Here is a 144179-nt window from a genome sequence, read left to right as displayed (position 1 = left end):
TCTCCATAACCGGATAGAGTTGTGATGGCATTGCGCAATGCCCGTAGGCGTTGCTCTACTGCAACTTGAAAATCCCCATTAAAACAGTCTACACTACGAGCACATTTTGGTTGTTTCATTTCAACTCCACTGAAGTGGTGTACAGAGGAAAAAAAAAAATATATATATATATATATATATATATATATATATTTAAAAAACATTGTCACAGGGTTGCACTATGTCTTAGTGATTAGCACTGCTGCTTCACAGCAAGAAGGTTGTGGGATCGCTCCCCCCCGGGACTTTCTGTGTGGAGTTTGGATGTTCTCCCCATGTTTGCTTGGGTTCTCTCCTGGTGCTCCGGCTTCCTCCCACATCCAAAGACATGCAGGTTAGATGGACTAGAAACATTAAATTGTCCGTAGGCATGAGTGCGGGTTGTAAATATGTTTGTTTGTCTATATGTGGCCTTTTAAACAGACTGACGTCCTGTCTGGGGTGTACTCTGCCTCTCGCCCTATAACTTCTGGGAAAGCCTTCCATGACCCTTGATTGGAGGTAAATGGGTATAGAAATAAATGAAATATTGTCTCTGTTCAAATATACTCAACAAAAATATAAACGCAACACTTTTGGTTTTGCTCCCATTTTTGTATGAGATTAACTCAACGATCTAAAACCCTTTTCCACATACACAATATCACCATTTCCCTCAAATATTGTTCACAAACCAGTCTAAATCTGTGATAGTGAGCACTTCTCCTTTGCTGAGATAATCCATCCCACCTCACAGGTGTGCCATACCAAGATGCTGATTAGACACCATGATTAGTGCACAGGTGGCCTTAGACTGTCCACAATAAAAGGCCACTCTGAAAGGTGCAGTTTTGTTTTATTGGGGGGGATACCAGTCAGTATCTGGTGTGACCACCATTTGCCTCATGCAGTGCAACACATCTCCTTCACATCATCCGTGAAGAGAACACCTCTCCAATGTGCCAACGGCAGCGAATGTGAGCATTTGCCCACTCAAATCGTTACGACGACGAACTGGAGTCAGGTGGAGACCCCAATGAGGAAGACGAGCATGCAGATGAGCTTCCCTGAGACAGTTTCTGACAGTTTGTGCAGAAATTCTTTGGTTATGCAAACCGATTGTTCCAGCAGCTGTCCAAGTGGCTGGTCTCAGATGATCTTGGAGGTGAACATGCTGGATGTGGAGGTCCTGGGCTGGGTGTGGTTACACGTGGTCTGCGGTTGTGAGGCTGGTTGGATGTACTGCCAAATTCTCTGAAACACCTTTGGAGACGGCTTATGGTAGAGAAATGAACATTCAATACACGAGCAACAGTTCTGGTTGACATTCCTGCTGTCAGCATGCCAATTGCACGCTCCTTCAAATCTTGCGATATCTGTGGCATTGTGCTGTGTGATAAAACTGCACCTTTCAGAGTGGCCTTTTATTGTGGGCAGTCTAAGGCCACCTGTGCACTAATCATGGTGTCTAATCAGCATATTGGTATGGCACACCTGTGAGGTGGGATGGATTATCTCTACAAAGGAGAAGTGCTCACTATCACAGATTTAGACTGGTTTGTGAACAATATTTGAGAGAAATGGTAATATTGTATATGTGGAAAAAGTTTTAGATCTTTGAGATCATCTCATACAAAATGGGAGCAAAACCAAAAGTACTTATGGACTTATCTGTATTATTACACCCACACAGGATGGTGTTTTTGACACTGTTTGTGCATGTATCTATGTATGAACAAACTATTGAAGAGTTTTTTATGATTTGTCCAAATTTTTAATAGAATGATTGACGCCAAGGACAAATTGATTGATTTGGAGGAAAACAATAGTTAAAAATCAAGTTCACAGGCCCTCAAAATTTTGGATAAGTGCTTATATATCAGGGGCATTTAGAATGACTGTTCTGGGGGAGTTATTGAAGATGCTTATGGTTACTGTGAATATTTATATAGGTCATATCAATATACATAAAGGGCTACGTCTGTCTGTCTGTTGTCTGGGATAAACTCCCAAACTATAATATGTAGCCCCTAAAAACTATATATATGCAGAATCATGACATGGGGAACAAACTGGTACTATTTTTTAAAAAGTTGAACTGAAAATTACCCCCAAATAGCCATTTATGTAAGACCATACAGTGTTGTACTATGTGCTTTTCATGCTGTCACTTCTGTTTTTCTGTCTGTCTAGGATAAACTCACAAACTATAATATGTAGCCCTAAAAACTATATATATTCTGAATCCTCATGACATGGGGAACAAACTGGTACCTTTTTTTAAAGTTGAACTGAAAATACCCCCAAAATAGCCGGCTGTGTGTATGACCAGGCAGATTCAACTTCCAGCCCTGTATACGAGGTCTATTAGAAAAGTATCTGACCTTATTATTTTTTTCAAAAACCATATGTGTTTGAATCACTTGTGATTGCATCAGCCAAGCTTGAACCTTCGTGCACTGCGTGAGTTTTTTCACGCCTGTCGGTTGCGTCATTCGCCTGTGAGCAGGCTTTGAGTGAGGAGTGGTCCACCCCTCTCGTCATTTTTTTCATTGTTTAGGAATGGATCAGAGACTGCCGATTGCTTGATCAAATTTTTTCAGAAACTGTGAGGGACATCAAAGTGGACACCATTCGAGAAATTCAGATGGTTTTGGTGAAAATTTTTATGGGCTTCAAAGAGATTATGGAGTGTACTGTCGCTTTAAGGACGGCCCAGAGCGACTGGTGGTGCGCCACGCTCCGAAGCCGCCATTGACAGGCTGAGCGACCATTTCATTTCTAAATGGATGGCTGTCTGGATCCCGTGACCATCGTGTGCAATTTCTCTGGTTATCACAAGAGCTGGACATCAACCATTTTCCGGCAGATTTCACTTTTAACAAGAGATTTGTCATGGAAAGCCGAGCAGAGGCTTCGCGCATCACGATGGATTCGCTATTGGAACGAGACAAAACCACCTCCATTTTGGTCTCACAGGACGGCTTTGAGATGGCGTTCAGACAGCTGTCGGTGGCTTTTCCATCAAGTGATTATCCGAGAAATTGTGGATGAGCCTGGACATGCCAGAACATGTCCTGTGAGGCTTCATCACGGCGTTGCTTTGCCGCCATGCGGCACCGCCGCGACGCACCAGAATTCCTCCGCTCGTCTGTCTCAAGTGCCACGAAAAATGCTGATGTCCACGTCTTTTCACAATTCCTGTGCTAGTCAGACGATGTCCCGGATAAAACACAGCGTCCAGTTTGGAAATGAACAGCACATTCCACTGTTACAGGAGTTTTTGTCATGGAAAGAGGAGCGGAGGCTTCGCGCGGTGCCGCATGGTGCGCAGCAAACACCGTGATGAAGCCTCACAGGACATGTTCTGGCATGTCCAGGCACATCCACAATTCTCGGATAATCACTCGATGGAAAAACCACCGACAGGTGTCTGAACGCCATCTCAAAGCCATCCTGTGAGACCAAAACGGAGGTGGTTTTGTCTCGCTCCAGTAGCGAATCCATCGTGACGCGCAAAGCCTGCCTCGCTCGGCTTTCCATGACAAAATCTCTTGTTAAAAGTGAAATCTGTTGGAAAATGGTTGATGTCCAGCTCTTGTGATAACCCAGAGAAATGGCACACGATGGTCACAGATCCAGACAGCCATCCGTTTTTAGAAATGAAATGGTCGTCAGCCTGTCGATGGCTGGCTTTGGAGGCTGGCACACCCACAGCTGCTGGGGGCCGTCCTTAAAGCGACAGTAACACTCCTTATTCTCTACCCAAGCCCGTAACATTTCACCGAAAGCAAGATAAATTTTTCTAATGGTTTCCAGCTGCCAGTCTCTAACAGTTTCTGAAAAAATTCTGATGGAAAAAAAGCCGAAATCATTCTGCCATTTCCTGACAATGAAAATCCGCCGAGGGGGTGGACCACTCCTCACTCAAAGCCTGCTCATAGGCGAATGACGCAACCAACAGGCGTGAAAAAACTCACGCATGTGCACGAAGGTTCAAGATTGGCTGACGCAATCACACGTGATTCAAATCCATATGGTTTTTGAAAAAAATAATAACGTTGGATACTTTCTAATAGACCCCGTATGTCTTGGCTATCTATGTTTACTTAATCCCTTTCTACAGCACACTCAGCACAGCACAGTACAGCACACTCAGCAAACAACAATATGCCTTAAGGGGCTTTCACAGTGGCGTATTTGTAGAGCTGCTCATTGCAGCATTGTGTTTCATTTAAATATGCCCGAAATATGCGCGTACTCAGCCTTTAACAGTGTTCGTTCATACTTGTAGCTGCGTATGTTCGCGTTTTTAATATGTGCACACAGTCCCGTGTGCCATGCTGCACCAGTTTCAGTGCTATTTTCTGCCTCTGTGGAAGTGCGCTCTGTTCTCTACTGCATGGTGTGGTGCGGCTCAAAAAACAGTCATTTAACATTATTATTATTATTTTTATTTTTTTTATGCAGCGAGTGCGAGTTTATTTTAGAGTCACAGCTCTTTTCAGCTTTGATCAGACTGATTGATCAGGGCATTTGATGAGCGCACTGACATGCAGCGATGTGCGCGTTTATTTTAAAGAGTCCCAGAACTTTTCAGCTTTGATCAGACTGATCGAACAGGGCATTGATGAGCACACCGACATGCAGTGATGTGCACGTTTATTTTAAGAGTCACAGCTCTGATTAGACACACACAGAGAGAGAGAGAGAGAGAGATGAGGAGGGAAGGAAATCGCTGTGCGCGCGTGAGGAGAGCACTTTTATTTTATTTTTAAGGAGTCTGATAGAGGAGAGAGAGCGGTTTTTATTTTAAGGAGACTCAGACTCCTCAAATAAAACAGCTCTCTCCTCAATCTCATTTCTCATCAGACGCTCTCTGTGATAGAAAGAGGAGAGAGCGCACGCATGAGAGAGTGCTTTTATGAAATGATGTGACACAGTGAAACAGTCCTCATATAATGAGTCCTATATGATAAAGTGAGCAACGATCTTGCAGTATTATAGCTCCAGAAGAGCAACAGGGAGATGTGAAGTGGCACACAGTACCGTGTTGTAGCGTGAGCGGGCTCACAATAGCGGACAGTAGCACGGCGCTGCTGTACGCTGAAGAAATTAAACAGGTTTAATTTCTTCCATCCTACGCACGTAGCCCTCAACATACTGCTACGTATTGAGAAAAAAAACTCCTCGTGAAGTGGGTGGAGAGCTGCTCATTACAGTGTAGATGATAAGCTGTAATGAACAGCTCTACAAATACGCCACTGTGAAAGCCCATTTAGGCTTAGGCTGTGGGTATGACTAGGCAGATTCAAATTTCCAGCCCTGTATATGTGTTGGCCATCTCTGTTTATTTAATCCCTTTCTTCAGCTACTAAGCATCTGACTGTCCTGTACAACCCAGCTTGCCTTCCTGTCTGAATACATTCATTTTATGTTCAGAAAATTGCAATGTAAAATCAGTGAAATACACCACTACCTCAATTTTGATTCATTGATACTTACATTTACTGTTACCTACCTTCTGTGTGTAATTTTGTTGGAAATTTGAAAAGTCTGCATGAAGGACTTCAAATGTGTTTGTCTTTTAACCAAGTATTTCCACTTAGTTTGGGGGGTCCACCTCTTATAGTTCTGCTGGACAAACTTTAGCCCATTAACTATTATATTTATCTATTATAAGACACCAGCATTACAAAAACAAATGTTGGGCAATTGTTTTGATTAAAATGATTGGCATTTGGCTTATGTCTAAAACAGGTTAACCCAGGCAGTGCTGGGTACCCCAGCTAGTGTACAATATATTGCATATTATTATAGTTATGTTCTCAAGTGATTTCGTTTTAGACAGGCGACATCTGCAGGCATGTGCCAGTGACGCACATCGCTGCATCCACCATACCACAGAGCCACCACATGGCCAAAACGTTGTAGCTGACCTTCCACCAATCAGTCTCCCTAAGTAACCACTGTTTGGCACAAAGTCATCCAAGGATTCTCTCAAGAGTACGAGTAATTTTGGATAGAAGTGAACAAATGTCAAGACTACACATAATATTATGAATCAGAAAGAATGAATTAGCATGAGTTGTTAAACTTGTCAGGCATGAATGTGTTGCAAGTGGATTTTTCTTTTACTTTTAACAGGTATTTCAGGTGCAGATATCTCATAACACCACTGTCCTCTTGACTGATTGACAGCAGTCGCAGCTGTGAGGTGAATGTGAGTAAGATCACTTCACATTGTGGTGTCAGCATGAATGATGTGTTCCTGTCTGCTGTCTCATTGCTGGCTGAGTTGTTCATTTTTGTCGTTATTCAGTGCAACCCGTGACAACCTGGAAGCACATCAACCTCTTTCTTTCTCCTGTTAGACATTACAATAAGGTACCAAAGCACAGCTCAGAAATTGCAGCAAAAATGAATTTATTCGCACATCAAGTCAATCTTTTCAACTCAATTTATTTATTTGCATCAAATCACAACACAAGTTTCCCCAAGGTGCTTCACAAGGGTAAAGTCTAAAAGCACATTGACATTTGCATGAATTTGATCCGGCACTGCAGCGCAATTCGTCGTGCCTGTGCATCCTGCTTTCTCCCGCTGGACGCCACGCTATCTATATACATAAAGGGCTATGTCTGTCTGTCTGTCTGTCCGGGATAAAACTGCCACACTATAATATGTAGCCCTAAAAACTATATACGAGGGCTGTCAATAAAGTATAGGTCCTTTTTATTTTTTTCAAAAACTATATGGATTTCATTCATATGTTTTTACGTCAGACATGCTTGAACCCTCATGCGCATGTGTGAGTTTTTTCCACGCCTGTCGGTGACGTCATTCGCCTGTGAGCACTCCTTGTGGGAGGAGTCGTCCAGCCCCTCGTCGGAATTCCTTTGTCTGAGAAGTTGCTGAGAGACTGGCGCTTTGTTTGATCAAATGTTTTCTAAACCTGTGAGGCACATCGAAGTGGACACGGTTCGAAAAATTAAGCTGGTTTTAGGTGAAAATTTTAACGGCTGATGAGAGATTTTGAGGTGATACTGTCGCTTTAAGGACTTCCCACGGAGCGGGACGTCGCGCAGCGCTCCCAGGCGCTGTCGTCAGCCTGTTTCAAGCTGAAAACCTCCACATTTCAGGCTCTATTGATCCAGGACATCGTGAGAGAACAGAGAAGTTTCAAAAGAAGTCAGTTTCAGCATTTTATAAGGATATTCCACTGTTAAAGGAGATTTTTTTAATGAAAGACGTGCGGACGGGTCTGCGTGTCGGGACGCAGCCGGCGCGGTGCGGCGGCACAGGAAAAAACACCTCCGTGTTGATAACCATTTGTAAAATCCAGGCGGCTTTTGATGGCTTTCAGTGGAGTGAGTATATGAGAAATTGTTTAACAGCTGGGCATGTTCCAACTTGTCCTTAAGGCTTCCAAAAGAGGTGTTTTTCCTGTGGCGGAACGTCGCGGCGGCTGCGAGCCGACGCTGCAATCCGTCCGCACGTCTTTCATTAAAAAATCTCCTTTAACAGTGGAATATCCGGATAAAATGCTTGAAACCGACTTCTTCTGAAACTTCTCTGTTCTCTCACGACGTCCTGGATCAATAGAGCCTGAAATGTGGAGGTTTTCAGCTTGAAACAGGCTGACGACGGCGCCTGGGAGCGCTGCGCGACGTCCCGCTCCGTGGGAAGTCCTTAAAGCGACAGTATCACCTCGGCTGATGAGAGATTTTGAGGTGATTACTGTCGCTTTGAGGTGATACTGTCGCTTTAAGGACTTTAAAGCGACAGTATCACCTCAAATCTCTCATCAGCCGTTAAAATTTTCACCGAAAACCAGCTTAATTTTTCGAACCGTGTCCACTTCGATGTGTCTCACAGGTTTAGAAAAATTTTGATCAAACAAAGCGCCAGTCTCTCAGCAACTTCTCAGACAAAGAAATTCCGACGAGGGGCTGGACGACTCCTCCCACAAGGAGTGCTCACAGGCAAATGACGTCACCGACAGGCGTGGAAAAACTCACGCATGTGCACGAGGGTTCAAGCATGTCTGACTTAAAAACATATGAATGAAAATCCATATAGTTTTTGAAAAAATACAAGGACCTATAGTTTATTGACAGACCTCGTATATTCTGAATCCTCATGACATGGGGAACAAACTGGTACCATTTTTTTTTTAAGTTGAACTGAAAATTACCCCCAAAACAGCCATTTATGTAAGACCATACAGTGTTGTACCATGTGCAATAAACTCCCAAACTATAATATGTAGCCCTAAAACCTATATATATTCTGAATCCTCATGACATGGGGAACAAACTGGTATTATTGTTTTTTAAAGTTGAACTGAACATTACCCCCAAAATAGCTGGCTGTGGGTATGACCAGGCAGATTCAAATTTTCCAGCCCTGTATATGTGTTGGCCATCTCTGTTTATTTAATCCCTTCCTTCAGCTAAATTATGTTCTCAGCTGTTACAACTCATTTTGCCTTCCTGTCTGAATACATTCATTTTATGTTTGTAAAATTGCAATGTAAAAACAGTGAAATACACCACTACCTCAGTTTTGATTCATTGATCTTTACATTTACTGTTACCTACCTTTTGTGTGTAATTTTGTTATAAATTTGATTGCAAACAAAGTCTGCATGAAGGACTTCTTTTAACCGAGTATTTCTGCTTAGTTTGGGGAGTCCACCTCTTATAGTTCTGCTGGACAAACTTTAGCCCATTAACTATTATATTTAGACATCAGCATTACAAAAACAAATTTTGGGCAATTGTTTTGATTAAAATGATTGGTATTTGGCCTGTGTCTAAAACAGGTTAACCCAGGCAGCGTTGGGTACCCCAGCTAGATAAATAAAGCATGTGACATATCATTTTGTAAGCAACTACACATTTGCTTCAGAATGAAACACTTCTCTCATCGCTCCCAGAATCACAGAGAAATTATCTACAGCTACAGGTTGTCTCGCGCCTGTCGTATGGTGGAGACCCATTTGAAATCTTGACTCAAAGGTAACTATTTATAATATATATTGTAATGGATTGGTTAAACAGTTGAATTTTCATTCTTTCTCATGAGTTAGATAATGTATCTGTAAAGCCCCTTTCAGACCGGGTTTGCATACAGTTGCGTTTTGATGCGTAGTCCCTGTGTAGGCTGGTGTGTGTGATAGCGTATGGTTGCATTTCCATTCTTGCTTACAGTTGCATATGGTTTCTTACTGTATGCTTACTGCCACATATGTAGTGCCACAAAATAGTGGACCCATTTTATCCATGCCAGGTGTTACGGGCAGAGTGGCAGGAGCGCAAGAAGAGCATGCAGTTTTCAGACACATAGTTGCACAGGCATCTCTAGAGTCACAGTGGATGTAGATTTTTTTCTACCCTGTCCAAGAATCGATCAAGAAACAGTCTTCCTTGCCACCGGGGATTTCCGCAACAATCATATGATCAATGTAAACAAGTTTTGTTTCAATATTGTGACACTTCTGTTGGGTTAGTTAAGGTTTTTACAGCTTTTCACAGGTAATTAGTAAGAAAACTAGAATACATACGGTAACCCTGCTGACTTACGTGCACATGCTGTGTGTGTACGTGATGGATGTGTATTTAAACTACCATTGACAATTTTAGAATTGATTTGTGATTTGTGTGTAGCCAGTTGTAATTGTAAATTTGTTCAGTAACACTCGGATTGTGTCCTTTAAATTGAAGAGATTGAAGTGGTTGAAAATGGGAGTGGGAATAGTTGTTTTTTTTCTTTGCACTCCTTTCTGATGACTAGATGATGTTACTTTTGGTTAAAGTGGTAGGCGTTAAAAAGCTTTGCTTCTGCCTAAACCCTTTCAGGCACACGGATGCATTGTCAATCCATTTTCTTTTTCATTGTCAATGCATTTTCTTTTCATTGTCAATCCATCTTCTTTTTGTTGTAAGTTCTGTTTGTTGTTGTTTTGGACTATGTGTGTGTGTGCTGAATAAATTCATTAATAATTCATTCATTCATTCATGTCTGTTGAGGTATCGTATCTGGAGGCTTGAAAAATTCTCACGCTCTGGTGTTATGATGCATTTGCACCTGCAGGTGTACAAGACCTATATGTTTGTAAAACATACAACAAAGAAGATCCCTGCCCTTTATTATGGGTTTAAAGCTGAAAGCAGCCTGTATTCGCCCGAAAATGTGGGTAGTGGTGGTATGACAGTCAAAGAAATACATCCTGTGGTGTTTTTGTGTGAGAGTAAAAGGTGGCAGTTGATTAAAAGAAGGCTATAGATGGAAGGAAGAGTCAATACCTTTCTACTGCATCTACTTCTGTCACTCCCCCACCCTGCCCTCCGCTTCAGTAAAGGTCTGATAGGGAGCAGATTTCATAAAGCCTAATAACACCCTCCAAGCTATCTCAACATACAACTATTCTATCTTTGCACAAGCTGCCTTCATCTTTACCCGAACAATCCAGTCGCTGTCAACAGTCGTCGACCCTTACAGCCCCTGAGCCGACTGATATTGACAATAAAACAGGAGGCAGGATCAGCAGCTTGTCAAGAATGTGCGCACACATGCGTGTACTCTTTGCACGTCGGTGAAAAGGTCCAGGAGTGGATTTTTCAGGCTAGTGCCATTACCAGAACAGAGCCGGGTGTGCACCGAGAAGATCTCCGCTCCGACACGGCGGGATAAAGAAAGACTTTGGAGGAGCATGGAGAGAAATACAGAGGAGCAACCGCACAGAAAGAAAAAAGTATAATGATCCCTGCTGTCACAGCCGTGACTCTTGGACCAGCCCGGTTCCTCACAGCATGGTGCATAGAAGAATTGTGAGGCTCGTCATGCATCATAAATGTAATACCATACAGGTATGTAGTAGCGCTCACATAGGGCCAGAATAGGAAATTTGTGCAGGCCATAAAGAATGCATGGCTTTTATTATTTTCTTTTCATTTCTTTTCCCTTGCCATATTGTGCGGTGGGACCTCGTAACCATATGCATGTTCTCTTATGAGTTTTCGCTGAGATTTGAGGGCAGGCTTTGCAGAATGAGGGAGGAGGATTAAGAGGCAGATAAGGACAGAACTATTTGCACCGAAATGGCTGCAGCACTCGTGAAAGACAAGACGCCGAAGTGAGAACGGATGAGAATGAGCAGACGCGCTCTGGGATCTGAACGTGAATAGAAAGCACGCCGAAGGCACAGGCAGAAATAATCACATACGGGATATTTGCGCTGACAGATACCAGATCGGCGCGCGCGTACCATCTCGCTCACCTCTAACCCCAGAAGACTCCTAGCTAGCAATCTCATCGCTGCCCCCCCCCCCCCCCCTTAATATTTGCTGCAGGGAGATTTTTTATATATATATATATATATATATATATATATATATATATATATATATATATATATATATATATACACACACACACACACACATATATAAAGTGGTTTTGGAGAGTGTGGAGGAGTTTTCACCTCCCTAGTCTCTGGTGGGATTGTTAAAGCAGACAATGTCAATAGATTTTTTTTATTTTTGGTCGTGGAGGTCAAAATATTCAGAAGCCTCCATTTTTGGCACCATCATCCTGTTGGCTAACAATAAGAGAACAATCGGTGTGTGTGAATCAGCTGGTGCCAAGAATGCGAACCCCTGCACCTCGAGGTGACGACCCTTTCATCATCTGTGCTTGCAGCAGAGCCCTGCCGAGGGAGCAGCCAAGCTTAAGACATCATGTCCAGATTTGGAAGTGCTTACCTTCAGTGTCTTGGCTCTTCCTCAAGTCCTCTCCCTGTGACACAGCTGCATCTGCAGCAAGGCTGATCAATAGATCACACCAACAAGAGGTCTTGAGGCCAATTAGGCTGGGCAGGCTGGACCACGGCCAGTCAGACTGTGTCAATGCTGAAGCCTGTCTGCCTTTAGCAAAAGGAAATAAAGCAAATGTTAGAGTGTGTGTGTGTATGTGTGTGTGTTTGTGAGACTAATTTACATAGAATAATCTTTATCCCATCTCTCGTGTCTCGTCTTTAGGCCGCACCCTGTTTCCAGGAAATGCTTTGTCTGCCGTCTGCTCTCTCTGACACACCAAAGGGAGCAGGCCAGTGTGATGCAAACGCCACTATACGCTGCTACCATTCGTGATACTCTAGCGCCCTCTGTTGTTGCATCAGATCTCAACATCAATTTGAAACCTGCTTCACATTCAACCACAAAACAGTGGACATTCCATGCAACTGACAGATTACAGTGCAGTTTAATTTTCACTTGCCTTTTGGCAAAACACGCTCCCAGCGTGGTTGGAATTTAACATGCATTTCATGTTCGAAAGACACCAGACTTGGATTAATCATCGCGGTGACTTCATTCATCTTAATCACAAGCTTTATTTCGTGAAAGGGCAAAGTGTGCTGAGGAGTTCATAGACGGAGCCACGCGATACAATTCATCCTGTATTGATTTGCAAAAAGACTTCTGGCCAAGCAATAACCCCCCCCACACACACACACACACACACACACACACACACTCTGTCTTTCACTGACAATCAAGTTAATTAAAGTCGGGGAACAATCAGGTACTCAGAGTTAGCACAGAATTAGTCACCCCTAGGCCAGGCACTTTAAATCTTAATCAGACATACACCAATTACTTCACTTCAGCAACAAGCCTCAAAACATTACATTATGTTGCTTCACAACCTGTGTGTGTGCACATTAAAGGGGTCATATTGTACAACTTTTCAGCACATGAAGAATAATCCATCAGATATCTTACAGATATGACTGTTTGGAGCACATCCTTACACAACAGCAACAACACTGAGGTGCTGCATGCCTAAAACAAACATATTTTTGCACATTTTCCTTTAAAAGAGTTGTGCAGAATCAATTTTTGTCAAAACTATCACAGTTAAATGTGGTTATATTTCATGTTAAACATCATCTAAGGCCCAAAATTCTACATCTGTGCATGAAACCATAGATTGTATATATACTGGACAAACCCTCCATGACGTCACCCGTTCGTTTCTGAAAAGATGGTTTGAAGCTCAAATGGGGCGGTTCCAAATGTTGGCATCATGGCAGTGGCTTAGAGTGCCAGACTCCACCTAACTCCCGTATAAACTGCAAAGGGGTAAACAGATGGAGCCTGGACAAGACCAGCGTGACAATGAATTACTCCCCCATCACCCAAATCTTGGACTTACCAACCAAGCTAAGGCTAAAAGGCTACATAAATGTAGCGTTGTATTTTGGCTGAGGGTTAACATTGCTGCATAGTAATTTCACAGAGTGTCCAGAGGTGCCCACAACAGTGTATTTTTACATTATACCTCAACCAGATGTGGATCCACGGGTTTACTACCGGATCCAGTACCCCCGGATACTTTATAGTGGATCCACACTGTGCCAAACTACTTTCCTTTGGCCATTTTTTGTTGGCACAAGGACAATAGTTCCACACAACATGGATCCCCAATCTTGTTTAACATATCATTTTCATAAAAATATAGTAACGGCTGAGGTATAAAAACAAAACACCCCTCATTCTGGGGAGCAATATGAGGGGAGGATCCAGTTTGTTAGGCTCAGATGCTCCTCCACCATCAACTCACTGCATCCGCTCACATTGCTCTCCAGATGCGGGGTGTTTTGTCATTTTATACCACAACAATCCCAGCAAACAATTCCACATTGTCACAACATCACATTTTGGTAATAATGATGACAGAAAGCGATGATACCATTACATTATGGGGCAATTCTATGGTAACGGAATTACAGCAGCAGCAGAATCTGGACATATGGCATCTAACCATGACGATTAGCTCAGATTGTAATTCCGTTACCGTAGAATTGCCCTATAGCAACGTAGTGACAAAGTAAATTTGTCAGTCGGGAGGTATTTGATGAATGAAAATTTTTGCAAACTATGCGGTGGTTTTCATAACGGGTGGTTTGTGTGTGGGCATAAAAAATTATGACCTGCGTATTGGCTCAGTAACCATAAAATAACTGTGGCGATAACATCACCAAGTTCTCAATACCCACTAATTAATGGCAGCAGTGCTAATATACAAATTAACTAATACTAAAATTTCACTTAACACAAATACTGGAGCACAGACATCTTTGATGGTCTATTGGGCAGCACATTTTTATTTGAGGGCGGGCGCCAAAGGGGTAAAATATGACACATACAAGGTCTATTAGAAAAGTATCCGACCTTATTATTTTTTTTCAAAAACCATATGGATTTGAATCACGTGTGATTACATCAGACATGCTTGAACCCTCGTGGGCATGCAAGAGTTTTTTTCACGCCTGTCGGTTACGTCATTCGCCTGTGGGCAGTCTTTGAGTGAGGAGTCGCCCACCCTCTCGTCGTTTTTTTCATTGTTTAGGAATGCTCAGAGACTGCTGCTTTGTTTGATCAAAATTTTTTCAAAACTGTAAGGCACAACTGAGTGGACACCATTCGATAAATTCAGCTGGTTTTCGGTAAAATTTTAACGGCTGATGAGAGATTTTGGTCTCGTAGTGTAGCCGTAAGGATGGCCTACGGCGCCTGACGGCGATCTGCGCTTCGAGGCAGCAGCGTCTCGTCGTTTCAAGTTGAAAACTTCCACATTTCAGGCTCTGTTGACCCAGTAAGTTGTCAGAGAACAGAGAACTTTCAGAAGAAGTCGGCATGAGGAGTTTATTCGGACATTCCATTGTTAACGGACATTTTGTAATGAAAGAACATGCGGGCAGAGTCGCATGTCGGGCTGGACCCGACCGCGGGGGGTCGCGACAGTTACTCACTTGTTGAAAGCCATCAAAAGCCACCTGAATTTTACAAATGGTTTTCAACACGGAGGTGTTTTTCCTGTCGCGGCGCACACAGATTTGCCGAGTCGTCACGGAAACGACTCTGCGAATTTGCGCGCACGTCTTTCATTAAAAAATGTCCTTAAACAGTGGAATGTCCGCATAAAATCCTCATGCCGGCCTCTTCTGAATCTTCTCTGTTCTCTCACGACGTCCTGGGTGAATTAAGCCTTAAATTAGGATGTTTTCAGGTCGAAACAGGCCGACGACAGCGCCTGGAAGCACTGCACAACATCCTGCTCCGTGGGAAGTCCTTACAGCGACAGAAACACCCCATAATCTCTCATCAGCCGTTAAACTTTTCACCGAAAACCAGCTTAATTTCTTGAATAGTGTCCACTCGGATATTCCTCACAGGTCCAGAAAAAATTTTGATAAAGCAACGCGCGCCGTCTCGAGCAGCGTGTGAAACAAAGGAATTCAGCCGAGAGGGCGGGACCACATCTCACTCAAGGCCTGCCCACAGGGAAATGATGTCACGACACGTGTGAAAAAACTCACGCATGCGCACGAGGGTTCAAGCATGATTGGTGTAATCGCATGTCATTCAAATCCATATAGTTAAAAAAAAAACAAAGGGTCAGTTTATTATCTAAGAGACCTCTATTTTTCTCTATTCCGAGGACAGAAACACAGCATTTTCTCTGAGATGTTGGGCAAATTACACACAAACAAAGTGAAAATACAAAGAAAAAGTGACGATGCGGTGGAAAGTGGACATGTGTTGCGGTTTGTTATGAACGTGCTGAAGGCGGTTGCGCAGGCGAGAGAGCGTAGCTACTCTGGTTAGCTGTGTAGGCTAGCACTTACCGACATGACGTCTCCCATTTGCCTCATCTTCCCTTCTCCACTGGGAATAAAAAAAAAAACTGCACTTCTCGTGACTGCTTCAGTGATTGCAGCCAAAAACAAAACAGTACACCATTTTCCCATGTGAAGTTATGCTGTATATATATTGCACAACAAGAGCGGCTGTCCCCATAAGTGGTCAAATCCGCAATATCATGCGGGGTTCAGACAAGGACTGCACTGCTCTATTAATACAGTTAATTACACAGGAAGTCATATTATCTCAGATATTTGTAATAAAATGTTCAGAAAGGACCAACACAGTTGAACTCACAACAGCTAGCAGTCACTGCTAACGGGGCACTCTGCTCTCTGGTATGCTCGCTGTAACTCAAACCCATCACACCTCTAATTATTCATAAGTATATTATTGTGAACGCAGAAACTAGCTATAAAGCCAAAGCCATTTTTTTGTACCAAGCTGTAATATTTCTGCTGGGCATTTTAACATGGGGTTACATGGGGAGTGACTCACTTTTGAAACCTGCCTCATGTGGTCATTTGTGTAACTGTAAGATTTGCCACTTCCATATTAGCTTCATGTTTCAGCAGTGGAGGCTGGGACGTGGTACAAACTGCACTGCTAAAAAATACATTTAGGCCTAAAACAGTTTGTTTTAGGGATCCGCAGCGTATGTCACGGACATCCATATCTGAACTTGTGTTTGCTTCCACGCTCTGTGAGCCAGTCTGCACTGTGTGACACATCCACAGAAGCTGTGGGAGGAAGACAGAAAGTTGCCTCTTAACCAGATGGAGAAAAGACGTGGCAGGGGCGTAATTTATAACTACACACTGCTTTGTTTTAGCCAAAGACGGTCACATTCTGCATTAACGCTCTAGCCTACTTAACTACCGTGGCATTTTTGTTCACATAACTGTCTGTTGCATCAACAGCAGTGGTGCAGAGTAACACTTTAATGGAAGAAAAAGGATTTAGCTCAGCAGAGATGAAAAATTACATAAGCTAGGAGGCCTATGGTATGTAATTATTTTTGCTGTTTTGTTTTTTGAGCATGCATTTGAGCACAATGTTGTTGCAACATCACTTTTTGGTAATGATGATGTCAGAAAGCGATACCATTACATTGTAGCAACGTAGCGACAAAGTCAATTTGTCAGCCGGGAGGTGTTTGATGAATTAAAAAAAAAATGTGCAGTGACTTTCATAACAGCATGGTGGCTTAGTGGTTAGTACTGATGCCTCGCAGCAAGAAGGTCATGGGATCACTTCCTGCTAGAGTGACCAAAAGTCATGTCCTGGCTTTTTTTTAGAAAGTGATGAAGATGTCCTGATTTTTATTGTTTTCATCTTTGAAGAAACTTCGAGTATCATTTGAGTATGGGAGCTACTAATCGACAGAACTATAGGCAGAATGGAACAACTGGGAATTTGGCGACAATCAGAATGGATGAAAATTAGCGAAATGGGTTGGTTTTGCTTATATTCCACCCAAAACAAGTATTGATGAGATGATCAGGTCTCACCATTAAAAAAATCGAGCTATTTAGCCACTATATAAAGTTATAGGTCAGCATTAGAAGCCCCAAACTCTTGACAGTGTTGTATGGCTGGGGGGCCTGGCTGCCTTTTTGTTTCTGTCTTTTGTTTTTCCTTCCAGGTGGCTTGCATTTGGGACTGAGTGGCTGTGTAGCTGAGTTTATCAGGACCTCACCCTGATCACCTGCGGCTCGTCAGGACTCACAGCTGTGGTGCATCTACATGGATTGGAACATGGTGGCATTTAAGACTGGAGTACACAGTGTGTATTTGCCAGAGACTCGACCTTGTGACCAGACGGGTGAGATCGTCGTCTCGGGAGCCATCTCATCATCAGTGGATGCAGAGAACGTCCAGGTTTGATGCATGGTCTGTGAAAGAGGAGAGGGTGAGGTCTCACGCTCGTCAGCACACTTCCTGAGGTACGTTAGATTTGTGACTAACATTTATACAGTCAGTAAATGTGGTGTCCCTCACACCTTATTATATTGAGCTGTATGTTGGTCGTTTAAATCAGCTTCCACTGCAGTGGAGTTTTGTGAACGGGATGTTCCATGCCGGCAGGGGGGAAGCTGATTAGTAATTAAGCCAGGAAGTGTTTGCTGTTTGTGCACCTTTGAGCGTTCTCTCTGTGTGTTGAGTGTGGACTCACATAATGATTCCTTCTTTCACAGACTCGGTTTGTCGCGGCCACCTGGGGGGTGTCGGCAGGGTCCTTGGGTCCAAACCAGTTCTGGCTCCGGACCGTTAGCGCTGCTGGGAGCGCACCGCAATCCACCACGCCAGACCGCGCACTTTTATATTTTTCACAGCACTGTTATGTTCATTAAACTCTGTTATCCTTTGTACCGTGCTCTGCTTATTTTATACTGGGTCCTTCAAACGCTGGTCGGTTCTCCGGGCTGCGTCCGACACATAACAGACAGAACAGCAACGGAATGACAGAATGGGAGCTGTGTGGTGCCATCTAGTGTTAGTGAGGGTAAATTTTCCCATATGGCGATCTGCTATTCCAGCAGTTTGAAAACAGATAAGTTTGTGCTTTGAACATGACGGGGACTTTGTGCTTTGTATGATAACATTTTATTTCATTATCTTGAGATTGGTTATCAATATCTTGAGATTGGTTATCAATACATGGAGCTTGGGAGGTAAGGGGCATAGTAAGGTGCTGTTCTGTCAATCATTCCATCAATTGTATTATCATTTTGGTTCTGCCAATTAGTACCCACTTTGAGTATCTCATTGCCAGGCCGAGTGTCCTGGTTTTCGGTAATCAAAATATGGTCACCCTACTTCCCGCCCTTTCTGTGTGGAGTTTGTATGTTGTCCCTGTGTCTGTGTGGATTTCCTCTGGGTACTACAGGTTTCCTCTCAAAGTCAAAACATGGTTATTTAGGGTCTGCTCCTTTCTCTGCCCCTGATCAAGGTAGCGTCTCTACATCTGGAGTTGGTTCCCAGCCGCCAGACTGTGGCTGCCCACTGCTCCTAGTGGTTGGATTATGTCTAACTATAATTAGGAAGGGTCAATGCAGAGGACAAATTTAGTTGTATACCCACTAATTAATGCTAACAGTGCTAATATACAAATTAACTAATACAAAAATTTCACTCAGCAGAAATACTGGAGCACAGACATCTTTGATTGGTCCATTAATACAGTTAACAGTTACAGAAAGGGCAAACATTTGAATACATCTCTGTGATGAAAGCAGACATGTTAAGGAATGGTATACTTCATTCTCTACAAATTAAATTAATTACATGAAAGAACAACATTTGTAATAGAAACATACCTTCGATGAAATGTTGACTACTAACACGCTGCTTCTTCGTCACTGTTACTTGGGTGTCTCCTGTTGATCGCTCCGTTATTTTCTCCTCGATTCATTCTTTGGAATTCTGTGAAACATCAGGGCCATTTGTTTGTCTGTGTCCTATTTCTACACCCAGAAATGATGCACTCCTTCCCCACTGTCTGTTTCAATATTGATCACAAAAACATGTGCACTGATGTGTAAACACCAGTGATTAGGACAGGCGCAGGTTAGCTGCACGGACGGCCAGGCCACTCCAATAACAATGCATTGTTTCTCTAATCACACCCACAAAAGCCTATAATTTCTTCAGACTAGTCATGGGTGTCTTGTTGCTTCCCTCACTAGTCTCCTTCTTGTGTAGTCACTCAATTTTTGAAATTGCCTACTCCAGACAGATTTTTAGCATGCAGTACTGCACTGTTTGCATTTCTTAACGGTTGGCGTAAAAGTCCAACACCTATTCAGTGACTTGGAAATGTACATGTATCCATCTCCCCAATTTATCTAAAGAGAACTGACTGCTAAATGACGATTGTATAAACAATAATCCTCGTATTTTTGTTTGCTCAATTACATAAAGCCTCTGAAATGGATCGATTGGTTGTGAAAAGATGACCATTCCTAAATGGTAATACAACAGTTTTGTTTACACCCTTGAATTAAACCTGACAGTCCACATGATGAGCACATCCCAGTTGCTTCATGTCAACTCCATTATAGCGGTGCACAGAGGCAACAACACAAAAACAGGATCACTATCCAAATAGTTATGACCCTCAAAGGACACACCCACAAAAGCCTATAATTCCTTCAGACTAGTCATGGGTGTCTTGGTGGCTTCCCTCACTAGACTCCTTCTTGTGTGGTCACTCAGTTTTTGAAAACTGCCCACTCCAGACAGATTTAGCATACAGTACTGCACTGTTTGTATTTCTTAATGGTTGGCGTAAATGAAGTCCAACACCTATTTAGTGACTTGGAAATGTACATGTATCCATCCTCCCAATTTATCTAAAGAAAACTGGCTGTAACAATGATGACTTTTACAAACAATAATCCTCATATTTTGTTTGCTCAATTACTTATAGCCTCTGAGAATGGATTGATTGTGTGTAAAAAGATGTAACTGCTAAATGGGTAATACAAACAGTTTTGTTTACACCCTTGAATTAAACCTGACAGTCCACATGATGAGCACATCTCGACTGCTTCATTTCAACTCCATTATAGCGGTGCACAGAGGCAAAAGCACAAAAACAGAACCACTGTCCAAATAGTTATGACCCTCAGAGCACATTCTTAACGCCAGATACAAAATTGCAGATAACTAATGCATGAATTATTTTAATGACACAGTTTATGTGTTTGTGTAGCAGATACTGTATATTGTGGCACCAACTGGCATAATTGGGCTTGTTCAATGTTTTTTTGTTTGGTTGGGTTTTTTTTAGTACTCTGCCAAATTTAATTAGCCTTCTAGCTTGTGTTTCAAAGCTTGACTAACTGGTTATGTCATAACAAATCCTGCTGTGGGCAGAAACAGGTTTGGCGCCGCTGCTGCTGCTTTGGCATCAGAGCGGCTACGCTTGTCAGCACAGGCCAGCCGGAGCGATCGGGCCGCTTTCAACCTGAGGGACGACAAGGAACTTAGTTCATGAATCATGCAGACCCTAGGCTCAAGTGTGAAATCACTCATTTGTTCCATTTTTCCACAGACTGGAAAAGTTGGGCAGTTAATGCCAGAAGCGGTAGCAAGAAAGGGGATGTTTTTTAACCTTGCGCTGCTTCCAGGAATGATCACCTTCAGTGTGAGTCTGTGAATACGGTGCAGATTGAGACCCTGAGTGTGAGGTGAAGTATTGCAAGAGTTAACTGGAGGAACTGCAGCTCAGGCTGTCAGAAATAATTCAATCTCAGGTGTGACCTCACTTGGTGGGAAGCCCGCGGCCTGCAGACATATGCCCTGTGGTTATCAGCTGCTCTTATCTTTTATTAGTGTTGTAAAATTTCACAACGTTGAAGTCTTAGAGTGGGACAAAGTTCATCGTGCATTAAACGCAACATTGCAAGATTTCTGTCAGTTAATATTCAGCTTTAAGGGTAGTTTTTGTTGTTGTTGGTTTTGTGTTCAATAAGACGTTTTCAAGGAGTTACACGAGTTTAAATGTTGCTTTTCTCAGTCAATCTCATGAGTGTGACCACGAGGGTTTAAACACAAGGAGAAAATATGCACCCCGGCAGGAATGAGGGAGGGTAACGCATTTATCGTTGACACAGCAAAGCTGTTGACATTTCTGCGCGTATGAGAAAGGAGACCTTGAACTCTGGGGCAGCGTGTGCAATTGTCAGGAAATTTTAAACCAGAGAAAGAAAAGAAAGAAAGAAAAGCAATTACTTTAGCTTTTTTTTTTTGTTTTGTTTTGTGGTTGTTGTTTTTTTTTTTTATTTCTGATTCTGCAACATACAGGAAGTTCTCTTGAGGACATTCGCCATTGGTTGAGGACAAGTCTGTGCTGTTTCCTTACAGGTCAAAGGGGATTTCTTTTTCTTGGAAGTCTGTCGTGAAGAGTCATGCATACAAAAGGTAATATATTTCCAGTAAAGTACCGGTTCACACACTTTACACCTGCAGAAGCTTTCACTTTGATTTTGCTGTGTACACAAGACTGAACTGGTTGTGTAGTCTCTTGTCTGGTTACTTTTAGTTCACCTCAAAGGCAACAATGATGTCACAACATCTGCAAGAAAACAAAGCTGTGTTTTTTCCAACTGGATAAACCAGGATGCGAGTGCGGCAAGAGGTTATGCTGATGGTTTCGACCTACTTTGCTCTAGATTTGAAAGTCACAGAGGATGGCACAAAATTAATAGTCACAAATATATAGTTACAAAGAATTAGGGTTATATATTTACGTTCTCCACCAGGAGTGGTGGCCAAGTGGATAGTGCACTTGATTTCATTGTGGAAGGTTCTGGAAAAAGAGATTCACGGCAGCTTGTGGACTACCTTACCGAGAATGATCTTTTTGAGCCACTGCAGTCTGCTTTTAGAAAATATCATTCGGCTCTCACAAAAGTGTAATGTGGAGTCGTGTCAGGAAGGGCATCCGGTGTAAACTTGTGCCAAATCAACAAGCAGACCACCTTGGATCTGCTGTGGTGACCCCAAGTGGAAACAAGGGAGCAGCCGAAGGGTCTTACTATTTACATTCTCCACTGTGTCAAAGTATTTTTAAGTACTGATAGAGGCCTACAGAAATAATATTATTATTATTAATTGCACTAAACACATATTACATGCTGGCAATATGTGAGTGTATCCAACATATAAAATAATGCCTCAACATGAGAACAAATTCCAACTGATTTTTACTTGATGTTAAATAAAAATGGTAAATGGACTGCTTTTATATAGCGCTTTTCCATCTGCATCAGAAGCTCAAAGTACTTTACAATTATGCCTCACATTCACCCATTCACACTCCCATACCCATGTCAGGGTGCTGCCATGCAAGGTGCTCACTACACACCGGTACCAACTGCGGATTAAGGACCTTGCCCAAGGCCCTTAGTGATTTTCCGGTCTGGCTGGGTTTTGAGCTGAGGATTCTCTGGTCTGAAGCCCAATGCTTAACACTAGACCATCACCTCTGCTATAATATGTATATGTAGCGGACATGAACAAGTGAAGCTCTTCAGCATCTCACCATGTCATTTAGGTCTTTCAGACTTTTTTTAGTAAATGCTTCAGGGAAGCATTAGCATGGCTAAAACATTTCAGCTTCTGGGGGATGCTCTGCTTCCCCCTCCCACCCCAGACTCACTGCCTTTTTAAGCATTTTTCTTTTTTTGCCTTTCAGCTTCTGGGGGGGTACTGTCCCCGAGACCCCCCTAATTACAGCCCTCTTAGTCCCCTGCCACTTTAAGCATTTTTAAAAGTAGATATAAATTATTATCATATACCTATAAATGATACGCCAATATGATTGGATAAAACACTAAAGAATAAATAGCAATACACCCTTTTCGCAGACACCCATGCCAGGAAGTGTTCAACATTTGACATTTCCTGTTTCACTGTAGACTTAAAATTTGGCACTTCCTGTTTCAGTGTGAACTTGCCACTGAGTTCCCGTGAGATTCCATGGGATCTCGTCTGTCAATCCAGCAAGTATCGATCCAGGAAGTGTTTGACATTTCCTGTTTCACTGTGGACTCAAAATCTGGCACTTCCTGTTTGGGACTCCCTGTACCATAGAACAGGGAGTCCCAAACGAAATACGAAGCTTGTATAAATGTGAATTCCCTATCGATGATCATCTCGGAATAAAATTAGAATTCATGGTAGACAGAGGTGGGTAATGCCTGTTTCAGTGAGTACGTAAAAGTCTTATTACAGATTTGTTCCATCCACTTACTAAACTGGCTGATTCTAATTAGTTCAATTCTTCAGGCAGCTAAATGATCAAATCAGTGAAATCGCCTGTTTTAGGTGAACAGGTAGAAGCAATAGATGTTACGACTTTCACTCCCTGAGCCAGGGTTACTCTCGTCTGACAGTAGAGTCTTCCTAAGTGATACCTGTGGCCATCATGTTGGGAGACAAAAATACTGTGCAGCAAAGCATCAACAAAATAAGTTCAGCCAGACAAATCATATTTAAGTTCATTTGTTGCTGCAGCCGAACATCGTGTCATGTCTAAGACCCGACTCCAACACTCTCCACAGATGACTACTTGTGATAGATTTGAAAAACACATTTCCTCCAATAGGAGCCCCTGCTGGGGTGGAGGCGGGGCTGAGCAGCAGTGGCAGCATATGACCGCAAGAGGGGCAACTGGGAAATTTGCATTTTAAATAAACCACCCAATTTGGAGGGCGTGTTTAGTGGATCACGTGGAGGCTGTCTTTTAGTAGGTAGGATGTAGCAGTGAGGCATTATCAGTGTACATGGTGCAAAGCTGCTTGAGTTGCCTGCCTGAACTAGTTCACAGGCTAACCTCATTTATTGTAGTTTCGCACAACACATTTTCATCTAAGGGTGACATCAAATGCCACATTTCTGTTCTATGGTCTGTCCTGATCCAGATCACAATGGCACTAAAGATTATTACCAGGTACTAACTGATAAGATAGCATTATCTATCAGTTAATATCAGGTGCCACAGTTGATTAAAGACTTGGCCCACCAATATGTAGGCCTAGGTTCAATTAGCAGTTACACTACCTGTCTGTGTCCTTGGACAAGATGCATCATCTGTATTGTTCCAGTCCATTCAGCTGTAAATGGGTACTGACCTTGGCTGGGGACGTAAAGCCTGGGTCCCACCAAATAATGAAGGATGAATAATGAGCCACACAGCATGTTTTCTTTGGTATGAGAGGTTTTCTTCAACTATCGTGGGAGTTTTGTGGCTCTGAGTAGCTCTTAGAGGCATTATCTTCAGTTAATGAGGCTCCTCTCTGAGCGTGAGGCTAATTTCAAGAAGTTCAAAATTTAGCAACAACAGTGGCACAGTGGATGCAGAAAACACCTCTAATCACTTCTGGAATCACAGAGGAATCACACACTGTTTCATCTGGACGCTTTTTTCCCTCTCCTTCCTGCTCCATGTGGAACAGCTTAAGGTAACTATTTTTAATGTTTTTAATAACTTGATAAAAAAAGTTCCTAGCTGTAAAAGTATGTCTGTTGTATGTTGATGTCTGTTGTATGTAAAAGTATGTTGATTTAATATCTTGTTAATGGATCACATGAGCTCCGCTGTGTGTGCACTGACGCAATGAGGCAGTGACTCATCATCAGGCTTCAAACAAGACATTTAGGCAGAACGCCAGCGCACAAAAGAGTGAATTTTCAGTAAATATTGGACGAACACAAAGTCAAAATTTGGGTGACTGTGTGAAAGTGGATGTGTGTTTAAAGCCGTGGAAGATAACTCCAGTGGAGGCTAAAAGCAAGTGCAGAAGCTGTGCAGCAACACAGGAGAGTGCACAAAAGACCGATTATGAAGACATAGCACAAAGTTAAAAGTTGTATCACAGTGACAAAATGATTCAATTCAATTTTATTTATATAGCACCAAATCACAACAAACAGTTGTCCCAAGGCGCTTTATATTGTAAGGCAAGGCCATACAATAATTACGTAAAAACCCCAAAGGTCATTATATACACCTGTGTATTATATACACAGGTGTATATAATAAAGTGGCCACCTCATTCTGTATGCAGAACAGCACCGCGCGCCAAAGAGCGTTTTTGCAGAAATAAACGGACGAACACAAAGTTAAAAGTGGGATCATGGTGTAAACATGACTGTGTTTAAAGCCAGGGAAAAAATAAAGTCATCAAGCCATGGATGGATTTTAAGTCAGTGAGACTGAAACACAGAGGCAGCTGTGCAGAAATGGAACAGCGGCGCTTGCGCAAAAGAGCGATTTTGCAGAAATAAACGGACGAACACAAAGTTAAAAGTGATCACGGCTTTAAAAATGACTGTGTTTAAAGCCAGGGAAAAATAAAGCCAGCAAGCCATGGATGGATTTTAAGCCAGTGAGAAGGAGCACAGAGGCAGCTGTCCAGGAATGGAACAGCGGCGTGCGTGCAAAGAGCGATTTTGCAGAAATAAACTGAGGAACACAAAGTTTATAGTGTGATTATGGTGTGTGTGTTTAAGCCGCAGAAGAAATAAAGCCAGCGAGCCGCGGAGCCAGCGAGGACCACAGAGGCGGCTCTCCAGGAACCATTGGTTCGGTTCTAGCTGGTCTGGTGCATTACAGGTGGACAGCAGCCTGGCGCACAGCGCACAATCGCGGGACTGTTCTAGAGCGTCTATTTTTGGATTGCATTTAAAAAAATGTGACATCTTTAAATGCTGCTGTGAATCTGTGAATTGAAAACCCATATTTTAAAGGGAGCAGGTGTGGGAGGGCTGGAGGTTTGGACCAAACCCATGTCTAAACGTGCACCAACATGGCGTTATCACGGCACTACGTGGCTTAGTGTGGCAGATGCGAGCCATTCGAGGCTCTAATAACAGGTCAGTCATGGCTCACTAGAGGCTGCTACGTGGCACATGCGGGGTACAGAGAGGCACATAAAGGCACCTTCATAGCGGATACGTGATAGATCAAAACGTGGGTCATTCTTCAAATAATCGCTGACACGCCCATGCGTGGCTCCTTCTTCAGCCTTCATTATTCGGTGGGACCGAGGCTTAATCTGCATCGGACTGGCGTCCCATTTCAAGGGAAGTCACAGACACATCTGCTTCACACTATGGGATCCCGTGACAAGCACTGACCCCACAGGCCTCAGGGCCTACACCACACCTCCTTCTGCGATTATCAGGCCATTCATTCTTCTGCTGTGCCTGTCAAATATCGGTCAGTGTGAATACTGGATTGTATAAGGTTGCTAAGGTTGTTTTGTTCCATTTTGTTACTATGGCCTTAACAGATGGTCACCCCCACCAACACCAAGTTTGGTCTCCACAAGACTTCTTTCAAAAAAATAAATCAATCAAGGGTGTTTCTCCCTGACCGCTACGCTTGCTCATGGGCTTAATCAGGTTTACACCTTGCTTATGTGTTGCACCTTGAGTAGGCTTATGTTGTGCTTTGGTAAAGTAAGATCTTTTGGCTTGTCAAAGCAGATCCAAGATGGATCTGCACATTGATTTGGCAGAAGTTTTACCCCAGATGTCCTGCCTGACACAACATGAAGAATGGGCACGAAGGATCTTACAGTGGGAACGCTCTGCTCGGGAAGTAAGCGCACTACCCGTTTGACACCACGCTGCACTCAGACTTATGTTGTGCTTTGGTGCTATGTAAATACAGTGAATTTTATTCAAATTGGGGACAAAGATATGTCGCATTATGCTGCTTTCACATGTCGATGGCAGAAAAACAGCCGCACAGGTTGTTCTGCTGCAGCAGAAATCAGATGATGATGGGAGAAGCTGTAAGGTTGCATTCCCACGTTGGCTGGATGTGGAAGATGGTAAACAAGATGTTTTCAGTGACAGAACAGTGGGAATTTCTGCTGCCGCTGGTTGTGAATGTGCCATCCATGCACTGTGGATGGCACATCCTAGGGTCCCTTTATTGAGACAGTGGTGTCAACTCAGAATATGGTGCCATTTTGGGGCCAAATGTGCTGAACTACTGAATGAACCTTTTATATTTTCAACATTTTTTAAAATAATTTAACCACATACAGCAACACATCCAGATACAGGTACTATCAAAATAAATATAAAATAGTTAAGCCATCAAATTTACATAAATTTACAATTCATGATGATTTATTTAATTAATTTAAAGTCTGATTTATGTTTCTGTAACTCTGCAACTCTGTAACTCTGCATTAAATTCTCCGTCTCTGGATTATGCTTTATTCTGTACTAATTTGACCCTCAACAAGCTTTTCTTTCAACAGTCATCACCTCCAAATCAAAGGTAAGCTGTGCAATTTCCTCTTTTTCCGACTCTGTGTTGTAAAGTTGAGGACTTCTCTGTCAAACATACATGATCCCGAAATCTAATCAGCGTGCGCACTGTAAAAACTATTAAATATGATGGGGGTGAAGGAGTGAAAGCAGAAAAGTGTCCAATCACAGCCTTTTGCTGTGTTTCATTTAAGAGGTACACGTCAGTCTGCGGGTCAGAGTCTGAGCACATTGTGAAAAAATAAACAGTCTGGCTTTTAATCACAGAAATGACTCCGGTCCTACAGTACATGCGAGGGGTTTTAATGGAAATACAGTGGTCCCTAGCTATAACGCGGATCACCTTTCACAGCCTCGCAGTTTCGCGGATTTTTTTGTGCAATTTTGCATGCTTCTTTTTTTTTTTTTTTTTTTTACAGCGCATTGTGTTCTGCGTCCTTAACAGGTGGGCCGGTCGCGGCACCGGTCGGCATCACCACGATTGCTCTCACTGCCTCCGATGCACTTACTGAGTCTGTGGGCTCAGTAAACGCCACAGCGGGCCACTCACACTGCCACCCTATCTGCTCTGCAGAGCTGCGCCAACTCTGGCAACAGATCCAGAGACTACACTCACTGTTTTGATGCGGAGTGCTCCAGGCAGCCCACAAGGATAGATTTCCCGCGGAAAAATCCACAGCACCGCAGGGTCTCAGTACACCGCAGCCGCAGAGCTCAGTGGCCATGACTTAGATTCTTTGCGGGTCCCGCATCCGTACCCCCGGCAGCAGTAAGCGAACGGGAGAGCACGCGCATTGTGTTCTGCGTGTCTGTTTATAATCTTCTTGCCCAGAAGAAAAAAGAGTGTTTACACAAGAGAGAAAAGTGAGAAAATGTTAATGCCTGTTTATGAAAAGTGTATAAAGTGTGTAGTGAGGAGTTTTACAGCCTTAAAACATCTAGAATAATTGTAAAAACTAACGCTGACTACTTTGTGGATTTCGCCTATTGCGGGTTATTTTTAGAACATAACTCCCACGATAAACGAGGGACCACTGTACACTGCAATTGGACAGGACATTTTATCCAGTGTGAGCGAAAAATCCGTTATACAAAATCTGTTATATACGGTGTTTATGACATGGAAAACAATACAAAAACTTTGGGACTTTTTTGTCAAGTGACTGTGAATATCAGGTTTATATGATGACAGTTTAGGTGATTTTTACTGTACATGGGACTAAATGGAACAATAAATTTACCTCTCAAAACTTTAACAATGAAGTCGGCTTCCATACCACACAGCTGACTTTATTTTCCCAAATTTTTGTTTTGTTTGGATCTGAGGAATCTGTACATCTTGAAGCCTTTGTTGTGTCTATTTGTGCATTTAAATATGCACTAAATGCACAACAACCTGGCATTTTCAGCAAATAAATAAACAAAATAGCTGGATTTACATGCAGAAAGATTAACAGTGAATGGCTATTTTGGCCCCAAGATAGAACCACGAGTCACGTGACTTTTTTTTTCCACTTGTCATATCGCTACTTTCTGTATCAAGGGACTCTAGGGGTTCCCACAACACGTACAACCCCAATTCCAGTGAAGTTGGGATGTTGTGTAAAATGTAAGTAAAAACAGAATACAATGATTTGCAAATCCTCTTCAACCTATATTCAATTGAATACACCACAAAGACAAGATATTTAGTGTTCAAACTGATAGACATTTTTGTACAAATATTTGCTCATTTTGAAATTGATACCTATTCACCACTGTGTTACATCACCTTCTAACAATAAGTGTTTTGGAACTAAGGACACTCATGACTGGGTATAAAAGGAGCATCTCAAAAAGTCTCAACTGTTCACAAGCAAAGATGGGGCAAGGATCACCACTTTGTGAACAACTGCATGAAAAAATAGTCCAACAGTTTAAGAACAATGTTTCTCAATGTTCATTTGCAAGGAATTTACGGATTCCACCATCTACAGTCCATACTATAATCAGAAGATTCAGAGAATCTGGAGAACTTTCTACATGTAAGCAGCAAGGACGAAAATCAACACTGAATGTCCGTGACCTTCGATCCCTCAGGCGGCACTGCATTAAAAACTGACATCATTGTGTAAAGGATCTTACCACATGGGCTCAGGAACACTTCAGAAAACCATTGTCAGCGGTGGTGGGCACAGTTCCGATAATGATAATTATCAAAGATAAAGTTTTCATTATTGGATTATCTTTTCAGATAACTTTGAAAACTATTATCAGACTAATTATCTTCTGATAAATTTTTGTCTGGTAATTTTTAGACTGTTAACATGGTAAACAAAGGTGAACAGATGTGTAGTTTTACCTTCTGCAAACAGAGGAGAACTGCTTCTAAATTAAACTGCTCTATCCTCTGCAGACAAAGGAGAACTGGTGACAAAAAAATAAGCTCATTTTTTTTAACCCCATACTGATACACGGCCAATATCACCCAAAGTCATCCAGAGGCATACATTTTTAACTTATGGTTCAAATTTTAACCAAACTTATTTCGGACAAGTTATTTAAGTTAGAGTCACCTTTGAAGTTTTATAAAGTGAAAATATCAGATATATGTTTTAGTTTTAAAGTAATGCGCTAATTTTTAAGGTTTTAGTGTGGACATGCTGTGTCCAGGTGCATTATGGGTGATAGGCAGTGGTGTCAAAAGTACACACATTTGTTACTTAAGTAGAAGTATAGATACTGCAGTTTAAAAACACTCTGGTAAAAGTTGAAGTATCAACTTGACCTCTTTACTCAAGTAAAAGTGAAAAAGTATGTGCTCCAAAACCTACTTAAAGTATAAAAGTATAAAGTAACCTTAAAAAAAAATAAATAAATAAAAAAAAAAGGTAGATGCCACTATATGAATTGAAAGCTTCATTTAAAAACTGATTCGTTCTACATGTGGCCCAAGACCCAAAACCCAAAATTACCCCCCAACACCACCTGCACGAAAATGTTTCGATTCTAGAAGCTCTGAAATGCAATCTGGGACTATTCCAGACAATAAACTGCAGTGAGTGCAGCATCCATTTAGTGAGAAAAAAAAAAACTTTCCTTATTCAGATTCATTCCAGTAGTATTCTCCTCTTACTAGGATGCAGCAGTTTTCTAGTTTGGCAGAAAGTTCTGGAGTAAATCACTGAAGAAATTAACACATTGACAATACGGTTTGACCGAAACAAACTGTCATTAAACTTAAATAAAACAGGGATGAAATGGAGGTGTAAGAGTCACTAGGTGTTCACAGGAAACACTTATTTATTTCTGTATTTATTTATGTATGTTCATTGTTAGTTGCTTTTATATTTTATTTTCTGTTGTGTTTCTATTCAGGTTCTTTTTGTCTCTTTCTCTGAAATTGTATATAATAATTATCATTAGATTATTAATATATAAACAAAAATAAATTTAAGAAATATTACAATTTGAAAACAAATGCACCCGAACATGAAGACAGCTGGAACTGCTTCATGCTAACTTTTAACATTGAAAATGCCATAGACATGCTATCATCTCAGTACGTTCAGGACAGGAGAAATGCATGTGAGACACTCTGATCAGGCTCCACGGACAATAGCATTAAACTCTAGTGCCTAAAACTCTCGTGAATATATTCTCTGGGTTTGTAAATGTTGTTATTGTGTTTGCGTTTATTAAACTCCACGCATCTTAAACGTAGCAAGTAGCAACACAGATTATCTGGAATTTTGTTTTGGCAAGTTTTCAAGGTCTCTACTGCCATCTAGTGGCCACTAGTGTTCATGGCAGTATTCAAACTGAAGCTGGGCAGACAATGATATTTTCAATCACTGTACTCGGTTCCAGCTCAAACTGTACCACAGAACCGCACGGTGTAAAAGTTCAGAGCGCACGATTTATGTTCTCACAAACGTACGTTCAAAAACCACGTTGGACTCAGAACAGAAGCTTTTTTTTCAAACTTAATTTACAAAAACTCTCGATGGGAGACATCAAAGTTTTAAAAAAACAAAAAACATTACAAGACAGGTCTGTGGTGTTTGCACAGGCACAGTGCAAGAGGTTGGCACTTGTAGCGCTTCAGCAGTGGGATACCCTCACGACGGCCGACCAGAATATCAAACAGGTTTGATTTTCATCTGACCATACGATCGCTGATCAGGAGGTGGTCGTGAGATGTTAAACACAGCTCGTTACTCCATGTATACTAAACGATGCAGGACTTGCGATTAACCTGAAACTCTGTGCGATCCAAAAAATTCTCGCACGAAAAATCAGCTGAAAAGGGGCCAAAACTCGCACTGGCACCAGTAGATCATGGCAGTGTTCTATTTATTTTGACACCGGTTATATCAGATATATATATTTATTTTGACACCGGTTATATAAAAAATTTTTTTTTTTTTTGAAAATGCCTTTTTTTTTTTACAAATAAAAAATGGCCTATTTTACAAAAGCACATTTATCTGTAAACACCAACACACATCACACCTCACATTAACGTGTTGGTTTACATAGAATGAATCAACCAATCAGTGTTAGCGGAGGCACATTTCACCCAGAATGCCGTCTGTCTGTGCTTGTTACAAAACTTCAGAATTAGTGCATTATTCAACATTAAAAGATATATTTTATATCTTAACTTTGCACAAATGACAGAATTGACATTAATGGAGTTATTCTATCAGTATTCATTTTATTTATACACCAAACCATAACTCAGCACTGCTTTATTTTCCAAGGCTTCAGCCTGACGGCAGCATTGAGCAGAGAATGGAGCTTTGTGGCTCCTCTTGGTTGCTTCTGTTCTGGAAGCCATGTAGTAAAGCTTCCAGCAGGGGGCAGGATGCTCAAAGACAGAAGTGCTGACTCATTGTTTGTTTCTGTTGTCGCTTGTGATGCTTCCAAAAGCGATCGTGGTGTTAAAACTCAAAATCAGCTTGTTAGTAGTTGCAAGTGTACCGGAGACAGTACTGGAATTTATTGGTTATCTGTAACTTCCGAACTCAGCCACATGGGGTGTGCAGCCAGTACATTCTGAGTGCCGGTCCCAAGCCCAGATAAATGAGGATGGTTGTGTCAGGAAGGGCATCCGGCGTAAAACAAGCCAACCCAATTATGCAGACTAAGATTTGAATTTCCATACCGGATCGGTCAAGGCCCGGGTTAACAACGTCTGCCCCCGGTGCTATTGCCCAACAGGGTGCCGGTGGAAATTGGGCTACTGCTGGGCAAAGACGACGAAGAAGAGGAGGAGAACATTTCCACAAACAGCGGGGGGAGAAGAAAACTCGAAGGGTGGAAATGAGAGTGGGGACTTTGAATGTTGGTAGTATGACTGGTAAAGGGAGAGAGCTGGCTGATATGATGGAGAGGAGAAAGGTAGACATATTATGTGTGCAAGAGACCAAGTGGAAGGAAGTAAGAGCAGGAGCATCGGCGGTGGGTACAAGTTGTTGTACCATGGTGAGGACAAGAAGAGAAATGGTGTTGGGGTCATTTTAAAGGAAGAGTATGTTAAAAGTGTGTTGGAGGCTAAGCAAGTGTGTGACAGGGTGATGAGTGTGAAGTTGGAAATTGAAGGGGTGATGATGAATATCATCAGTGCATATGCCCCACAGGTAGGTTGTGAGATGAAGGAGAAAGAAGATTTCTGGAGTGTGTTAGATGAGGTGGTGGGGAGTGTGCACAAGCATGAAAGAGTGGTGATAGGAGTGGACTTCAATGGGCATGTTGGTGAAGTGAACAGAGGTGATGAGGAAGTAATGGGTAGATATGGTATCAAGGATAGGAATGGGGACAACTGGAAAAGTACTGCAGATGTGGTGAGGGAGACAGCTAAGACAGTACTGGGTATGACATCTGGACAGTGGAAGGAAGACAAGGAGACTTGGTGGTGGAATGAAGAGGTCCAGGAAAGCATAAGGAGAAAGAGGTTGGTGAAAAAGTTTTGGGATAGTCGGAGAGATGAAGAAAGTAGACAGGAGTACAAGGAGATGCAGCATAAGGCGAAAAGAGAAGTGACAAAAGTGAAGAAAAGGCATATTGTGAGCTGTACAAGAAGTTAAATAGTAAGGAAGGAGAACAGGACTTGTACCGATTGGCCAGACAAAGGGACAGAGCTGGAAAGGATGTGCAGCAGGTTAGGGTGGTAAAAGATGCACATGGTAATGTGCTGACAAATGAGGAGTGTGTGCTGAGAAGGTGGAGGGAATATTTTGAAGAGCTGATGAATGAAGAAAATGAGCGAGAGAAAAGGCTGGATGATGTGGTGAGAGTAAATCAGGAAGTACAAGAGATTAGTAAGGAAGAAGTGAGGGCTGCTATGAAGAGGATGACGAGTGAAAAGGCAGTTTGTCCAGATGACATTCCAGTGGAGGCATGGAAATGTCTAGGAGAGATGGCAGTAGTGTTTCTAACCAGATTGTTTAATAAAATCTTGGAAAGTGAGAGGATGCCTGAGGAGTGGAGACGAAGTGTGCTGGTTCCTATTTTCAAGAACAAGGGTGATGTGCAGAGCTGCAGTAACTACAGAGGCATAAAGTTGATCAGCCACAGCATGAAGTTTTGGGAAAGAGTAGTAGAAGCTCGGCTTAGAAAACAAGTGAAGATCTGTGAGCAGCAATATGGTTTCATGCCGAGAAAGAGCACTACAGATGCAATGTTTGCTCTGAGAATACTGTTGGAAAAGTACAGAGAAGGACAGAAAGAGTTACATTGTGTGTGTGGACTTAGAAAAAGCTTATGATAGTGTGCCAAGAGAAGAGCTGTGGTATTTTATGAGGAAGTCTGGAGTGGCAGAGAAGTATGTTAGGGTAGTGCAGGACATGTACAAGAATAGAGTGACAGCGGTGAGATGCGCAGTCGGAATGACTGACTCATTCAAGGTGGAGGTGTGATTACACCAAGGATCAGCTCTGAGTCCTTTCTTGTTTGCAGTGGTGATGGACAGGTTGACGGATGAGATCAGACAGGAGTCCCCATGGACTATGATGTTTGCAGATGACACTGTAATCTGTAGTGAGAGTAGAGAGCAAGTTGAGTCTAGTCTGGAGAAGTGGAGATATGCTTTGGAGAGAAGGGGAATGAAAGTCAATAGAAGCAAGACTGAGTACATGTGTGTGAATGGGAGGAAGCCCAGTGGAATAGTGCAGTTACAAGGAGTAGAAGTGGTGAAATTTGATGAGTTTAAATATTTGGGGTCAACTGTTCAAAGTAATGGAGAGTGTGGTAGAGAGGTGAAGAAGAGAGTGCAGGCAGGGTGGAGAAAGGTGGCAGGAGTGATTTGTGACCGAAGAATATCAGCAAGAGTGAAGGGGAAAGTTTACAAGACAGTAGTGAGACCAGCAATGTTGTACAGTTTAGAGACATTGGCACTAATAAAAGGCAGGTGGCAGAGCTGAAGATGTTGATATTCTCTTTGGGAGTGACGAGAATGGACAAGATTAGGAATGAACAAATCAGAGGGACAGCTCAGGTGGGACGGTCAGTCAGAGCGGTGAGATTGAGATGGTTTGGACATGTGCAGAGGAGGGACCCAGGGTATATAGGGAGAAGGATGCTGAGGATGGAGCCACCATACAGGAGGAGAAAAGGGAGGCCAAATAGGAGGCTTATGGATGTGATGAGGGAGGACATGCAGGTGGTTGGTGTGACAGAGGAAGATACAGAGGACAGGGTGAGATGGAAATGATTGATCTGCTGTGGCGACCCCTAACGGGAACAGCCGAAAGACTAAGAAGAGGTTATCTGTAACTTCGATACATTTTTGGGTGGTTTATCATTTTCGCTTTATCGAAGATAACTTTTCAGTTATTTGACTATCTGTTATCAAAGTTAATTTTTTGGTTATCTGTGCCCACCACTGATTGTCAGTTAACACAGTTCATCACTACATCTACAAGTACAATTTAAAACTATCATGCAAAGCAAAAGCCATACATCAACATCCAGAAACGCTGCCACCTTCTCTGGGCCCAAGCTCATTTGAAATGGACAGATGCAAAGTGGAAAAGTGTGCTGTGGTCTGATGAGTCCACATTTCACATTGTTTTTGGAAATCATGGACATCGTGTCCTCCGGACAAAAGAGCAGAAAGACCATCCAGATTGTTACCAGCGCAAACTTCAAAACCCAGCATCTGATGGTATGGGGGTGTGTTAGTGCCCATGGCATGGGCAACTTACACATCTGTGATGGCACCAACAATGCTGAAAGGTACATCCAGGTTTTGAAGCAACACATGCTGCCATCCAAGCAACGCCTTTTTCAGGGACGTCCCTGCTTATTTCAGCAAGACAATGCCAAGCTACATTCTACACCTGTTACAACGGCGTGGCTTCATAGTAAAAGAGTGCGGGTATTAGACTGGCCTGCCTGCAGTCCAGACGTGTCACCTATTGAAAATGTGTGGCGCATTATGAAGAGCAAAATACGACAATGGAGACCCCGGACTTTTGAACAACTGAAGTCATACATCAAGCAAGAATGGGAAAGAATTCCACCTACAAAGCTTCAACAATTAGTGTCCTCAGTTCCCAAACGCTTATTGAGTGTTATTAGAAGGAAAGGTGATGTAACACAGGGGTAAATATACAGTTGCCCACAATTACAGTTAACCACAATCTGAATAAAATGTAACAAAAAAACTATATAAATCAGAGCTGACATTCTGTGCCATGAATTAAGCGCAACTGCAAACAAACGTGTTGCAGGCATCCATTTCAAAATGAACAAATATTTACACAAAAACAAAAGTTTATCAGTTTGAACATTAAATATCTTGTCTTTGTGGTGTATTCAACTGAATATAGGTTGAAGAGGATTTGCAAATCATTGTATTCTGTTTTTATTTACATTGCACACAACGTCCCAACTTCATTGGAATTGGGGTTGTAAATGCATCACAATTTCATACTGTTAATTCGTTGGGCAATAAATTGTCTTCCCAAAAAGATGCAACAGTATTTTAGTGTTTTACATAACACTGAAAGAACAGGAAGCAGCAGTTCTATTTTTTAGCTTAACTCTACATCATGTCATTTCTGTTCATGTGAGCGAACAAATCGAACCTCCAGTTCACCGTCTGCCATACACTCATGTGCGAGGCTCCTGTTGTGGTCAAAGGTGAGTACAGCTGATCGGAAGACGTGGTGAGGCGGCCACTGATACCATTAGGAGCACCCTGCTGACAAGCGTAATACAAGTAACAAAGCATATTCAGTATTACGATGAAACCTTATCCCATGGCTTCAGACCGGTTCCAGAAAGCCTGAAGAGGGTACAGGTTTCCCATGCAACTGCAGATGGCACCAGACTGATTAACACCGCTTTGAGTTCATCAGTAAAATCCCCTGTTGGAGTCTGTCGTTGCAATGAAAACCTGCACCGTCTCAGCGCTTTCTGGTCCTGAGGCCACTGCTCTGTTATGGTGGTTGCAATAATGAATTTATTTATTTTTACTTCAACACATTTGTTGCAAAGAATCCTTCATCCAGTATCTATCTCCAGCACAGACATGGATTACAGTGCATAGTTTAAACTCACAAAATGTATAAACCTGCCAAAACAGATTCTCCTTTAAACCCTATTCTCACTTGCACCAACATGCATCCAGGAAAGTCCAGGTCTAGAACCTTGACAAACAGGCGTATGTGGATCGTGGTTGCTGATGAGTGAAATGTTGTGCGCAGTGCAGTTTGATGATGTAACATACCGGACTTGAACCATGTGTCATTTGCAAAGGCAACCTCACACCTGCAACATGACTAACACAATGTTGGTGATCACAGAAAAGATCTGAATGGGAAATAGAAGGGATTATCAAATTATACCAAAATTCACAATGAAAACTAGAGCACTGCATTCATAGAACAAAAACCTTCGCCAGTGCTAGTTTCCAATTCTACAAATGTTTTCCATAGAAAAAATTTTCAAGGTCAGAGTCCTGTTAGAAGCAGTGTTGTATAGTAACGAAGTAAAAATACTTCACTACTGTACTTAAGTACGTTTTGGGAGACTTTGTACTTTACTTGAGTTTTTTTTAATTCAGCTTACTTTCACTTTTACTTCACTACATTTCCGGCCTTAATTGCACACTTCTACTCCGATACATTTTCTATGCGCCATGCCGTTACTCGTAACAAAAAAAAACCACACACACACACCACACACGAAAAAAGTCATGTTTTCACCTAGAGACACCACTAATTACTAGTGACTGCAACGAAATCAGGCCAATTTGTCATGAGGCATATCCGGGATGCTTTTTTTGCAGTTTTGCACTTGTGGGGTGTTTGTCAGGAAAATGATAATTTCTCTACATTGATTACAGACCTGCAGTGGGTCTGTAATCAACTTTTCTGCAGCGCGGCTTTGCTTTGAACCTTGAACCAATCGAAGCAGTGATTCGCAGGTCGAAGCAGTGCTTCGATCTACGATTCGTGGATTTTATTTCGCTTTATCCTAATTTTTTCCTGCTAAAACCCTGAAGAGCATATGTCTGTGAGTAATATTTAATATTTTTATGTTAAACTGACCTGTTATGGTCTTCTGAAACAGTTGATAGATGTATTTTATAACTTAAAACGGGACCGATGCTAACGCGTTAACATGTCTATGGCATTTTCAGTGTTAAAGTTAGCATTAAGTTGTTTGCGTCAGCACATTTGTGTTGATTTGTTTTCCATATAATTAATGGCTCAGCGTTCATTGTCGTAAAAGAGTCAAATTGTAATTTTTTAAATTTATTTTTATTCATATTTTATAGCAACAACAATAATAGTCTACATAATACACAATAATAGTCAATAATAACAGACTAATAATGTTACAATACAATTTTAGAGAAAGAGGCAAAAAGAACCTAATGAAACAAAACACAACAGAAAAGATAAAACCATGTAACAATGAAAATAAATAAATACATATAGAATTAAATAACTGTTTCCTGTGAACACCTAGTGAGTAGCCTACTCTTGTTTAGGATTTGAAACCTTGTTTCTGAAGTGTTTTTGTGTGATGTGCACAATTTTCAGTATTTGACTAATAATACCACCAGTCATTTACAAGCCTAGATAAGCTTTTATAAAAAAAAAAAAAAATCAGTCCGTTTTTGATTATTAACATTTACTTGTACTTTTACTTTCACTACTTGAGTACATTTAGTTGTACATTACTTGTCATACTTAAGTACAATAAATACTAGATACTTTAAGACTTTTACTTGAGTAGCATTTCAATCAGTGACTTGAACTTCTACCAAAGTCATTTTTTAAATGGGTATCTGTACTTCTACTTAAGTGTGATTTTCCAGTACTTTATACAACACTGGTTAGAAGCAGCTTTTCATAAGATAAATTAGATGTGATCAAATGTCAGGAGTATGTATTTGGGTCATGCACTTGAATTGAAGTTTTTTTCTGGTGTTGCCAGGTGTTTTTTAATTCAACTTTTTCAATTTCTGAATACTTTCTCAGATCATTTTGAGTGTCTGATGCAGATGGAAAAGTGCTATATAAATGCAGTCCATTTATTTTCACAAAACATTGGTTATCTTTACAGTTTGTTCATGTAAATGGGGAATCTTCTTCACAGACTAAGGTTAATTATGGAGTTCCATAAGGTCTGTGCTAGGACCAATTTTATTCACTTTATACATGCTTCCCTTAGGCAGTATTATTAGACAGCATTGCTTAAATTTTCATTGTTACGCAGATGATACCCAGCTTTATCTATCCATGAAGCCAGAGGCACACCAATTAGCTAAACTGCAGGATTGTCTTACAGACATAAAGACATGGATGACCTCTAATTTCCTGCTTTTAAACTCAGGTAAAACTGAAGTTATTGTACTTGGCCCCACAAATCTTAGAAACATGGTGTCTAACCAGATCCTTACTCTGGATGGCATTACCCTGACCTCTAGTAATACTGTGAGAAATCTTGGAGTCATTTTTGATCATGATATGTCATTCAATGCGCATATTAAACAAATATGTAGGACTGCTTTTTTGCATTTGCACAATATCTCTAAAATTAGAAAGGTCTTGTCTCAGAGTGATGCTGAAAAACTAATTCATGCATTTATTTCCTCTAGGCTGGACTATTGTAATTCATTTTATCAGGTTGTCCTAAAAGTTCCCTGAAAAGCCTTCAGTTAATTCAAAATGCTGCAGCTAGAGTACTGACGGGGACTAGAAGGAGAGAGTAAGGGTGGAATAAGGATCCCCGAGAGAAAAATACAGACACTTCTACATTTTTAACAGTTTATAATAGTAATTACTTTTTCTTCACTTTCTATAAAGTAATAACAAATTTGATTAATTTTTCTTCATGTTTTGATTTGATAGAATGTGCAGTGTTCCCAATGCATTTGCATGTATGGAAATAAAAGCTACTTTAAGAATTTTGAGCTTTACCCACTTTTTTAAACACACTGCTATTATTTGAACACAACTGTACTCCGTGACTTGGAAATGCTCATGTATTCTTCCCCTCATTTTTCTAAACAAAACTGGCTGTAAAAATGATGATTTGTATTTCAAGAAATAATCATTATTTTACTTTGTCCAAAAATGGTCGGTTCCTGTCCAGGCCTATATCATAGTTTGTCCCCTATCTGTGTCCTTTTTGCCACTCTTTATTTTCCTGCTTGGTCCTGATCTTTGATTATACGTTTGTTATACGATACGATACGGTATGGTACAATACGATACGGTACGATACGATACGATACAATGCGATACGATACGATACACTTTATTGTCCCCTTCAGTTAATTTGTCTTGGACTCCAAGAGCTGCACAGATAAAACTGCCATGGCATAGTTACATAACTCAAGCATATTGCACATAACTTAATACACACACCAATATTGCACATACGCCTTTTGCACAACAGTCTCACACAGATGGTTCATGCATATTGCACATATCCCTAATACACGTACCCATATTGCACAGCCGTCTCCCATGTACAGTTAAAAGGAAAATGCTGACAATATAATGAATGACAATGAAGAAATAACACTGAATAGCAATGCCGCCATGACATTAATGCACAATCCTACTACCTATCCCAGGAACCATTATATTTAAAACTCTAATTGACGTGGGCACGAATGAGCTCTTAAAGCTATTCAGTCTACACTGAGGGACTCTATATCGCCTACCAGATGGTAGGAGTTCATACTCGGGGTAGAGGATGTGGGAAGGATATACTTCAGGTTGTACTTCAGTCATGAGTTGAGTTCTGTCTTATTTTTTTTTTTTTTTCCTGAGCAGCTCTTTTTAGTTTTACCTTTGTTTTCCTAGTTTGATTCTTTGTTCTTTTTGTGTTGGGTTTTCTTTATTTTATTGTTATTTATTAGGCTTTTGTTTTTTCTGATCTTTGTATTAGGTATTTTATTTTGATCACCTTTGGCTTTAGATTTATCTTTTACTCCGATTCTGTCTGCTTTGTGTTTATCTGACTGATCTTTTCTGGTGTTTGGGGTTTGGTCTGGGACACTTGTTTGCCACGCCTCCTTCCTGATTGTTCTCACACACGTGTCTCATTTCCCTAATCACCACCTGTGTTATTTAAGGCCTTTGTGTTTCTCATGTTTTTGTTGTTGTGCTTTCCCCCTTGTGCTACATCCCTGGTTCCAGCCTTTCAGTCATTGTCATAGTTCAGTCATTGTTATATGCCTTGCCATATACAACCCTGCCTCATTTTTGGACATTGCTCTAGTCTCAGCCTTGAACGTTGTCTCACCGTGTATTGAACCTTGCTCGTATTTTGGACCATGCCTCTGCCTCACATCTGTCTATGTTGAACTGTGTACCGTATCTCTGCTTGATTACAAGATAAAGCACATTTCTACACCTTTGTCGAGAGTCTGCATTTTTGTCCAACTGTTTTGTGAGCCACACCTCCACGCTACCTGACAGCCACAATGTATAAAAATAGCTGTAATTCCTCAATGGTTGACCAGAGTTGAAGTCAATTTAATTGTAATCCAAAATTTGGATTAGATTATGATTAGATTATTTAAACTAATCTAATCTAATCTGTTTTTGTATGCTTTAATCTAATCTAATCTAATGCAAAATTTTTCCATTTAATCCAAATTTTTGGATTAAAATTGGATTCAATTTTGATTAAAATTAACAATCTTACAAAAGTGCCTTCTACTGTATATACAAGTTGGTACGTTGTCAGCTCAATTCAAGCAAACACGTCACATCTCAGTCCCTTCACACAACAAAGCCAACCCTTGCAGGTTTCTCAAAACAGGGTGATAGCACAATTACCATGTAAACACATCTCAGTTGAGGACAATACCATCTTTCCACCTATCTTCTTGCAACAAAGAAAGCACCTCTCTCCCTCCCATCTACCCAGCAAAACAATCTACTCAGCTTATCCATTCCTATCTCCAGACAATATCACAATGTCAGGGTGATGACACAAGTGGCATACAAACACCAGTTATTAAAGAACAAAAGAGGCCACTTTACTCACCCTTCAAACACGCATGACAAACTCAACAAAAGAGGTCCAGCCCACCTCCCCTGATGTCTCCCCAGCCCACCAAGAAGTCATCGACTACTTGCATGAACCCCTGTTGTGCATGGACAAGGATCCACTGTCCTACTAGAAGGTCAACAAGGGCAGGTATCCACACCTGGCCAAGGTAGCCCAGCGATACCTGTGCATCCCTGCCACATCAGCTCCAGTGGAGAGGGTTTTCTCAGTGGCGGGGAAGATCTTCAGGCCTGAGAGGTGTCACCTCAGTGACTCTGTCTTCCAAGCACTTATGTTTGTCAAGTGCAACTGGAAGGAGGTTAGGTGTGTGAAGAAGTGATGCTGAGGTTGTGAACTGGTTGAGTGAGACACTGCATTAGTGGTGACTGAAGACTGTATGGTGTATGGTGATTATGATCAAAGACTCCCTTGCTTACTAGATGTCAGTTGTCAACTGGTTGAGTAAGACACTCTGATTGTGTGATTGATGACTGAAGACTGTATGCGATATGTATTATGTAGTAAACTCCCTAATGTTATACATCTGATGTTTCATGTTGTTGAAGACTGATCGTGATGGTGATAATGATTGAAGACTACACGTTTAGTAGTTGTTTAAGTGTCCAATGTTATGTATCTGATGATTTGAAAACTATAAACGCAACACTTTTGGTTTTGCTCCCATTTTGTATGAGATGAACTCAAAGATCTAAAACTTTTTCCACATACACAATATCACCATTTCCCTCAAATATTGTTCACAAACCAGTCTAAATCTGTGATAGTGAGCACTTCTCCTTTGCTGAGATAATCCATCCCACCTCACAGGTGTGCCATATCAAGATGCTGATTAGACACCATGATTAGTGCACAGGTGTGCCTTAGACTGCCCACAATAAAAGGCCACTCTGAAAGGTGCAGTTTTATCACACAGCACAATGCCACAGATGTTGCAAGATTTGAGGGAGCGTGCAATTGGCATGCTGACAGCAGGAATGTCAACCAGAGCTGTTGCTCATGTATTGAATGTTCATTTCTCTACCATAAGCCGTCTCCAAAGGCGTTTCAGAGAATTTGGCAGTACATCCAACCAGCCTCACAACCGCAGACCACGTGTAACCACACCAGCCCAGGACCTCCACATCCAGCATGTTCACCTCCAAGATCGTCTGAGACCAGCCACTCGGACAGCTGCTGAAACAATCGGTTTGCATAACCAAAGAATGTCTGCACAAACTGTCAGAAACCGTCTCAGGGAAGCTCATCTGCATGCTCGTCATCCTCATCGGGGTCTCGACCTGACTCCAGTTCCTCGTCGTAACCGACTTGAGTGGGCAAATGCTCACATTCGCTGCCGTTTGGCACGTTGGAGAGGTGTTCTCTTCACAGATGATGCGAAGGAGATGTGTTGCACTGCATGAGGCAAATGGTGGTCACACCAGATACTGACTGGTATCCCCCCCCCCAAAAAAAAAAACTTCACCTTTCAGAGTGGCCTTTTATTGTGGGCAGTCTAAGGCACACCTGTGCACTAATCATGGTGTCTAATCAGCATCTTGATATGGCACACCTGTGAGGTGGGATGGATTATCTCACCAAAGGAGAAGTGCTCACTATCACAGATTTAGACTGGTTTGTGAACAATATTTGAGGGACATGGTGATATTGTGTATGTGGAAAACGTTTTAGATCGTTGAGTTAATCTCGTACAAAATGGGAGCAAAACCAAAAATGTTGCGTTTATATTTTGTTGAGTTAAATATGCCTGACTTCTTGTACAGTGTACATATAGTTACCTTATAAATAAATAATGTTTCAAAATGAAAAATCTGTGTTAGCTTCTTCACATATTTCATCATTCACATATGCATATACATATCGCGAATAAAGTTTAATCAAAGTTTAATCAAATTTAATCAAGTTTAATAATTTAATCTAATCTAATCTAAACAAAAATCAATTTAATCTAATCTAATCCAAAATGAAATGCCCTTTAATCTAATCTAATCTAATCTAATTCAGTTTCATTTAATCACTTCAACTCTATGAGGCAATATTTTTTGTTAAACTACTTGAATGGACAATTTTCAAGTTGCGCTGCCGAGACTTCTGGTTAGTGAGCCTGTCGCTCATGTGTTTGGCATCATTAGAAACAACAGCTTGTTGTGAGACCTCGCGGCTAACCGATTGGTTGTTATGGGCCAGTTACCATGTTTGTGAAGCGTTGTGTGTTCTCCAAAAAAGCAAAGCACTCAGTCTGCGAGTCTGAGCAAAAAACAGAAGAGTGACAGATGTCTGCTGAGGAGCTTCTTTCTGTTCGTCAGTGTGGTCCCGGTGTGAGGGGAGTGCTGAGTGTTTGCTATTCGCAGCCGGGTGAATAGCAAACTTCGACTGTGGGTGCCCAGCTGCCGGGTCAATAGTCACTCCCAGTTGTTATGACGCCTCAAGGAGCGGCTGACCTATCCGTTGTTATGACGCCTCACTGTCTGACTGATCGAAGCTGGACGCTGGTTAAACAATGTCTCTGAAAGTCGAAGTAAGTCCAGATTTCTTGTTTTGTTTTTGGCTTCGGTGTCCTTTGTTAGTGCCATGTGACCGGGGCTTTACATGCATTGCTAGGAAAGTTCATTGACCAAAATACCAACATTCTGGGCACAATGAACATGTTTTCACTATTATTTGATTTCTTTGTGTGACTGACATCATTATTCAAGCATTTAAAAGACTATTCCTACCTCCACACAACTCCAAATAGTGACCAGAAAGTTTCTTGTCCGTTCTTGTTGTTGAACAAACCACATCTCCATAACCGGATAGAGTTGTGATGGCATTGCGCAATGCCCGTAGGCGTTGCTCTACTGCAACTTGAAAATCCCCCATTAAAACAGTCTACACTACGAGCACATTTTGGTTGTTTCATTTCAACTCCACTGAAGTGGTGTACAGAGGAAAAAAAAAAATATATATATATATATATATATATATATTTAAAAAACATTGTCACAGGGTTGCACTATGTCTTAGTGATTAGCACTGGCTTCACAGCAAGAAGGTTGTGGGATCGCTCCCCCCCGGGACTTTCTGTGTGGAGTTTGGATGTTCTCCCATGTTTGCTTGGGTTCTCTCCTGGTGCTCCGGCTTCCTCCCACATCCAAAGACATGCAGGTTAGATGGACTAGAAACATTAAATTGTCCGTAGGCATGAGTGCGGGTGTAAATATGTTTGTTTGTCTATATGTGGCCTTTAAACAGACTGACGTCCTGTCTGGGGTGTACTCTGCCTCTCGCCCTATAACTTCTGGGAAAGCCTTCCATGACCCTTGATTGGAGTAAATGGGTATAGAAAATAAATGAAATATTGTCTCTGTTCAAATATACTCAACAAAAATATAAACGCAACACTTTTGGTTTTGCTCCCATTTTGTATGAGATTAACTCAACGATCTAAAACCTTTTCCACATACACAATATCACCATTTCCCTCAAATACTGTTCACAAACCAGTCTAAATCTGTGATAGTGAGCACTTCTCCTTTGCTGAGATAATCCATCCCACCTCACAGGTGTGCCATACCAAGATGCTGATTAGACACCATGATTAGTGCACAGGTGTGCCTTAGACTGTCCACAATAAAAGGCCACTCTGAAAGGTGCAGTTTTGTTTTATTGGGGGGATACCAGTCAGTATCTGGTGTGACCACCATTTGCCTCATGCAGTGCAACACATCTCCTTCACATCATCCGTGAAGAGAACACCTCTCCAATGTGCCAAACGGCAGCGAATGTGAGCATTTGCCCACTCAAATCGGTTACGACGACGAACTGGAGTCAGGTGGAGACCCCAATGAGGAAGACGAGCATGCAGATGAGCTTCCCTGAGACAGTTTCTGACAGTTTGTGCAGAAATTCTTTGGTTATGCAAACCGATTGTTCCAGCAGCTGTCCAAGTGGCTGGTCTCAGATGATCTTGGAGGTGAACATGCTGGATGTGGAGGTCCTGGGCTGGTGTGGTTACACGTGGTCTGCGGTTGTGAGGCTGGTTGGATGTACTGCCAAATTCTCTGAAACACCTTTGGAGACGGCTTATGGTAGAGAAATGAACATTCAATACACGAGCAACAGTTCTGGTTGACATTCCTGCTGTCAGCATGCCAATTGCACGCTCCTTCAAATCTTGCGATATCTGTGGCATTGTGCTGTGTGATAAAACTGCACCTTTCAGAGTGGCCTTTTATTGTGGGCAGTCTAAGGCACACCTGTGCACTAATCATGGTGTCTAATCAGCATATTGGTATGGCACACCTGTGAGGTGGGATGGATTATCTCTACAAAGGAGAAGTGCTCACTATCACAGATTTAGACTGGTTTGTGAACAATATTTGAGAGAAATGGTAATATTGTATATGTGGAAAAAGTTTTAGATCTTTGAGATCATCTCATACAAAATGGGAGCAAAACCAAAAGTACTTATGGACTTATCTGTATTATTACACCCACACAGGATGGTGTTTTGACACTGTTTGTGCATGTATCTATGTATGAACAAACTATTGAAGAGTTTTTTATGATTTGTCCAAATTTTTAATAGAATGATTGACGCCAAGGACAAATTGATTTGATTTGGAGAAAACAATAGTTAAAAATCAAGTTCACAGGCCCTCAAAATTTTGGATAAGTGCTTATATATCAGGGGCATTTAGAATGACTGTTCTGGGGGAGTTATTGAAGATGCTTATGGTTACTGTGAAATATTTATATGAGGTCATATCAATATACATAAAGGGCTACGTCTGTCTGTCTGTTTGTCTGGGATAAACTCCCAAACTATAATATGTAGCCCTAAAAACTATATATATGCAGAATCATGACATGGGGAACAAACTGGTACTATTTTTTAAAAAGTTGAACTGAAAATTACCCCCAAAATAGCCATTTATGTAAGACCATACAGTGTTGTACTATGTGCTTTTCATGCTGTCACTTCTGTTTTTCTGTCTGTCTAGGATAAACTCACAAACTATAATATGTAGCCCTAAAAACTATATATATTCTGAATCCTCATGACATGGGGAACAAACTGGTACCTTTTTTTAAAGTTGAACTGAAAATTACCCCCAAAATAGCCGGCTGTGTGTATGACCAGGCAGATTCAAACTTCCAGCCCTGTATACGAGGTCTATTAGAAAAGTATCTGACCTTATTATTTTTTTCAAAAACCATATGTGTTTGAATCACTTGTGATTGCATCAGCCAAGCTTGAACCTTCGTGCACATGCGTGAGTTTTTTCACGCCTGTCGGTTGCGTCATTCGCCTGTGAGCAGGCTTTGAGTGAGGAGTGGTCCACCCCTCTCGTCATTTTTTTCATTGTTTAGGAATGGATCAGAGACTGCCGATTTGCTTGATCAAAATTTTTTCAGAAACTGTGAGGGACATCAAAGTGGACACCATTCGAGAAATTCAGATGGTTTTTGGTGAAAATTTTATGGGCTTCAAAGAGATTATGGAGTGTTACTGTCGCTTTAAGGACGGCCCAGAGCGACTGGTGGTGCGCCACGCTCCGAAGCCACCATTGACAGGCTGAGCGACCATTTCATTTCTAAATGGATGGCTGTCTGGATCCGTGACCATCGTGTGCAATTTCTCTGGTTATCACAAGAGCTGGACATCAACCATTTTCCGGCAGATTTCACTTTTAACAAGAGATTTTGTCATGGAAAGCCGAGCAGAGGCTTCGCGCATCACGATGGATTCGCTATTGGAACGAGACAAAACCACCTCCATTTTGGTCTCACAGGACGGCTTTGAGATGGCGTTCAGACAGCTGTCGGTGGCTTTTCCATCAAGTGATTATCCGAGAAATTGTGGATGAGCCTGGACATGCCAGAACATGTCCTGTGAGGCTTCATCACGGCGTTGCTTTGCGCCATGCGGCACCGCCGCGACGCACAGAATTCCTCCGCTCGTCTGTCTCAATGTGCCGAAAAACTGCTGATGTCCACGTCTTTTCACAATTCCTGTGCTAGTCAGACGATGTCCCGGATAAAACACAGCGTCCAGTTTGGAAATGAACAGCACATTCCACTGTTACAGGAGTTTTTGTCATGGAAAGAGGAGCGGAGGCTTCGCGCGGTGCCGCATGGTGCGCAGCAACACCGTGATGAAGCCTCACAGGACATGTTCTGGCATGTCCAGGCACATCCACAATTTCTCGGATAATCACTCGATGGAAAAACCACCGACAGGTGTCTGAACGCCATCTCAAAGCCATCCTGTGAGACCAAAACGGAGGTGGTTTTGTCTCGCTCCAGTAGCGAATCCATCGTGACGCGCAAAGCCTCCGCTCGGCTTTCCATGACAAAATCTCTTGTTAAAAGTGAAATCTGTTGGAAAATGGTTGATGTCCAGCTCTTGTGATAACCAGAGAAATGGCACACGATGGTCACAGATCCAGACAGCCATCCGTTTAGAAATGAAATGGTCGTTCAGCCTGTCGATGGCGGCTTTGGAGCGTGGCACACCCCACAGCTGCTGGGGGCCGTCCTTAAAGCGACAGTAACACTCCTTATTCTCTACCAAGCCCGTAACATTTCACCGAAAGCAAGATAAATTTTTCTAATGGTTTCCAGCTGCCAGTCTCTAACAGTTTCTGAAAAAATTCTGATGGAAAAAAAGCCGAAATCATTCTGCCATTTCCTGACAATGAAAATCCGCCGAGGGGGTGGACCACTCCTCACTCAAAGCCTGCTCACAGGCGAATGACGCAACCAACAGGCGTGAAAAAACTCACGCATGTGCACGAAGGTTCAAGATTGGCTGACGCAATCACACGTGATTCAAATCCATATGGTTTTTGAAAAAAATAATAACGTTGGATACTTTTCTAATAGACCCCGTATGTCTTGGCTATCTATGTTTACTTAATCCCTTTCTACAGCACACTCAGCACAGCACAGCTACAGCACACTCAGCAAAACAACAATATGCTTAAGGGGCTTTCACAGTGGCGTATTTGTAGAGCTGCTCATTGCAGCATTGTGTTTCATTTAAATATGCCCGAAATATGCGCGTACTCAGCCTTTAACAGTGTTCGTTCATACTTGTAGCTGCGTATGTTCGCGTTTTAATATGTGCACACAGTCCCGTGTGCCATGCTGCACCAGTTTCAGTGCTATTTTCTGCCTCTGTGGAAGTGCGCTCTGTTCTCTACTGCATGGTGTGGTGCGGCTCAAAAACAGTCATTTAACATTATTATTATTATTTTTATTTTTTTATGCAGCGAGTGCGAGTTTATTTTAGAGTCACAGCTCTTTTCAGCTTTGATCAGACTGATTGATCAGGGCATTTGATGAGCGCACTGACATGCAGCGAGTGCGCGTTTATTTTAAAGAGTCACAGCACTTTTCAGCTTTGATCAGACTGATCGAACAGGGCATTTGATGAGCACACCGACATGCAGTGAGTGCACGTTTATTTTAAAGAGTCACAGCTCTGATTAGACACACACAGAGAGAGAGAGAGAGAGAGAGAGAGGGAAGGAAAGCGCGCGCGCGTGAGAGAGCACTTTTATTTTATTTTAAGGAGTCTGATAGAGGAGAGAGAGCGGTTTTATTTTAAGGAGACTCAGACTCCTCAAAATAAAACAGCTCTCTCCTCAATCTCATTTCTCATCAGACGCCTCTCTGTGATAGAAAGAGAGAGAGAGCGCACGCATGAGAGAGTGCTTTTATGAAATGATGTGACACAGTGAAACAGTCCTCATATAATGAGTCCTATATGATAAAGTGAAGCAACGATCTTGCAGTATTTATAGCTCCAGAAGAGCAACAGGGAGATGTGAAGTGGCACACAGTACCGTGTTGTAGCGTGAGCGGGCTCACAATAGCGGACAGTAGCACGGCGCTGCTGTACGCTGAAGAAAATTAAACAGGTTTAATTTCTTCCATCCTACGCACGTAGCCCTCAACATACTGCTACGTATTGAGAAAAAAAACTCCTCGTGAAGTGGGTGGAGAGCTGCTCATTACAGTGTAGATGATAAGCTGTAATGAACAGCTCTACAAATACGCCACTGTGAAAGCCCATTTAGGCTTAGGCTGTGGGTATGACTAGGCAGATTCAAATTTCCAGCCCTGTATATGTGTTGGCCATCTCTGTTTATTTAATCCCTTTCTTCAGCTACTAAGCACCTGACTGTCCTGTACAACCCAGCTTGCCTTCCTGTCTGAATACATTCATTTTATGTTCAGAAAATTGCAATGTAAAATCAGTGAAATACACCACTACCTCAATTTTGATTCATTGATACTTACATTTACTGTTACCTACCTTCTGTGTGTAATTTTGTTGGAAATTTGAAAAGTCTGCATGAAGGACTTCAAATGTGTTTGTCTTTTAACCAAGTATTTCCACTTAGTTTGGGGGGTCCACCTCTTATAGTTCTGCTGGACAAACTTTAGCCCATTAACTATTATATTTATCTATTATAAGACACCAGCATTACAAAAACAAATGTTGGGCAATTGTTTTGATTAAAATGATTGGCATTTGGCTTATGTCTAAAACAGGTTAACCCAGGCAGTGCTGGGTACCCCAGCTAGTGTACAATATATTGCATATTATTATAGTTATGTTCTCAAGTGATTCCGTTTTAGACAGGCGACATCTGCAGGCATGTGCCAGTGACGCACATCGCTGCATCCACCATACCACAGAGCCACCACATGGCCAAAACGTTGTAGCTGACCTTCCACCAATCAGTCTCCCTAAGTAACCACTTGTTTGGCACAAAGTCATCCAAGGATTCTCTCAAGAGTACGAGTAATTTTGGATAGAAGTGAACAAATGTCAAGACTACACATAATATTATGAATCAGAAAGAATGAATTAGCATGAGTTGTTAAACTTGTCAGGCATGAATGTGTTGCAAGTGGATTTTTCTTTTACTTTTTAACAGGTATTTCAGGTGCAGATATCTCATAACACCACTGTCCTCTTGACTGATTGACAGCAGTCGCAGCTGTGAGGTGAATGTGAGTAAGATCACTTCACATTGTGGTGTCAGCATGAATGATGTGTTCCTGTCTGCTGTCTCATTGCTGGCTGAGTTGTTCATTTTGTCGTTATTCAGTGCAACCCGTGACAACCTGGAAGCACATCAACCTCTTTCTTTCTCCTGTTAGACATTACAATAAGGTACCAAAGCACAGCTCAGAAATTGCAGCAAAAATGAATTTATTCGCACATCAAGTCAATCTTTCAACTCAATTTATTTATTTTGCATCAAATCACAACACAAGTTTCCCCAAGGTGCTTCACAAGGGTAAAGTCTAAAAGCACATTGACATTTGCATGAATTTGATCCCGGCACTGCAGCGCAATTCGTCGTGCCTGTGCATCCTGCTTTCTCCCGCTGGACGCCACGCTATCTATATACATAAAGGGCTATGTCTGTCTGTCTGTCTGTCCGGGATAAACTGCCACACTATAATATGTAGCCCTAAAAACTATATACGAGGGCTGTCAATAAAGTATAGGTCCTTTTTATTTTTTTCAAAAACTATATGGATTTCATTCATATGTTTTTACGTCAGACATGCTTGAACCCTCATGCGCATGTGTGAGTTTTTCCACGCCTGTCGGTGACGTCATTCGCCTGTGAGCACTCCTTGTGGGAGGAGTCGTCCAGCCCCTCGTCGGAATTCCTTTGTCTGAGAAGTTGCTGAAAGACTGGCGCTTTGTTTGATCAAAATGTTTTCTAAACCTGTGAGGCACATCGAAGTGGACACGGTTCGAAAAATTAAGCTGGTTTTAGGTGAAAATTTTAACGGCTGATGAGAGATTTTGAGGTGATACTGTCGCTTTAAGGACTTCCCACGGAGCGGGACGTCGCGCAGCGCTCCCAGGCGCTGTCGTCAGCCTGTTTCAAGCTGAAAACCTCCACATTTCAGGCTCTATTGATCCAGGACATCGTGAGAGAACAGAGAAGTTTCAAAAGAAGTCAGTTTCAGCATTTTATAAGGATATTCCACTGTTAAAGGAGATTTTTTTAATGAAAGACGTGCGGACGGGTCTGCGTGTCGGGACGCAGCCGGCGCGGTGCGGCGGCACAGGAAAAACACCTCCGTGTTGATAACCATTTGTAAAATCCAGGCGGCTTTTGATGGCTTTCAGTGGAGTGAGTATATGAGAAATTGTTTAACAGCTGGGCATGTTCCAACTTGTCCTTAAGGCTTCCAAAAGAGGTGTTTTTCCTGTGGCGGAACGTCGCGGCGGCTGCGAGCCGACGCTGCAATCCGTCCGCACGTCTTTCATTAAAAAAATCTCCTTTAACAGTGGAATATCCGGATAAAATGCTGAAACCGACTTCTTCTGAAACTTCTCTGTTCTCTCACGACGTCCTGGATCAATAGAGCCTGAATGTGGAGGTTTTCAGCTTGAAACAGGCTGACGACGGCGCCTGGGAGCGCTGCGCGACGTCCCGCTCCGTGGGAAGTCCTTAAAGCGACAGTATCACCTCGGCTGATGAGAGATTTTGAGGTGATACTGTCGCTTTGAGGTGATACTGTCGCTTTAAGGACTTAAAGCGACAGTATCACCTCAAAATCTCTCATCAGCCGTTAAAATTTTCACCGAAAACCAGCTTAATTTTTCGAACCGTGTCCACTTCGATGTGCCTCACAGGTTTAGAAAAAATTTTGATCAAACAAAGCGCCAGTCTCTCAGCAACTTCTCAGACAAAGAAATTCCGACGAGGGGCTGGACGACTCCTCCCACAAGGAGTGCTCACAGGCAAATGACGTCACCGACAGGCGTGGAAAAACTCACGCATGTGCACGAGGGTTCAAGCATGTCTGACTTAAAAACATATGAATGAAATCCATATAGTTTTTGAAAAAAATACAAGGACCTATAGTTTATTGACAGACCTCGTATATTCTGAATCCTCATGACATGGGGAACAAACTGGTACCATTTTTTTTTAAGTTGAACTGAAAATTACCCCCAAAACAGCCATTTATGTAAGACCATACAGTGTTGTACCATGTGCAATAAACTCCCAAACTATAATATGTAGCCCTAAAACCTATATATATTCTGAATCCTCATGACATGGGGAACAAACTGGTATTATTGTTTTTTAAAGTTGAACTGAACATTACCCCCAAAATAGCTGGCTGTGGGTATGACCAGGCAGATTCAAATTTCCAGCCCTGTATATGTGTTGGCCATCTCTGTTTATTTAATCCCTTCCTTCAGCTAAATTATGTTCTCAGCTGTTACAACTCATTTTGCCTTCCTGTCTGAATACATTCATTTTATGTTTGTAAAATTGCAATGTAAAAACAGTGAAATACACCACTACCTCAGTTTTGATTCATTGATCTTTACATTTACTGTTACCTACCTTTTGTGTGTAATTTTGTTATAAATTTGATTGCAAAACAAAGTCTGCATGAAGGACTTCTTTTAACCGAGTATTTCTGCTTAGTTTGGGGAGTCCACCTCTTATAGTTCTGCTGGACAAACTTTAGCCCATTAACTATTATATTTAGACATCAGCATTACAAAAACAAATTTTGGGCAATTGTTTTGATTAAAATGATTGGTATTTGGCCTGTGTCTAAAACAGGTTAACCCAGGCAGCGTTGGGTACCCCAGCTAGTATAAAATAAAGCATGTGACATATCATTTTGTAAGCAACTACACATTTGCTTTCAGAATGAAACACTTCTCTCATCGCTCCCAGAATCACAGAGAAATTATCTACAGCTACAGGTTGTCTCGCGCCTGTCGTATGGTGGAGACCCCATTTGAAATCTTGACTCAAAGGTAACTATTTATAATATATATTGTAATGGATTGGTTAAACAGTTGAATTTTCATTCTTTCTCATGAGTTAGATAATGTATCTGTAAAGCCCCTTTCAGACCGGGTTTGCATACAGTTGCGTTGTGATGCGTAGTCCCTGTGTAGGCTGGTGTGTGATAGCGTATGGTTGCATTTCCATTCTTGCTTACAGTTGCATATGGTTTCTTACTGTATGCTTACTGCCACATATGTAGTGCCACAAAATAGTGGACCCATTTTATCCATGCCAGGTGTTACGGGCAGAGTGGCAGGAGCGCAAGAAGAGCATGCAGTTTTCAGACACATAGTTGCACAGGCATCTCTAGAGTCACAGTGGATGTAGATTTTTCTACCCTGTCCAAGAATCGATCAAGAAACAGTCTTCCTTGCCACCGGGGGATTTCCGCAACAATCATATGATCAATGTAAAACAAGTTTTGTTTCAATATTGTGACACTTCTGTTGGGTTAGTTAAGGTTTTTACAGCTTTTCACAGGTAATTAGTAAGAAAACTAGAATACATACGGTAACCCTGCTGACTTACGTGCACATGCTGTGTGTGTACGTGATGGATTGTGTATTTAAACTACCATTGACAATTTTAGAATTGATTTGTGATTTGTGTGTAGCCAGTTGTAATTGTAAATTTGTTCAGTAACACTCGGATTGTGTCCTTTAAATTGAAGAGATTGAAGTGGTTGAAAATGGGAGTGGGAATAGTTGTTTTTTTTCTTTGCACTCCTTTCTGATGACTAGATGATGTTACTTTTGGTTAAAGTGGTAGGCGTTAAAAAGCTTTGCTTCTGCCTAAACCCTTTCAGGCACACGGATGCATTGTCAATCCATTTTCTTTTTCATTGTCAATGCATTTTCTTTTTCATTGTCAATCCATCTTCTTTTCGTTGTAAGTTCTGTTTGTTGTTGTTTTGGACTATGTGTGTGTGTGCTGAATAAATTCATTAATTAATTCATTCATTCATTCATGTCTGTTGAGGTATCGTATCTGGAGGCTTGAAAAATTCTCACGCTCTGGTGTTATGATGCATTTGCACCTGCAGGTGTACAAGACCTATATGTTTGTAAAACATACAACAAAGAAGATCCCTGCCCTTTATTATGGGTTAAAGCTGAAAGCAGCCTGTATTCGCCCGAAAATGTGGGTAGTGGTGGTATGACAGTCAAAAGAAATACATCCTGTGGTGTTTTTGTGTGAGAGTAAAAGGTGGCAGTTGATAAAAGAAGGCTATAGATGGAAGGAAGAGTCAATACCTTTCTACTGCATCTACTTCTGTCACTCCCCCACCCTGCCCTCCGCTTCAGTAAAGGTCTGATAGGGAGCAGATTTCATAAAAGCCTAATAACACCCTCCAAGCTATCTCAACATACAACTATTCTATCTTTGCACAAGCTGCCTTCATCTTTACCCGAACAATCCAGTCGCTGTCAACAGTCGTCGACCCTTACAGCCCCTGAGCCGACTGATATTGACAATAAAACAGGAGGCAGGATCAGCAGCTTGTCAAGAATGTGCGCACACATGCGTGTACTCTTTGCACGTCGGTGAAAAGGTCCAGGAGTGGATTTTTCAGGCTAGTGCCATTACCAGAACAGAGCCGGGTGTGCACCGAGAAGATCTCCGCTCCGACACGGCGGGATAAAGAAAGACTTTGGAGGAGCATGGAGAGAAATACAGAGGAGCAACCGCACAGAAAGAAAAAAGTATAATGATCCCTGCTGTCACAGCCGTGACTCTTGGACAGCCCCGGTTCCTCACAGCATGGTGCATAGAAGAATTGTGAGGCTCGTCATGCATCATAAATGTAATACCATACAGGTATGTAGTAGCGCTCACATAGGGCAGAATAGGAAATTTGTGCAGGCCATAAAGAATGCATGGCTTTTATTATTTTCTTTTCATTTCTTTTCCCTTGCCATATTGTGCGGTGGGACCTCGTAACCATATGCATGTTTCTCTTATGAGTTTTCGCTGAGATTTTGAGGGCAGGCTTTGCAGAATGAGGGAGGAGGATTAAGAGGCAGATAAGGACAGAAACTATTTGCACCGAAATGGCTGCAGCACTCGTGAAAGACAAGACGCCGAAGTGAGAACGGATGAGAATGAGCAGACGCGCTCTGGGATCTGAACGTGAATAGAAAGCACGCCGAAGGCACAGGCAGAAATAATCACATACGGGATATTTGCGCTGACAGATACCAGATCGGCGCGCGCGTACCATCTCGCTCACCTCTAACCCCAGAAGACTCCTAGCTAGCAATCTCATCGCTGCCCCCCCCCCCCCCCTTAATATTTGCTGCAGGGAGATTTTTATATATATATATAATATATATATAATATATATATATATATATATATATATATATATATATATACACACACACACACACATATATATAAAGTGGTTTTGGAGAGTGTGGAGGAGTTTTCACCTCCCTAGTCTCTGGTGGGATTGTTAAAGCAGACAATGTCAATAGATTTTTTTATTTTTTGGTCGTGGAGGTCAAAATATTCAGAAGCCTCCATTTTTGGCACCATCATCCTGTTGGTAACAATAAGAGAACAATCGGTGTGTGTGAATCAGCTGGTGCCAAGAATGCGAACCCCTGCACCTCGAGGTGACGACCCTTTCATCATCTGTGCTTGCAGCAGAGCCCTGCCGAGGGAGCAGCCAAGCTTAAGACATCATGTCCAGATTTGGAAGTGCTTACCTTCAGTGTCTTGGCTCTTCCTCAAGTCCTCTCCCTGTGACACAGCTGCATCTGCAGCAAGGCTGATCAATAGATCACACCAACAAGAGGTCTTGAGGCCAATTAGGCTGGGCAGGCTGGACCACGGCCAGTCAGACTGTGTCAATGCTGAAGCCTGTCTGCCTTTAGCAAAAGGAAATAAAGCAAATGTTAGAGTGTGTGTGTGTATGTGGTGTGTTTGTGAGACTAATTTACATAGAATAATCTTTATCCCATCTCTCGTGTCTCGTCTTTAGGCCGCACCCTGTTTCCAGGAAATGCTTTGTCTGCCGTCTGCTCTCTCTGACACACCAAAGGGAGCAGGCCAGTGTGATGCAAACGCCACTATACGCTGCTACCATTCGTGATACTCTAGCGCCCTCTGTTGTTGCATCAGATCTCAACATCAATTTGAAACCTGCTTCACATTCAACCACAAAACAGTGGACATTCCATGCAACTGACAGATTACAGTGCAGTTTAATTTTCACTTGCCTTTTGGCAAAACACGCTCCCAGCGTGGTTGGAATTTAACATGCATTTCATGTTCGAAAGACACCAGACTTGGATTAATCATCGCGGTGACTTCATTCATCTTAATCACAAGCTTTATTTCGTGAAAGGGCAAAGTGTGCTGAGGAGTTCATAGACGGAGCCACGCGATACAATTCATCCTGTATTGATTTGCAAAAAGACTTCTGGCCAAGCAATAACCCCCCCCACACACACACACACACACACACACACACACACACACTCTGTCTTTCACTGACAATCAAGTTAATTAAAGTCGGGGAACAATCAGGTACTCAGAGTTAGCACAGAATTAGTCACCCCTAGGCCAGGCACTTTAAATCTTAATCAGACATACACCAATTACTTCACTTCAGCAACAAGCCTCAAAACATTACATTATGTTGCTTCACAACCTGTGTGTGTGCACATTAAAGGGGTCATATTGTACAACTTTTCAGCACATGAAGAATAATCCATCAGATATCTTACAGATATGACTGTTTGGAGCACATCCTTACACAACAGCAACAACACTGAGGTGCTGCATGCCTAAAACAAACATATTTTTGCACATTTTCCTTTAAAAGAGTTGTGCAGAATCAATTTTTGTCAAAACTATCACAGTTAAATGTGGTTATATTTCATGTTAAACATCATCTAAGGCCCAAAATTCTACATCTGTGCATGAAACCATAGATTGTATATATACTGGACAAACCCTCCATGACGTCACCCGTTCGTTTTCTGAAAAGATGGTTTGAAGCTCAAATGGGGCGGTTCCAAATGTTGGCATCATGGCAGTGGCTTAGAGTGCCAGACTCCACCTAACTCCCGTATAAACTGCAAAGGGGTAAACAGATGGAGCCTGGACAAGACCAGCGTGACAATGAATTACTCCCCCATCACCCAAATCTTGGACTTACCAACCAAGCTAAGGCTAAAAGGCTACATAAATGTAGCGTTGTATTTTGGCTGAGGGTTAACATTGCTGCATAGTAATTTCACAGAGTGTCCAGAGGTGCCCACAACAGTGTATTTTTACATTATACCTCAACCAGATGTGGATCCACGGGTTTACTACCGGATCCAGTACCCCCGGATACTTTATAGTGGATCCACACTGTGCCAAACTACTTTCCTTTGGCCATTTTTTGTTGGCACAAGGACAATAGTTCCACACAACATGGATCCCCAATCTTGTTTAACATATCATTTTCATAAAAATATAGTAACGGCTGAGGTATAAAACAAAAACCCCTCATTCTGGGGAGCAATATGAGGGGAGGATCCAGTTTGTTAGGCTCAGATGCTCCTCCACCATCAACTCACTGCATCCGCTCACATTGCTCTCCAGATGCGGGGTGTTTTGTCATTTTATACCACAACAATCCCAGCAAACAATTCCACATTGTCACAACATCACATTTTGGTAATAATGATGACAGAAAGCGATGATACCATTACATTATGGGGCAATTCTATGGTAACGGAATTACAGCAGCAGCAGAATCTGGACATATGGCATCTAACCATGACAGATTAGCTCAGATTGTAATTCCGTTACCGTAGAATTGCCCTATAGCAACGTAGTGACAAAGTAAATTTGTCAGTCGGGAGGTATTTGATGAATGAAAATTTTTGCAAACTATGCGGTGGTTTTCATAACGGGTGGTTTGTGTGTGGGCATAAAAAATTATGACCTGCGTATTGGCTCAGTAACCATAAAATAACTGTGGCGATAACATCACCAAGTTCTCAATACCCACTAATTAATGGCAGCAGTGCTAATATACAAATTAACTAATACTAAAATTTCACTTAACACAAATACTGGAGCACAGACATCTTTGATGGTCTATTGGGCAGCACATTTTTATTTGAGGGCGGGCGCCAAAGGGGTAAAATATGACACATACAAGGTCTATTAGAAAAGTATCCGACCTTATTATTTTTTTCAAAAACCATATGGATTTGAATCACGTGTGATTACATCAGACATGCTTGAACCCTCGTGGGCATGCAAGAGTTTTTTCACGCCTGTCGGTTACGTCATTCGCCTGTGGGCAGTCTTTGAGTGAGGAGTCGCCCACCCTCTCGTCGTTTTTTCATTGTTTAGGAATGGCTCAGAGACTGCTGCTTTGTTTGATCAAAATTTTTTCAAAACTGTAAGGCACAACTGAGTGGACACCATTCGATAAATTCAGCTGGTTTTCGGTAAAAATTTTAACGGCTGATGAGAGATTTTGGTCTCGTAGTGTAGCCGTAAGGATGGCCTACGGCGCCTGACGGCGATCTGCGCTTCGAGGCAGCAGCGTCTCGTCGTTTCAAGTTGAAAACTTCCACATTTCAGGCTCTGTTGACCCAGTAAGTTGTCAGAGAACAGAGAACTTTCAGAAGAAGTCGGCATGAGGAGTTTATTCGGACATTCCATTGTTAACGGACATTTTGTAATGAAAGAACATGCGGGCAGAGTCGCATGTCGGGCTGGACCCGACCGCGGGGGGTCGCGACAGTTACTCACTTGTTGAAAGCCATCAAAAGCCACCTGAATTTTACAAATGGTTTTCAACACGGAGGTGTTTTTCCTGTCGCGGCGCACACAGATTTGCCGAGTCGTCACGGAAACGACTCTGCGAATTTGCGCGCACGTCTTTCATTAAAAAATGTCCTTAAACAGTGGAATGTCCGCATAAAATCCTCATGCCGGCCTCTTCTGAATCTTCTCTGTTCTCTCACGACGTCCTGGGTGAATTAAGCCTTAAATTAGGATGTTTTCAGGTCGAAACAGGCCGACGACAGCGCCTGGAAGCACTGCACAACATCCTGCTCCGTGGGAAGTCCTTACAGCGACAGAAACACCCCATAATCTCTCATCAGCCGTTAAACTTTTCACCGAAAACCAGCTTAATTTCTTGAATAGTGTCCACTCGGATATTCCTCACAGGTCCAGAAAAAATTTTGATAAAGCAACGCGCGCCGTCTCGAGCAGCGTGTGAAACAAAGGAATTCAGCCGAGAGGGCGGGACCACATCTCACTCAAGGCCTGCCCACAGGGAAATGATGTCACGACACGTGTGAAAAAACTCACGCATGCGCACGAGGGTTCAAGCATGATTGGTGTAATCGCATGTCATTCAAATCCATATAGTTAAAAAAAAAAAAAAGGGTCAGTTTATTATCTAAGAGACCTCTATTTTTCTCTATTTCCGAGGACAGAAACACAGCATTTTCTCTGAGATGTTGGGCAAATTACACACAAACAAAGTGAAAATACAAAGAAAAAGTGACGATGCGGTGGAAAGTGGACATGTGTTGCGGTTTGTTTATGAACGTGCTGAAGGCGGTTGCGCAGGCGAGAGAGCGTAGCTACTCTGGTTAGCTGTGTAGGCTAGCACTTACCGACATGACGTCTCCCATTTGCCTCATCTTCCCTTCTCCACTGGGAATAAAAAAAAAAACTGCACTTCTCGTGACTGCTTCAGTGATTGCAGCCAAAAACAAAACAGTACACCATTTTCCCATGTGAAGTTATGCTGTATATATATTGCACAACAAGAGCGGCTGTCCCCATAAGTGGTCAAATCCCGCAATATCATGCGGGGTTCAGACAAGACTGCACTGCTCTATTAATACAGTTAATTACACAGGAAGTCATATTATCTCAGATATTTGTAATAAAATGTTCAGAAAGGACCAACACAGTTGAACTCACAACAGCTAGCAGTCACTGCTAACGGGGCACTCTGCTCTCTGGTATGCTCGCTGTAACTCAAACCCATCACACCTCTAATTATTCATAAGTATATTATTGTGAACGCAGAAACTAGCTATAAAAGCCAAAGCCATTTTTTTGTACCAAGCTGTAATATTTCTGCTGGGCATTTTAACATGGGGTTACATGGGGAGTGACTCACTTTTGAAACCTGCCTCATGTGGTCATTTGTGTAACTGTAAGATTTGCCACTTCCATATTAGCTTCATGTTTCAGCAGTGGAGGCTGGGACGTGGTACAAACTGCACTGCTAAAAAATACATTTAGGCCTAAAACAGTTTGTTTTAGGGATCCGCAGCGTATGTCACGGACATCCATATCTGAACTTGTGTTTGCTTCCACGCTCTGTGAGCCAGTCTGCACTGTGTGACACATCCACAGAAGCTGTGGGAGGAAGACAGAAAGTTGCCTCTTAACCAGATGGAGAAAAGACGTGGCAGGGGCGTAATTTATAACTACACACTGCTTTGTTTTAGCCAAAGACGGTCACATTCTGCATTAACGCTCTAGCCTACTTAACTACCGTGGCATTTTGTTCACATAACTGTCTGTTGCATCAACAGCAGTGGTGCAGAGTAACACTTTAATGGAAGAAAAAGGATTTAGCTCAGCAGAGATGAAAAATTACATAAGCTAGGAGGCCTATGGTATGTAATTATTTTTGCTGTTTTGTTTTTTGAGCATGCATTTGAGCACAATGTTGTTGCAACATCACTTTTTGGTAATGATGATGTCAGAAAGCGATACCATTACATTGTAGCAACGTAGCGACAAAGTCAATTTGTCAGCCGGGAGGTGTTTGATGAATTAAAAAAAAAATGTGCAGTGACTTTCATAACAGCATGGTGGCTTAGTGGTTAGTACTGATGCCTCGCAGCAAGAAGGTCATGGGATCACTTCCTGCTAGAGTGACCAAAAGTCATGTCCTGGCTTTTTTTTTAGAAAGTGATGAAGATGTCCTGATTTTTATTGTTTTCATCTTTGAAGAAACTTCGAGTATCATTTGAGTATGGGAGCTACTAATCGACAGAACTATAGGCAGAATGGAACAACTGGGAATTTGGCGACAATCAGAATGGATGAAAATTAGCGAAATGGGTTGGTTTTGCTTATATTCCACCCAAAACAAGTATTGATGAGATGATCAGGTCTCACCATTAAAAAAATCGAGCTATTTAGCCACTATATAAAGTTATAGGTCAGCATTAGAAGCCCCAAACTCTTGACAGTGTTGTATGGCTGGGGGGCCTGGCTGCCTTTTTGTTTCTGTCTTTTGTTTTTCCTTCCAGGTGGCTTGCATTTGGGACTGAGTGGCTGTGTAGCTGAGTTTATCAGGACCTCACCCTGATCACCTGCGGCTCGTCAGGACTCACAGCTGTGGTGCATCTACATGGATTGGAACATGGTGGCATTTAAGACTGGAGTACACAGTGTGTATTTGCCAGAGACTCGACCTTGTGACCAGACGGGTGAGATCGTCGTCTCGGGAGCCATCTCATCATCAGTGGATGCAGAGAACGTCCAGGTTTGATGCATGGTCTGTGAAAGAGGAGAGGGTGAGGTCTCACGCTCGTCAGCACACTTCCTGAGGTACGTTAGATTTTGTGACTAACATTTATACAGTCAGTAAATGTGGTGTCCCTCACACCTTATTATATTGAGCTGTATGTTGGTCGTTTAAATCAGCTTCCACTGCAGTGGAGTTTTGTGAACTGGATGTTCCATGCCTGCAGGGGGGGAAGCTGATTAGTAATTAAGCCAGGAAGTGTTTGCTGTTTGTGCACCTTTGAGCGTTCTCTCTGTGTGTTGAGTGTGGACTCACATAATGATTCCTTCTTTCACAGACTCGGTTTGTCGCGGCCACCTGGGGGGTGTCGGCAGGGTCCTTGGGTCCAAACCAGTTCTGGCTCCGGACCGTTAGCGCTGCTGGGAGCGCACCGCAATCCACCACGCCAGACCGCGCACTTTTATATTTTTCACAGCACTGTTATGTTCATTAAACTCTGTTATCCTTTGTACCGTGCTCTGCTTATTTTATACTGGGTCCTTCAAACGCTGGTCGGTTCTCCGGGCTGCGTCCGACACATAACAGACAGAACAGCAACGGAATGACAGAATGGGAGCTTGTGTGGTGCCATCTAGTGTTAGTGAGGGTAAATTTTCCCATATGGCGATCTGCTATTCCAGCAGTTTGAAAACAGATAAGTTTGTGCTTTGAACATGACGGGGACTTTGTGCTTTGTATGATAACATTTTATTTCATTATCTTGAGATTGGTTATCAATATCTTGAGATTGGTTATCAATACATGGAGCTTGGGAGGTAAGGGGCATAGTAAGGTGCTGTTCTGTCAATCATTCCATCAATTGTATTATCATTTTGGTTCTGCCAATTAGTACCCACTTTTGAGTATCTCATTGCCAGGCCGAGTGTCCTGGTTTTCGGTAATCAAAATATGGTCACCCTACTTCCCGCCCTTTCTGTGTGGAGTTTGTATGTTGTCCCTGTGTCTGTGTGGATTTCCTCTGGGTACTACAGGTTTCCTCTCAAAGTCAAAACATGGTTATTTAGGGTCTGCTCCTTTCTCTGCCCCTGATCAAGGTAGCGTCTCTACATCTGGAGTTGGTTCCCAGCCGCCAGACTGTGGCTGCCCACTGCTCCTAGTGGTTGGATTATGTCTAACTATAATTAGGAAGGGTTCAATGCAGAGGACAAATTTAGTTGTATACCCACTAATTAATGCTAACAGTGCTAATATACAAATTAACTAATACAAAAATTTCACTCAGCAGAAATACTGGAGCACAGACATCTTTGATGGTCCATTAATACAGTTAACAGTTACAGAAAGGGCAAACATTTGAATACATCTCTGTGATGAAAGCAGACATGTTAAGGAATGGTATACTTCATTCTCTACAAATTAAATTAATTACATGAAAGAACAACATTTGTAATAGAAAACATACCTTCGATGAAATGTTGACTACTAACACGCTGCTTCTTCGTCACTGTTACTTGGGTGTCTCCTGTTGATCGCTCCGTTATTTTCTCCTCGATTCATTCTTTGGAATTCTGTGAAACATCAGGGCCATTTGTTTGTCTGTGTCCTATTTCTACACCCAGAAATGATGCACTCCTTCCCCACTGTCTGTTTCAATATTGATCACAAAAACATGTGCACTGATGTGTAAACACCAGTGATTAGGACAGGCGCAGGTTAGCTGCACGGACGGCCAGGCCACTCCAATAACAATGCATTGTTTCTCTAATCACACCCACAAAAGCCTATAATTTCTTCAGACTAGTCATGGGTGTCTTGTTGGCTTCCCTCACTAGTCTCCTTCTTGTGTAGTCACTCAATTTTTGAAAATTGCCTACTCCAGACAGATTTTTAGCATGCAGTACTGCACTGTTTGCATTTCTTAACGGTTGGCGTAAAAGTCCAACACCTATTCAGTGACTTGGAAATGTACATGTATCCATCTCCCCAATTTATCTAAAGAGAACTGACTGCTAAAATGACGATTTGTATAAACAATAATCCTCGTATTTTGTTTGCTCAATTACATAAAGCCTCTGAAAATGGATCGATTGGTTGTGAAAAGATGACATTCCTAAATGGTAATACAACAGTTTTGTTTACACCCTTGAATTAAACCTGACAGTCCACATGATGAGCACATCCCAGTTGCTTCATGTCAACTCCATTATAGCGGTGCACAGAGGCAACAACACAAAAACAGGATCACTATCCAAATAGTTATGACCCTCAAAGGACACACCCACAAAAGCCTATAATTCCTTCAGACTAGTCATGGGTGTCTTGGTGGCTTCCCTCACTAGACTCCTTCTTGTGTGGTCACTCAGTTTTTGAAAACTGCCCACTCCAGACAGATTTAGCATACAGTACTGCACTGTTTGTATTTCTTAATGGTTGGCGTAAATGAAGTCCAACACCTATTTAGTGACTTGGAAATGTACATGTATCCATCCTCCCAATTTATCTAAAGAAAACTGGCTGTAACAATGATGACTTTTACAAACAATAATCCTCATATTTTGTTTGCTCAATTACTTATAGCCTCTGAGAATGGATTGATTGTGTGTAAAAAGATGTAACTGCTAAATGGGTAATACAACAGTTTTGTTTACACCCTTGAATTAAACCTGACAGTCCACATGATGAGCACATCTCGACTGCTTCATTTCAACTCCATTATAGCGGTGCACAGAGGCAAAAGCACAAAAACAGAACCACTGTCCAAATAGTTATGACCCTCAGAGCACATTCTTAACGCCAGATACAAAATTGCAGATAACTAATGCATGAATTATTTTAATGACACAGTTTATGTGTTTGTGTAGCAGATACTGTATATTGTGGCACCAACTGGCATAATTGGGCTTGTTCAATGTTTTTTTGTTTGGTTGGGTTTTTTTTAGTACTCTGCCAAATTTAATTAGCCTTCTAGCTTGTGTTTCAAAGCTTGACTAACTGGTTATGTCATAACAAATCCTGCTGTGGGCAGAAACAGGTTTGGCGCCGCTGCTGCTGCTTTGGCATCAGAGCGGCTACGCTTGTCAGCACAGGCCAGCCGGAGCGATCGGGCCGCTTTCAACCTGAGGGACGACAAGGAACTTAGTTCATGAATCATGCAGACCCTAGGCTCAAGTGTGAAATCACTCATTTGTTCCATTTTTCCACAGACTGGAAAAGTTGGGCAGTTAATGCCAGAAGCGGTAGCAAGAAAGGGGATGTTTTTAACCTTGCGCTGCTTCCAGGAATGATCACCTTCAGTGTGAGTCTGTGAATACGGTGCAGATTGAGACCCTGAGTGTGAGGTGAAGTATTGCAAGAGTTAACTGGAGGAACTGCAGCTCAGGCTGTCAGAAATAATTCAATCTCAGGTGTGACCTCACTTGGTGGGAAGCCCGCGGCCTGCAGACATATGCCCTGTGGTTATCAGCTGCTCTTATCTTTTATTAGTGTTGTAAAATTTCACAACGTTGAAGTCTTAGAGTGGGACAAAGTTCATCGTGCATTAAACGCAACATTGCAAGATTTCTGTCAGTTAATATTCAGCTTTAAGGGTATGTTTTTGTTGTTGTTGGTTTTGTGTTCAATAAGACGTTTTCAAGGAGTTACACGAGTTTAAATGTTGCTTTTCTCAGTCAATCTCATGAGTGTGACCACGAGGGTTTAAACACAAGGAGAAAATATGCACCCCGGCAGGAATGAGGGAGGTAACGCATTTATCGTTGACACAGCAAAGCTGTTGACATTTCTGCGCGTATGAGAAAGGAGACCTTGAACTCTGGGGCAGCGTGTGCAATTGTCAGGAAATTTTAAACCAGAGAAAGAAAAGAAAGAAAGAAAAGCAATTACTTTAGCTTTTTTTTTTGTTTTGTTTTGTGGTTGTTGTTTTTTTTTTTTATTTCTGATTCTGCAACATACAGGAAGTTCTCTTGAGGACATTCGCCATTGGTTGAGGACAAGTCTGTGCTGTTTCCTTACAGGTCAAAGGGGATTTCTTTTTCTTGGAAGTCTGTCGTGAAGAGTCATGCATACAAAAGGTAATATATTTCCAGTAAAGTACCGGTTCACACACTTTACACCTGCAGAAGCTTTCACTTTGATTTTGCTGTGTACACAAGACTGAACATGGTTGTGTAGTCTCTTGTCTGGTTACTTTTAGTTCACCTCAAAGGCAACAATGATGTCACAACATCTGCAAGAAAACAAAGCTGTGTTTTTTCCAACTGGATAAACCAGGATGCGAGTGCGGCAAGAGGTTATGCTGATGGTTTCGACCTACTTTGCTCTAGATTTGAAAGTCACAGAGGATGGCACAAAATTAATAGTCACAAATATATAGTTACAAAGAATTAGGGTTATATATTTACGTTCTCCACCAGGAGTGGTGGCCAAGTGGATAGTGCACTTGATTTCATTGTGGAAGGTTCTGGAAAAAGAGATTTCACGGCAGCTTGTGGACTACCTTACCGAGAATGATCTTTTTGAGCCACTGCAGTCTGCTTTTAGAAAATATCATTCGGCTCTCACAAAAGTGTAATGTGGAGTCGTGTCAGGAAGGGCATCCGGTGTAAAACTTGTGCCAAATCAACAAGCAGACCCACCTTGGATCTGCTGTGGTGACCCCAAGTGGAAACAAGGGAGCAGCCGAAGGGTCTTACTATTTACATTCTCCACTGTGTCAAAGTATTTTTAAGTACTGATAGAGGCCTACAGAAATAATATTATTATTATTAATTGCACTAAACACATATTACATGCTGGCAATATGTGAGTGTATCCAACATATAAAATAATGCCTCAACATGAGAACAAATTCCAACTGATTTTTACTTGATGTTAAATAAAAATGGTAAATGGACTGCTTTTATATAGCGCTTTTCCATCTGCATCAGAAGCTCAAAGTACTTTACAATTATGCCTCACATTCACCCATTCACACTCCCATACCCATGTCAGGGTGCTGCCATGCAAGGTGCTCACTACACACCGGTACCAACTGCGGATTAAGGACCTTGCCCAAGGCCCTTTAGTGATTTTCCGGTCTGGCTGGGTTTTGAGCTGAGGATTCTCTGGTCTGAAGCCCAATGCTTAACCACTAGACCATCACCTCTGCTATAATATGTATATGTAGCGGACATGAACAAGTGAAGCTCTTCAGCATCTCACCATGTCATTTAGGTCTTTCAGACTTTTTTTAGTAAATGCTTCAGGGAAGCATTAGCATGGCTAAAACATTTCAGCTTCTGGGGGATGCTCTGCTTCCCCCTCCCACCCCAGACTCACTGCCTTTTTAAGCATTTTTCTTTTTTTGCCTTTCAGCTTCTGGGGGGGTACTGTCCCCGAGACCCCCCTAATTACAGCCCTCTTAGTCCCCTGCCACTTTAAGCATTTTTAAAAGTAGATATAAATTATTATCATATACCTATAAATGATACGCCAATATGATTGGATAAAACACTAAAGAATAAATAGCAATACACCCTTTTCGCAGACACCCATGCCAGGAAGTGTTCAACATTTGACATTTCCTGTTTCACTGTAGACTTAAAATTTGGCACTTCCTGTTTCAGTGTGAACTTGCCACTGAGTTCCCGTGAGATTCCATGGGATCTCGTCTGTCAATCCAGCAAGTATCGATCCGGAAGTGTTTGACATTTCCTGTGTTCACGTGGACTCAAAATCTGGCACTTCCTGTTTGGGACTCCCTGTACCATAGAACAGGGAGTCCCAAACGAAATACGAAGCTTGTATAAATGTGAATTCCCTATCGATGATCATCTCGGAATAAAATTAGAATTCATGGTAGACAGAGGTGGGTAATGCCTGTTTCAGTGAGTACGTAAAAGTCTTTACAGATTTGTTCCATCCACTTACTAAACTGGCTGATTCTAATTAGTTCAATTCTTCAGGCAGCTAAATGATCAAATCAGTGAAATCGCCTGTTTTAGGTGAACAGGTAGAAGCAATAGATGTTACGACTTTCACTCCCTGAGCCAGGGTTACTCTCGTCTGACAGTAGAGTCTTCCTAAGTGATACCTGTGGCCATCATGTTGGGAGACAAAAATACTGTGCAGCAAAGCATCAACAAAATAAGTTCAGCCAGACAAATCATATTTAAGTTCATTTGTTGCTGCAGCCGAACATCGTGTCATGTCTAAGACCCGACTCCAACACTCTCCACAGATGACTACTTGTGATAGATTTGAAAAACACATTTCCTCCAATAGGAGCCCTGCTGGGGTGGAGGCGGGGCTGAGCAGCAGTGGCAGCATATGACCGCAAGAGGGGCAACTGGGAAATTTGCATTTTAAATAAACCACCCAATTTGGAGGGCGTGTTAGTGGATCACGTGGAGGCTGTCTTTTAGTAGGTAGGATTAGCAGTGAGGCATTATCAGTGTACATGGTGCAAAGCTGCTTGAGTTGCCTGCCTGAACTAGTTCACAGGCTAACCTCATTTATTGTAGTTTCGCACAACACATTTTCATCTAAGGGTGACATCAAATGCCACATTTCTGTTCTATGGTCTGTCCTGATCCAGATCACAATGGCACTAAAGATTATTACCAGGTACTAACTGATAAGATAGCATTATCTATCAGTTAATATCAGGTGCCACAGTTGATTAAAGACTTGGCCCACCAATATGTAGGCCTAGGTTCAATTAGCAGTTACACTACCTGTCTGTGTCCTTGGACAAGATGCATCATCTGTATTGTTCCAGTCCATTCAGCTGTAAATGGGTACTGACCTTGGCTGGGGACGTAAAGCCTGGGTCCCACCAAATAATGAAGGATGAATAATGAGCCACACAGCATGTTTTCTTTGGTATGAGAGGTTTTCTTCAACTATCGTGGGAGTTTTGTGGCTCTGAGTAGCTCTTAGAGGCATTATCTTCAGTTAATGAGGCTCCTCTCTGAGCGTGAGGCTAATTTCAAGAAGTTCAAAATTTAGCAACAACAGTGGCACAGTGGATGCAGAAAACACCTCTAATCACTTCTGGAATCACAGAGGAATCACACACTGTTTCATCTGGACGCTTTTTTCCCTCTCCTTCCTGCTCCATGTGGAACAGCTTAAGGTAACTATTTTTAATGTTTTTAATAACTTGATAAAAAAAAGTTCCTAGCTGTAAAAGTATGTCTGTTGTATGTTGATGTCTGTTGTATGTAAAAGTATGTTGATTTAATATCTTGTTAATGGATCACATGAGCTCCGCTGTGTGTGTGCACTGACGCAATGAGGCAGTGACTCATCATCAGGCTTCAAACAAGACATTTAGGCAGAACGCCAGCGCACAAAAGAGTGAATTTTCAGTAAATATTGGACGAACACAAAGTCAAAATTTGGGTGACTGTGTGAAAGTGGATGTGTGTTTAAAGCCGTGGAAGATAACTCCAGTGGAGGCTAAAAGCAAGTGCAGAAGCTGTGCAGCAACACAGGAGAGTGCACAAAAGACCGATTATGAAGACATAGCACAAAGTTAAAAGTTGTATCACAGTGACAAAATGATTCAATTCAATTTTATTTATATAGCACCAAATCACAACAAACAGTTGTCCCAAGGCGCTTTATATTGTAAGGCAAGGCCATACAATAATTACGTAAAAACCCCAAAGGTCATTATATACACCTGTGTATTATATACACAGGTGTATATAATAAAGTGGCCACCTCATTCTGTATGCAGAACAGCACCGCGCGCCAAAGAGCGTTTTTGCAGAAATAAACGGACGAACACAAAGTTAAAAGTGGGATCATGGTGTAAACATGACTGTGTTTAAAGCCAGGGAAAAAATAAAGTCATCAAGCCATGGATGGATTTTAAGTCAGTGAGACTGAAACACAGAGGCAGCTGTGCAGAAATGGAACAGCGGCGCTTGCGCAAAAGAGCGATTTTGCAGAAATAAACGGACGAACACAAAGTTAAAAGTGATCACGGCTTTAAAAATGACTGTGTTTAAAGCCAGGGAAAAATAAAGCCAGCAAGCCATGGATGGATTTTAAGCCAGTGAGAAGGAGCACAGAGGCAGCTGTCCAGGAATGGAACAGCGGCGTGCGTGCAAAAGAGCGATTTTGCAGAAATAAACTGAGGAACACAAAGTTTATAGTGTGATTATGGTGTGTGTGTTTAAGCCGCAGAAGAAATAAAGCCAGCGAGCCGCGGAGCCAGCGAGGACCACAGAGGCGGCTCTCCAGGAACCATTGGTTCGGTTCTAGTCTGGTCTGGTGCATTACAGGGGACAGCAGCCTGGCGCACAGCGCACAATCGCGGGACTGTTCTAGAGCGTCTATTTTTGGATTGCATTTAAAAAAATGTGACATCTTTAAATGCTGCTGTGAATCTGTGAATTGAAAACCCATATTTTAAAGGGAGCAGGTGTGGGAGGCTGGAGGTTTGGACCAAACCCATGTCTAAACGTGCACCAACATGGCGTTATCACGGCACTACGTGGCTTAGTGTGGCAGATGCGAGCCATTCGAGGCTCTAATAACAGGTCAGTCATGGCTCACTAGAGGCTGCTACGTGGCACATGCGGGGTACAGAGAGGCACATAAAGGCACCTTCATAGCGGATACGTGATAGATCAAAACGTGGGTCATTCTTCAAATAATCGCTGACACGCCCATGCGTGGCTCCTTCTTCAGCCTTCATTATTCGGTGGGACCGAGGCTTAATCTGCATCGGACTGGCGTCCCATTTCAAGGGAAGTCACAGACACATCTGCTTCACACTATGGGATCCCGTGACAAGCACTGACCCCACAGGCCTCAGGGCCTACACCACACCTCCTTCTGCGTTATCAGGCCATTCATTCTTCTGCTGTGCCTGTCAAATATCGGTCAGTGTGAATACTGGATTGTATAAGGTTGCTAAGGTTGTTTGTTCCATTTTGTTACTATGGCCTTAACAGATGGTCACCCCCCCACCAACACCAAGTTTGGTCTCCACAAGACTTCTTTCAAAAAAATAAATCAATCAAGGGTGTTTCTCCCTGACCGCTACGCTTGCTCATGGGCTTAATCAGGTTTACACCTTGCTTATGTGTTGCACCTTGAGTAGGCTTATGTTGTGCTTTGGTAAAGTAAGATCTTTTGGCTTGTCAAAGCAGATCCAAGATGGATCTGCACATTGATTTGGCAGAAGTTTTACCCCAGATGTCCTGCCTGACACAACATGAAGAATGGGCACGAAGGATCTTACAGTGGGAACGCTCTGCTCGGGAAGTAGCGCACTACCCGTTTGACACCACGCTGCACTCAGACTTATGTTGTGCTTTGGTGCTATGTAAATACAGTGAATTTTATTCAAATTGGGGACAAAGATATGTCGCATTATGCTGCTTTCACATGTCGATGGCAGAAAAACAGCCGCACAGGTTGTTCTGCTGCAGCAGAAATCAGATGATGATGGGAGAAGCTGTAAGGTTGCATTCCCACGTTGGCTGGATGTGGAAGATGGTAAACAAGATGTTTTCAGTGACAGAACAGTGGGAATTTCTGCTGCCGCTGGTTGTGAATGTGCCATCCATGCACTGTGGATGGCACATCCTAGGGTCCCTTTATTGAGACAGTGGTGTCAACTCAGAATATGGTGCCATTTTGGGGCCAAATGTGCTGAACTACTGAATGAACCTTTTATATTTTCAACATTTTTTAAAATAATTTAACCACATACAGCAACACATCCAGATACAGGTACTATCAAAATAAATATAAAAATAGTTAAGCCATCAAATTTACATAAATTTACAATTCATGATGATTTATTTAATTAATTTAAAGTCTGATTTATGTTTCTGTAACTCTGCAACTCTGTAACTCTGCATTAAATTCTCCGTCTCTGGATTATGCTTTATTCTGTACTAATTTGACCCTCAACAAGCTTTTCTTTCAACAGTCATCACCTCCAAATCAAAGGTAAGCTGTGCAATTTCCTCTTTTTCCGACTCTGTGTTGTAAAGTTGAGGACTTCTCTGTCAAACATACATGATCCCGAAATCTAATCAGCGTGCGCACTGTAAAAACTATTAAAATATGATGGGGGTGAAGGAGTGAAAGCAGAAAAGTGTCCAATCACAGCCTTTTGCTGTGTTTCATTTAAGAGGTACACGTCAGTCTGCGGGTCAGAGTCTGAGCACATTGTGAAAAAAATAAACAGTCTGGCTTTTAATCACAGAAATGACTCCGGTCCTACAGTACATGCGAGGGGTTTTAATGGAAATACAGTGGTCCCTAGCTATAACGCGGATCACCTTTCACAGCCTCGCAGTTTCGCGGATTTTTTTGTGCAATTTTGCATGCTTCTTTTTTTTTTTTTTTTTTTTACAGCGCATTGTGTTCTGCGTCCTTAACAGGTGGGCCGGTCGCGGCACCGGTCGGCATCACCACGATTGCTCTCACTGCCTCCGATGCACTTACTGAGTCTGTGGGCTCAGTAAACGCCACAGCGGGCCACTCACACTGCCACCCTATCTGCTCTGCAGAGCTGCGCCAACTCTGGCAACAGATCCAGAGACTACACTCACTGTTTTGATGCGGAGTGCTCCAGGCAGCCCACAAGGATAGATTTCCCGCGGAAAAATCCACAGCACCGCAGGGTCTCAGTACACCGCAGCCGCAGAGCTCAGTGGCCATGACTTAGATTCTTTGCGGGTCCCGCATCCGTACCCCCGGCAGCAGTAAGCGAAGGGAGAGCACGCGCATTGTGTTCTGCGTGTCTGTTTATAATCTTCTTGCCCAGAAGAAAAAAGAGTGTTTACACAAGAGAGAAAAGTGAGAAAATGTTAATGCCTGTTTATGAAAAGTGTATAAAGTGTGTAGTGAGGAGTTTTACAGCCTTAAAACATCTAGAATAATTGTAAAAACTAACGCTGACTACTTTGTGGATTTCGCCTATTGCGGGTTATTTTTAGAACATAACTCCCACGATAAACGAGGGACCACTGTACACTGCAATTGGACAGGACATTTTATCCAGTGTGAGCGAAAAATCCGTTATACAAAATCTGTTATATACGGTGTTTATGACATGGAAAACAATACAAAAACTTTGGGACTTTTTTGTCAAGTGACTGTGAATATCAGGTTTATATGATGACAGTTTAGGTGATTTTTACTGTACATGGGACTAAATGGAACAATAAATTTACCTCTCAAAACTTTAACAATGAAGTCGGCTTCCATACCACACAGCTGACTTTATTTTCCCAAATTTTTGTTTTGTTTGGATCTGAGGAATCTGTACATCTTGAAGCCTTTGTTGTGTCTATTTGTGCATTTAAATATGCACTAAATGCACAACAACTGGCATTTTCAGCAAATAAATAAACAAAATAGCTGGATTTACATGCAGAAAGATTAACAGTGAATGGCTATTTTGGCCCAAGATAGAACCACGGAGTCACGTGACTTTTTTTTTCCACTTGTCATATCGCTACTTTCTGTATCAAGGGACTCTAGGGGTTCCCACAACACGTACAACCCCAATTCCAGTGAAGTTGGGATGTTGTGTAAAATGGTAAGTAAAAACAGAATACAATGATTGCAAATCCTCTTCAACCTATATTCAATTGAATACACCACAAAGACAAGATATTTAGTGTTTCAAACTGATAGACATTTTTGTACAAATATTTGCTCATTTTGAAATGATACCTATTCACCACTGTGTTACATCACCTTCTAACAATAAGTGTTTTGGAACTAAGGACACTCATGACTGGGTATAAAAGGAGCATCTCAAAAAGTCTCAACTGTTCACAAGCAAAGATGGGGCAAGGATCACCACTTTGTGAACAAACTGCATGAAAAAAATAGTCCAACAGTTTAAGAACAATGTTTCTCAATGTTCATTTGCAGGAATTTACGGATTCCACCATCTACAGTCCATACTATAATCAGAAGATTCAGAGAATCTGGAGAACTTTCTACATGTAAGCAGCAAGGGGACGAAATCAACACTGAATGTCCGTGACCTTCGATCCCTCAGGCGGCACTGGCATTAAAAAACTGACATCATTGTGTAAAGGATCTTACCACATGGGCTCAGGAACACTTCAGAAAACCATTGTCAGCGGTGGTGGGCACAGTTCCGATAATGATAATTATCAAAGATAAAGTTTTCATTATGGATTATCTTTTCAGATAAACTTTGAAAACTATTATCAGACTAATTATCTTCTGATAAATTTTTGTCTGGTAATTTTTAGACTGTTAACATGGTAAACAAAGGTGAACAGAGTGTAGTTTTACCTTCTGCAAACAGAGGAGAACTGCTTCTAAATTAAACTGGCTCTATCCTCTGCAGACAAGGAGAACTGGTGACAAAAAAATAAGCTCATTTTTTTTAACCCATACTGATACACGGCCAATATCACCCAAAGTCATCCAGAGGCATACATTTTAACTTATGTTCAAATTTTAACCAAACTTATTTCGGACAAGTTATTTAAGTTAGAGTCACCTTTGAAGTTTTATAAAGTGAAAATATCAGATATATGTTTTAGTTTTAAAGTAATGCGCTAATTTTTTAAGTTTTAGTGTGGACATGCTGTGTCCAGGTGCATTATGGGTGATAGGCAGTGGTGTCAAAAGTACACACATTTGTTACTTAAGTAGAAGTATAGATACTGCCGTTTAAAAACACTCTGGTAAAAGTTGAAGTATCAACTTGACCTCTTTACTCAAGTAAAGTGAAAAAGTATGTGCTCCAAACCTACTTAAAGTATAAAAGTATAAAGTAACCTTAAAAAAAAAATAAATAAATAAAAAAAAAAGGTAGATGCCACTATATGAATTGAAAGCTTCATTTAAAAACTGATATCGTTCTACATGGGCCCAAGACCCAAAACCCAAAATTACCCCCCAACACCACCTGCACGAAAATGTTTCGATTCTAGAAGCTCTGAAATGCAATCTGGGACTATTCCAGACAATAAACTGCAGTGAGTGCAGGCATCCATTTAGTGAGAAAAAAAAAAACTTTCCTTATTCAGATTCATTCCAGTAGTATTCTCCTCTTACTAGGATGCAGCAGTTTTCCTAGTTTGGCAGAAAGTTCTGGAGTAAATCACTGAAGAAATTAACCCATTGACAATACGGTTTGACCGACAACAAACTGTCATTAAACTTAAATAAACAGGGATGAAATGGAGGTGTAAGAGTCACTAGGTGTTCACAGGAAACACTTATTTATTTCTGTATTTATTATGTAATGTTCATTGGTTAGTTGCTTTTATATTTTATTTTCTGTTGTGTTCTATTCAGGTTCTTTTTGTCTCTTTCTCTGAAATTGTATATAATAATTATCATTAGATTATTAATATAATAAACAAAAATAAATTTAAGAAATATTACAATTTGAAAACAAATGCACCCGAACATGAAGACAGCTGGAACTGCTTCATGCTAACTTTTAACATTGAAAATGCCATAGACATGCTATCATCTCAGTACGTTCAGGACAGGAGAAATGCATTGTGAGACACTCTGATCAGGCTCCACGGACAATAGCATTAAACTCTAGTGCCTAAAACTCTCGTGAATATATTCTCTGGGTTTGTAAATGTTGTTATTGTGTTTGCGTTATTAACTCCACGCATCTTAAACTAGCAAGTAGCAACACAGATTATCTGGAATTTTGTTTTGGCAAGTTTTCAAGGTCTCTACTGCCATCTAGTGGCCACTAGTGTTCATGGCAGTATTCAAACTGAAGCTGGGCAGACAATGATATTTTCAATCACTGTACTCGGTTCCAGCTCAAACTGTACCACAGAACCGCAACGGTGTAAAGTTCAGAGCGCACGATTTATGTTCTCACAAACGTACGTTCAAAAACCACGTTGGACTCAGAACAGAAGCTTTTTTTTCAAACTTAATTTACAAAAACTCCGATGGGAGACATCAAAGTTTTAAAAAAACAAAAAACATTACAAGACAGGTCTGTGGTGTTTGCACAGGCACAGTGCAAGAGGTGGCACTTGTAGCGCTCAGCAGTGGGATACCCTCACGCGGCCGACCAGAATATCAAACAGGTTTGATTTTCCTCTGACCATACGATCGCTGATCAGGAGGTGGTCGTGAGATGTTAAACACAGCTCGTTACTCCATGTATACTAAACGATGCAGGACTTGCGATTAACCTGAAACTCTGTGCGATCCAAAAAATTCTCGCACGAAAAATCAGCTGACAAGGGGCCAAAACTCGCACTGGCACCAGTAGATCATGGCAGTGTTCTATTTATTTGACACCGTTATATCAGATATATATATTTATTTGACACGCGTTATATAAAAAATTTTTTTTTTTTTTTGAAAATGCCTTTTTTTTTACAAATAAAAATGGCCTATTTTACAAAAGCACATTTATCTGTAAACACCAACACACATCACACCTCACATTAACGTGTTGGTTTACATAGAATGAATCAACCAATCAGTGTTAGCGGAGGCACATTCACCCAGAATGCCGTCTGTCTGTGCTTGTTACAAAACTTCAGAATTAGTGCATTATTCAACATTAAAAGATATATTTTATATCTTAACTTTGCACAAATGACAGAATTGACATTAATGGAGTTATTCTATCAGTATTCATTTTATTTATACACCAAACCATAACTCAGCACTGCTTTATTTTCCAAGGCTTCAGCCTGACGGCAGCATTGAGCAGAGAATGGAGCTTTGTGGCTCCTCTTGGTTGCTTCTGTTCTGGAAGCCATGTAGTAAAGCTTCCAGCAGGGGGCAGGATGCTCAAGACAGAAGTGCTGACTCATTGTTGTTCTGTTGTCGCTTGTGATGCTTCCAAAGCGATCGTGGTGTTAAAACTCAAAATCAGCTTGTTAGTAGTTGCAAGTGTACCGGAGACAGTACTGGAATTTATTGGTTATCTGTAACTTCCGAACTCAGCCACATGGGGTGTGCAGCCAGTACATTCTGAGTGCCGGTCCCAAGCCCAGATAAATGAGGATGGTTGTGTCAGGAAGGGCATCCGGCGTAAACAAGCCAACCCAATTATGCAGACTAAGATTTGAATTTCCATACCGGATCGGTCAAGGCCCGGGTTAACAACGTCTGCCCCCGGTGCTATTGCCCAACAGGGTGCCGGTGGAAATTGGGCTACTGCTGGGCAAAGACGACGAAGAAGAGGAGGAGAACATTTCCACAAACAGCGGGGGAGAAGAAAAACTCGAAGGGTGGAAATGAGAGTGGGGGACTTTGAATGTTGGTATATGACTGGTAAAGGGAGGAGCTGGCTGATATGATGGAGAGGAGAAGGTAGACATATTATGTGTGCAAGAGACCAAGTGGAAGGAAGTAAGAGCAGGAGCATCGGCGGTGGGTACAAGTTGTGTACCATGGTGAGGACAAGAAGAGAAATGGTGTTGGGGTCATTTTAAAGGAAGAGTATGTTAAAAGTGTGTTGGAGGCTAAGCAAGGTTGTGACAGGGTGATTGAGTGTGAAGTTGGAAATTGAAGGGGTGATGATGAATATCATCAGTGCATATGCCCCACAGGTAGGTTGTGAGATGAAGAGAAAGAAGATTTCTGGAGTGTGTTAGTTAGATGAGGTGGGGGGAGTGTGCACAAGCATGAAAGAGTGGTGATAGGAGTGGACTTCAATGGGCATGTTGGTGAAGTGAACAGAGGTGATGAGGAAGTAATGGGTAGATATGGTATCAAGGATAGGAATGGGGACAACTGGAAAAGTACTGCAGATGTGGTGAGGGAGACAGCTAAGACAGTACTGGGTATGACATCTGGACAGTGGAAGGAAGACAAGGAGACTTGGTTGGTGGAATGAAGAGGTCCAGGAAAGCATAAGGAGAAAGAGGTTGGTGAAAAAGTTTTGGGATAGTCGGAGAGATGAAGAAAGTAGACAGGAGTACAAGAGATGCAGCATAAGGCGAAAAGAGAAGTGACAAAAGTGAAGAAAAGGCATATTGTGAGCTGTACAAGAAGTTAAATAGTAAGGAAGGAGAACAGGACTTGTACCGATTGGCCAGACAAAGGGACAGAGCTGGAAAGGATGTGCAGCAGGTTAGGGTGGTAAAAGATGCACATGGTAATGTGCTGACAAGTGAGGAGTGTGTGCTGCGAAGGTGGAGGGAATATTTTGAAGAGCTGATGAATGAAGAAATGAGCGAGAGAAAAGGCTGGACGATGTGGTGAGAGTAGGTCAAGAAGTACAAGAGATTAGTAAGGAAGAAGTGAGGGCTGCTATGAAGAGGATGACGAGTGAAAGGCAGTTTGTCCAGATGACATTCCAGTGGAGGCATGGAAATGTCTAGGAGAGATGGCAGTAGTGTTTCTAACCAGATTGTTTAATAAAATCTTGGAAAGTGAGAGGATGCCTGAGGAGTGGAGACGAAGTGTGCTGGTTCCTATTTTCAAGAACAAGGGTGATGTGCAGAGCTGCAGTAACTACAGAGGCATAAAGTTGATCAGCCACAGCATGAAGTTTTGGGAAAGAGTAGTAGAAGCTCGGCTTAGAAAACAAGTGAAGATCTGTGAGCAGCAATATGGTTTCATGCCGAGAAAGAGCACTACAGATGCAATGTTTGCTCTGAGAATACTGTTGGAAAAGTACAGAGAAGGACAGAAAGAGTTACATTGTGTGTTTGTGGACTTAGAAAAAGCTTATGATAGTGTGCCAAGAGAAGAGCTGTGGTATTTTATGAGGAAGTCTGGAGTGGCAGAGAAGTATGTTAGGGTAGTGCAGGACATGTACAAGAATAGAGTGACAGCGGTGAGATGCGCAGTCGGAATGACTGACTCATTCAAGGTGGAGGTGTGATTACACCAAGGATCAGCTCTGAGTCCTTTCTTGTTTGCAGTGGTGATGGACAGGTTGACGGATGAGATCAGACAGGAGTCCCCATGGACTATGATGTTTGCAGATGACACTGTAATCTGTAGTGAGAGTAGAGAGCAAGTTGAGTCTAGTCTGGAGAAGTGGAGATATGCTTTGGAGAGAAGGGGAATGAAAGTCAATAGAAGCAAGACTGAGTACATGTGTGTGAATGGGAGGAAGCCCAGTGGAATAGTGCAGTTACAAGGAGTAGAATGGTGAATTTGATGAGTTTAAATATTTGGGGTCAACTGTTCAAAGTAATGGAGAGTGTGGTAGAGAGGTGAAGAAGAGAGTGCAGGCAGGGTGGAGAAAGGTGGCAGGAGTGATTTGTGACCGAAGAATATCAGCAAGAGTGAAGGGGAAAGTTTACAAGACAGTAGTGAGACCAGCAATGTTGTACAGTTTAGAGACATTGGCACTAATAAAAAGGCAGGTGGCAGAGCTGAAGATGTTGATATTCTCTTTGGGAGTGACGAGAATGGACAAGATTAGGAATGAACAAATCAGAGGGACAGCTCAGGTGGGACGGTCAGTCAGAGCGGTGAGATTGAGATGGTTTGGACATGTGCAGAGGAGGGACCCAGGGTATATAGGGAGAAGGATGCTGAGGATGGAGCCACCATACAGGAGGAGAAAAGGGAGGCCAAATAGGAGGCTTATGGATGTGATGAGGGAGGACATGCAGGTGGTTGGTGTGACAGAGGAAGATACAGAGGACAGGGTGAGATGGAAATGATTGATCTGCTGTGGCGACCCCTAACGGGAACAGCCGAAAGACTAAGAAGAGGTTATCTGTAACTTCGATACATTTTTGGGTGGTTATCATTTTCGCTTTATCGAAGATAACTTTTCAGTTATTTGACTATCTGTTATCAAAGTTAATTTTTTGGTTATCTGTGCCCACCACTGATTGTCAGTTAACACAGTTCATCACTACATCTACAAGTACAATTTAAACTATCATGCAAAGCAAAAGCCATACATCAACATCCAGAAACGCTGCCACCTTCTCTGGGCCCAAGCTCATTTGAAATGGACAGATGCAAAGTGGAAAAGTGTGCTGTGGTCTGATGAGTCCACATTTCACATTGTTTTTGGAAATCATGGACATCGTGTCCTCCGGACAAAAGAGCAGAAAGACCATCCAGATTGTTACCAGCGCAAACTTCAAAACCCAGCATCTGATGGTATGGGGTGTGTTAGTGCCCATGGCATGGGCAACTTACACATCTGTGATGGCACCAACAATGCTGAAAGGTACATCCAGGTTTTGAAGCAACACATGCTGCCATCCAAGCAACGCCTTTTTCAGGGACGTCCCTGCTTATTTCAGCAAGACAATGCCAAGCTACATTCTACACCTGTTACAACGGCGTGGCTTCATAGTAAAAGAGTGCGGGTATTAGACTGGCCTGCCTGCAGTCCAGACGTGTCACCTATTGAAAATGTGTGGCGCATTATGAAGAGCAAAATACGACAATGGAGACCCCGGACTTTTGAACAACTGAAGTCATACATCAAGCAAGAATGGGAAAGAATTCCACCTACAAAGCTTCAACAATTAGTGTCCTCAGTTCCCAAACGCTTATTGAGTGTTATTAGAAGGAAAGGTGATGTAACACAGGGGTAAATATACAGTTGCCCACAATTACAGTTAACCACAATCTGAATAAAATGTAACAAAAAAACTATATAAAATCAGAGCTGACATTCTGTGCCATGAATTAAGCGCAACTGCAAACAAACGTGTTGCAGGCATCCATTTCAAAATGAACAAATATTTACACAAAAACAATAAAGTTTATCAGTTTGAACATTAAATATCTTGTCTTTGTGGTGTATTCAACTGAATATAGGTTGAAGAGGATTTGCAAATCATTGTATTCTGTTTTTATTTACATTGCACACAACGTCCCAACTTCATTGGAATTGGGGTTGTAAATGCATCACAATTTCATACTGTTAATTCGTTGGGCAATAAATTGTCTTCCCAAAAAGATGCAACAGTATTTTAGTGTTTTACATAACACTGAAAGAACAGGAAGCAGCAGTTCTATTTTTTTAGCTTAACTCTACATCATGTCATTTCTGTTCATGTGAGCGAACAAATCGAACCTCCAGTTCACCGTCTGCCATACACTCATGTGCGAGGCTCCTGTTGTGGTCAAAGGTGAGTACAGCTGATCGGAAGACGTGGTGAGGCGGCCACTGATACCATTAGGAGCACCCTGCTGACAAGCGTAATACAAGTAACAAAGCATATTCAGTATTACGATGAAACCTTATCCCATGGCTTCAGACCGGTTCCAGAAAGCCTGAAGAGGGTACAGGTTTCCCATGCAACTGCAGATGGCACCAGACTGATTAACACCGCTTTGAGTTCATCAGTAAAATCCCCTGTTGGAGTCTGTCGTTGCAATGAAAACCTGCACCGTCTCAGCGCTTTCTGGTCCTGAGGCCACTGCTCTGTTATGGTGGTTGCAATAATGAATTTATTTATTTTTACTTCAACACATTTGTTGCAAAGAATCCTTCATCCAGTATCTATCTCCAGCACAGACATGGATTACAGTGCATAGTTTAAACTCACAAAATGTATAAACCTGCCAAAACAGATTCTCCTTTAAACCCTATTCTCACTTGCACCAACATGCATCCAGGAAAGTCCAGGTCTAGAACCTTGACAAACAGGCGTATGTGGATCGTGGTTGCTGATGAGTGAAATGTTGTGCGCAGTGCAGTTTGATGATGTAACATACCGGACTTGAACCATGTGTCATTTGCAAAGGCAACCTCACACCTGCAACATGACTAACACAATGTTGGTGATCACAGAAAAGATCTGAATGGGAAATAGAAGGGATTATCAAATTATACCAAAATTCACAATGAAAACTAGAGCACTGCATTCATAGAACAAAAACCTTCGCCAGTGCTAGTTTCCAATTCTACAAATGTTTTCCATAGAAAAAATTTTCAAGGTCAGAGTCCTGTTAGAAGCAGTGTTGTATAGTAACGAAGTAAAAATACTTCACTACTGTACTTAAGTACGTTTTGGGAGACTTTGTACTTTACTTGAGTTTTTTTTAATTCAGCTTACTTTCACTTTTACTTCACTACATTTCCGGCCTTAATTGCACACTTCTACTCCGATACATTTTCTATGCGCCATGCCGTTACTCGTAACAAAAAAAAACCACACACAAACACACACACACACGAAAAAAGTCATGTTTTCACCTAGAGACACCACTAATTACTAGTGACTGCAACGAAATCAGGCCAATTTGTCATGAGGCATATCCGGGATGCTTTTTTTGCAGTTTTGCACTTGTGGGGTGTTTGTCAGGAAAATGATAATTTCTCTACATTGATTACAGACCTGCAGTGGGTCTGTAATCAACTTTTCTGCAGCGCGGCTTTGCTTTGAACCTTGAACCAATCGAAGCAGTGATTCGCAGGTCGAAGCAGTGCTTCGATCTACGATTCGTGGATTTTATTTCGCTTTATCCTAATTTTTTCCTGCTAAAACCCTGAAGAGCATATGTCTGTGAGTAATATTTAATATTTTTATGTTAAACTGACCTGTTATGGTCTTCTGAAACAGTTGATAGATGTATTTTATAACTTAAAAACGGGACCGATGCTAACGCGTTAACATGTCTATGGCATTTTCAGTGTTAAAGTTAGCATTAAGTTGTTTGCGTCAGCACATTTGTGTTGATTTGTTTTCCATATAATTAATGGCTCAGCGTTCATTGTCGTAAAAGAGTCAAATTGTAATTTTTTAAATTTATTTTTATTCATATTTTATAGCAACAACAATAATAGTCTACATAATACACAATAATAGTCAATAATAACAGACTAATAATGTTACAATACAATTTTAGAGAAAGAGGCAAAAAGAACCTAATGAAACAAAACACAACAGAAAAGATAAAACCATGTAACAATGAAAATAAATAAATACATATAGAATTAAATAACTGTTTCCTGTGAACACCTAGTGAGTAGCCTACTCTTGTTTAGGATTTGAAACCTTGTTTCTGAAGTGTTTTTGTGTGATGTGCACAATTTTCAGTATTTGACTAATAATACCACCAGTCATTTACAAGCCTAGATAAGCTTTTATAAAAAAAAAAAAAATCAGTCCGTTTTTGATTATTAACATTTACTTGTACTTTTACTTTCACTACTTGAGTACATTTAGTTGTACATTACTTGTCATACTTAAGTACAATAAATACTAGATACTTTAAGACTTTTACTTGAGTAGCATTTCAATCAGTGACTTGAACTTCTACCAAAGTCATTTTTTAAATGGGTATCTGTACTTCTACTTAAGTGTGATTTTCCAGTACTTTATACAACACTGGTTAGAAGCAGCTTTTCATAAGATAAATTAGATGTGATCAAATGTCAGGAGTATGTATTTGGGTCATGCACTTGAATTGAAGTTTTTTTCTGGTGTTGCCAGGTGTTTTTTAATTCAACTTTTTCAATTTCTGAATACTTTCTCAGATCATTTTGAGTGTCTGATGCAGATGGAAAAGTGCTATATAAATGCAGTCCATTTATTTTCACAAAACATTGGTTATCTTTACAGTTTGTTCATGTAAATGGGGAATCTTCTTCACAGACTAAGGTTAATTATGGAGTTCCACAAGGTTCTGTGCTAGGACCAATTTTATTCACTTTATACATGCTTCCCTTAGGCAGTATTATTAGACAGCATTGCTTAAATTTTCATTGTTACGCAGATGATACCCAGCTTTATCTATCCATGAAGCCAGAGGACACACACCAATTAGCTAAACTGCAGGATTGTCTTACAGACATAAAGACATGGATGACCTCTAATTTCCTGCTTTTAAACTCAGGTAAAACTGAAGTTATTGTACTTGGCCCCACAAATCTTAGAAACATGGTGTCTAACCAGATCCTTACTCTGGATGGCATTACCCTGACCTCTAGTAATACTGTGAGAAATCTTGGAGTCATTTTTGATCATGATATGTCATTCAATGCGCATATTAAACAAATATGTAGGACTGCTTTTTTGCATTTGCACAATATCTCTAAAATTAGAAAGGTCTTGTCTCAGAGTGATGCTGAAAAACTAATTCATGCATTTATTTCCTCTAGGCTGGACTATTGTAATTCATTATTATCAGGTTGTCCTAAAAGTTCCCTGAAAAGCCTTCAGTTAATTCAAAATGCTGCAGCTAGAGTACTGACGGGGACTAGAAGGAGAGAGCATATCTCACCCATATTGGCCTCTCTTCATTGGCTTCCTGTTATTTCTAGAATAGAATTTAAAATTCTTCTTCTTACTTATAAGGTTTGAATAATCAGGTCCCATCTTATCTTAGGGACCTCATTGTACCATATCACCCCAATAGAGCGCTTCGCTCTCAGACTGCAGGCTTACTTGTAGTTCCTAGGGTTTTTAAGAGTAGAATGGGAGGCAGAGCCTTCAGCTTTCAGGCTCCTCTCCTGTGGAACCAGCTCCCAATTCGGATCAGGGAGACAGACACCCTCTCTACTTTTAAGACTGGATCAGGTGACCCTGAACCATCCCTTAGTTATGCTGCTATAGACTTAGACTGCTGGGGGGTTCCCATGATGCACTGAGTGTTTCTTTCTCTTTTTGCTCTGTATGCACCACTCTGCATTTAATCATTAGTGATTGATCTCTGTTCCCCTCCACAGCGTGTCTTTTTCCTGGTTCTCTCCCTCAGCCCCAACCAGTCCCAGCAGAAGACTGCCCCTCCCTGAGCCTGGTTCTGCTGGAGGTTTCTTCCTGTTAAAAGAGAGTTTTTCCTTCCCACTGTCGCCAAGTGCTTGCTCACAGGGGGTCATTTTGACCGTTGGGGTTTTTCCGTAATTATTGTATGGCTTTGCCTTACAATATAAAGCGCCTTGGGGCAGCTGTTTGTTGTGATTTGGCGCTATATAAATAAAATTGATTTGATCTTTGCTATGCACAATTTGTCATTGCTTTTAGGCACTTAGGTTCTGGCTGATAGCTCTAAAATAGACAAACAGGCATAAAATTGGAACCTCCATCCAATTTTGGTGGTGTATGTAAATTCGTAACAAAAAATGAGAGTGATTGAGACACTTTTGATTGAGATATAATGCAAAATGTACACCAAATGGGTCTTCAATAATAAATTCAAATGTCCACAAAATATACAGTCAGGAACAGACCTTGATTAAACTTTGTCAGGTGATAGCGAGTCCCAGTCTGCACCTCACTTTTAAATATGAGAGTGATTGAGGCATGTTTAAGATATAATGTAAAATATACATTAAATGGGGTTTTCAATGTTAAATTTAAATGGCCACAAAATCTGTCATTTGGATCAGATCTAGATGAACGTTTGTCAGTCAATAAAGGAGACCCTCCTACATAACACTTTAAAATATGAAAGAAATTTTATATTTTTTGACAGTCATGAATTTTTGAAAATTTGTTCAATGTCAAAGATATGAATTTTTCCAGTTTTCCAAGATTTTTCCTGGCTTTGATCTTAAACCAATGACCTTGAAAATTGAATCATGTCTTGCCTATCAGGATATGAATCTTCAGTAAAAATTTCATAACGATATATGAAAAATTGTGCGCTCCAGGCTGTTCCCCGGCAGACAAACAAACTAACAAACAGAAGCAAAAACACTACCTCCGCACAACTTTGTTGGCGGAGTTAAAAATGTGTTTTCTAACATACTGAAAATCTATTTTTAAAACAAGAACACGGTGCAATAATGGACTATCTTGTTTCATTACAAGCAACAAGCCCTCTTAGGTTTTCCACGGTATGGACAAGGTGTCAAACCGTGACCTTCCAGGGTGCATCTCTTAAAGTGAGAACAGAGTTTTTCTACATAACAGCATTGGTCAAACTTGTTGGAAGTGAAGATGCAAAAGTTGTCCCTGATGTTTTTGTTTTATCTGCTTTCAGATGATATTTACGCTTACGCTTTGTCCAAGTCCCTTACAAAGGTTTCATCACCTGCCACCGTAGGACTGTACTCTTCCTGTCATGACCGAATTAACATGATCCTGAGACAAATAGAGGGTATGTAAACAGCCTGTGTGACCATCTGCATCCCAGTAGCCCTGTGTGTTTATCTGCTGACTCTTGAGTTTATCAGCCAGCAACCAGTCTGTAGGCAGAACTGAGAGATACATCTGCAACAAATGGACCTAAAATTATTGTCTAAGTCCACAAGAGCAGGTAGATCAGTGGGACAAATGGTTGGACTACCTGTATGTATGTAGACCTGGGTTGGATTTTGGTCATGCCACCTGTTTATGTCCTTGAACAACACACTTCATCTGCATTGTCTCAGTCCATCCAGCTGTAAATGGGACCCTCAGTCAATCATCAGTTTTTGTTGGGGGGAACCCTGATTTATCCATCTTCTAATATAGCAGGTCTCAACATGCTCAGAATCAGAATTTAATTTATTGCCAGGTAAGTTCTCACATACAAGGAATTTGATCTGGTGTCATTTGTGCATAAACAACAATAAAAAAAAATACTTCTTACAGAAGTAAAGGAGTCAAATAGACAAATGGGCAAAACTACGTTTACTGTCAAATAGATATAGTGGAATGGGGCTGTTCAGGCATGCAAATGAACAGTACAGAGATGACCACTCTGTACTTTGTGGGAGTGGGTAGGGGGGCAGGGTAAATGGCAGTCTCTGGCATTATTTATAAGTCTAGCTGCGGACAGAAAGAAGCTGTTTTTGTGTCTTGAGGGTTTAGTCCTTATGGACCTCAGTTGTCTGCCATTGGGGAGGGTAAAAAAAAGTTTGTGTCCTTGGTGAGAGGGATCGGCCACTAGCTTCCTTGCTGACCTCAGGGCCCTGGAGGTGCACAGGTCCAGCAGGGATGGCAGATTGCAATCACTCACCTTCTCTGTTACGTCCTCACCTGTCCTTAGTGGTGGCAGCAGCGTACCAGATGGTGATGGAGGAGGAGATGATGGACTCAATGATGGCAGTGTCACACAAACTCACATAAACAAATGATGGTGAATGCTGTACAAACTATTGTGTGTACTTCATATACTGACAGTGTGGGAACCAACAGAATGTAGAATATTGTGTTCAAACTTCTGTTGCACAGGCTTTTCAAGACTCTTTAAAACACAGAACCAGGCTGTGTGTTAGCATTTCTACTGGTAACTATGTTGCCAGTTGGGGTTGGCAAAGGATTTACAGGCCTACTCAGACTTGCCATTTGTTGCAATGTTATCCTATTCACCCACAAGTTTAACTGCTGCCTTTTCTTTGAAAAGGTTTATAAAATAGTCCAATACATTTCTGTATGAAATAGGTTGAAAGGAGATGGTCCACATAACATGACACATTTTTGTCAAATGAAGCAACATCAATTCGGCCTCATAAAAAAATAAAAAATTGGATTATCATTGACATCAGAAAAAAGTGATTAGGGCACTTTTTTTTTTTCTTAAAAACAGGTACATACATCAGTTCAAACCTGAAAAACGACACATACAGCAACTGCATATCAAGTGAGAAACTGAAAATATCAGCTGTTTTTAAAATAAATCTCATTTCCATGTTGTAAACTGATAAACTGCTAAAACATTTAGCTGAACCTACTGCTAACCTCTAACAACTAACTTTTATTATATGAATTTAGCTTTGACTTATTTTTTGGGGCTCCGAAACCTGAAAATTCAACATGTAGTTTACACGTGGAGGATCCCAACTAGGTTTAGTGTGCTGAGATGATCAAGATGTGCATAAATAATTAAATGAAGAAATAAAATTAAACAGTAGCAGGTATAGAAATGAATAATTCATCAAATTACTCTAGCTTGTCCATCTCCCAGGTGATGTTAGTTGTCTTCAAACATTGTGTCGATGTTAATTGGACAAGTGTATAACCTTCAACAGGAACAAACATGGATGATTTTAGGGTTTACAAATGTTTTTGACCATTTATACATTCAAAAAATGTTAGCTGACTTACATTTAGCAGAAAAGTTACCAAAAAAAAAAGTCAGCTTTGTTAATTAGCCGTGAGCTGATGAACTGAACTGTGGCTACCAATGCTTAGTACTGATGAAAGCGGCAACAGAACAAGACGAAGGTGGTCATCCGTGCACACAGATTGGATACATGCACGGATTGGGTCCTATCAAATACATCTGAATTTGTTGCATATCAAAGTACAAAGAGTAGTTGTAATAAACTTAAAACCTGTATCCTATAAACCTGCTGACTTCTTTTTACCCATTTTGATCTGCAGTGTACATGAATCGGGAGGCTGTCAAAATCGAACAGCACCACAGTGGACCATCCAAGCCTCGCTTGGTTAAGCCTTCTCTTGCTGGCTTTCTATCGCTTGTTGGCCGACTGCTTTTCTACAAGCCCATTTGGACTGAGGAGAACCAACAGCACCAAAACATCAGATTCATCTTTGTGCATTTCAGCGCCTGGCACTTTGCAGGCAGTGACCTGCTCTGGGCCGGGCTGGTCATACGCCTTTGTGAGGTCCTGCAGGTGAACTTTGGGAAATTACAGCTGGTGCTTTACCGTTTGACTCAGCACAATGAGGAAGAGGAAATCAAAAAGAAGGTCTCATTTGTTTTTACTTCTCTCACACTTGAAATAAGAATGCTGTCCAACCTGCTTCTCTTTTCTGCTTTCTCATTTTGAAAATACATTAGGTCATTGAGGATGGTCCAAATCAGTGGAAGTCCAAGAAGGTTTGCTGCTGCCCTCTGTGGATGCTCCCCCTGTTCTTTCTTGCAGCACTGGTAGCCATTGTGATGTTCATGTTAATATCTGACGTTAACAAGCCTGAAGTTAAAACAAGCATGGGAATAAATGGAACAACTGCCCGGGTGGGTGTAGCGGGGGGCTTAGCCATTGCTGCTTTAGGAGTGCCAGCGATGACCATGGCTCGGTTTGCTTTTTTGTTGAGTAAGCACCTCATCTTCAGCCAAGATCGGAACATCAAGAAGGGGATGGACGATGACCGGGTCAGTGGCCAACTTGGTTTCATGAATGCAGTGAGAAAAGAAATGTGGCTTCTGTCTCGCTTCATCCAATTTATGGAAGTCTTTGAGGGGAGACGAATTCGAGTCATAATGAAAGTCACCAATCTGGACCGCTGCTCACCCAAGAAGATTGTTGCAGTTCTAGATGCAATGAACATTCTGCTTTCAGATGATGAAAGTCCATTCATTTCCATTCTAGCAGTCAACCCCGACATCCTTGTGGAGAAAGTGAACTTTGCTGATGGCTGCTTCTGCAAAGAGGACAGAGGTTACGCCTTGTTGAATCGTATCGTAACTCTTGCCTTCACAATCCCAGCACTCTGCAGTGAATCGAAGTGTAATTTGTTTAACAGCCTCACCTACAGTTCCAAATTCAAAGAGGACACAGTCGTAAGATGTAAACGGAGACCTGGGAGAAGCAAAAACACCTCACCTTCCTTTGACGAATCTTCAATGGAGAACGCATGTATGAGAGATACTCCACTGATAGAAAAAACGACACAACTGAAAGAGGAAGAACTAGAGAATTTAGTCAAGAGCGTCCTGACTGCCCCTGGAGGGAAGCAAAATGACTACCTCTTAGATGATGCTATGTCCATGAGAAGAGTGATCAACTCCATTCGAGTGACTGTGATAATCATGAAGGCCTTGAAGAAGGAGCTACCACTTACGGACCGCATCGCAGCCTGGGTGGTTTTGGCCAATCGTTGGCCGTGCCGCCTCAGTTGGATCATCCAGTGTGCAGAGGATGAAGAACAGAGAGAAGAAATTGACGGCATGCAGGCAAGCACAGATGACAATTCAAAGACCTTATGGGAAATCTTCAGCATGTCTAGAGCAGAGCTTTACGTGATGAGCTCACAGATTGAGGACCTTCTTGAGCAGGATGGAGACCCAGAGATGTTTGAAAAATTCCTAAAAGTTGACTTTTCGTTCACTGTGAAGGACATGAAAGTATTTAAAGAAGCAACAGTTAACCTGGACCATTCGATAAGGAAGGAGTTGGCTCAGATCAGAGGGACATCCAGACTGAGAGATTTTGGTTGGATGAGGAACTTGGCTCCTCTGCCGATGAGCACCATCATCAATATGACTGCAGAGGATGTGTGTGAAGAGGTAAGAAGCTTGAGTTGACATAAAACTTAAAAGATGGACTGAGCCGTGTTACTCCATGCTGAACACACATCTCCTGTTTCCAATCTAGTTGGCGAGGATGAACTATCCTGGCAAGTATGGTGAAATCGTGAGAAACAATGACCTCAGTGGCTTGGCGCTGGTGTTTGGTGATGTGAATGACCTCAAATCTCTGCTTCAAATGACGTTTGGGGAGTGGACAACTTTCAGACTGCACTTCCTGGGTTTATCTCCACATCTTCGGACTCAAAACAAGACGGTGCAGCTGATGCCTTATCATCTTCACAACCAGCAGTCCAGATTCCCTCATCATGCTCCCTATCATCACTCATCTAGCGGCACTCATATTAGCTGATGTGTCAGAATCAGGAATAAGATATGAAGGGCGAACCTCTGCCAAGGCTCAAAACTGCCCATCTTACAATGATGGGAAAAAAAAAAAGTCTTGTTACATCACTTAGACTCTTCTGAGATCCTTCAGGTGGGTTCAAATAGAAGTTTAAAAAAAATGTGACTGATAGGTGGTGCATGGCAACAACCACAACAATTCCTGGCACCTCATTCACGTGTTGGCTGTATACTAGCACTGGTACCACAGTCTCTTATACAAAGAGACTGGTAGCGTGTTTTTGAAAACATGGCTGTGATTCGTCCATCTGATACGTCGGTCACTATTAGCTATCACGCCACGCTCTGTGATTGGCTGTGGCGTAACCGCCGAAAATGTAAGTTGGTTCCACTCCTCCAGAGACTGTGGTACCAGTGCTACGTTATAAACAAAGGCTGCAGCCAATCAAAGAGCGGCGTGTCTCAGCCAATCAGCAAAATGTCAGAATCCCGACTAAAAGTCACGTGAACAAACTGCAGCAGGGATTTTGGTCCACTCCTCCATATAGATCTTCTCCAAATCTTTCAGGTTTGGAGTTTCAGCTCCCTCCAAAGATTTTCTATTGAGTTCAGGTCTGGAGACTGGCCAGGCCCCTCCAGGACCTTGAAATGCTTCTTACGGAGCCCCTCCTTAGTTACCCTGGCTGTGTCTTTGGGGTCATTGTCATGCTGGAAGACCCAGCCATGACCCATCTTCAATGCTCTTACTGAGGGAAGGAGGTTGTTGCCAAAATCTCGCAATACATGACCCCATCCATCCTCCCTTCAGTACGGTGCAGTAGTCCTGTCCCCTTTGCAGAGCACCCCCGGAGTATGATGTTTCCACCCCCATGCTTCACGGTTGGGATGGTTTTCTTGGGGTTGTTCTCATCCTCCATGCGGTGCCGCATGGCGCAAAGCAACGCCGTGATGAAGCCTCATGGGACATGTTCTGGCATGTTCAGGTACATCCACAATTTCTCGGATAATCACTCGATGGAAAAACCACAGACAACTGTCTGTACGCCTTTTCAAAGCCGTCCTGTGAGACCAAAAGGGAAGTGTTCCTTTGTCTCGCTCCATCAGCAAATCGGTCGTGACGCGCGAAGCCTCCGCTCGGCTTTCCATGACAAAATCTCTTGTTAAAAGTGAAATCTGCCGGAAAATGGCTGATGTCCAGCTCTTGTGATAACCAGAGAAAGTGCACACGACGGTCTCGGATCCACAGAGCCATCCGTTTAGAAATGATCCAGTGGTTTGTGGCTCTCGATGGCGGCACGGAGTGCGGCGCGCCGAGCCTTCCTTAAAGCTGTAGTAACAGTCCTTATTCTCTGTGAAGCCCGTAAAATTTTCACCGAAAGCCAGATAAATTTTTCGAATGGTTTCCAGCTGCCAGTCTCTAACAGTTTCTGAAAAAATTCTGATGGAAAAAAAAGCCCAAATCATTCCGCCATTTCCTGACAATGAAAATCCGCAGAGGGGGCTGGACCACTCCTCACTCAAAGCCTGCTCACAGGCGAATGATGCAACCGACAGGCGTGGAAAAACTCACGCATGCGCACGAGGGTTCAAGCTTGTCTGACGCAATCACATGTGATTCAAATCCATATGGTTTTTGAAAAAAATAATGTCGGATTCTTTTCTAATAGACCTCATATATATATATATATATAAATTTTGATTTGCCATATGTTCTACCTGTCTTAAACCCTTAAACTCTTAAGAAAAATCACAATTAATTGAAAAAAAAAATCAAGAATTAAAAAATACATTAATATTAATGATGAATTAAGAATGCTGTTTTTCAGTACCTTAAGAAGAAAACTAAGTCATTACAAACAACACTGTGCGTTAATGTGTAGGATTACTGACATCTAGTGGTGAGGTTGCAGATTGCAACCGATCAAAGATGCCCATGTTCTGGTACAAACGAAAGGCGGGCTGTAAGATGCCAAGCTACAAACAAAATGTCTAAAACTGCAAATATTCTATCAACTGAAGGGTTCTTTTGATGCAGATTTTGAAAGTGTACGAGGTCTATTAGAAAAGTATCCGACCTTATTATTTTTTTCAAAAACCATATGGATTTGAATCACGTGTGATTACATCAGACATGCTTGAACCCTCGTGGGCATGCGAGAGTTTTTTCACGCCTGTCGGTTACGTCATTCGCCTGTGGGCAGTCTTTGAGTGAGGAGTCGTCCACCCGCTCGTCGATTTTTTTCATTGTTTAGGAATGGCTCAGAGACTGTTGCTTTGTTTGATAAAACATTTTTCAAAACTGTAAGGCACAACTGAGTGGACACCATTCAATAAATTCAGCTGGTTTTCGGTAAAAATTTTAACGGCTGATGAGAGATTTTGGTCTGGTAGTGTCGCTTTAAGGACGGTCCACGGCGCCTGACGGCGATCTGCGCTTCGAGGCGGCAGCGTCTCACCGTTTCAAGTTGAAAACTTCCACATTTCAGGCTCTGTTGACGCAGTAAGTCGTCAGAGAACAGAGAACTTTCAGAATAAGTCGGCATGAGGAATTTATTCGGACATTCCATTGTTAACGGTCATTTTGTAATGAAAGAACGTGCGGGCAGAGTCGCATGTCGGGCTGGACCCGACCGCGGGGGGTCGCGGCAGGAAAAACACCTCCGTTGGAAATCTTAACGGGCAAGTTGGAACATGCCCAAGCTGTTAAACAATTTCTCAGTTACTCACTTGTTGAAAGCCATTAAAAGCCGCCTGAATTCTACAAATGGTTTTCAACACGGAGGTGTTTTTCCTGTCGCGGCGCACACAGATTTGCCAAGTCGTCACGGAAACGACTCGGCGAATTTGCGCGTACGTCTTTCATTAAAAAAATGTCCTTAAACAGTGGAATGTCCGCATAAATTCCCCATGCCGGCCTCTTCTGAATCTTCTCTGTTCTCTCACGATGTCCTGGGTGAATTAAGCCTTAAATTAGGATGTTTTCAGCTCGAAACAGGCCGACGACAGCGCCTGGAAGCGCTGCAGGACGTCCCGCTCCGTGGGAAGTCCTTACACCGACAGAAACACCCCATAATCTCTCATCAGCCGTTAAACTTTTCACAGAAAACCAGCTTAATTTCTCGAATAGTGTCCACTCGGATATTCCTCACAGGTCCAGAAAAAATTTTGATAAAGCAACGCGCGCCGTCTCGAGCAGCGTGTGAAACAAAGGAATTCAGCCGAGAGGGCGGGACCACATCTCACTCAAGGCCTGCCCACAGGGAAATGACATCACCAACGCGTGAAAAAACTCACGCATGCGCACGAGGGTTCAAGCATGATTGGTGTAATCGCATGTCATTCAAATCCATAGTTAAAAAAAAATAAAAGGGTCGGTTTATTATCTAAGAGACCTCGTATGTATCTGAAATGAGATCTCAGAAATATTTTATACATTTATTTTTATTGCTTATAGATTATCAACAAATCATACAGCCAGCACTCATCATTAAACAACAGTTTTAATAGTTCGCTCCCATGTAGATATGAAGGACTCATTCTCAGCTCACAAAAACACTGCCTCGTTGTTGCAGATCAATAAATGTCTTCCATTTTTGCTAAAACACTCTGAAATGCTACACACTGTAGCTTTAATAGTTCATTTGTTTAATCATGCGAGTCAAAGTACAAACACCCCAACAATTTTGTTTTAATTTCTTAACAATAAACTATCACTCAAGTACAGTGAATCCGGAACATATTCACAGCGCTTTACTTTTTCCACATTTTATTATGTTAGTCTTATTCCAAAATGGATGAAATTTATTGTTTCCCCTCAAACATCTACCCACAACACCATAATAAAACATGAATAAAGTTTTATTTTTAATTTTTTTAGGCAGTTTTGTCCATTCGTCTTTGATGCACCTCTCAAGGTCCATCAGGTTGGATGGGAGCGTCAGTACACAGACATTTTCAGATCTCTCCAATCGGATTCAGGTTTGGGCTCTGGCTGGGCCACTCAAGGACATTCACAGAGTTGCCTTGAAGCCACGTCTTTGGCTGTGTGCTTAGGGTTATTGTCCTGCTGAAAGATGAACTGTCACCCCAGTCTGAGGTCAAGAGCGCTCTGGAGCAGGTTTTCATCGAGGATGTCTCTGTACATTGCTGCATTCATCTGTCCCTCAATCCTGACTTGTCTCCCAGTTCCTTTTGCTGAACATCCCCACAGTGTGATGCTGCCACCACCATCCTTCACTGTAGGGATGGTGCTTGGTTACCTCCAAACATGATGTCTGGCATTCACACCAAAGAGTTCAATCTTCATCTCATGAGACCAGAGAATTTTGCTACTTATGGTCTGAGAGTCCTTCAGGTGTCTTTTGGCAAACTCCAGGTGGGCTGCCTTTTACTAACGGACTGGCTTCTGTCTGGCCACTCTACCATACAGGCCTGATTGGTGGATTGCTGCAGAGATGGTTGTCCTTCTGGAAGGTTCTCCTCTCTCCACAGAGCAATGCTGGAGCTCTGACAGAGTGACCATCAGATTCTTGGTCACCTCCCTGACTAAGGCCTTTCTCCCCCGATCGCTCAGTTTAGATGGGTGGCCAGCCAGAAATGATGCATGAGCAGTTAAGGCAAAGGGGACCAATTTTTAGGCAGGACCATTCGGTCTACAACACAGGATCCGGATTGTGGATCAAGATTTCACTTTATATAAGCTTTGAAGGATTACATTAAAAAAAGAAAGAAAGAAAACTACCTCTTGGATTGTCACCAAATTTGCACCACAGATAGATATTAGGGCATGGAAGACTCCACTTACAATTTTTTTACATCATGATTAAGGGGTATAGAATTTTAGCGCCGTGAATACTTTCCAAATGCAGAGTACCCCTTTTTGTTTTGTTCAGTTTGTCTTGGTTTAGCTTTTTTACCCCTCCGATATTGTTTTTATCCATGTGGTGTTGTGCTGGAAATAGAGCATTAATTTCCCTGAGGGATTGTGCTCAAGGGATCAATAAATTTATATCTAAATTTATCAGTCTGTGTAGTATCTGGTTTTGCCAGTTTTACAGGAAGACCAGTCTTTGCTTCAAGTTATTCTATCAATATTCAAAGGGGTTTTATCCGAAGATAACAAAGTTCAGTTTGTCTGATTTCCTTTGAAATATTTCCCTCATAAATTTGAAAGCAATTCATTTGGCAAAATAACAGTCATATTCTAGACAAGACTGACCTTGAGCCCAGTACTTCATTTGTAAACACAGACTTTGTCTTTGCAGGAGCAAATAATAACCCGTCCCTTGATATTTTCCAGACAGAGTTTTTATTTGAAGTTCTAACAAAAACAAGTCTGCTGAAGATGAAGAAAAACAAAAGTAATGTCTTGTAAATATATCCTTGGCTAATTTAAACAACTAAATTCCATTAACGGACTAATAAATATTTGATATATGTCATGGTTATACTGCATCTACTGTATACTTGTACATGTGGAAATTCCTAAGTATTTAATCACATAGAAAATGTCTACAGCTTTCCCCATTTAAAATGCAGTTCAAATGACCACTTGCCTCTTTTACCCAGTGTCTGTTAACTGCACCCTTTGGCCTCTTTAATTATGTTGAAACTCAAAGGAACCACCTACCACAAATCTAACATCATCTTTTGATTTAAATGTACAATTAAGATAGATCAAAACAAGTACATCCATTTAGCACTTCTGTATCAACATGACTGTGCAACATGGCAGCCTCCACCAGGGGGCCCGCTCCTATGTACTGCAGATACACACTGTCACGGGCGCCACTAGCTTAGCTTATGGCAAGCTAAAAGTGGACGCTCTCGTTATGGCCAAACAACTTCCCCCAGTTTCTGGGGATTCTGTGTTAGTACTCGCCCACGGACGACATGCTTGATGAATTTCTGCGCAAAAAGTAGTTCCCAGATAATTGTGATATATTCCTGTGAGATAATGAGTATAGCTCATCTAAATCAATTCTAAAATTTACCAGTAATAAAATTATAAAGACAACTGAAGTTTTAAGAGTGGCCATAATAAATATTTAAGAAACTTAAAAGTTTATGAGCTTTGTAAACATTGACAGGATGGAGTTTGATGCGGAAGATAAAGATCAGAAAGATAAGATTGGAATGGTTTGATTACCATTTACAGTTGGCAATGAAAGACTTGGGTGTAAACTTCATGTTAAAGTCAGACCAAGAAGCTGCACTGAAAGAGAATCTGGGAAGAGACACATTCTGTGTGGTGTCGCTCCAACGAGAGCGGCACGCTGAGCAGTTTCGCAAAAGCAGTCCGGCGAGCTCAATCTAATCTCGCACAATGCTAAAATAGCAGAGATGTCGGTCCAATGAGAGCGGCACTTTGAGCAGGGTGCTGCAGATACTGTGGTCTCTCTCTAAGCACCCCCCCCAAATCAACATTCATACTGCAGATTTAGAGGAATTTGAAGTTTTTGCAAAGAACATACAAAAAGAAAAAGGAAAAAAAAAAAATCAGAGTTCAGATGTGCAAAGATGGCAGACCTTTCCAAACGTCATTCTTGCTAAAGGTGCACAAACAATTATGGATGTGAACACATGCAAATCATGATTTGGCATTGATATTTTTAGAGTTCTCTCACATACAGTACTGTTAAAATTATGAAACAAAGATGCAGGAAAAAAGTTAAGTATCAAAACAGTAAAATATTTGTGCGACAAGAACACTGTGTTGATCAATTCTTTACAGATAATATCACTTGTATTTTTTGTAGACTCATTCACTAGCTGCAGACATCCAAAGTAATCAGTCTTTTTCAATCTGAAAAAGGGTGTTTTTCCTTTAACACACCGCATTTGGAATTGGTTTTCAGTCACACTTTAGAACATTTATAGACAAACAGGAGGATTCAGTGTACACCCTATGTACAAAACAACACGTTTTACAAGTTTATGTACTTAAGGCCATTTAAATTAACAAAAAAGTTAAAGTACATTTATGTGTAAAATTAGACATCAGCCTTAGCAACAGTGTCTGCTTGAGATCACAGAAATATAGCTTGTGGGAAATTATGTTACTAAAGGGGATTTACAAATTTAATTCAGGAATGATTTTTTTAAATGTCCAGTTTTATTAAAAACAACAAAAACATCTGCCACAACATTCTGTAATGATATGCCAGACATTCAGATATGTACATTTACACCAGTTCATAAATTTGAATGGCGACTAATGATACACTTGTTAGTATTAGAATATAAAGCAGCGCAGGTTTTTATTGTCACAAACACAGGAGAAAACATGCACATTATTTGTCCTGATGTTTACTTGTGTCCAACAGATTCAGCCAGCTTCTTAAGCCTTTTCTTCAGCTCCAGAGGAAACTTTTCATAACATTTTTTACAAACAGGCTTCATGTCAAATTCAACAAATTTGTTCCTGTCAAAAGAACAAAAAAAAAAAGGGGGGGGGGGAGTAAGTATCATGTGAGTTTAAGGACTGCATTACAGCTTACATAACTTTTTATTAGCAGATTAGCTTTTCAGCTAACTGAAAACCAATGAGCTTCCACTAAATTTAACTCCACTAACATTTTCTTAAATCAAAAAAATCTCTAAAACCCTAAAAATGGTATCTTTGCTCCTGCTGGAGTTTTATACTCTAATCCAATAAGACAAATGGACATATCGCACAGCGGTAACAAGCAACATCTCACGGGGGGGTCAAGCCACACTAAATACATTAATTTTTAAAACCATTTTTATTTCTCATTCATTTAATACTTTCTGTCCTGTGAATAAACTTTATGTTGAACAGAAGCTACTATTTATTTGTTCATTCCATTATTTATGTACATCTTCCTCTTCATCTAATCGGTTTCTAGAGACCCCAGAAACACTACAATCTTGGAACCACAACACAAAACTTATGAAAAATCTCTTGGGGGTTTTCCCCCCCTTTTTGACGTAATTTGTAACACTGAATGGCATGTACTCTTCAACCTGTCTTAAAGACAGCAAACATGCTGTGCTTTGTTGCAGTTCCAACAATGTAGTGGCTCCAAGATCATATGGGTACCGCTGTTACAGATGTTTGGTTCCAGGGTCTCAGTTATCATCGTGACATGCAAATCATTTTGGGGAACCTGTATGCTACAACATACTAAAAGTCCAGCTTTATAAGTCAATTTTTCAGGGCTTTAGAGCTTAAAAAATGTCAACGCTCAATTCCTCTACTACAAGTTATCGATTGCTTCCGCAGTTCATCTTTAAGCCCACCATGACCAACTACCACACATTATTAGCCTACTGTTGCTCTGAAGTCACCATCACTATGTGCCGCCGATATCTTCCACTCAACTCAGTAGCAGGGCCATTTATTTAAAGAGTGCGCCATCTACTGAATTATCCTGGAAACCTTCAGCTTTGTCCCTCACTACGTGATGGTCGTTACTTTGACCACTAAAGCACTGTAGCTGCCATAACAACAGTCTAGTCAAGTCACTAAGACTTCTTGGGGATTTTTTTTAAAGAAGTATATAAGGATCAACAGACAAGGACATGCAGACTGTACCAACCAACAGAGAGGCGAGTTGAAAAGAAGAACAACTCTACAGACAAACAGTGGGTTTATTCTTGTATCCTCTGGCATCACGCTCGCGTCGGGCCAGGCGACGTTTCAGCTCCTCAGGCATGTGCTCATAGCAGCGCTTACAAACTGGCCTCAGGTCAATTTCAACAAATTTATCTCTGAGTTACCGTAGGCGCAGCAAGTCGCGCACAGACGATAAGAAATTGAAGAAAAAGAAAGTAAAGAGCCAAAGAAATAGAAAAGTGAAATACAGAAAAAGAGGAGCGTTAAAAGATTAGTGTCAGAATGTTAGAGGAAATATTCTTCATGCTCACATCAAGTGGTAGAGTGGCAAGAGTTAGTGAAGTAGTTATTACTTAGCAGTACAACTTACTTGAGGGTGAGTTTTGTGTGACATGTGGAGCAGGAGAAACAAACGACACACCAGGCCTTGTTGAGTGCTGACACCACTAACAGGGACGAGAAGAAACGATCAAATGCACGTCTAATGCATCTTTAAGCAAATGTTTATTAAATACGTCCTCACCGTCGCCTTCAATCACGCGGTTACAGTGGTAGCACACGTCGCCAAAAAGCTGAGTGTCACAAGAACAAAGATCAGGTATTTATAGGATGGCACAAACCGATCTGACAGATTCAAATAAACACTTGATGAAGCTGATTTTGCAAACATTACATTCACTTCCTTGCTTGCTGAACACTTGGAACCCCCCCCCCCCTTACTTGGTTGTAATGAGTCTCACAGTAAGCCAATCCCTTCCTCTCATAATGGCGATGACCCAGGAAAGGCTTCTCGCACTTGGCACAAACAAAATGCTGTAAAAACAAGTGAACAAACCAGAAAAGCAATCTTTAGTTTGACTAGGTCTGAAAAATACACTGACCACTGTGATGCATGACAGGTTTAAAAGCATCAGATGAATGTTTGCTCAAGAAATACTTTAGATAATCGTGAACATGATTGCCATTCATACTGTAGTCATCATAAAGTGTTTTTGTGTGGACACATTTTGGCCCGGTTTCACAAAACAGACTGTCAAGTGTACATTGACTGCGCGGTGCCCCACACTTGAAAAGAGGCGTACCCACAGTTGAAGATTTGCATGGATATACTCAGGCTGAAGCATTAAGTTTCTTTCCTTTCTTTCCTTTATTAGGAGTTTACTTATTTTGCTTCATTTCCCAAAAAGCCAGGTAAAAACCTTAAACAGATACACCTTATTTACAGTGAAAATTATAAACCACAATAAATTCATCTCAAAATGGTAATTAATTTCTATGCATATTTAAAAATCTCAAACAGCACACTTTAACTCATTTAGCACAATTCAAAGTCTAAAATCAGCTACATGATCACCAAATGCTATTACTTACACTCAACAAAAATATAAACGCAACACTTTTGGTTTTGCTCCCATTTTGTATGAGATGAACTCAAACATCTAAAACTTTTTCCACATACACAATATCACCATTTCCCTCAAATATTGTTCACAAACCAGTCTAAATCTGAGATAGTGAGCACTTCTCCTTTGCTGAGATAATCCATCCCACCTCACAGGTGTGCCATATCAAGATGCTGATTAGTGCACAGGTGTGCCTTAGACTGCCCACAATAAAAGGCCACTCTGAAAGGTGCAGTTTTATCACACAGCACAATGCCACAGATGTCGCAAGATTTGAGGGAGCGTGCAATTGGCATGTTGACAGCAGGAATGTCAACCAGAGCTGTTGCTCGTGTATTGAATGTTCATTTCTCTACCATAAGCCATCTCCAAAGGTGTTTCAGAGAATCTGGCAGTACATCCAACCAGCCTCACAACCGCAGACAAAGTGTAACCACACCAGCCCAGGACCTCCACATCCAGCATGTTCACCTCCAAGATCTTCTGAGACCAGCCACTCGGACAGCTGCTGAAACAATCGGTTTGCATAACCAAAGAATTTCTGCACAAACTGTCAGAAACCGTCTCAGGGAAGCTCATCTGCATGCTCGTCGTCCTCATCGGGGTCTCGACCTGACTCCAGTTCGCCGTTGTAACCGACTTGAGTGGGCAAATGCTCACATTCACTGGCGTTTGGTACGTTGGAGAGGTGTTCTCTTCACGGATGAATCCCAGTTCACACTGTCCAGGGCAGATGGCAGACAGCGTGTGTGGCGTCGTGTGGGTGAGCGGTTTTCTGATGTCAATGTTGTGGCCCATGGTGGCGGTGGGGTTATGGTATGGGCAGGCGTCTGTTATGGACGAAGAACACAGGTGCATTTTATTGATGGCATTTTGAATGCACAGAGATACCGTGACGAGATCCTGAGGCCCATTGTTGTGCCATACATCCAAGAACATCACCTCATGTTGCAGCAGGATAATGCACGGCCCCATGTTGCAAGGATCTGTACACAATTCTTGGAAGCTGAAAATGTCCCAGTTCTTGCATGGCCGGCATACTCACCGGACATGTCACCCATTGAGCATGTTTGGGATGCTCTGGACCGGCGTATACCACAGCGTGTACCAGTTCCTGCCAATGTCCAGCAACTTCGCACAGCCACTGAAGAGGAGTGTACCAACATTCCACAGGCCACAATTGACAACCTGATCAACTCTATGCGAAGGAGATGTGTTGCACTGCATGAGGCAAATGGTGGTCACACCAGATACTGACTGGTATCCCCCCCCAATAAAACAAAACTGCATCTTTCAGAGTGGCCTTTTATTGTGGGCAGTCTAAGGCACACCTGTGCACTAATCATGGTGTCTAATCAGCATCTTGGTATGGCACACCTGTGAGGTGGGATGGATTATCTCAGCAAAGGAGAAGTGCTCACTATCACAGATTTAGACTGGTTTGTGAACAATATTTGAGGGAAATGGTGATATTGTGTATGTGGAAAACATTTTAGATCTTTGAGTTCATCTCATACAAAATGGGAGCAAAACCAAAAGTGTTGCGTTTATATTTTTGTTGAGTGTAATTTACAAAGTCCAACAAATAATTCATTTTCACAACTACTACATTGCACTATGCCCAATAACCAAGATTATTTGCCCTTTAACATTTACTTTATTTAATCAAGTAAATGCATCCAAAGCAAACAATAAAGGCACTTCTCGAACACCACTAAGAATGCACAGTCACCAAACCAATATTATTTTAACACATCACAAACACCAAACAGTTCACATGCCACCGAGACTCCACACCGCATATTTTAAAGCCCAGGCATCTCAACCACAGGCATTTGGACCAATACTAAAAGTCTTAGCGCAATCTACCATAGCCCACACGTAACAGCTCATCAGCATTAAGTAAATAACTAAGCATCTCTTACCGGCTGCCTCTTCAAACTTGTTTGTGAGTACTTATCCCCGCAGTCACTCTGGAGCACGTCTCCTACATGATCTCTACCTGGTGCAACTGTGAGCCGGCTGCTAATATACAGTCACTGTCCGTCAGTCAGAGCGGTCCGGGCGGGAACGTGCACATGAACAAAAGTTCCACGCAATGATCAACTGCTCAGCACAACACAGACTAATCTTTTAGTTTGTTAAACACAGTTGACAAACATTATCCGTCTAATCTCTCTTTCCCACCGATGGCTAAACTTGTAGATTAGCGTTTTATGTTAGTCAACGATTTCTGCGGGCATAGCAGCACCATGGCCAAGAAACGCCTCCAATGCATGACAAGTTTGTTTACTTCCAGGTTGGTCATTATCATGAACTATCCAGCCTTTGTGTTGTGAACGGGCTTTGTTACAGCACACAATGCTGCTCAGCATAACAGCAACACCCGGTGGCTGATGTGATAACGGTCACAAACACATTGTGACAGTCGTCATCTGCTGCAACCATGAGCAAAAGCAGAGGAAGCTCTCCTTTTGGATATCATCAGAAGGATTTTTTTCTTACTACTGTTGCCTGTGTGCTTGATATGGGGGATGGTAAGGTCAGACCTTAATTATGCGTTGAACCTGAGGCAGCTTTGTTAGGATTTGGTGCTATATAAATAAAATAAATCAAATCAAATTATTTCCAAGTACTTTTTACTCTTTATTGTACTTTTTATTGTAACTAATTTTATTGTTATTTTTAATTCATTTATTTCTGATTGGGGGTAACTTGGTGCCCACTTTTTTAAATTATGTACAGCGTTTTGGTCCACGACTGTCATTTTAAACGTGCTTTAGAAATAAAGGTTGAATTGAGTTGAGAGGAAGCTCTCCTTTTGGAAGAATATGAGTGACGTCGGGGTGCTCTTTAGTGTTCCATCAAGTGGTGGTACATGATAGCCACTGATTTTTGAGGTAAGACACTTAAGTTTTAACTAAAATAAGGTTAGCCTCCTCTGTACTAGGCTAAAAACTTTAGTCGGGTAATCCAAAACTTTAGCTGACTAAGAGCTTTGTGCAATGACTAACGTTAAAAAATTAGTCAACTGAGTTGATTCGACTAAACAAGATTAGACTACTTTATGAAACTGGGCCCTGGTTAATTTCCACCAAAGCAGTCTGCATGTCTAAGGTATGACCGCCGGTACTGGCCAACACAGAAGACAATGACTGCTGCTTTGTTGATGAATTAAACACTGGACAGGTCTGTTTTTCCTTTATTTCTGCCCATATACCTCCACATGCCATTGCTTGCCCATGGCATTGACAACACGCCCTTCAATGGGTCTTCTACAGGCACCGCAGATTGGCACACCCATCTTGTCATGGCAAGGCAAACAGAAGAGTTCGCCCTTCAGTTCCCTGGCATCAGCTGCCAACTCCTTCCTGTGGACAAACAAAGTCAAGAGCTCCAATGCATGCATAGGGCAGTCAAGCTGGTCCTTGAAGTGTTTAAAAAAAAAAAAAAAAAAAAAATCGGATCCCAAACTTAGAACAACATAAATACAGGCAAGGAATTAAATGAAAAATGATTGGAAAACCAACAAAGATGACAAACACTTTCACAAACAGTGTGACAGAACAATTCGTGTGCGTATTTATGTGCACACACATATGTGAGTGTGGTGGGCGGATGAAAAAAATAAAAGTATATAAGTAAGGTTTTGGACAAGACAGTTTCAGTTTGTGTGTATACACACACACACACACACACACACACACACACACACACACACACACACACACACACACACACACACACACACACAGAGAGAGAGACAGACAGAGTGTTCAGATGCAGAACCCAGTAAGTACTTTTTTAAATGGAGAAAAATGCAGTTGGAAATGGAGATTTAAAGGAAACCATATGCCAGATTTTCATCAATAAAATGAAAACAGTTTGTTCAAATTCTTCCATATTTTGCACACTGATGGTCCCCTTAACAGCCAAGTACATGTTGGCCTCAACTAAAAATTCATGGTTTTGCATCTGAACTAGTATGTCGCAGGCCCACATACAGACAAACACATTCACACCCACATGCACACCTACAGACAAGTTAAAGTATCCAATCCACCTAACCTGCGTGTCTTTGGACGTGGGAGGAAGCTGGATCACCCAGAGAGAACCCACGCAAACACGGGGAGAACATACATAAATAAATGTTCTATTTTCCAAAATCATATTTATGTATTAAGTTGTTCTTTTGGGGGAGGAGCCTGGCTGTTGGCTTCTAAAAATGAGCACAAAAAGAAAAGGTTTGACAACCACTGGACTAATAAAATATATAATTTATTGTCTATGTAAAATCTGATGTATCCCTTCATCAGGGCTTAGCTTTTAGAATTCATGATCAATGAAACATCTTGTCCAAAACCTTACTTACATACTTTCTTTTTTCCCCATTACTGATCTCTCCCTCTCTCACTCACACACACACACACACACACACACACACACACACACACACACACACACACACACACACACACACACACACACACGTCACTTGGATATATTCTGAAGCTACAGCAGTGCTGTTCTGTGGACCAAACCATGGTGTCAGGTGGTGAGACTAACCCACAGTTGTTGCAGTTGAAGTGATCTGGGTGATATGGATCATTCTTAAAGATCAGAGGCTGCTCATCAATGATGGCATGGCATTTCTGGCAGATGTACTTGCCCAGCCCACGGGCCTTCTCACGGTTATGGCATGGGCGGCACAGGTGCCTGAAATAAACATGGTGACAAAATTAAGGGGACGTCAACTTGCAGTATGCAATGTGACACACTCTATATATATATATATATATATATATATATATATATGCAGCCGCCTGTTTTACAGGCTGTCATATTGTTATGTAAAAAATTCTAATAGGAGGGGATACGAACCTGCCAGCGTTTTTGACAAAGCCCACGTCTGCGAGCACAGCCTGGCATATGTCACAGCAGAAGCAGTCAGGATGCCAGCTATTGTTCATGGCTTTAATGACACGGCCAATGATGAACTCCCCTGAGAGAAAACCACAGAAGGGAAATTACCCAGGGGCAAACAGGAGGTTGACTTTTTCAATATTTGTGAGACCTGGATGATTTTGGGGTACTGCACAGCAGTTCTAGACTAGTACTGTATGGTGGAGTTCTGCATGTTATTACAAAGCACTCTATAGCTTTAACTGCTCACACTTAGGAAGCATTTTAATCAAGCCAAGGACACAGTCAAGCAACGCCAACATGAAAAATGATTATTTAATTAAAAGCCAATCACCCAGAAAATTAACTGACAACTATTTGGATAACTGATTAAGCAATTTACCAAAGAAAATGACAAACATTCACTGGTTCTAGCATATCAATCATAAGAATTTCCTGCTTTTGGTGTTTAATTACACTGATTTAAGTGTCTTTCTGGACTGTTGGGTCGCTTTCACACCTACCCTGTTTAGTCTCTTTCAATCAGACTATGGTCCGATTCCCAAGATAATTTGTATTGTTTGTGAAGATATGAACACACATTCTAAGACGTTTCATGGTCCACGTGAAAAGCACTCAACCTAGTTGCAAGAAGACCGTTGTATATTTCACTGGTGGTGAAAATGCAAACTGAATCAACAGACCAAGTAAGCAGAATCAATTTTAATGCTGCACTTTTAATTGTTTTGTTGTAAAGACACCACAGACTGAGCTGCAGATTGACATGAAGTACAGATGTCCAATTTGTTTGTTTGTTGTGACAAATACAAAGCTATATATGAAGTATTCTGTTAACTAGTTACACAGAAGAGTTTATAAAATCCATAACAGTGTAGCACAGTATTTGTGGCTTCCCTCACTAGCGTCCTTCTTGCAGAGTCACTCTGTTTTTGAGGATTGCATACTCCTAAAAGATTAACCATACAGTACCAAATTCTTTGTATGACTGGAGACACTCAATGAGTGGTGAAAATTAAGTCTAAGACATTAAGTACTGTAGTTTCCACACTATAGGTCATGTTTTGTTTTTACTCCTATCGCTGGTCCTGTGACATATTTCAAGCACCTTGCATGTCATAAATACTGCATAATGATCTACGGCCAAAAGATGGCACTGTCTACAACTCATGACAATGTTCTGTTCTATACTGATCTTATAAAATATCATACATTGCCTCTGCTGTATACTGATCTGAATGGAGTGCTGGATGCTGCCAGTAGTGGTAGTAGTACAACTGAATGAGGAAGTAGTGCTGGGACAGCCAGAAATGAAACATGGAGGAGAGCTAGGCTAAGGTAAGGCTAACTACAAATCACAAGTGTATTAAAATGTGCACATTTTGCACTGAACAGACATTTTTGTCTTTTCACTGGTGACAAGAAGCAGTTCTTGAGCAGTTTAGAGGTCTCTGTGCCTCACAGAATAACATTTATTAGTTTCTGTCCACTAATGCAGTGTTTGCATTATACATAAAAAATGTCCCATTTAAATTAATTTTGCTTTTTGCTGCATGAAACAACAGTACAACATTTCAAAATAAATGTGACTTAAAGACCGATGAGCGATACGTTTTTTCCTGTTCATTGAGCAGATATAATGAATACTCAGGTGCGATATATAATCTGGAAAATAACCTATGTTGTAAATGTTTATGTATCCATCCCATGACTTGTCCAATCTGGAAAATAACCTACGTTGTAAATGTTTATGTATCCATCCCATGACTTGTCCAATTAGAACCGCTACAAAAGTAATGATTTTTATTTGCAATAATTCTTGTAGTTTTTCCAATTACGTATGGCTTCTGAAAATGGACTATGTAACAAAAATGGCTGTAATTCCTAAATGGTTAATGTGATTTTTGTGCAGTCTCTTGAATACACACACATCAATTCGATTTCAGTTTAATGCTATTGCTGTGGTGTACAGAGGGGAAAAAAGAAAATGTCCAATTACATATGAATAGTAGAGAAGCTTGAATCTTCGACTGGACTGGGTTGCTTGACGTGAGGACGTTTCGCTTCAAATCACAGAAGCTTCCTCAGCTAAAATTCTTGCTCTGGTAGTCTGACTTCTGTCTTGACTCTTGTAGAGAAGACTAAACCAGAAGCCAACAAAAGCTGGAGTTTTTTAACCTAACCAGACCCCACCGACCGAGAGGCTGACTGCTATAGGCTAGTGACTAAACAATAGCTCTAATTAGCACCTATTGTGCTCTAGTTAGCACTCTCCTAATGACAGGACGGAAGCCTCCCCTGATGACTCTCTCCTGATGACGTGAATGACTCATTACCATGAACAAAAGACTGAAACTGCTTTGACATGAGTACCACATTGTAAACAGGAGACAAAGCGTGTCTGAGACCTGCTCCGCGGTTAAGGCTGGGTTTCAACTGTTTTACAAAGAATGCTTCCTTGACACCTCTCTCAAACTATTTCTTCTCTCTGGCTAAGATTTTAAGTTCCTTGTCCTCAAACGTGTGGTTAGTGTCTTTCAGGTGGAGATGAACTGCAGACTGAGGTCCACTAGCGATCTCTCTGCGGTGCTGGTATAGCCTCTTGTGTAAAAGTTGTTTCGTCTCACCTATGTAGTGTTCATTACAGTTTTCCTGACATCTGATATGATACACTACATTTCTCTGTTTGTAACTAGGGATCCTGTCCTTAGGGTGAACTAATTTCTGTCTCAAGGTGTTGACTGGTTTAAAGTAAACTGGAATTTTGTGCTGTCTGAAGATCCTCTGTAGTTTTTCCCCTACTCCTGCTAAATAAGGGAGAGACACTGTTCTTCTTGTCTCCGTCTCTTGTCTATCTGGTCTCTTTGTTTTCTGGGACTTCTGCACTTTGTCCAGGGACCAACGTGGGTACCCACATACTGTGAGGGCTTTCCGTACAAGTTGTTGCTCTTTAGCCCTTCCCTCTGCAGTTGTGGGCACCTGTAGGGCTCTGTGTTGAAGAGTCCTGGTTTGAGCCAAAGAGCAGATATTGGTCAGTGTGAGGGGTTTTCTGTAAACCTCTGTCTGGAGCTGCCCGTTCTCTCCAATCATAACATCACAGTCCAAGAAGGCTAAATGGTTGTTTCTGGCATCCTCACGTGTGAACTTGATATTGGAGTCCACCGAATTGATGTGTTCTGTAAAGTCCTCGACCTCCTGTTGCTTGATTTTAACCCATGTGTCATCAACATATCTGAACCAGTGACTGGGAGAGATACCCGTGAACAACGTCAAGGCGGTCTTCTCCACTCGCTCCATGTACAGATTGGCCACAATGGGGGATACCGGAGACCCCATCGCACAACCATGGATCTGCCTATAGTAATTCCCCCTAAACAGGAAATACGTGGTGTTAAGACAGATCTCCAAGAGTTGGCAGATGTGGTCTGGTGTGAGTTTGGTCCTTTCAGGTAGAGACACATCTTCCAGCAGTCTCTGCCTCACAGCTGAGATGGCCTCAGCGGTGGGGATGCAGGTGAACAATGAAGTCACATCTAATGACACCATAGTTTCATCTGCCTCCAGCTGATCCTTGATTTTGTTCACAAAATCTTGTGTGTTCTCCACAAGGTGGTCTGAGTTACCCACTTGAGGTGCTTGGCCAAATTGTACGTGATGGAATCTGTGCTACATACAATAGGCCTGAGTGGCACGTCCTGTTTGTGGATTTTGGGAAGTCCATAGATGCACGGAGTGGCGTCCCCAGGGTACAGTCTGTAGTATGTCTGCCTGTCGATGAGTCCCTCTTTCTCCAGGTTTTGGAGGCAGCTAATGATTTTCTTCTTATAGCCACTTGTGGGGTCTCTCTTCAGATGTTCATATGTACTGGAGTCATTGAGCAAGTTGTTGATCTTGGCCTCGTAGTCCGATGTGTTCAGGACCATCGTGCATCTGCCTTTATCTGCTGGCAGGATAAGGATGCTTTGGTCCTTCTGCAGTGCTGCCAAAGCTTTCTGTTCTTCTCCTGTGATGTTGGACGGAGGAGGCTTAGAACTGTTAAGCGTTGCTGTGACTCTTAGTCGGAGGTCCCCAGCTTCTGACTCTGACAAACTGTTGTGTTTAATGGCTGACTCTACTGCAGTGATGTAATCTACTGTCAGTATATGTTTAGGGGTCACTGAGAAATTTAGTCCTTTGGTGAGCACATCCTTTTCTGTCTGTGTAAGAACCCTGTTGGACAGATTCTTTACCCAATTTTCCCTGTTGTCACCAATTTGTCTGGGTGTATCTTTAAAACTACTCCCACTGAAAGTACACCTTTTCTGCACTAAAAGGTTGTGAAACTTCCTGATTTGCCTCTCCTTACTTTTTAAATGCTCAGCCATTTGAATTTTAACTATGAACTTTGTGATCTTATTATGGGCCTCTTCCCCCACTAAGATTTCTAACCTTTTGTAAAGACTATCAAGATTATTTTGGAGGTCTGATATTTTAAAATGAAGTCTTCTAATTCTAAGACCCAAAATCATCCTAAGGTAACTGTGCTGGATCTTTTCTGCTGTGTGGCCTGCTTCTAGTGCCTTTTGCTTCATGCATTTGGGAATAACATTGTTTTGTTTGCATCTTAGGTTAAATCTTAAGTGGTTTCTAAAGTTAGAGATCTTTTTAGCAGTCCTTTCCAGCTTACATACCAGTGCCAGGGCCTCATGCTCACAGATGTCAGGAAAACTGTAATGAACACTACATAGGTGAGATGAAACAACTTTTACACAAGAGGCTATACCAGCACCGCAGAGAGGTCGCCAGTGGACCGCAGTCTGCAGTTCATCTCCACCTGAATGACACTAACCACACATTTGAGGACAAGGAAGTTAAAATCTTAGCCAGAGAAGAAATGGTTTGAGAGAGGTGTCAAGGAAGCATTCTTTGTAAAACAGTTGAAACCCAGCCTTAACCGTAGAGCGGGTCTCAGACACGCTTTGTCCCCTGTTTACAATGTGGTACTCAGGTCAAAGCAGTTTCAGTCTTTTGTTCATGGTAATGAGTCATTCACGTTATCAGGAGAGAGTCATCAAGGGAGCCATCAGGGGAGGATTCCGTCCTGTCATTAGGAGAGTGCTAACTAGAGCACAATAGGTGCTAATTAGAGCTATTGTTTAGTCACTAGCCTATAGCAGTCAGCCTCTCGGTAGGTGGGGTCTGGTTAGGTTAAAAAACTCCAGCTTTTGTTCCAACTTTTGTTGGTTTCTGGTTTATTCTTCTCTACAAGAGTCAAGACAGAAGTCAGACTACCAGAGCAAGAATTTTAGCTGAGGAAGCTTCTGTGATTTGAAGCGAAACGTCCTCACGTCAAGCAACCCAATCCAGTCGAAGATTCAAGCTTCTCTACTATGGAAACCACCTGGACAACTGAGAGCCTACACAGAAACTACGTATGAACTTGTAGATGAGTAGAAATATGATCCTTTCTGTTTGGTTGCAGTCCATTCAAAACACACTGAATATACAACCCCTGGCAAAAATTATGGAATCACCGGCCTCGGAGGATGTTCATTCAGTTGTTTAATTTTGTAGAAAAAAAGCAGATCACAGACATGACACAAAACTAAAGTCATTTCAAATGGCAACTTTCTGGCTTTAAGAAACACTATAAGAAATCAGGAAAAAAAAAAAATTGTGGCAGTCAGTAATGGTTACTTTTTTAGACCAAGCAGAGGGAAAAAAATATGGACTCACTCAATTCTGAGGAATAAATTATGGAATCATGAAAAACAAAAGAACGCTCCAACACATCACTAGTATTTTGTTGCACCACCGCTGGCTTTTATAACAGCTTGCAGTCTCTGAGGCATGGACTTAATGAGTGACAAACAGTAGTCTTCATCAATCTGGCTCCAACTTTCTCTGATTGCTGTTGCCAGTTCAGCTTTGCAGGTTGGAGCCTTGTCATGGACCATTTTCTTCAACTTCCACCAAAGATTTTCAATTGGATTAAGATCCGGACTATTTGCAGGCCATGACATTGACCCTATGTGTCTTTTTGCAAGGAATGTTTTCACAGTTTTTGCTCTATGGCAAGATGCATTATCATCTTGAGAAATGATTTCATCATCCCCAAACATCCTTTCAATTGATGGGATAAGAAAAGTGTCCAAAATATCAACGTAAACTTGTGCATTTATTGATGATGTAATGACAGCCATCTCCCCAGTGCCTTTACCTGACATGCAGCCCCATATCATCAATGACTGTGGAAATTTACATGTTCTCTTCAGGCAGTCATCTTTATAAATCTCATTGGAACGGCACCAAACAAAAGTTCCAGCATCATCACCTTGCCCAATGCAGATTCGAGATTCATCACTGAATATGACTTTCATCCAGTCATCCACAGTCCACGATTGCTTTTCCTTAGCCCATTGTAACCTTGTTTTTTTCTGTTTAGGTGTTAATGATGGCTTTCATTTAGCTTTTCTGTATGTAAATCCCATTTCCTTTAGGTGGTTTCTTACAGTTCGGTCACAGACGTTGACTCCAGTTTCCTCCCATTCGTTCCTCATTTGTTTTGTTGTGCTTTTTCGATTTTTGAGACATATTACTTTAAGTTTTCTGTCTTGACGCTTTGATGTCTTCCTTGGTCTACCAGTATGTTTGCCTTTAACAACGTTCCCATGTTGTTTGTATTTGGTCCAGAGTTTAGACACAGCTGACTGAACAACCAACATCTTTTGCAACATTGCGTGATGATTTACCCTCTTAAGAGTTTGATAATCCTCTCCTTTGTTTCAATTGACATCTCTCGTGTTGGAACCATGATTCATGTCAGTCCACTTGGTGCAACAGCTCTCCAAGGTGCGATCACTCCTTTTTAGATGCAGACTAACGAGCAGATCTGATTTGATGCAGGTGTTAGTGTTGGGGATGAAAATTTACAGGGTGATTCCATATTTTTTTCCCTCTGCTTGGTCTAAAAAAGTAACCGTTACTGACTGCCACAATTTTTTTTTTCTTGATTTCTTATAGTGTTTCTTAAAGCCAGAAAGTTGCCATTTGAAATGACTTTAGTTTTGTGTCATGTCTGTGATCTGCTTTTTTTCTACAAAATTAAACAAATGAATGAACATCCTCCAAAGCTGGTGATTCCATAATTTTTGCCAGGGGTTGTACATATGAAAATTTGGAGATTTACTCAGGCAAGAGGTGAAACACAGCCAGTCTGCTCTGTGTAAGCCTGATCTTGTCAGACCTCAGAAGCTAAGCAGAGTGGGTCCTGATTAGTACTTAGATGGGAGACTCTTTGGAAGACCAGGGGCTGAGTACAGCCTCATTTCCACTGAGCGGTATGGTACAGTTTGGAACCGTTAGATCTGGCTTGGTTTGCTTTTCCACTAGGGCTGCCACAAACTAATATTTTGATAGTCGACTATTCAGATCATATGTAATTTGCCAACACATAATGTGTTCACAAATATGAATGACCAGACATCTATAGCCGCTACAAGCCCCAAAAAACCAAAACCAAAAACCATCTGTTAACAAAATCTGCTCTCGGTCCGAGTGGAAAGAACCATTTACATGCATCAATGCCTTGTACTGGCTATCACTATTGGTTCTTTTCACTGGAACTGAAGGCAGATTTTTAAAATAGTTTTAGTTTGTTGGGACTTGTAGCGGTTGGTCATGTTCGTTTTTATTTGCGAACACATTATGGAGCCCGGTGACTTTTCTCGGGGTTTAAGGACAGTTTTCCTCCATTAACCCACATGTCAGCTGTTTTTTTTATTCTCTTTTAAAAAATTCCTCATAGAAATTGACAGTTTTATGACATTTGACAGAGTCTACAACCTTAATACTAATCATATATTCAAATTCAGCCAGAAGTCCATCCAAATTAGGGGTTAAAACAGCTGCTTTATGCACACACACACACGCGCGCACACACCACATCCACAGACTCTTTCAAAGAAAAAAAATACTTTCACTGAAAACACAAAGAAAAAGATGAAGAAAAAAATAACATTCCACTCACCTCAGTGTAAAGATTTCCAAATAAGTCCACAGCAAAAAGAAGCCTTCACGCACCCGTCACGCGCCCGCATGACCGCAAATGCAATCGTCAAGCGTGCAACGCTCCACTGGTCCAATAGTGGCACATTAGATAGTCCATTATCTCCTGAAAATAGCGTCTTCTGAGTTTTTCCAATACAAGATATACATCTGCGTGTCCAGGCATGTCCGCAGCAGGACCCAGCAGCTGTGACACAAACAGCAGTGCCACGACACTAAGTACCAAAATCCAACAGTCTCTGAAAAAGTTAAGAGTTTTGAGGTGAAGTGCATCTCTGTAAATCTGAGCCACGGCTTTCAAAGAAAAGCTCAGAAGCTTCATTGTTGCACAGAACCGGATCCGTTCTGATCTGTGGGATCAATCTGTTATGCTCTGATCTTCATCTCTCACACACAGAAATGCAGAGAATTGCCGAGTGAGATGTTTTTTGGAAATGCACCCGTTTCCTCGCTTCGGGAGAGGAATAAAAAGCATCAGAAACCACTAATTATGAGCGCATGTGTGCAGAGAGATTTACAATCATTAGTACTTTGATGCTGTGCTGCTAACTGGGACGTTAAAATACATGCAACATGTCCTTTAAATAAAATAAACGACTCGTCGACAACTAATTTAATTGTTGACGGTTTCAATAGTCGACGTAGTTGTGACTACGTCGACTAGTTGTGGCAGCCCTAGTTTCCACCACCAGCAGTACCCTTTTGTTTTGTAGGCAGAGCATGTAGATGTCGACATGCACGTCATGGAGAACACGTACGCTGTCGCGCAGCCTCGCCCCTCCACAGTGAAATTTAACATTTTTTAAAATTCTTTTTACTGGTGGATCACGGGATTTATTTGCACTGTGTGCAGAATGCTAAAGAGTCAACACATGTCTGTGGTAAATGCTGGTGTGAATGAATGAGGCGCTGTGACTCTTTCAAATTTTAAAATAAGTTTTCTTGCTGTGGGACAAAGCGCCGGTATTCTCTGGTTCAGGCTGGGAAGTGCACGCAAAGCAGACAAATACCGAGGGACTTCTTTAAGGTGCGTTTACACATAACCAAGACGCGTTACGAATGTCATTTTTCTGTCATTCGTGACACATTCCTGACATTCTTAATGTGACTTAACGCATCTGAATAGGTTTCTTAATAGTGCGTGTTGGTGCGTGATATTCTTGATATTCGTGGAGCATGTTTTTGCCTGTCAAAAAAATCTTCCACGAATGTCACACACCACCCTCATTTTGTCTCACGTCGTGGAGGTCGCAACTGAGCGTATTGATCCGTCTTGATGAGTCGTGATCCTTAATAGAGCATGACAATGTTCGTAGTGGTTCCTGTGATGGTTCTTGGAGCCCAAAATGTCACGTGTTATTACGAAGTGACACGAAAACTGTCACGTTTTAACACGACTTGTAACGCGGCGTCACATTTCACTGCGCGCCACAATGAATCAGTTTTCTGTCACGTGCGCACAATTAAACTCTGTTCCAACTGTCGTTCCACAGTTCCTGCTGAAGCTCCTCAGGACGCTCCTGCAGGTGTTCCACCTGCTGTTGTAACCGATGAGCGGGAGAACGTGTCTGAGCCAGAGGAACCAGAGGAGCGAGAGGAGCCTCACGTGCAGCCAGACATCTCTGCACCTCCTCCAGTCCAGCGGAGGAAGAAGCGTGTGCACAATTAAACCCTGCTGCACCGCATTCAGTTTGATTGCTGACACCAAGTCGGCTAAAAGTTTCATTTCAGTGCTCTTCAGTGCACTCTTGCAGGTGTTCCACCTGCTGCATGTGCCTGATGTTTGGGAAAATGCGCGAGACGAGAGCCGCATGAAGCCACACATCTGGCGCTGTCCTCCTCCTCCTCTCTGCGCCACTCCATGGCACAGAGCCCAACTACGCATGCAGTCACAAAGTTCTTCTGAAAAACTGGAGCGATCTGAATTCGGTTGGATGAATATGAGTGTGTGTATGGAGATAATACACCTCGTTCACAACGTGACAGAACTTAACAATGCACTGTTACGCGCAATAGCGCGCAACAATGCGGAACACTATTCTTGACCGTGCGTAATGGTTCCTGATAATTCTCCAGCAACACGTGCCATTAATCATAACGTGTGGTAACAGGTTGCAGCAGTTCCTGAGGACACCTGACACCTCTGCCCCGAATCATCACATTCGTGATCAGCGGCCAAGAATGTGTACTTTATGGCATTCGTGACTTGTCGTCGTTATGTGTAAATGCAGCATTAAAGAGACTACATTTCTTCAGGCACGACAAGGAATTATTCCAGATGTCATTTTCCAAAATAAGGACTCTTTATGGGGATACATTTTCGTCAGGCTGTGATGATGAATCCAAGCACATTTTGTGTCAAAATAAAGCTATAAAGTGTAAAAACTGAAGGAAATCAATTGTAAGGCCTGAAAGAAGTTTCTGTAGGAAGCATTTTAGCAATAAGGTCAAGTGAGAGAGGGAACTGTTGGCTTTTTAAATACTTGAAAGGCACGGGACTCAATGAGAGGATTTAGGACTGCTATAACAGTAGCTGGCAGCAGCACAACAATAAGGATGCCAGCTGCCATTAAACGCCGTAGAAGAGAAGGGTGAGTTTGATTTTCTCATAGGGACACCCAAAATGACAGGAGCACGTTTTGTGTTGAAATAAAGCCATAAAATGTAGATATTTTTTAAGTTATCGGTTTTATATGATGTTATACACGGAACATGGAAACAAATTTTGACGGAAATCCATATACAAACTGAGGTTTGCACACAATTTTGATACCTGTTCTTAAATCTGGAGGTGGATTGCACTAATAGTAGAAGAGCCTTTATCACCATTGTACATATATACATACAATGAAATCTGTCCTCTGCATTTAACCCATCCTAATTACAATTAGACACAATCCAATCACTAGAAGCAGTGGGCAGCCACAGCGTGCCGTACTGGCGCAGAGCACTCTGCAGAGAGGGACCGTATGTTCCTACAGGTAAAAACTGGAGTTGCATCACATCCAGTGTAAAATGTGTGCCAAATTGCAATGCAGCTCTGTGCTGGATCTGCTGTGGCGACCCTGAACACATGGGAGCAGCCACAAGGCAAACAACAACTCAGGCAAGAGGTGTGAATTGCAGTTCGTCTCAAATGGATCAAAACCAGAAGTGCCCAATTTCTTTTCTGTGAAGGGTCAAATAATCTGGAGTGTGTATAAAAATAAAGGTATGCTGAATACTAGCACATGCTGGATGGTTCATGAATGTGTATCTATGTCAATTTACAAATTTTCATATTTAAAGTCTACAGCCAGCACAGGGCTTGTACATGCTATTGCATGTACAGGCCCATAGTGGGCCAAAACTAGGAATGGGCCCCAAATTTGAGAGCCCTGATCTAGACATGTAGCTGGGACTTAATGCCACTTACCACACTGGTGACAGCAAGGAGCAAAGAGCATTTGGAAGTCATGCTCACAGTATTTCCTGCCTTCGAACTGTTCAGACAAGAAAAGCGTTATTACTTCAACAAGACAAAAAAACAAAAATGTTTAATGAAAATTAATTCAATGATAGATAAACAACCTCATAGAAAAGTCCTTCTGGAAACTGCTGGAAGCACTGGGCACAAACAAAGCACTGCTCATGGTACAGCTCTCCATTACTGTTGACAATCTTCTCAGTGGGAGCGAAGCCACTCTTACAGCGCTCACAGGCCGCACTGGCCAGGGCATTAGCAATGCTGTTGGATGTGACAAGAAAATACATGCTGCACATGAGGCGAGAACAAATTCAGTTTGTTAATCCTTCTGCAACATCCATTGTTTATAGCAGCTGTCAACATGGAGGCCAGAAATCGCTGCCACTCTCAATCTGCAGCCATCGCCAAATTCAGTAAAGAGACACTGAAACCTCTCCACAAATAAAACAAGTACAAAGTCATTTTTTACTGCAAGAAGAGGAACGTTTTTGTGCAGATACAGCAGTTAAAAATGAATGAATGACAGAATGACATGCTGGAAAAACAGACATAAGTAAAGAAAACAGGCTATCCATATGAGCCAACCATAGGCGGCTGAAACAGGTGAAGAACAAGTTTTTCTTTACCACTGCCACCAATGTCCTTGCTCATGGGATGGGTAAGGTTGACCTTGCTCATGCACCCAAAGATTTATTTTGAGATTTGGTGCTGTATGAATAAACTGAATTGAAGTGAGATAAGAGAATTTATTATATGACTGCAACGCTTGGCTGATTACCGGTCAGATATTTTCCCATATCTGGACCGGTTACCATGACAATTGGTCTACAATGCGTATTTTTATTACAAATCAAAAAGCTAAAAACACGATTAGAAAAAATGAAGTTCGGCATGAACTTGAAAGCTTACCAGCTAATGACCAGACCATCTGTTAGCAAGTTCTTCATGGAGGTGAAGCAAACAGGTCTGACTACGAGCCGTCAGCAGCTTCCATATTCAGGTGATACTGTAAGTTTGCATATATATATATATATATATATATATATATATATATATATATATATATACACACACACACACACACATACACACACACATACACACACGAGGTCTATTAGAAAAGTATCCGACCTTATTATTTTTTTCAAAAACCATATGGATTTGAATCACGTGTGATTACATCAGACATGCTTGAACCCTCGTGGGCATGCAAGAGTTTTTTCACGCCTGTCAGTTACGTCATTCGCCTGTGGGCAGTGGCCCACCCTCTCGTCGATTTTTTCATTGTTTAGGAATGGCTCAGAGACTGCTGCTTTGTTTGATCAAAATTTTTTCAAAACTGTAAGGCACAACTGAGTGGACACCATTCGATAAATTCAGCTGGTTTTCGGTAAAAATTTTAACGGCTGATGAGAGATTTTGGTCTGGTAGTGTCGCCGTAAGGATGGCCCATGGTGCCTGACGGCGATCTGCGCTTCGAGGCGACAGCGTCTCGCCGTTTCAAGTTGAAAACTTCCACATTTCAGGCTCTGTTGACCCAGTAAGTCGTCAGAGAACAGGGAACTTTCAGAAGAAGTCGGCATGAGGAGTTTATTCGGACATTCCATTGTTAACGGACATTTTGTAACGAAAGAACGTGCGGGCAGAGTCGCATGTTGGGCCGGATCCGACCGCGGGGGGTCGCGACAGGAAAAACACCTCCGTTGAAAACCTTAACGGGCAAGTTGGAACATGCCCAAGCTGTTAAACAATTTCTCAGTTACTCACTTGTTGAAAGCCATCAAAAGCCGCCTGAATTTTACAAATGGTTTTCAACACGGAGGTGTTTTTCCTGTCGCGGCGCACACAGAATTTGCGCGCACGTCTTTCATTACAAAATGTCCTTAAACAGTGGAATGTCCGCATAAAGTCCTCATGCCGGCCTCTTCTGAATCTTCTCTGTTCTCTCACGACGTCCTGGGTGAATTAAGCCTTAAATTAGGATGTTTTCAGCTCGAAACAGGCCAACGACGGGAAGTCCTTACACCGACAGAAACACCCCATAATCTCTCATCAGCCGTTAAACTTTTCACCGAAAACCAGCTTAATTTCTCAAATAGTGTCCACTCGGATATTCCTCACAGGTCCAGAAAAAATTTGGATAATGCAACGCGCGCCGTCGCGAGCAGCGTGTGAAACAAAGGAATTCAGCCGAGAGGGCGGGACCACATCTCACTCAAGGCCTGCCCACAGGGAAATGATGTCACCGACACGCGTGAAAAAACTCACGCATGCGCACGAGGGTTCAAGCACGATTGGTCTAATCGCACGTCATTCAAATCCATATAGTTAAAAAAATACAAGGGTCGGTTTATTACCTAATAGACCTTGTATATGTATATATATATATATATATATATATACACATACATACACACACACATACACACAACCCCAATTCCAATGAAGTTTGGGTGTTGTGTGCAATGTAAATAAAAACAGAATACAATGATTTGCAAATCCTCTTCAACCTATATTCAACTGAATACACCACAAAGACAAGATATTTAATGTTCAAACTGAAAAACCTTTTTGTGCAAATATTTGCTAATTTTGAATTGGATGCCTGCAACACATTTCAATGAAAGCTGGGACAGCGGCAACAAAAGACTGGGAAAGTTGATGAATGCTCAAAGAGCACCTGTTTGGAACATTCCACAGGTGAACAGGTTAATAAAAACAGGTGAGTGTCATGACTGGGTATAAAAGGAGCATCCCCAAAAGGCTCAGCTATTCACAAGCAAAGATGGGGCGAGGATCACCACTTTGTGAACAACTGTGTGTGAAAAGAAAAAAAAAAAAAGTCCAACAGTTAAAGAACAATGTTTCTCGACGTTCAATTGCAAGGAATTTAGGGATTCCATCATCTACAGTCCATAATATAATCAGAAGAGTCAGAGAATCTGGAGAACTTTCTACATGTAAGCAGCAAGGCCGAAAACCAACACTGAATGCCCGTGACCTTTGATCCCTCAGGCGGCACCGCATTAAAAACAGACATTGTGTAAAGGATCTTACCGCGTGGGCTCAGGAACACTGCAGAAAACCACTGACAGTTTGTCGCTACATTTACAAGTGCAAGTTAAAACTCTACCATGCAAAGTGAAAGCCATACATCAACAACATCCAGAAACGCCACCGCCTTCTCTGGGCCTGTGTCATTAGAAATGGCTAGACGCAAAGTGGAAAAGTGTACTGTGGTCTGATGAGTCCACATTTCTAATTGTTTTTGGAAATCATGGACATTGTGTCCTCCAGACAAAAGAGGAAAAAGACTATCCAGATTGTTACCAGCGCAAAGTTCAAAAGCCAGCATCTGTGATGGTATGGGGGTGTTTTAGTGCACATGGCATGGGCACCTTAAACATCTGTGATGGCACCATCAATACTGAAAGGTACATCCAGGTTTTGGAGCAACACATGCTGCCATCCAAGCAAGTCTTTTTCAGGGACGTCCCTGCTTATTTCAGCAAGAGAATGCCAAGACACATTCTGCACGTGTTACAACAGCGTGGCTTCATAGTAAGAGTGCGGGTACTAGACTGGCCTGCTTGCAGTCCAGACCTGTCACCCATTGAAAATGTGTGGCGCATTATAGATAGATAAGATACTTCATTTCAGACACCAGGTCCATATTGTGAAAACACACAAAATAACTACAACATGAAGAAAGAAGAAGAAGAAAAAAAAACTAAAAGAAAAAAAAATTAAAAATTAATTCCCAGTGGTATATAATGTGGAATTCCCATAATGATGACTTGTACATAACGAGCTGATTCACATTGCTGATCAAGGTGTTTTTGCTGCTTTTAACATGCTTACGAAACCCAAAAATTGCTTTCCTGCATACTTCACCAAAACTAGGCACATCACTAAAAACAAACATTCCACTGGCACTACATGAATGGGGCAGGTGAAATATACGTCTGAAGGAGTTATTGTAGCCAACCGTTAACTTATGGAAAGTAGATTTTTTTTTTAATTAAACCAGAGAATCCATTCATGGATTTTGACATCTGCCCCTAAGCTTTTAACTCAATGAAGTGGGTCAGGATAGATGCCCCAACTTGCTATCATTTTGCACCTTATATTGTTAGAGATGGAGAGCAAAGGAGGGTTTTAAATGTGTGGAGGTGAGATTTCTCCTGAATTAAAAAGTAAAAGCCTCCACATTCATGCCCATTCGTGATGTTGAGATGAACCCTAAAGTACACATGGCTCACAAGTACTGACACAAGGCTGCTGCTTCAGTGATCCACAACGGGCAAATTTTTGCATCAGAGATAAATGCGTGCAGCAATTAAACAGCAAGACATAACACACTGACATTTTCCACCCACGTAAGTAAGTATTTTCCCACCCTAGAACCAATGACACTGAATGGCTCACTCACCTTTGCTACTTCTTAGAGATCACCACTTTCACACTTGCAGGAATGAGTGAGTCAGAAAACGCGCGCACACCACCAAGACCGGATGTTTTGATTCCTCTGCTGATCACAAGGATGGCTGGATCCGGTTGAGCTTGTTGTCACTTGTAGACAAAACATCAGTCTTTCCATTGGTACCAAGTATTAGCTTATTCGCGCTGATTATGAGAAACAGCGGCGCAAATACTACAGTAGTGATCCGGAACTGGGCAAGTGACTGTACCATCAGAACCATGTTTTACCACAATCCAACTTATTAATAACACCATGAACTTGAAAGACCTGATTATGACATGCAAAATACAACAATGGACACCCCGGACCGTTGAACAACTTAAGTCGTACATCAATTAAGAATGGGAAAGAATTCCACCAACAAAGCTTCAACAATTAGTGTCCTCAGTTCCCAAATGCTTATTGTTGTTAGAAGGAAAGGTGATGTAACACAGTGGTTAACATACCACTGTCCCAGCTTTTTTGAAACGTGTTGCAGGCATCATCCATTTCAAAATGAGCAAAAATTTGCACAAAACAGTTTATCAGTTTGAACATTAAATATCTTGTCTTTGTGGTGTATTCAATTGAATATAGGTTGAAGAGGATTTGCAAATCATTGTATTCTGTTTTTATTTACATTTTACACAACGTCCCAACTTCACTGGAATTGGGGTTGTACGTTTTACCCCCATTGTGCTTAAAAAAATTAAATAAAAGTACTTAATTTAATCACATTTCGAATCAGACAGGGTCAGACTGCTCCATTTCGTTACATTTTACCCTCATTTCGTGATTTTCAGGCTCCATTTCGCCCCATTTCGATCATACTGTGACTGTAACAGCAAAAAAAAAAAGAAGTTTACAAAAAAATTTAGCTTCTCGTACCGCGGTCTTTGGTAGTCAGCCGCCGAACTACTGCATTAAATGAATTAAAATGAAAATTGTTAGCGCTCATATCAAATGTGCCACTGTTGCAGTTAAAATTAAATCGCTAAGCGAGCGTAGTTAACTTATCCGAGTGTCTCCGAGGACTAGCAGAGGTGTTAGCGTTAGCTAGCTTTTAAAGTGAGCTATGAGAACATGGTGTGGTTTTTTCCCCCATATATTAGGGACAACCAAACTAATATAAAATACACGAGTGCCTTACCTTCCTGTCATTCCGTCTACTCCAAGCATCACTTTTTTGGCATAACAATTTTAAATAACATGGGGGGAAACTCCGTGCAAATTAGCTAAAACATTAGCCTCTGCCCCTGCCTCTGAATGGGCTTCAGTTCCAGCCTCCACCCACTCGGGAAATTTTCCACGGAGGATTATAATCAACCTCTGCGGTCACGAAACACAGCTGTCCAAAGTCTGACGTGTGGCAGCTGTTCATTATCACATGTTGGTTACAGTATGGGTAAAGGCTGTCGAAAGCAAGTGATGACTAGGACCATAGCACCCTGTCTGGCCAAAAGTATTTGGACACTTGGTGGATCTTTTTCAGGCCCAAGTGTGTTATTGCTTCATTATTTCACTGAAAACAGCAGATACATAGCCGATGGTGGTCCGATAAATCAGCCCTTAGGAAACACGGTGGCACAGGATCATAACTGCCTAAAAGTCTGTGCAAGCAGACAAGTGAGGGAAGCCACCAAGATCAAATAAAACAGAACATTTTTGTGTGTTGCTTCACCACTCACTTATTCTTGGTAGAGTGCTACACAGAAATACATTTTTATTTTATTTATTAAATTAAATCAGGGGCCATCTTTCAACAGGACAATGACCCTAAGCATGCAAAGATATCAAAGGAGTGGCTTCAGGACAACTCTGTGAATGTCCTTGAGTGGTCCAGCCAGAGCCCAGACCTGAATCTGATGGAACATCTCTGGAGGGATCTGAAAATGTCTGTGCACCGACGCTCCCCATCCAACCTGATGGAGCTTGAGAGGTGCTGCAAAAAGGAATGGGCAAACTGCCCAAAGATAGGTGCAACAAGCTTGTGGCATCATAGACTTGAGGCTGAAACTGCTGCCAAAGGTGCATCAACAAAGTACTGAGCAAAGGGTGTGAATAGTTATGCACCTGTGATTCCTTAGGTTTTTTTTTTTTTAATAAATCTGCAATAATTTTTTTTTTCATGTCATTATAGGGTGTTGTGAATAGAATTTTGAGGGGGAAAAAAATTGAATGTACTCCATTTTGGAATTATGCTGTAACACAACAAAATGTGGAAAAAGTGAAATGCTGTGAATACTTTCCAGATGCACCGTACCAAAATCCAACAGAGACCATTTCTTTAGTTCATTCATTTTCTGAACCTGTTAATACTAAGGATCACACGGGGGGCAACACAAAGTCATTCACACACTCACCTGCGGTCAATTTAAAATTTACAATCCACTTAACCTGCATGTCTTTGGAAGTGAGGTAAACTGGATTACACAAACACAGGGAGATCAAACTCCACACAGAAAGGACCAGGCCGAAAGCAATCCCACCTGTGAAATAACAGTGCTAACCACTAATCCACTATGCTGTCCATCATCTTGAGTAATGAGTGCAATTTTGTAGCAGAATAGTTCATGACACATGCATATACAGAGACTACTGTCTTCCAAAAGTAAAGACATTTGGTTTAACCCATAATCCTTATTCAACTCAGTTGCAGAAATAGCGGACTTTGACAAAGCCTGGTTGTAATTATATTTTACAGCCACATGGAGGCGCCATATTTCTAGGCTTCATCAAAGTGGCATTTGAGAGGATAGTGCAGTAAATATACATCACACATGTAGAAGTAAGCCATGGCTTGCAAATATTAACGTGAAAAGCTTCCAGAGAAGCTCTGAATAAAGTGCATTTGTGTGTGTGGATGTTACGGGAACTTCCTGATGCTCTGGTCTTGCGTAGTTCCAAGAAACCCCCATGTGCACACATCATTTATGGATATATCCCAGAACCCAACCACACAGACTAAAAAGCAATCCATCTGTACCTCTCAAAGGTAGTCCTCCATCTGCTGCACTCTGGTGAAACATGAGCATACCCTTGGCCTTTTCCAGTTGTTGGGATCCTGGTCTGTGAGGTTGTGAGAAATGGATACCAACTGGTAGGTAGGTAGATAGACACATACTAGGGCTGTTCATGTTATATAGTGAAAAAATAACAGTTGTGAGAGACTTTGGGCCACATGTTTTTGTTCCACTTGGGGTTTTATAGGTGTAGACCAAATTTGAACTCAATCAGATTTGAAGGTCCCCCAGAGTGACACATTTTCCTCTCCCTCCGCTGGCAAGGCAATGTTACCCTAACAGGAGAAGACTCTGATGCCATTAGTTTTCATTTACAGGTACATGTGATGGATTCTAATCAGAAAAAGTGGTGGTTGATTGGTCACTCAGAGGAGAACATTACTGGAAGTCATCTCCCCTTTTTGCTTGTTTGGGGAAATTGTTGGTTTGTGGGGGACCCCTAAACAATGTCTGATTACAATAAAATTTGGCAATAAAAATACAATAAAAGTTGCCCAAAATTGTCGGCATCCTGCGCAAGGGCGCAATTTAGAACTAGAAATTGGGGGGAGAAAGTGCGAGGCCCGCAGGGCTGAAGTCCATAGGCCGGGGGTCTGGGGGCCGCTTCAATGGCTTCTGGATAAGCTCAGATACATTCTGAACATCCAGAACAGTAATTTTAATGTTTTGAGAAGACCATAAAGTGGACACCATTTGACTTATACAATTTGAAACTGTGGATATAAGTACTTTATTCTGAGAATAGCCAGCATTGATTTTATTAACATCCTGGTGTAAATAAGGTATCACCACATGTGTAGAACTCAAAAAGAATGATAGGTTGAGTTCTCATAAAAAAAAAAAAAAACAACTGCAATGTGGTAAAATGTATTCATAAATATGAAAGAACAGGCTCTTAATAATTAACTATTACATACTGTATTTTTTCCCTCAAGATTTGTTTTTGCATAAGTTTGAAAAAACAACAGATCATAAGTTTAGGATAAATTACTTATCATGAATTTAGTTTTCAAAGTGGCACTAATGACAACACTCATACTGAACAAAATTTTGCTTGCATAGACTGATTTTGGAGATCAAGCAATAATTGCAGATGGGCTTTCTGAGGTCCCAGATAGCTTTTCTGATTTCCTTTTCTAACTTTCAGAATTTAGTAAATTAGCATATGGTCCATTGATACTTATGTGTAGACACTAGTCCCTAGAGGCAACTATTTTTGGTTTCAAATCTGGGCAAATCCAGTCCCAGAAAATTCCGAATGTGACAAACAAGAAACAGGTGTAAACAAGTCAATGCTGCTAAAAATACAAACTTGCAGAAACAAAGATACTATTCTGACATGGGTTTGCACATAAGACTGGCATAGCATGTTTCAAGTACACACACGTCAGAAGGTGGGGGGACATACCATATTCTGTACCCCCGGTTGAAAAGGTGGGGGGGGGCATGCCCCCCATCCCCCAACAAATTGTGCCCATGATCCTACACAGGGTTCTTCTCTCTGCCACTGTTGTGAAACACTCCAGTGCCAACAGCAGAGCCTGCCTTCCTCACCAGCCTGTCCAGTCACCCAGCGTCCCTGTTCTTGATGTTGCCTTCCCAACACACCGCAGGATAAGAGGTCACCGGCAACACCACATGATTAAACATGCAGAGAAGCTTGTTGCAGACGTTGAAGTGGAGCCGGTTCTGTCACTTCCTGTAGAGTGCATCAGTGTTGGCTGACCCATCCAGTTTGCAGTCCAGATGTACAAATACGTATCTGTATGTAGTGACCCTGTCCAAATTGACCCCCCTCAACTGTGACAACTGCATGTTCAGACGTCTGCCTGAGTAGTCACCAAGCAAGACAGGGTGTTTCTGTAGTGGGTACATGGTCCCGCTGCATGCCCCCTGACCTAAGTGTGTAAACTCACCTTCGTCCGATGAAAGGTTTAACTACTTTGTTTAATAAATGTGTTCCGTATTACTGTTTAGAATGTTCAAATGCGATTTATGAGAGGATCTTGCTTGCTATTGAGGTAACAGCATAGACGCAGCACTTCTCAGCACGCCCTTGTAGACCAAGTGTACCACTGCCAAAACAACAGTATACTAGCCTAAACGTGTTTGCTTTTCTTTGTCATACTTTGGACAAAAGGTATTACTGTATCCAGTGAAATACTACAATGAGAAAGGTCTGTTCATCTAAATTTTCTTCTCACAACAAAGTGTTAAACAAAAAAGTACTTAGGGTGTGTATACATGCACACACACAGTGAGGAAAATAAGTATTTGAACACCCTGCTATTTTGCAAGTTCTCCCACATAGAAATCACGGAGGGGTCTGAAATTTTCATCTTAGGTGCATGTCCACTGTGAGAGACATAATCTTAAAGAAAAAGAAAAAAAAATCCAGAAATCACAATGTATGATTTTTTTTAAAAATAATTTATTTGTATGTTACTGCTGCAAAGAAGTATTTCAGCATCTGTGAAAATCAGTGTTAATATTTGGTACAGTAGCCTTTGTTTGCAATTAAAGATGTCAAACGTTTCCTGTAGTTTCTCACCAGGTTTGCACACACTGCAGCAGGGACTTTGGTCCACTCCTCCACACAGATCTTCTCTAGATCAGCCAGGTTACTGGGCTGTTGTTGAGAAAGACAGAGTTTGAGCTCCCTCCAAAGATTTTCTATTGGGTTTAGGTCTGGAGACTGGTTAGGCCACTGCAGAACCTTGATATACTTCTTACAGAGCCACTCCTTGGTTATCCTGGCTGTGTGCTTTGGGTCATTGTCATGTTGGAAGACTTATCCACGACCCATCTTCAATGCTGTAACTGAGGGAAGGAGGTTGTTCCCCAAAATCTCGCAATACATGGCCCCGGTCATCCTATCCCATGTGCAGAAAAACACCCACAAAGCATGATGCTTCCACCCCCATGCTTCACAGTAGGGACAGTGTTTTTGGGATGGTACTCAGCATTCCTTTTCCTCCAAACACGGCGAGTGGAATTAAGACAAAAAGTTCTATTTTGGTCTCATCTGACCACATAACTTTCTCCCATGACTCCTCTGGATCATCCAAATGGTCATGGGCAAACTTAAGACGGGCCTGGACATGTGCTGATTTAAGCAGGGGAACCTTCCGTGCCATGCATGATTTTAACCCATGACGTCTTAGTGTATTATCCACAGTAACCTTAGAAACAGTGGTGCCAGCTCTCTTCAGGTCATTGACCAGCTCCTCCCGTGTAGTTCTGGGCTGATTCCTCAACTTTCTTAGGATCATTGATACGCTACGAGGTGGAATCTTGCATGGAGCCCCAGTCTGAGGGAGACTGACAGTTGTGTTTAGCTTCTTCCATTTTCTAATAATTGCTCCAACAGTTGATCTTTTTTCACCAAGCCATTTGGCAATTGCCCCGTAGCCCTTTCCAGCCTTGTGGAGGTCTACAAGTTTGTCTCTGGTGTCTTTGGACAGCTCTTTGGTCTTAGCCATGTTAGTAATTGGAGTCTTACTGATTGTGTGTGGTGGACAGGTGTCTTTATGCAGCTAAAGACCTAAAATAGGTGCTTCTAATTTGGAATAATAAGTGGAGTGGAGGTGGACTTTTTAGAGGCGGACTAACAGGTCTTTGAAGGCCAGAATTTCTGCTGATTGGCAGGTGTTGAAATACTTATTTGCAGCAGTAACATGCAAATAAATTATATATACAAGTATATAAAAAAAAAATCATACATTGTGATTTCCGGATTTTTTTTTTCTTAGATTGTCTCTCACAGTGGACATGCACCTACGATGAAAATTTCAGACCCCTCCATGATTTCTATGTGGGAGAACTTGCAAAATCGCAGGGTGTTCAAATACTTATTTTCCTCACTGTATATATGTGTGTGTGTGTGTGTGAGTGAGACAGAGATCAACAACTGTTTCATTTCATGTTTATTAAAATGGGACTGCTTTACAATTTGTACACTCCAACCACATTGGTACTGTTTTAGAAATTAACAGGTAAAAATGACGTATATACACAACTCAGTGCATATATAAAATACCTTTTCCCCCCAAACTGTACCTAGTTTTAAAGTTACTCTTGATTTTGTTTTAAGCGAGTTATTCTTCAAATGCTCATACAGAAGGCGGCTGTGCATAACCCACAAATGTCTGTCATGGAAACGTGCGAGTCAGACTGACAGCATACACAATAAGCTGAACTCCAAGTAAGAACAAGACCCACGTTTACCCAAAGTGCCGTACAAATATGATTTGTAATTACATAAGGCAAGCAGCTAGCATCAACAACACAGGCACCAAAGGAACAAACAAAGCATTCGGACAGGAGGGTATTCCACATGTGATCAACTTAGCCTGGCACAAATCCTGAACTCCATGTTGAGTAAGCCTGACACGACTTAACCGATCTGTCGGTTCCACAACACCCATAATTAATTTGCTCAATCACCCCAGAGTTGAATAAAGGAGCGCTATGTATATTCACAGCCAGTATGCAAAGAAATCAACTGCGCATCAAAATCATGAGTTACAACAGTGAGAAAGTGCATCTTATTTCTCCTAGGGGGAGGTCCTCCTCGAGGCATATGAGAATGAAAAATTGAAATTCATAGACTGATAGCTATTGAAGTGCTTCATTTGAAATTTAAGGAGACAGTCTGATAGACCTTGTTCCATCTGGATATTTGTGCATTTTTCATATTGCTGTTTTTGTAACATTGTCATTTAAAAAAACAAAACAAAAAACAAACAAAAACCAAACACTTGTTAAAAATAAAAAAAGGTAACAGAAGTCCACAGTCCATTTTTAGCTAGCCAGTTGAAGCCATGTGATACTTGGTGAGCCATCAATTCATAAGCATCTATTGTGCCAACATAGCTAATAGCCTGGCATAATTATTGTTAAAAAATTAAAATAGGTATATTATGTCAAATTCTTTTTGCACCAAGTTTTAAATTTTTTTTTGTATGCGTGGGGGCTATAACCTACCAAAACACATTTGAAGTTACAAAACTTTTACATGTACCAGCATTGTTGGCATCTTCTGCTGATTAGAATTAAAATTAGCTGACAGGGATATGAAAAAGACCTTAAAACCCTTTGCTATAAACTTCACAGTAAAAGCACACACACACAGACACACACACACACACACAAAAAAAAAAACAGTTGGACATAGGTTGACAATAGCTTTCAAATAAAGTTTGATCTTGAAACTGTAAATGCAACATGTAATTTATTCTGACTTAAGCAAAATAAGTAAATAAATTTGCATGGAGAATTTGCATTTGTATCAATTTTCATGGACATTTGTGAGCAAAATAGATGTAAAATAAGGATGTTGGAATAACAAATGAAATTATGTGACTACTTAACTTCAAAAAATGTTTTACTTAACTGGTTCAACTTCATTAACCTTTTGAAGGACAAAGCAGTTCGTCGGACGGTAAAAGCCACATGCGTGTGTTCAGTTGTGGCTATTAGAATTACATTAAGGACTTTATTTTGATTTTTTTTCTTGAAGTTGAGCAGTACTGCAATATTTTTAACACCGTATGGAACCTCCATCAGAATGTAACCCTCATACTACTGTAAGTCAGTCAGTCATTTCACAATTACTGTCGTCTTTCATTAGTCCAAAGCCAGCGGTATTTTTTAATACTACTGACAGGATGAAGAGACCACATCAGGGGGTTTATGCCATGATGCAGCACTGACAAAGCAGTAGCCTTTGTTAGCTTGGTCTCAAATACTCTGACCATATCCTGAACAGAACCTGTCCCACAGCAGGTTCTGTTCAGAGGACATGTTCCCATGGTTACTAACCTAGCCTGGGATTTTTGGAAACAAAAATCCAAGGTTTCTGCTTACTCAGAGTTACTACATCCCAATAAATGACAAAATCTTGTTTGTGTAATACCCCTCAGATCACAAAAACAAAATCAGAAACAACAGGAAAAAGGTATCTGGCCATGCACACTTTTCACTAATATTCATTGTACTGCACTTCTGTTGACTTCAGAGCGAAGTTAGTAATCAGAAATAGGTTTTTGTTGTTTTGTTGCTGTTTGTTTTGTGATGGGACATTCTGAAATTTAGGTTTTTCAAATATGATTTTGTAAGATTTGAGAACCACAAACAAAACTACATTCACCTCCATCATAATGGGTTTGGAAACGATGGCTATCCCAAAGTCAAAGGTAATGTATGTGCCAGGCCAGCTAATGCTATGTGAAAGAAAGTAGCCTTAATTAGAATGTTAGAAAACAGTTGATCTAATGAGTACACACAAATCTTTGTTACAGTTACAGTTCAGTCTTTGTTACAGTCCAATATATTATTCCAAGTGTAAACTGGCAACAATTTTAGAGATATGAAATGGAAAATCTCACTGATTTAATTTTTTCAATTTCAATTTATTTTCATTTATACAGAGCCAAATCACAACAGAGTTGCCTCAAGGCGCTTCACACAAATAAGATCTAACCTTACTAACCCCCAGAGCAGCAGTGGTAAGGAAAAACTCCCTCTGAGGAAAAAACCTCAAGCAGACCAGACTCAAAGGGGTGACCCTCCGTTTGGGCCATGCTACAAACATAAATTACATAACAATTTGCAAAACGAATATACAGGAACTGCTGTTGGTGCACAGGACAGGAGGGTTGCCAGCACAAATACCACACCCATCTCTGGATGGAGCTGCACCTTAAACAGAGAGAAAAAACAGAATCAGACATCAGAAAGACAAGAAATACAGTATAATTTGTTAGCATTAAACAACAAGAAAAACAGGAAATTCTAAGGTGATTCCTGGCCACTAGCCTTAAGCTTCACTAAAAGACCCAGAATTTAGGTTCAGGCCATGGCACACTCCGTTTCCTAATAAAATGAATTAGAGTATAAAGCGTAGAAACATACTATGCCAGTATGCTAGCCGTACGAAAGGGAAAATAAGTGCGTCTTAAGTCTGGACTTGAAAGTCTCCACAGAATCTGACTGTTCTAAGAGAAAGCTCTATGACCCACAGACTTCTTATTCACCCTAGGGACACAAAGTAGTCCTGCTTCCTGAGAACACAGAGAAGCTGAGACTATCTGCATACATGTATATACATACATACGACCCTTGGCAATAATTATGAAATCACTGGCCTCGGAGGATATTCATTCAGTTGTTTAATGTTGTAAACAAAAAAACGGTCGCAGACATGACACAAAACTAAAGTAAATTCAAATGGCAACTTTCTGGCTTTAAGAAACACTAAGAAATCAGGAAACATAATTGTGGCAGTCAGTAACGGTTACTTTTTTAGACCAAGCAGAGGGAAAAAAATATGGACTCACTCAATTCTGAGGAATAAATTATGGAATCACCCTGTAAATTTTCATCCCCAAAACTAACACCTGCATCAAATCAGATCTGCTCGTTAGTCTGCATCTAAAAAGGAGTGATCACACCTTGGAGAGCTGTTGCACCAAGTCGACTGACATGAATCATGGCTCCAACACGAGAGATGTCAATTGAAACAAAGCAGAGGATTATCAAACTCTTAAAAGAGGGTAAATCATCACACAATGTTGCAAAAGATGTTGCTTGTTCACAGTCAGCTGTGTCTAAACTCTGGACCAAATACAAACAACATGGGAAGGTTGTTAAAGGCAAACATACTGGTAGACCAAGGAAGACAAAGCGTCAAGACAGAAAATTTAAAGTAATATGTCTCAAAAATCGAAAATGCACAACAAAACAAATGAGGAACGAATGGGAGGAAACTGGAGTCAACATCTGTGACCGAACTGTAAGAAACCGCCTAAAGGAAATTGGATTTACATACAGAAAAGCTAAACGAAAGCCATCATTAACACCTAAACAGAAAAAAAACAAGGTTACAATGGGCTAAGGAAAAGCAATCGTGGACTGTGGATGACTGGATGAAAGTCATATTCAGTGATGAATCTCGAATCTGCATTGGGCAAGGTGGTGATGCTGGAACTTTTGTTTGGTGCCATTCCAATGAGATTTATAAAGATGACGGCCTAAAGAGTACATGTAAATTTCCACAGTCATTGATGATATGGGGCTGCATGTCAGGTAAAGGCACTGGGGAGATGGCTGTCATTACATCATCAATAAATGCACAAGTTTACATTGATATGTTGGACACTTTTCTTATCCCATCAATTGAAAGGATGTTTGAGGATGATGAAATCATTTTTTAAGATGATAATGCATCTTGCCATAGAGCAAAAATTGTGAAAACATTATTGCAAAAAGACACATAGGATCAATGTCATGGCCTGCAAATAGTCCAGATCTTAATCCAATTGAAAATCTTTGGTGGAAGTTGAAGAAAATGGTCCATGACAAGGCTCCAACCTGCAAAGGTGATCTGGCAACAGCAGTCAGAGAAAGTTGGAGCCAGATTGATGAAGAGTACTGTTTGTCACTCATTAAGTCCATGCCTCAGAGACTGCAAGCTGTTATAAAAGCCAGAGGTGGTGCAACAAAATACTAGTGATGTGTTGGAGCATTCTTTTGTTTTTCATGATTCCATAATTTTTTCCTCAGAATTGAGTGATTCCATATTTTTTCCCTCTGCTTGGTCTAAAAAAGTAAGTTACTGACTGCCACAATTTTTTTTTCCTGATTTCTTATAGTGTTTCTTAAAGCCAGAAAGTTGCCATTTGAAATGACTTTAGTTTTGTGTCATGTCTGTGATCTGCTTTTTTTCTACAAATACACACACACACTATATATATATATATACACACACACACTATATATATATATATATATATATATATATATATATATATATATATACACACTCAATAGAAATATAAATGCAACACTTTTGGTTTTGCTCCCATTTTGTATGAGATGAACTCAAAGATCCAACTTTTTCCACATACACAATATCACCATTTCCCTCAAATATTGTTCACAAACCAGTCTAAATCTGTGATAGTGAGCACTTCTCTTTTGCTGAGATAATCCATCCCACCTCACAGGTGTGCCATGCCAAGATGCTGATTAGACACCATGATTAGTGCACAGGTGTGCCTTAGACTGTGCACAATAAAAGGACACTCTGAAAGGTGCAGTTTTGTTTTATTGGGGGGGGGGGGGGGGGGGGGGGGGGATACCAGTCAGTATCTGGTGTGACCACCATTTGCCTCATGCAGTGCAACACATCTCCTTCGCATAGAGTTGATCAAGTTATCAATTGTGGTCTGTGGAATGTTGGTCCACTCGTCAATGGCTGTGCGAAGTTGCGACGACGAACTGGAGTCAGGTCGAGATCCCGATGAGGACGACGAGCATGCAGATGAGCTTCCCTGAGACGATTTCTGACAGTTTGTGCAGAAATTCTTTGGTTATGCAAACCGATTGTTTCAGCAGCTGTCCGAGTGGCTGGTCTCAGACGATCTTGGATGTGAACATGCTGGATGTGGAGGTCCTGGGCTGGTGTGGTTACACGTGGTCTGCGGTTGTGAGGCTGGTTGGATGTACTGCCAAATTCTCTGAAACGCCTTTGGAGACGGCTTATGGTAGAGAAATGAACATTCAATGCACGAGCAACAGCTCTGGTTGACATTCCTGCTGTCAGCATGCCAACTGCACGCTCCCTCAAATCTTGCGACATCTGTGGCATTGTGCTGTGTGATAAAACTGCACCTTTCAGAGTGGCCTTTTATTGTGGGCAGTCTAAGGCACACCTGTGCACTAATCATGGAGTCTAATCAGCATCTTGATATGGCACACCTGTGAGGTGGGATGGATTATCTCAGCAAAGGAGAAGTGCTCACTGTCACAGATTTAGACTGGTTTGTGAACAATATTTGAGGGAAATGGTGATATTGTGTATGTGGAGAAAGTTTTAGGTCTTTGAGTTCATCTCATACAAAATGGGAGCAAAACCAAAAGTGTTGCATTTATATTTTTGTTGAGTATATATATATATATATATATATATATATATATATATATATATATATCTCACATGCACACACACAGCACATCCAAAAGGTATTCACAGCACTGCACTATTCCCCCTTTTTGTAATGTTACAGCCTTATTCCAAAATGGATAAAATTAATTTTATTCCTCAAAATTCTGCACACAATACCCCATAATGATCATGTGAAAAGGTTTTTTTTTTAGGTTTTTGCAAATTTTTAAAAACAAGAAATATTAAGAAATCACATGTACGTAAGTATTCACGGCCTTTGAAGCTCAAAATTGAGCTCAGGTGCATCCTGTTTCCATGATCATCTTTGAGATTTTTTTCTACTGCTTAATTAGAATGATAAAAAAGTTATATAATAAATTCAGTTGATTGGACATGATTTGGAAAGGCACACATCTGTACAAGGTCCCACAGTTGACAGCATGTCAGAGCACAAACCAAGCATGAAGTCAAAAGACTTGTCTGTAGACTTCTGAGACAGGATTGTCTCAAGGCACAAAGGGCACATAAATATTTCTGCTGCTTTGAAGGTCCCACTGAGCACAGTGGCCTCCATCATCTGTAAATGGAAGACGTTCGGATGCTTCCAGGCCGCCTCCTAGAGCTGGCCGCCCGTCTAAACTGAGCGATCAGGGGAGAAGGGCATTAGTCAGGGAGATGACCAAGAACCCGATGGTCATTCTGTCAGAGCTCCAGCATTGCTCTGTGGAGAGAGGAGAACCTTCCAGAAGGACAACCATCTCTGCAGCAATCCACCAATTAGGCCTGTACGGTAGTGGCTAGATGGAAGCCAGTCCTTAGTAAAAGTCACATGACAGCCCACCTGGAGTTTGCCAAAAGGCACCTGAAGGACTCTTAGACCATGAGAAACAAAATTCTCTGGCCTGATGAGACAAACATTGAACTCTTTGGCATGAATGCCAGGTGTTATGTTTGGAGGAAACCAGGCACCATTCATCACCTAGCCAATACCATCCCTACAGTGAAGCATGGTGGTGGCAGCATCATGCTGTGGGGATGTTTTTAGCAGCAGGAACTGGGAGACTAGTCAGGATTGAGGGAAAGATGAATGCAGCAATGTACAGAGACATCCTGGATAAAAACCTGTTCCAGAGGGCTCTTGACCTCAGACTGGGGCAACAGTTCATCTTTCAGCAGGACAATGACCCTAAGCACAGAGCCAAGATATCACAGGAGTGGCTTCAGGACAACTCATTGAATGTCCTTGAGTGGCCCAGCCAGAGGCCAGACCTGAATCTGATTTAACATCTCTGGAGAGATCTGAAAATGGCTGTGCACTGATGCTCCACATCCAACCGGATGGAGCTTGAGAGGTGCTGCAAAGAGGAACGGGCAAAACTACCCAAAGATAGATGCACCAAGCTTGTGTCATCATATTCAGGAAGACTTGAGGCTGTAATTGCTGCCAAAGGTGCATCAACAAAGCACTGAGCAAAGGGTGTAAATACGATATCTTATTTTTTATTTTTAATGAATTTCCAAATAAATTAAAAAAAAAAAAAAAAAAAAAAAAAAAAAAAATTAAAAACTAAACACCCCCCCCCCCCCCCCAAAAAAAAACCCCTTTATTTTGGTATTGTAACTTGGGGGGGGGGGGGAGAATATATCAATTTACTCCATTTTGCAATAAGGCTGTAACAAAATGTGGAAAAAGGGAAGTGCTGTGAATACTTTCTGAATGCACTGTGTACACACACACACACACAGAGTGAATGTTTACAAGTGCAATGGTAAGAATATTTCATGAGGTGAAACACAGAACGTTCCATTCATCAAGGCTGCACTTCTCTGAATGGTATGTTCTATTTTTTGCCGAATAAAATATTCTTTCCATTGCACGAGTGAAAAAAAAAAACAAAACAAAAACATTCATTATTTGTTTTATATAACGGCTAAAATAGATCCTTGTCATTTGATATTTTATGAATTTATAAACAAGAGAAAGGGACTTGCATTTCGGTGTGCGTCACTGGTCCTTTGAGATTAACAAGTTCCAAACAGTCCAACACAAATTTTAATGGCAATCCAATCCAAAATTCTCAGTCAACTTGCAAAAACAGATAACTCAAAAACAATCCTGACGATGTCATCGATAGCGGATGCAGTGCTTTGACTTCTTCATATACAGGGGGCCATCTACTTTTCCTCAGTCCAGCAAAAAGCACAACAGATGGCTTAGGGTGTACTGGATTTGTATGTTTTTGTATGTGTGTGTTGGAAAAATGAGCAGTGTCAATAAGCTCCCGCCATGTTCTACATACTAGCACAATCGCTGCTAGTGTGAACACGCATGGTGGTGGGCACGCAATAACATTAAAACAGCACGCTAAATAGCACTAAAATTACACAGTAAATGGAACACAATGGTAAATGGTATAAAATGTCACGTGACATATAAATCATATATATATATACACACACACACACACACACACACACACACACACACACACACACACACACAACCCCTGGCAAAAACTATGGAATCACCGGCCTCGGAGGATGTTCATTCAGTTGTTTAATTTTGTAGAAAAAAAGCAGATCACAGACATGACACAAAACTAAAGTCATTTCAAATGGCAACTTTCTGGCTTTAAGAAACACTATAAGAAATCAAGAAAAAAAGATTGTGGCAGTCAGTAACGGTTACTTTTTTTAGACCAAGCAGAGGAAAAAAATATGGAATCACTCAATTCTGAGGAAAAAAATTATGGAATCACACTGTAAATTTTCATCCCCAAAACTAACACCTGCATCATATCAGATCTGCTCGTTAGTCTGCATCTAAAAAGGAGTGAACACACCTTGGAGAGCTGTTGCACCAAGTGGACTGACATGAATCATGGCTCCAACACGAGAGATATCAATTGAAACAAAGGAGAGGATTATCAAACTCTTAAAAGAGAGTAAATCATCACGCAATGTTGCAAAAGATGTTGGTTGTTCACAGTCAGCTGTGTCTAAACTCTGGACCAAATACAAACAACATGGGAAGGTTGTTAAAGGCAAACATACTGGTAGACCAAGGAAGACATCAAAGCGTCAAGACAGAAAACTTAAATATGTCTCAAAAATCGAAAAATGTACAACAAAACAAATGAACGAATGGGAGGAAACTGGAGTCAACGTCTGTGACCGAACTGTAAGAAACCACCCAAAGGAAATGGGATTTACATACAGAAAAGCTAAACGAAAGGCATCATTAACACCTAAACAGAAAAAAACAAGGTTACAATGGGCTAAGGAAAAGCAATTGTGGACTGTGGATGACTGGATGAAAGTCATATTCAGTGATGAATCTCGAATCTGCATTGGGCAAGATGATGATGCTGGAACTTTTGTTTGGTGCCTTTCCAATGAGATTTATAAAGATGACTGCCTGAAGAGAACATGTAAATTTCCAGTCATTGATGATATGGGGCTGCATGTCAGGTAAAGGCACTGGCTGTCATTACACCATCAATAAATGCACAAGTTTATGTTGATATTTTGGACAATTGAAAGGATGTTTGAGGATGATGAAATCATTTTTCAAGATGATAATGCATCTTGCCATAGAGCAAAAACTGCAAAAACATTCCTTGCAAAAAGACACATAGGGTCAATGTCATGGCATAGGGTCAATGTCAATGAGCAGATCTGATTTGATGCAGGTGTTAATTTGGGGGATGAAAATTTACAGGGTGATTCCATAATTTTTTCCTCAGAATTGAGTGATTCCATATTTTTTTCCTCTGCTTGGTCTAAAAACGTAACCGTTACTGACTGCCACAATCTTTTTTTCTTGATTTCTTATAGTGTTTCTTAAAGACAGACATAAGATTTATAGTTGTCTGACTGGTTCCTTTGATGTTCATACCTAATTAACAAATTACCATATTTCTGTTCTTCTATTATTCTCTATTTTTAATATGTTATTCCTGGGGTATATCAGAGGAGAATCCCACATAAAAGTTTTTTTTAAATTAGTGCGGAGTCAAGCCTCATTATGACTGGACTATTAGTCACAGTAATGAGAGTTGTTTTTCTTTGACTGCCTCCACCCACATTTTCTGTGTGGTCAGGGGACAGAACCTATGATCTTCTGGTCACAAGCTCACTTCTCTAACTTGAGTGGTTACATTGTCATAAATGGTTGAAATGGTGGGCTAATATTTTTAATAGTTTCAACTTAAGAAAAATTGTATTAATTTAAAAAGAACACGCACCATATTCTGTAGCATAAACTGACATTCTAATTTCCATGTTTTCACAGATTCAAGACTTTTTTTTTTCTTTACTGGTTTGGGAGATCCTGTGATTTAAGTGACCCAGCAACTTATATATGATCATCGGTGGCAACAAAATGGCACCATCTACCTGTGTGACAAGCTGCTCATGTGTACCAGAGGTGAATATACCTCAGCTTCAGAAAGTAAAAGTCCAACCACATATTTGTTTCATCTTCTTGATAAACCAGCTCACTGTAAATAGCTCAACTCTTTGGGCAAGTGGATGAGCAAATTATTGAGATCACCTCTTTTAGGTGCACAGGTAGAAGCAATACATGGCAGGACTTACTTTCTGAAGCAGGAGTTTTCCACTTCTGCTGTGTACTGAACTGACACTCCGGAGCAGGAGGTGGCCGTAATGAACCAATGAGCTGGATGCCAACCAACACAAAACAAGAAGATCTGCATGAGCAGAAGGACATGCTGGGTGTTACAGAATGACTGAATAATAAACTATGCTCTCAAACTGAAAGACCTCACACTTGAATTAAAAAAGGGAGGGGGGAATATAACCATCATACTACGTGACACTCTGCTTATTTGGACTGTATGGGAAAACAAGAACAATAACAAGCAAAATGCCTATGCTAAGGTAAGCTGACTGTGTTTTGAAAATTATAGTCTTTCTTAAAAGTTTAATTACATTAAGTCAGTCAACTGTGCATGTGTTTAGCAATGAATGGAGCCACTGGCCACAAGAACTGAGTGCTTTGTGCCTGGTACAATAACATTAATTAGTTCATTAGCTTTGTGTAGGTTCTCAGTCATTCAGGCAAAGATCAGAAGCTTCCTGACGTTTTGTCCAGGTAACTGGACTTTTTGTTTGGATGAGTGGTGAAACTATATATGTGATACATTTTTTGATAGATGCAATGAATAACCTGGAAAATAAGGTAATTTGAAATCAACAAATTCAATGCCTGCCCTTCTGACAATTTTGAAATGCCTGGTTGTCTTTTAGCATTGTGCTGCAAGCTAGATAAAGCTTTTTTTCCCCTTTTTTTCATAAACATTACCACCAGCACACACACATTTTGGTAAGAGCAGATTTCAAAATGAATAATTTATCTCTTTTGTCTCTGACAAACAATCAATCAACTTTTTTCTTATATAGCGCCAAATCACAACAAACAGTTGCCCCAAGGCGCTCCATATTGTAAGGCAAGGCCATACAATAATTATGAAAAACCCCAACGGTCAAAACGACCCCCTATGAGCAAGCACTTGGCCACAGTGGGAAGGAAAAACTCCCTTTTAACAGGAAGAAACCTCCAGCAGAACCAGGCTCAGGGAGGGGCAGTCTTCTGCTGAGACTGGTTGGGGCTGAAGGAAAAAAACAGGAAAAAGACATGCCGTGAAGGGGGGCAGAGATCGATCACTAATGATTAAATGCAGAGTGATGCATACGGAGCAAAAAGAGAAAGAAACAGTGCATCATGGGAACCCCCCCACAATCTACGTCTAAAGCAGCATAACCAAGGGATGGTCCAGGGTCACCCGATCCAGCCCTAACTATAAGCCTTAGCGAAAAGGAAAGTTTTAAGCCTAATCTTAAAAGTAGAGAGGGTATCTGTCTCCCTGATCTGAATTGGGAGCTGGTTCCACAGGAGAGGAGCCTGAAAGCTGAAGGCTCTGCCTCCCATTCTACTCTTACAAACCCTAGGAACTACAAGTAAGCCCGCAGTCTGAGAGCGAAGCGCTCTAATGGGGTAATATGGTACTACGAGGTCCCTAAGATAAGATGGGACCTGATTATTCAAAACCTTATAAGTAAGAAGAAGAATTTTAAATTCTATTCTAGAATTAACAGGAAGCCAATGAAGAGAGGCCAACACGGGTGAGATATGCTCTCTCCTGCTAGTCCCCGTCAGTACTCTAGCTGCAGCATTCTGAACCAACTGAAGGCTTTTTAGGGAACTTTTAGGACAACCTGATAATAATGAGTTACAATAGTCCAGCGTAGAGGAAATAAATGCATGAATTAGTTTTTTCAGCATCACTCTGAGACAAGACCTTTCTGATTTTAGAGATATTGCGTAAATGCAAAAAGGCAGTCCTACATATTTGTTTAATATGCGCTTTGAATGACATATCCTGATCAAAAATGACTCCAAGATTTCTCACAGTATTACTAGAGTTCAGGGAAATGCCATGCAGAGTAACGATCTGGTTAGACACCATGCTTCTAAGATTTGTGGGGCCAAGTACAATAACTTCAGTTTTATCTGAGTTTAAAAGCAGGAAATTAGAGGTCATCCATGTCTTTATGTCTGTAAGACAATCCTGCAGTTTAGCTAATTGGTGTGTATCCTCTGGCTTCATGGATAGATAAAGCTGGGTATCATCTGCGTAACAATGAAAATTTAAGCAATACCGTCTAATAATACTGCCTAAGGGAAGCATGTATAAAGTGAATAAAATTGGTCCTAGCACAGAACCTTGTGGAACTCCATAATTAACTTTAGTCTGTGAAGAAGATTCCCCATTTACATGAACAAACTGTAATCTATTAGACAAATATGATTCAAACCACCGCAGCGCAGTGCCTTTAATACCTATGACATGCTCTAATCTCTGTAATAAAATTTTATGGTCAACAGTATCAAAAGCAGCACTGAGGTCCAACAGAACAAGCACAGAGATAAGTCCACTGTCCGAAGCCATAAGAAGATCATTTGTAACCTTCACTAATGCTGTTTCTGTACTATGATGAATTCTAAAACCTGACTGAAACTCTTCAAATAGACCATTCGTCTGCAGGTGATCAGTTAGCTGTTTTACAACTACCCTCTCAAGAATCTTTGAGAGAAAAGGAAGGTTGGAGATTGGCCTATAATTAGCTAAGATAGCTGGGTCAAGTGATGGCTTTTTAAGTAATGGTTTAATTACTGCCACCTTAAAGGCCTGTGGTACATAACCAACTAACAAAGATTAGATTGATCATATTTAAGATTGAAGCATTAAATAATGGTAGGACTTCCTTGAGCAGCCTGGCAGGAATGGGGTCTAATAAACATGTTGATGGTTTGGATGAAGTAACTAATGAAAATAACTCAGACAGAACAATCGGAGAGAAACAGTCTAACCAAATACCGGCATCACTGAAAGCAGCCAAAGATAACGATACGTCTTTGGGATGGTTATGAGTAATTTTTTCTCTAATAGTTAAAATTTTGTTAGCAAAGAAAGTCATGAAGTCATTACTAGTTAAAGTTAATGGAATACTCAGCTCAATAGAGCTCTGACTCTGTCAGCCTGGCTACAGTGCTGAAAAGAAACCTGGGGTTGTTCTTATTTTCTTCAATTAGTGATGAGTAGAAAGATGTCCTAGCTTTACGGAGGGCTTTTTTATAGAGCAACAGACTCTTTTTCCAGGCTAAGTGAAGATCTTCTAAATTAGTGAGAGGCCATTTCCTCTCCAACTTACGGGTTATCTGCTTTAAGCTACGAGTTTGTGAGTTATACCACGGAGTCAGACACTTCTGATTTAAAGCTCTCTTTTTCAGAGGAGCTACAGCATCCAAAGTTGTCTTCAAAGAGGATGTAAAACTATTGACGAGATACTCTAACTCCCTTACAGAGTTTAGGTAGCTACTCTGCTCTGTGTTGGTATATGACAGAGAACATAAAGAAGGAATCATATCCTTAAACCTAGTTACAGCGCTTTCTGAAAGACTTCTAGTGTAATGAAACTTATTCCCCACTGCAGGGTAGTCCATCAGGGTAAATGTAAATGTTATTAAAAAATGATCAGACAGAAGGGAGTTTTCAGGGAATACTGTTAAGTCTTCTATTTCCATACCATAAGTCAGAACAAGATCTAAGATATGATTAAAGTGGTGGGTGGACTCATTTACTTTTTGAGCAAAGCCGATAGAGTCTAATAATAGATTAAATGCAGTGTTGAGGCTGTCATTCTCAGCATCTGTGTGGATGTTAAAAATCGCCCACTATAATTATCTTATCTGAGCTAAGCACTAAGTCAGACAAAAGGTCTGAAAATTCACAGAGAAACTCACAGTAACGACCAGGTGGACGATAGATAATAAATAAAACTGGTTTTTGGGACTTCCAATTTGGATGGACAAGACTAAGAGACAAGCTTTCAAATGAATTAAAGCTCTGTCTAGGTTTTTGATTAATTAATAAGATGGAATGGAAGATTGCTGCTAATCCTCCGCCACGGCCCGTGCTACGAGCATTCTGACAGTTAGTGTGACTCGGGGGTGTTGACTCATTTAAACTAACATATTCATCCTGCTGTAACCAGGTTTCTGTAAGGCAGAATAAATCAATACGTTGATCAATTATTATATCATTTACCAACAGGGACTTAGAAGAGAGAGACCTAATGTTTAATAGACCACATTTAACCGTTTTAGTCTGTGGTGCAATTGAAGGTGCTATATTATTTTTTCTTTTTGAATTTTTATGCTTAAATAGATTTTTGCTGGTTATTGGTGGTCTGGGAGCAGGCACCGTCTCTACGGGGATGGGGTAATGAGGGGATGGCAGGGGGAGAGAAGCTGCAGAGAGGTGTATAAGACCACAGCTCTGCCTCCTGGTCCCAACGCTGGACAGTCACAGTTTGGAGGATCCAAGAAAATTGGCCAGATTTCTAGAAATGAGAGCTGCTCCATCTAAAGTGGGATGGATGCCGTCTCTCCTAACAAGACCAGGTTTTCCCCAGAAGCTTTGTCAATTATCAATGAAGCCCACCTCATTTTTTGGACACCACTCAGACAGCCAGCAATTCAAGGAGAACATGCGGCTAAACATGTCACTCCCGGTCTGACTGGGGAGGGGCCCAGAGAAAACAACAGAGTCCGACATTGTTTTTGCAAAGTTACACACCGATTTAATGTTAATTTTAGTGACCTCCGATTGGCGTAACCGAGTGTCATTACTGCCGACGTGAATTACAATCTTACCAAATTTACGCTTAGCCTTAGCCAGCAATTTCAAATGTCCTTCGATGTCGCCTGCTCTGGCCCCCGGAAGACAATTGACAATGGTTGCTGGTGTCGCTAACTTCACATTTCTCAAAACAGAGTCGCCAATAACCAGAGTTTGATCCTCCACACATCAGTAACACACAAAGTAGATCTGTATGATGGTAATCACTACAGTCCAAATAAAAACAACTTGTAGCCTGACTTGAGATGATTTGA

At 41.4% G+C, this 144179-nt stretch overlaps 2 protein-coding genes and 1 long non-coding RNA gene across 5 annotated transcripts; 2 read left to right on the top strand and 1 right to left on the bottom strand.

Moving 5' to 3' along the window:
- The first annotated feature begins 62042 nt into the window (after nt 1-62042).
- Nucleotides 62043-63114, top strand: LOC117502851. The gene is made up of 3 exons (XR_004558415.1): nt 62043-62150; nt 62473-62478; nt 63024-63114. It is a non-coding gene; the product is annotated as an uncharacterized LOC117502851 (long non-coding RNA).
- Nucleotides 63115-66369: 3255 nt separating this feature from the next.
- Nucleotides 66370-91178, top strand: nkpd1 (NTPase, KAP family P-loop domain containing 1). Of its 2 annotated transcripts, XM_034192893.1 has the most exons (5): nt 66370-66499; nt 86289-86405; nt 88616-88944; nt 89037-90485; nt 90574-91178. In XM_034192893.1, the coding sequence occupies exons 1-5, from the start codon at nt 66487-66489 to the stop codon at nt 90856-90858; spliced, it is 2193 nt and encodes a 730-aa protein (XP_034048784.1). In that variant the 5' UTR covers nt 66370-66486; the 3' UTR covers nt 90859-91178. The 2 variants fall into 2 exon arrangements, with proteins under 2 accessions (XP_034048784.1, XP_034048777.1); XM_034192886.1 differs by lacking the exon at nt 66370-66499 and having other exon boundaries at nt 86211-86405.
- A 6957-nt stretch (nt 91179-98135) lies between these two features.
- Nucleotides 98136-123100, bottom strand: LOC117529956 (LIM and senescent cell antigen-like-containing domain protein 1). 2 transcript variants are annotated; one of them, XM_034192866.1, is made up of 11 exons: nt 122877-123100; nt 117369-117525; nt 117214-117280; nt 105714-105834; nt 105399-105548; nt 104053-104203; nt 100150-100242; nt 99953-100001; nt 99800-99875; nt 99413-99584; nt 98156-98274 (listed from the first exon to the last, which is right to left on the bottom strand). In XM_034192866.1, exons 1-10 carry the CDS (start codon nt 122903-122905, stop codon nt 99446-99448), a joined length of 1032 nt encoding a protein of 343 aa, XP_034048757.1. In that variant the 5' UTR covers nt 122906-123100; the 3' UTR covers nt 98156-98274; nt 99413-99445. The 2 variants fall into 2 exon arrangements, with proteins under 2 accessions (XP_034048766.1, XP_034048757.1); XM_034192875.1 differs by lacking the exon at nt 99413-99584 and having other exon boundaries at nt 98136-98274; nt 122877-123099.
- Nucleotides 123101-144179: the final 21079 nt, after the last annotated feature.

The sequence above is a fragment of the Thalassophryne amazonica genome, chromosome 2, assembly GCF_902500255.1.
Source record: "Thalassophryne amazonica chromosome 2, fThaAma1.1, whole genome shotgun sequence".
Classification (NCBI taxonomy): domain Eukaryota; kingdom Metazoa; phylum Chordata; class Actinopteri; order Batrachoidiformes; family Batrachoididae; genus Thalassophryne; species Thalassophryne amazonica.
Note: the sequence above shows the minus strand (reverse complement) of the source record. Positions and strands in the feature narration are given on the sequence as shown.

What these genes read in the sequence shown, in the direction of transcription:
- nkpd1 (XM_034192886.1), top strand. Translation starts at nt 86,246, where the DNA reads ATGCAAAAGTTGTCCCTGATGTTTTTGTTTTATCTGCTTTCAGATGAT. An exon ending in AAGAGGAAATCAAAAAGAAG is followed by an intron (nt 88,945 to 89,036) that starts GTCTCATTTGTT and finishes AAAATACATTAG; the next exon opens with GTCATTGAGGATGGTCCAAA. An exon ending in CAGAGGATGTGTGTGAAGAG is followed by an intron (nt 90,486 to 90,573) that starts GTAAGAAGCTTG and finishes TTTCCAATCTAG; the next exon opens with TTGGCGAGGATGAACTATCC.
- LOC117529956 (XM_034192866.1), bottom strand. Translation starts at nt 122,905, where the DNA reads ATGCTTGGAGTAGACGGAATGACAGGAAG. An exon ending in CAGAAGGACTTTTCTATGAG is followed by an intron (nt 117,281 to 117,368) that starts GTTGTTTATCTA and finishes TTGTCTGAACAG; the next exon opens with TTCGAAGGCAGGAAATACTG. An exon ending in CACACAAAACTCACCCTCAA is followed by an intron (nt 99,585 to 99,799) that starts GTAAGTTGTACT and finishes ACGGTAACTCAG; the next exon opens with AGATAAATTTGTTGAAATTG.